Source organism: Molossus molossus, unplaced genomic scaffold (genome assembly GCF_014108415.1).
Source record: "Molossus molossus isolate mMolMol1 unplaced genomic scaffold, mMolMol1.p scaffold_m16_p_3, whole genome shotgun sequence".
NCBI lineage: Eukaryota > Metazoa > Chordata > Mammalia > Chiroptera > Molossidae > Molossus > Molossus molossus.
The window spans coordinates 69790040-69934218 of record NW_023425366.1 but is presented as its reverse complement, the minus strand read 5'-3'; the positions used below and the strand labels follow the sequence as shown (position 1 = coordinate 69934218).

Below are 144179 nucleotides of genomic sequence, written 5' to 3'. Positions count from 1 at the left end.
TTCTTCTTTAAAATAAAAAATTTTTTTTCTTTATTGATTTTTGGAGAGAAAGGAAGGGAGAGGGAGAAAGAGATAGAAACATCAATGAGAGAGAACATCGATTGGCCACCTCCTCCATGACCCCCACCGGGGATTTGGCCCACAACCTGGGCATGTACCCTGACCGGGTATCAACTGGTGGCCTCTTGGTGCATGGGTTGATGCTCAACCACTGACCCACACCGGCTGGGTGCTTCTTAATATTTCATATATTATTTCTCTTTTCATCTTTCTAGCCTGTATCCCATTGGCTAGAACTCAGTCATATCATACATTGTCTTTCCACAACCTAGTGGGCTTTAGATCATTAGGACTACCACAGGTTCCTAATTATTCTCTCCCTCCCCACCTCTCAAAAACTCCAGTCTTTTCTGTACATAATGGCCTTCTTGTGTTTTTCTAAAATTATTCCATTAGATTTTATTCTGTAATTAATTGCTATTATTGGCCAAATTAGTAATTTCTTTATCAATTATATCTTATTCATTTACATCTTACTTATTCGTTTACATCTTAACTTTTATTCCTGGTACCAAGTATACCTATACTAAATTAAAAATTGTTTTTAATTAATGGCTTCAAAATTGTTCCAACTAGGTGCTAAAAGAGTACAAAACAGAAAGCCAGTAATACTGCTAGGAAAAAGGAAAGCAAAAAAAAATATATATATACTATCTAGCCTTGGCTGGTTTTGCTCAGTGGTTAGAGCGTCGGCCTGTGGACCAGAAAGTCCTGGTTCGGTTCCCATAAGGGCACGTACCTCAGTTGCAGTTTGTCCCCGGCCCCAGTTGGTGTCATGTGGGTGGCAACCAGTCTCTCTCGCATCGCTGTTTCTCTCTCTCTCTTCCCCTCTCTCTCCTTCCCGCTCTATCTGAAGATAAATGCAAAAATGTTCTCGGGTGAGGATAAAAAAAAAATACTATCTAGCCTTGACCAGTGTTTCTTAGTGGTTAGAGCATCAGCTAGTGCACTAGAGTTGTGGATTTGATTCCTGGTCAAAGGCATACACCTGAGTTGCAGGTTCCATCCCTGGCCCTGGTTGGGGCACATGCGGGCGGCAACCAATCAATGTGTCTCTCTCACATGGATGTTTCACTCCCTCTCCCTCTCCCTTCCTCTGTCTGTCTGTTTCTCTCCCTCCCTCCCTTTCGCTCTCTCTAAAAATCCATGGAAAAAATATCCTCAGGTGAGGATTAACAAAACAATTAAAAAAATACCTAATGAGCTCTTACCATATCACCTTATATATTCCTCTAAACAGCCTGTGAGATAGATATAATATTCTCATTTCATAGCTGAGAAACTAAAACTAAAAAGTTAAGTGATGCAAAGTGCTTAAAAGTGGCAAGCCTAGAGTCAAGGACAGGGCTGACTCTGAAACCTTTTTGCCTCTTTTCTTGTCCTTAGGTGGCATCTTCTATGTTTTGAATCACAAGTTATCAGTTTCTCTGCTGAGAGAGAAGGCAAAATGCTATGATTTGAGAAAAGAGTATGAACAAATAGGTCTTCATATGTATGGGGCATTCATTTGTCAGCTATTTGAGTTGTCAACCATTTTTGGAGCATAAGTCTACCACCACTTCCTTTGGTGGCTCAGGTAGACAGACTGGGGGACCTGCCAGTTGTCTGGAGCAGGACTTGGGGAGCAAAGGGCAGAACCCACTAAGCAGTCAGCCATGATAGCATGTGTGTTTCCAGAGGTGTTCTGGAGCAAGATGGAGCTATCTGTTCTCATGTCCTCAAAGGCAACCACTATTCTAATGTCTAATATTTAGTTTCTGAAGTTTATATGAATAAAGTCATGCAGTTATTTTATTTGATGTCTGGTTTCTTTCGGTCAACATTATATTTGAGAGATTCATTCAGATTGTATATGTAACTATAAGATATGTTCAGTTTCACTGCTGAATGGTATTCTACTTTATGAATACACCAAACATTACTTATTAGCATTCTATTTTTATTTTACTATAATAAGAACACTTAACATGAGATCTATCCTCTTAACATATTTTAAGCGTAGAATAATAGGGTTGGCAAAGGTAGGTTTACAGTTGTCAGTTCACAAAATAAATTATTCTCGTATCATTTATTATTATATTTATTTTATTATAACTGTAAACCTACTTTTGCCTGCCCCTTTATTATTGCTGACTATAGGTACAATGTGGTATAATAGATCTCTTGAACTTACTCATCTTACTTAATTGAAACTTTATCCTGTTGATTAATCACTCCCCATTTCTTCCTCCAATCAGCCTCTGATAACCACCATTTTAGCCTTTGACTTTACAAAGTTGACAATTTTATATACTTAGAATCATGCAGTATTTGTCTTTCTGTATCTGGTTTATTTCACTTAGTATAATGTTCTCAAGGTCTATCCATGCTGTTGCATATTGCAGAATTTCCTTCTTTTTAAGGCTGAATAGTATTCATTCCATTGTATATATGTATGAACATATGTGTGTATCTTTATCACATTTTTTTAAATGTAGTCTTTCTAATTCCATCTGGGCTGCTTCCAGTTTTTAGCCATAACAAATAATGCTGTTGTGAATCTTCAGTATGTTTTTGATGTGTATGCATATTTCTGTTGGGTATATACCTAAGAGGAAAATTGCTGTTCATTGAATGTGTATATGTTCAATTTTAGAGTTAATGTCATTTGTCCAAAGTCATTGTACAAATTTTACTCCTATTAAATATGTATGAGAATTGTAGGTCAACATCAGCACTTAGTATCCAAATCCACATCGACTTTTAGTACTGATATTTTAAATTTAACTATTTAAATTTTGATCACTGGGTAATGTTAACTCGTTGTTTTAGTTTTCATTTCCTTGTTAACTAATGATGAGTGCCTTGTCATTTATTTATTGATCAAATAAATATCATATTTTAAAATGTACCTATTCAAGTTTTTGTCCATTTTTTTATTGTTACCTTTTTTCATAGGGTTTCTTTTTTATAAGTACTTCAAATGTCTTTCCCTTCTCTCATTTGCCTTTTCACTTTCTTAATGGTATCTTTATTAAACATTTTTTTCTTTATTGTTTTTTTTAGAGAGAGAGGAAGGGAGAGGGAGGGAGAGAGAGAAACATGGATGAGAGAGAACACTGACTGGCTGCCCCCTGCATGCCCCTTACTGGGGATTGGGCCCACAACCTGGGCATGTGCCCAGACCAGGAATCGAACTGGTGACCTCTTGGTGCATGGGTTGATGCTCAACCACTGAGCCACACCGGCCAGGCTCTTAATGGTATCTTTTAATGAACAGAAGTTCTTAATTTTAATATTACCCACTTTGTCAATATTTGCCAATCTTTTCCTTTATAGTTAGTTCTTCTTGTAATACTTCTGCCTATAGAAGTAGGATGAGGACTTCCGGTCAAGATGGCGGCGTAGGGAAACGCAGTATCGCGTTCTCCCACAACCACATCCAAGTTACAACAAAACTACAGAACAACCATCATCCAAAACCGCCTGAAATCAAGCTGAATGGAAGTCCTACAACTACGGAATTAAAAAAAAAGGCAGCTACATCCAGACTGGTAGGAGGGGCGGCGGCGCGAGGGGTGGTGGCAGCGGCACGGCGGCGGCGCGACGGGCTGGTCCCACACCCAAGTGTGGCGGATAAAAATCAGGAGGCTCCCGAGGCTGGGAAGGTCCTTCCTGAGGACTGAGGGGTTCCCGTCCCACACCAGGTGCCCCGCTCAGGTTTCCAGTGCCAGGAAGAGAAGTCCCCATAACTTCTGGCTGGAAAAACCAGCAGAAACTGAGGCTCAGGGAAGCTGACCTGGCTGGAGCCACAGGCAGCTCCCTAAAGGGCCCGCGCACAGACTGGTCGGACTCTCTCCCTCTAAGCTCGGAGGGGAGGCAGCTCCAGGGGCACCAGAGAAATACAGGGAGGAACTGAGCTGTTTGGCACTGGAGCGAGGGCTGGAGAGGGGGCTTTCTCGGGGACAAACGTGCTGTCAGAGGCCTTTGTTCCTTTGGTGAGCCCTTCCCTGGGGCGGCAGACAGTCGCCATATCTGGGACTCCAGCAACCTGGCTCACACTGGTAGCCCCGCCCTGCTGACTCCCTGAGGCCCCGCCCCACCCAACTTTCAGGCCCACCCAAGCTGTTGCTACTTGCTTAACCATAGGATTGGCCTGTCTTGGGTCCTGCTTCAGGTTTTTCCTAAATTCTTTCAAACGAGCAGCATCGGGTCTCAGCGAGCCCCATACCTCTCATTAAGTAATACACAGAAACAAACACAGGAAGGCAGCAAAATGAGGATACAAAGAAACAGGTCCCAAATGAAAGAACAGAACAAAACCCCAAGAAAAGAACTAAGCGAAATGGAGATAAGCAACCTAACAGATGCTGAGTTCAAAATACTGCTTATAAGGATGCTCAATGAACTCAGTGAGGGCCTCAAGAGCATAAAAAAGTACCAGTCAGAAACGATCGCTGCACAGTTAGAAACGAAGGAGGCTTTAACTGAAATAAAGAATAATTTACATAGCTTCAATAATAGAGTACGTAAATCCAAGGAGCAAACCATCGATTTGGAATATAAGGAAGCAAAAAACGCCCAACCAGAACAGCAAAAAGAAAAAAGAATCCAAAAAAATGAGGATAGTGTAAGGAGCCTCTGGGACAACTTCAAGCGTGCCAACATTCGCATCTTGGGGGTGCCGGAAGGAGAAGAGAGAGAACAAGAAATCGAAAACCTGTTTGAAACAATAATGGCAGAAAACTTTCCTAACTTGGTGAAGGAAACAGACATACAAGTCCAGGAAGCACAGAGAGTCCCAAACAAGATGAACCCCAAGAGGCCCACACCAAGACACATCATCATCAAAATGCAAAAGGTTCAAGACAAAGAGAGAATCCTAAAAGCAGCAAGAGAAAGGCAGCTAGTTACCTACAAGGGAGTTCCCATTAGGCTGTCAGCTGATTTCTCAAAAGAAACTTTGCAGGCCAGAAGGGAGTGGCAAGAAATATTCAGAGTGATGAAAACCAAGAACCTACAACCAAAATTACTCTATCCTGCAAAGCTGTCATTTAGAATCGATGGACATATAAAAACTTTCCCAGACAAGAAAAAGTTAAAGGAGTTCATCACTACCAAACCGTTATTATATGAAATGATGAAGGGTCTTTTTAAAGAAAAAGATAAAATGTAGGAACAAACAAAATGGCAATGAATACATATCTATCAACAATGGAATCTACAAACAAAATGAACAGGAAGAACAGGAACATTCTCATAGATACAGAGAATATTTTGTTGGTTGCCAGTTGGGAAAGGGGTTGGGGGAATGGATGAAAAAGGTGAAGGGATTAAGAAGCACAAATTCATTGCTAGACTGACAAACCTCAAAGGGAAAGGGGTTGGGGGGGTGGGAAGAAATAAACCAAAGAACTTATATGCATAACCAATGGACACGGACAATAGTATGGGAAAAGGTGGGAGGGGGGCGGGAGTGGGGAGGAGGGGGTCAATGGGGGAATTCTTTTAATAAAAAAATTTTAAAAAAATAAAAATAAATAAAAAAAAAAAAAAAAAAAAGAAGTAGGATGATAAATAAGAGGTGTCTTTAAGAATTAGGAATCGGTTAAATACAGGATCAAAGCAGGCACAGAAAGGCAACAAGAAAGGAGGGTCAAGTCATGCACCTTTAGATTCATGATGTGTGAGCACGTTGGGATGACTTAAAGCACAGGATTTAGGTGGGCAGTATATCTAGCTGAGATTTCCCTGCCCACAGGGCTCCGCCTACGTTTCTTGGGATCACCTAAGGAAAAGCTGCCATGCACTTAAGGCAACCTTGATATGGAGGCTGGTTGCCAGGGCACTGCTTTCCCTATGCACTGTACTCTAATTCCCCACCTAAAAATGCTTAGGCCCTAGATGTAGAGCAGGGTATATGTCAGCCAAGCTAGGCATGAAGAGAAAAAAGATAACGTAAGTGAGCAATGGTAAATAGAGGGGGAAATGTTAAAGAGATGTTTAATTCAATGAATTATCTTAAAGAACCTTCTGAATTGTCCTTAGAAGGGTACAAGTGTAAAGGCCTATATGGTAGGAAAAGACTCCCCGTGTTGCCCATGTAATTTTTCTGACTTGATGTTTGCTGTAGGTTTCTATATACTTTTTATTGCTCCTGCATATTGAAGAGTGTATTACTCAGTTTTAGAAGTCAAATTGGCTTCTGAAAAATACAGAAAAGGGAAAGATATTTGCTTGTTAAACTGAAAAAAAAATCAAAAAGTTCATGATTTGAGGCATGACTAGATCTAGGGACTCAAAGGAAAATAATTAGGTCTCAGTCTCTCTCTCTCTCAAGTCTATATATTTATTATCAAAAGCATATATTGAGGCAGTGTAATGTAGTAGTAATGAACACAAGTTCTCGATCCAGACGGCCTAGGTTTAAATCTCAGCTTCAACATTAGCTATGGATCTTTGGGTGGAACTTTTAGTCTCATTTACCTCATCTCTAGACTGGGAATGCTAAATACCAACCCTGCTCCTAAGGTGTTATTGTAGGATGAAATGATTTTGTGGTTAGTTAACACATAACAATTGCTCAACTAATATTGTTCAGCCATGTCTTGATTCTATTTTCCTCTGCATTAGTTTCCATCTCAGATCGGCTCTCCTCAGAAAGCCTCTCCACAGACAGTAGCAACATTGTCACATTTTGCTCGAGATGTTTATTATTAGGTTTAAATCTTTTGTCAAGGAGAGCTTTTCTTCCCCCTAACTATTCCAACATAGAGCTCAGAAATTAACTTCCTGTCTTCTATTGTGTAGTTTTCCATGACCCAAGCTCTGGCTAGGCTACTGTGATTTTCTGATTGAATCACATAATCACTCCTGGATTAAAGCTGGTGGGATCAGTCTCCCCCTAACAATGGAAGAGAGACAATGCCGTTAAACAAAGCTGATGCCTGATCTGAAGGAGAATGTGCTGGCTAAGTGAAAACACCAAAGGTCCAAGAGCAGAGGGGATCCTGTAGGTTTTCTTGAGGAGTTCATCCACGGGTCAAACAGAGGCTTGTTCTTACAGGAGCAGGAAACAGGGAATAGGGATGGAAACTGTGAGGGCAATGAATGTTGTGATTAGCTGAATGGGTAGAGCAATACACTCTTTGAAAATTAAGCTGTAGTGAATTATGCCTTGGGCCTGTACAGTATGTAGCGGTGGAAATCATCTAGAATTTGAATGGTGTAGTAACTGCTCTAAGATGGTGGTTGGTGGACAAGTGGATGTGGAGATGGAGAACTTTGAGCAGTGACTGCTGGAAGCATGAAGAGAAAGCACTCTAATGGTAGGTTCAGTGTTGGTTGGTTGTTCTTAATACATCATATGACAATGACTAGGGTAACTGGAGGTTCAGTAAAGAGAATAAAGTCTGCCATTTTGATGAGTGCATTTACCAAGAATGCGATGTGATCTTTGAAGAGATGCAAGTATTAATGAAATACAGGGTGATGGTTTTCCAGAGGGGCTAGGAATTTGGGGTAAATGAAGAGAGTCTTCCAGGATTTCCTAATTCCGAGAAGTAGGTAACTGGGTGGTCCTATTGTACAGGGCATTGTATTGGAAGAAGGGACACATGAAATTTCCAAGAGCAACATGAGTATAAGGGTACAAGTAAGCTCATGTTTGTATTTCCTCATCAGAATCAGGGGGCAAGGTGTTTTTGTTGAGTTTAGGACTTGACCGGGGCTGTGTCTGGCTCACCACCAGACACTAAAAGGCACAATCTCGATGTGCTGTTTCTGCCTAATTATCTCAGTTATTGCCAACTGTGGCCAAACAGTGGCCTCACCGTCTGGGCCAGCCTCCAGGCAGTGCTCTCCAGGTCCTCCTGATCTAAGCCATAAGTGTGGGTCAGTTGCTGCTACAAGAACCTAAATTCTGCTTCACACTCTCCAAGACAGATGTGCAAATTGTTCTGTTAGGGGAGGTTGAACACTTCAAACATAGTCATGACCAGAAACTCACATACGATTCCACAATGGGCAGCGGCAGGTTGTGTAAATAAAATTATTCCTATGTCTATGCTTACTTAGCAAGAGACTTTAAAATGTCACTTTTCAGATTTTTTTTTCACTTTTAAAATTCTATATTCATTCCTTCAAAGAATATTTATTGAGGATGAATGGGCCAGGAATCTTTTAAGGTGCTGAGGATGTTTCTTGAATATAGCAGATAGAAATTGTTGCTCTCACCCAGCTCACATCCTAGTAAGGTAAGACAGACTTTAAACAAAAAGTAAAATCTATGTATAGTATGGGAGGAATGCCATGTCTGAAATTTGCTTTAAAATATACCAGAAGTGAAATTAGTGGCAGTATAGTGAAGTAAAATTGGTGGAATATTGATAATTATTGAAGCTTAATAAGAGAACATAGGGATTTGTTATACCATTCATACACACACAGACACAATTGTTCATTTTATGATAAATGCTATGTAGAAAAGTAGTTGGGGTACAATTATAAACAGAGTAGTCAGGAGAGGCCTGCTGAAATCTGACGTCTAAGCAAAGACCATAGGAACTGGGTCACATATTTCCTCACTTCGCTCCGAAGTATAACAACAATGAGGTATTTTCATTATGTAGAACCTATCTAATCTTTCTTGTGAGCCCCTATCCTTTTGGAAAGCAAGGAAGTAAAAAATATAAATTTAATCCAACCTAGGAAAACCTCAGCCTAATCTACTTGTTGCTTAAAGGTATAGGATGGGATGCACGCATGAGTCACTCTGGAGACACATCTATAGAGAACAACCTTGTCAGTCAATTATAACAGGCCTAACGCCCACGCGTATTTTCCTAGGCATAACATTTTTATGTTCTCATCATTCTTGCACAACTTCCTTCTTCCTCACCCCTATAAATGCTCCCTAGTTTTTCCTCAAAGTGACACTAACTAGACTCCAGGTTGCTGTACCACTGTTTAACAATTATTTCATTTTCTTATCTTTAAAATATCATTCTCATGCCCAGCCTGTGTGGCTCAGTGGATTGAGCATCATCCCAGGGATGGAGAGGTAACCAGTTCAATTCCCAGCTGGGGCACATGCCCAAGTTGCAGGCTCAATCCCCAGTAGGGGGCGTGCGGGAGGCAGCCAATCAATGTTTCTCACATCGATGTTTCTATCTCTCCCTTCTTCTCTCTGAAAAAACAATAAAAACATATATTTTTTAAAAATATCATTATCATGAGGAGAAATTCTATTGCCCCGGCCATCAGGAGTGCAGCCTCTACAGTGTATCATCAGATAATAGCCTGTCCTTCTTTTGATTAAACTCCAGTTGTGGTTTTAGCTTATCCTACGCTTATCATCATAAGAATGTAAACATTCTGCACTTGCCTCATCTTTATTTATTTTTCACAATGTCTCGGTGACCTGAATTCAGTGACTTGATACATTTTGCTTTTTGTAATCTACATTAATACAATTTCGTTCTCTAAAAAAGATATTTTCCTTTTGATCAGTTCTATTCGACACCAAGAATTTTAACACTGATCCTTCAGATTGTTCTAAGTACTGCCCTCAACCCCCACCCATTCCCTCCAGATGCTGACTTAACCTCTCTTCTTTCTGTTTCATTGAATCCTCCCTTTTGAAAAACCCTAGGCTAGTTTTTCTTAACTTTGATCACAGTTCAGTGTTGTGAATAGTGTATTAAAAATAAGTGAAATTGTACTGGCCAGAGTATATAAAAATTCATTGCAAGTAATAAGAGCAAGGATTTTTTATGTGAAACTTTTGTTTCAGCTATAACCTATATACTGAATATAATACACACATGTGAACTGGGTCATAACACAATATTTCCTATTGTGGTTGCTGGTGCTTTGAAAGCCTAGCTCTCTGGCCTAGCTTTTCATATGTTAAATGCAAGTAAAGGAGTTTGAGAAAACCTTTTCACTCTCTAGGTTTTGCAAGACAATTATCTTCTAAGAGAGGTCAGGAAAGTCAGCTTTTGAGTCTAAAGCTCATCAATGTCCTTTGCTGGTGTAGCTTCTTTTGTGTAATAAGCCTCAAACTCAGGGGGAGGAAGACTGTGATGAAGCACTAAGTTGTATCACTAAACTATTGTAAAATATCACCCTATTAAACATGCCAATCATAAGTATTGGACTTCCACATGGATTTGCAGTTGCTTAAACAAGAAAGGCAGTTTTTCTTATTGACCCCAGGACGTGTTTGAGGAGATGCTGCAGTGATTACTTGGACTGCTCGGAGAGGACATGCTGGTACATGCAGGACGAGCAGTTTCTTTTCAACAAACTAGTTCAGCCAGATGTTTATGTATAAGTATTGTGGTCAGCTTTCCCCCCACCCCATCTCTGGACTTCAACAGATGCACTTATTCTACTAGAGTCCAAGAATTTTTGTTGACTGCCATATCACTAGTAGCCAGAACAGCATCTAGCATATAATGTATATTTAAAAACATTTGTTGAGCCAGGCTGGTGTGGCTCAGTGGTTGAGCATTGACCCATGCACCAAGAGGTTGCCAGTTCGGTTCCTGGTCAGAGCACATGCCCAGGTCGTGGGCCTGATCCCCAGTGGGAGACATGCAGGAAGCGGCCAGTCAATGTTCTCTCTCATTGATATTTCTATCTCTCTCTCCCTCTCCCCTCCTCTCTCTCTAAAATTAATAAAGGGAAAAAAAATTTGTTGACAAAAATATTGGCTGATTTAGAGTGTATTTTTGAGCCCTGGCCAGGTAGCTCAGTTGGTAGAGTGTCATCCTGATACACCAAGGTTGTGGGTTTGATCCCTGGTCAGGGCACATACAAGAATCAACCAATGAATGCATCAATAAGTGGAACAACAAATCGTTCTGTCTCTCTTTCTCTCTCTCCCCACCTTCCTTTCTCTAAAATCACATTTTTAAAGTGTATTTTTGCACATAACTTTAAGAAAAGTATGCCCCTAGAATCAACAGTTAGCAGCGAGATGTCTATTATCCCCACATAGGGATTAGGTGTTAAGCGGCCTGGGCTGTAGTCTGCTGGGTGTGAGAATGAGATGGTGACTGTGAGGACCAGAAGACAGAAAGCCAGGTCAGAACCCAAAGATCCAAGGTTTAAGAGTCAGAACTTAGACATAAATGCTAAGTTTAGGTAGTAGAAAAGATGGAATGGAGACTTAGGAAATGTATAAGTGGGCCCAGAACTGATTCTGCAAATACCATTGGATACCATTGGGTGGTTTCTTTTACAGGTATACAGGTAAGTGGTTCCTGGTGAGTTAGATTAAGAGGAACAGTGTTGAAAAAGAAATTGAGAGGACAATTAAAGAAATAAAATTAGATACATAGGTAAGTAACAAATCTAAAAAAAAAAGTGAGGGCTTGAATAAAGTGGAGAAAAAAAGATTATAGATATATTTCTGATAAGAATTTTTAAGACTTGGTGACTAATTGTTAGTATGGTATGGAGAAAGAATAACAATGATTAAGGTAAGTCACTTTGGGGAACTGGAAAGATAGTGATTGTATTAAAAAGTGATGGAGACTCTATGGAGGAATAGTTTTGTTCTCCACTGTTCCCCCATAGATGCCTTACCTTTATAAGTTAGCTTGAACACAATGAATTGAAGTGTCTATAGAAAACTGAAGTTGAAAAGTCAAAAAGGCCTTTGGAAATACTCATCAAGATCTCAGAGAGGTTAGAGCAGTTAAAGATTTAGTAATCCATTTGTGTTTAAGTGCTAATTAATTTCAAAGGACTAATTTGAATGCAAAGGCATCACACAGAGAAAAGAGAGTGAAGGGTGGAAAGATGAGGTACTCTAAAATTCAAGGGTAAATGGAAGAAGATAACCCAGTAAAAGAAATATAGACAAAAAAACAAACAAAAAAAAACCCAGTGGTATTTAAGAAAGTGAATTTGATATTCGGGCCTTGTTTTCTTGTCCTTTCCCCCATCTTTATGCCACATGTGACAGCCAAACTTAATCAGCTCTTTCTAATTTCTTTCTCTTCCCTTATTTTCTCACACACACACACACACACACACACACACACACACACACACAGTTGCAGCTTGGAATCTTGGGAAACAGACTCTGAGATTCTGAGACCTACATGTAGGAGGCATGACTGGGATGGTAGTTACTCTCGGGAAGAAGATCTGTGAGAGGTAAGAGAAGTAGGGTTAGACAGAGGGAGATGAAGTTGTAACAGAGGCCTTCGTTGACCTACTAGAGCTCTGAAGCTTTCTGGAGAAGTTCTGAATCACAACAAGGGCCAAGCCTTTGTATCCCTACATTGACAGAGGTGGTATAAACTTGATGCAGTAGCTTCTATAGGTCAAAATCAATTTTCAGAAAAGAATGTAGCTCTTGCCCTGGTCAGTTTGGCTCAGCGGTTAGAGCATTGGCCTGTGGTCCAGAGAGACCCGGGTTCGGTTCCTGCTAAGGGCATGTACCTCAGTTGCACTTTGTCCCTGGCTCTGGTTGGGTCATGTGGGTGGCAGCCACTCGATGTGTCCCTTTCATATCAATGTTTCTCTCTCTCTCTCTCTTCCTCCCACTGTATCTGAACAATAAATGGAAAGATGTCCTTGGGTGAGGATAAAAAAAAAGAAAAAGAATGTAGCTATGAGCTGTTAGCAGCCATCACTGTAGGCAAATGTAGAATGAGTGTGTCAGTCCATAAAGGGTTGAATCTAGGTGTCATAGTACAGCTTCCACCACAGATTCGTGCGCGCGCGCGCGCACGTGTACTGTTTAGTGGTTCTCAGGTTTGTCAGTAATTGTGTTATAAAAAAGTGATTAGTGATGACATAAGTATTCTGGTGATATAAAAAATATGTTGGTAAACTGACTGACTGTACTTGTTGCTATTGCTGAATCTACTAATAAGAACAATTTTCCAACTCATATCCCAGAGGCAGAGATGGCATAGGCCTGGATGGGAAAAACCAAGGTTGGGGAAATTCGTCTCTTCCCTGAGAGAAACAGTCAATAAAAATATCTCTCCTATGCCCTGGCCGGTTTGGCTCAGAGGTTAGAGCGTCGGCCTGTGGTCCTGAGAGACCCGGGTTCAGTTCCCGCTAAGGGCACGTGTACTTCGGTTGCAGTTTGTCCCCGGCCCTGCTTGGTCTTGAGGGTGGCAGCCACTCGATGTGTTCCTTTCACATCGATGTTTCTCTCTCTCTCTCTGTTCCTCTCTCTCCCTCCCACTCTACCTGAACAAAAAATGGAAAAATGTCCTCGGGTGATAAAAAAAAAAAAAATCTCTCCTATGCTTTTGGTCTTTAGAGTTTCCTCATATTGCAGTGTTATCATGGGTACTATGTTATTTTATATAGGACTATTTAAATGATACTACAATTTTTGCCAGAAATTTTCAAAGCCTATCAAAGTTCTTGCTAAGGATAATTTTAATAGACATAAAAATGTGATAATGTGCTGTAATGATTTTTATAGATCATTCAAACTTAATATTATGTAGTACAAAACAAACCTAAAATTTTTATGTTTTTAAAATATATTTCTGGGTCATCCTCTGTAAAGAATTCAGATAATGAAAGTTAAACATTTTTATAGTAATTATTATTAAGTAATCCCTTACCTTATTCAAGCCTAAATTTCTTCAGATCTCTTCTGAATTCACTACAAAGTTCATAACTAGTTTCCATTTCACGGACACATTAAATAAATGGTTCATTGTGGGGGGAGGGTATAGTAAGGACAAAATTAAACAAACTCTGCCATCAAGCGGCTAGGTAATCTTGGATACATCACATAAGCTCCTTAGGCTTTTATTTTCTTACCTATAAAATGAGGAGGTTAGACAATTACTAAGGATCCTTCATGCTCTAATGGCTACATCAGAGGTATAAATGATTCATCGACAATGATTTTAAGTAGCATGTAGCACATGTCACCGAAGGAAGTGTTTTTAAAGCAGAATTGTATGATTTTGCCTCTGAAATATGTGCAAGCTATAGAATTCTTGGAAGTAGTCTATGACTGCCCTCTCCTGTTAATTATATGGTGAAGAAATAAACCCAATATAAAGGGTTGCTATTTTAAACTAACATAATAAGATTCCTACCACTCCTCCCAATATTCATTTACTCAGAAAGGGGGAAATATATTAAAATACTACATTCATGTGAGTTTGATTGTAAATTTTTACAGTTAATAAGAAAGCCCATGGCTATCATTGCATTAAGAAATTTACCCAAGGAAATAATGTGCAACATATTAGGCATCATGAATTCATATCATTAAATATAAGTGTAATACTTACAAAGTATAAAAACATTTTCAAATGCCTGTAAGGAGCAGAGGTATCTAGTCACTATTTTACTTCTGAAAAAGCAGCAAGAAATTTCTGTTATATATATGCTTGCCAAAATTCTAACCGTTTAAGGATGTATCCCAAATATCTTTGTCTCCTGACAAATAATGGTGTTATTAGGTATTTAATTTGAATTTCCATTAATATTTATTTTTCGGTTGTTGTTTTATTCTGAGCATCATAAATCAGAATTTCAAAATTGCAACACGAATTCCCTTACTTCTTATGTTCAAAATATAACTATTTCATTTATTCAACTTTTAAAAATTGAGATATAACTCACATACTATAAAATTCACCCTTTAAAAGTATACAATTCAGCCGCCATCAACAAATCATCAAACAAAAAATGTTGGCGAGGGTGTGGAGAAAAGGAGACTCTAGTACACTGCTGGTGGGAATGCAGACTGGTGCAGCCACTATGGAAAACAATATGGTGTTACCTCAAAAAATTAAAAATTGAGCTTCCATTTGACCTAGTGATCCCACTTCTAGGAATATACCCTAAGAAGCCTGAAACACCAATCAGAAAGAATATGTGTACCCCCATGTTCATAGCAGCACTATTTACAATAGCTAAGATCTGGAAACAGCCCAAGTGTCCATCAGTAGACGAATGGATAAAAAAGCAGTGGTACATATACACAATGGAGTACTATGCAGCTGTAAGAAAGAAAGATCTTTTATCCTTTGAGATGACATGGAGGGACCTGGGAAGTATTATCCTAAGTGAAACAAGCCAAGCAGAAAAAGACGAATACCACATGATCTCACTTATTTATCGAATATTATGAACATAACAGTCTGAGGAATAGGGTAGACCCAGAAACATGGATGTAGGGTACAGACTGACAACCCTCAGAAGAGGGGATGGTGGTGGGAGGGAAGAGATAAACCACAGAACTTATATGAATGTATGCATAACCAATGGACATGGACAACAAAGCTGGGGACAGGGTGGGGTTGGGGGTTGGGGAGGAGGGTGTCAATGGGGTAAAAAAGGAGAAACATTTGTAACAAAAAATAAAATAAAATAGAAGTGTACAATTCAGTGGTTTCTATCATGGTCACAAGGGACAACAACTATTTATTTAATGCCTACTCTGTGCCAGGTTTCTGTTCCATTTGATATTCATGTACCAGAAGTCAGAGTATTCCAGTTACAACAGACCACTCCTTACCTATGCCAGATCAACCAGGCAATGTTGGAATAATTCTTGACCAGACATGAATTTAGCCAATGTGGGAAATGGCATGTGCTTTTGGAGTTAAAGATGACGCAAAGTGCAGGGTCAAGACCTGTCTCCTATTTGGCATAGCCAGCCTTGCTCGTGAACTTAGATTACATTTCTGGTATTGGTTGGACAGATGTGGAATGGTTTGTCACCAGGGAGAACTAGAGATCACAGAATTTTAGAGCTGGGAGATACCTTAGAGATTGTCTATACCTTGTCTCTCCACTGTACATATCAGAGAACCTAAGTCCAGAGAGAGTTAATGACCAGCTCAAGATCACAAACTTGGAGCAAAGTTTTCAAATGCCTACCTAGTGCTCGTTCCTCTGTGACAGCTTCCCAGCTGTAGGGACCCAGGATTCTTGGAGGAGTCTACAGAACTTCTGGGGTGATGAACGAGTGGCTGAGTGGAAGACCCTCTCCATCTCTTCCCAACTCCAGCTCCAGCATCTCTACTTTTACTTCATGAGATTCTAAACGAGCTGTTTAAAGATAGCTTCACTGCTAAAAAATTTGGAAATCGCTAAACTACTCCATATTGTTCAGAGGAGATATGTGCCTATTACTACACACACAGTTTAAATATTCTGCCTAGGACACTCCCCAAAACACCTACACACTCAACAGGTTTCTTAGTAAATGGTACATGTTTTGGGAATTGCTCCTTTTTCATGTTAGCAAAATTTAAAAAATACATTGTGCATATTTGAAAGACCAAAAAAAGAAAGCATTTTTAATTTACTGACCTCAAATTCTGGTATCAAAATTACAGGAAAAAAAAATACATGTGGGTAGATGACTGTATTTATTAACTGAATGCAAGTCTATCTACACTTGAAAAACTTATTTGTGACCATAGTTTCTATAATATTAATCTAAATGAAAAAAATAGCATCTTCCCTAAAATACTTCAATTTTAAAAATAAAGTACTTACAAAGGGTTTAAAGTCAAATTGTGGCTAAAGGAATAATAAAGATGCTTTGCTGCTAGTCTACTCAGATACATATTGATAATATAGTGAATAATTTGTTTCCTGGGGGGCAGGGGTTTAAGGAGTACTCGGCACTTGGAATGCCCAAAAGATTTATTCAGTGTCACCAAAATGCAGTTGGGTAAAAGAGTGGGGTGCAGACAGTCATTAGATGAAAGCTCTTTGAAAGTCTTTTCAATACATTTACTTCTGTAGAACTCTGATATTTTCTTGGGTCACTTACTACATTATACTGTATTAGTTTTCTAGGGCTGCCATAACAGTGTACCATAGACTGGGTGGTTTAGACAGCAAAACATTTGTTTTCAGAGTTCTGTGATGCGAGAAGCCCGAGATCAAGGTGTCAGCAGGGTCTTTCTTCCGAAGCTTCTTTCCTTTCTTGGCTTGTCAATGTCTGTCTACTCCAAGTGTTCACACGGTCTTCCTTCTGTACCTGTTTCCAAATTTCTTCTCATAAGGACACCAATCATATTTCATTATGGCTCACCCTAATGACCTCATTTTAATTTAATTATCTCTTTAAAAACCCTATCTCCAAATGCAGCCATAGTCTGAGGTGCTGGGGGCTAGCATTTCAACATATGAAGTTGGGTGGACATAACTCAGATCACAGCACTCACCATGCAGCAGTAAAGGCTGCTGGTAAATGTTTAACAAGAGGTGGCTCGTCAAAAAGAAAAAGTCCCTAATTCTAGCATTTGCTTATTTCTGTGGTAAACATTTTCTCATCACAGCCAATTTCAAGTTACCAATGTGATTCCTTTGAATGTGGAGTTGGGAAGAGCTATGCAACAGAACACCATTTATAGTAGTTGTAGCACAGAAATACAAAGATGTAAATAAACTCAAGAGCATAGATCTCGAGTCAGCAAACTTTTCTGTATAGGGCCAGGCAGTAAATATTATTTGTTCAACTCTGTGTTGTAGCTAGAAAGCAGCCACAGATATATGTGAACAGATAGACATGGCTATATTCCAATAAGACTCCAGTCTGCAGTTGGCCTTTGCCTAGTGATATGGAGCTGGGGAGATCTAGTGTTCTGGTTGCTTCTTCAGCAACTTTCAACCAGCCCTCCATGTTTCAGCCTTCCTCCCCATCCCTCTGATCAAGTTCTTCTGTTACTAGATGGTGGCACGCCCTGAGCCTTCTCAGGCTAGATCAGTAGGGAAGTACACTGCTTAGACATCCCTTTAAGACAAGACTTGCCCATTCAGCTGCAATGAGTGCTGTTAAGCTAACTGCCTCAGTTTGTAGCATTTTCAAGATCTGCTACAGCATCCCAGTTGAGGTGACCTCTTCCCTGGCAGCCCCCTACCACAGAGGACCACAGCCCTCTACCAATGACTGAGCATGGGAATGGTACTAGGTAGCCAGTTCTGGCCAATGCAGCATTTCCCTGAGGGCAATATTTACTCCAGAGCTCCACATTGTGTTGGTTGAGTTATTATCCCATCTATACCACTTCTGAAGCGTTTCCCTCCCAATCTTGCTTTCTCTTCCTTTATCTTTTTTCCAGAGATTTCTTGTACTCCTGATTTCATGTCATGTTCCATTTCTTGGAACAGTGACACAGTTGGTAAAAGGAGTAGTCTGAGAAAGCAGGTGATAAGATGTGGTTTGGGGATCTAGATCAGAACTGTCAATGAACCTCTTACCACATGTGGTATTTGGCACATGGACAGTTCCTGGTAGAATGTGGTGACTTGGTTACTAAAACCTTTACCACTAGTGACTTGGGAAAGTAGTCTGATGCAGAGGAATGCCCAGGCTGGGGCAAAAATGCAGGCAGTTCAAAGTGTGTGTATGTGTATAAACAATGGATGCAAACTATTTATTAAGTTGCACTGTGGTCTACAGAAGGTTAATGAAAGCCTGTGAGCAGTTAACAAATGAAACCTCACTGTGTAGGCCAGATGGCTTCTTTAGGAGCTTCCAAAGAAGCCCCTCACCTCTGACGTTGGGGTAGGGGTGGGAGGATGCATGAGGAAGCTTGAACACCAAACTCAGAACTTAACCATCAAAAAGCTTCAAAAATGACTGCAGCCCAAAATAGGTAACTTGTTGGGACACTTAGGACCCTGGCAGACGGGATGGGGACAGCTGTGTGTATGCCCCCAAAGATTCTGGCTCCCAAGGCTCCTCTGAACACTCAGAGCCTGTAGAGGTTGTCCACCTTTCTTATCAGAAGCTGGCAGAGCCGAAAGGAACACTTCTGAACCAGGCAACAGGGGGCCCTTTCAGAAAGCTACCCCCCTCTTCTCATGGCTGCCACACCAATAACTAGGATTAAGTCACAGCATAATCCACATAGGAATGTGCTAGGCCTGATCTGTACCCCCAAAGAAGCTGCAAGAATTAGTCAGCACATACTGGCAGAAAATAGGAGAGTGTTTGGGACTGGATTTTGAGGGTACCTGATCAAGACAGCTGATCATAAGACTGAATAAGGGTGAATTTACTGATCTGGAAGTATGCTTAGGATATGAGATTTAATCCTGACAGCGTCCCAGTGGATGGTGCAAAATTCCTGTTAGAATGGTTCCTAGAAAGGTAATGGCCTGTGCTGAGATGCTGAAATGCCTGATCTGCTATGACAGAGAGTGGAGGATGGGATTGAAAAGCTCAGGGTAGTGCATAGGCTAGAGAAGATATTATATAATGCCAGAAGCCCACAGGGAGGACCGTGCTCCATGGGAGAAGCCAGAGGGTACATCATACATCAAGCCATCAGGAGTGCGCTGGTGAGAGAGACATCAGGCTCACTAAGAAGTTCAGTATCACCTCTGAGGGCCTGGGCTCACAGTAGGAGATGTCATAGAGCTTGGTTTATTAACAGCAATGGGAATGATGGGGCCCAGAAGCACATTAGATCCAGGAGACAGAACTTAATGCCAGGGGTGAGGAAGAGTCATAATTATCATAACTTGCAAACTAGAGTGACAGCCAAGGGAGTTCAGCCTGGAAAGAGTTGTGGAGATATTTATGAAGCCAGTGTCCCTAGTGGGAAAATAGATGGGCAAAGGGTACAGCCTAATGAAGAAAAGTAAGAGTGGATGAGGAGACTGAGGGTGAACTACAATAAAAACTGTCAGGATCCCTTGCCCTGTTCCCAGATCTGAGCCCATTTTTAGACCCAGAGTCTGTTGACGATAGAGGTAGCCAGGTCCTGGAGGAAAGGACCCCACACACTATGACAAGTATGTATAATAATAATTTTTCTAGTTCTTCCACAAAGAAACCTAGGCCAATTTCTGAGGTAACTGTGCACTGAGAAAAGGGGAATATCCAGACATTTCAGGGAAAATTAGGCACAGGGTCTGGGTTGACATTGATATATACTCAGTTAAGAGTAGGAGCATATGTAGTCCTAGGCAAATCCTGGCTCACAGTGGCTACACTGGATTCATGGAAATATCTAGTGGTCATTTCCTCAGTTCCTGATAGTTACAATTGAGGTTGACATATTTGGCAGTTGGAGTAATCCCCACACTGGGTTTTAGCTCATGAAGTAAGAGCTGTTGTACTGGGGAAGTCCAAATAGAAGTCTTTGGAAACTAATACCCATCCCTTTTCAGACAAAATAAACCAAAAGCAATGTATCATATTTAGGTTGAGGATGGTGGAGATTATTGCCTCTTTTAAGGATCACAAGCATGCCTGGCTGGTGGTCTTTGATGGTGTCATGTGTCAACTTGACAGATTCACAGGATGCCCAGACATTTGGTTAAACATTCTGGGTGTGTCTGTTTCTGTATGAGATTAGCATTTAAATGGTAGACGGAGCAGGTTGCCTTCCCCAGTGTGGGTGGGTTTTCATCCAATCTGTTGGAAGGCCTGTATAGAACAAAAGGCCTGAATAATGGAGAATTTGCCCTCTCGCCTATCTTCCAGGTAAGACATCAGTTTTCTCCTGGCTTTAGACTCAGACTTGACTGAAACTTAAACCACCAGCTGTCCTGGTTCTCAGGTCTTTGGGTTAGGATGGAACTATACTATTGGTTCTCCTGGGTCTCTCGCTGGCCAACTGCAGATCTTGGGACTTCTCAATCTCTGTAACTGCATGAGCTAATTCCTTAAAATAAATTCTTTTATGCGTATCCTACTGGTTTGATTTTCTGGAGCACCCTACTACATGGCCCCTATTATATCACCATTTAATTTACCTGTCTCCTCTCTGCTAACCCTGGATGACTCCTGGGGAGTGAACATAGACTACTGCAAGCCTAACCAAATAGCAGCCCTGATTGAGACACCAGACTTGACTTGTCTCCTTACCAGAGTATATTACTACGGCTTCAGTTACACAGTATATGGTAAAGTAAACTTAGCACAGAACCTTCTGGGTGTTTATGCTGTTTTTCTTTATCTCTCTTTTTTTACAGTTGTCTCACCCACATTTCATTATCTGAATATTTTTAGCCAGTCAGCTTTCAGTTTTTCAAAAGCATTTCACAGCATTTTCATAGAAATAACTGTTTTCTTTCTTAGTTCATCAGTTTACATAATTTTTTTCAATTACATAATTGCAATAATGAGTACAACTAGCATTAACAGATTTAAGAACACATACTTTAAAAAATATACATTTCAATTTATAAGAGCAGTAATGTAGGTTGTCCTAGAATAGCTTACCACCTATAGGCATTTAATTCTTAAAAAAATTTTTTTAAATTTATTGTTTTTGTTACAGATGTTTCTCATTTCCCACCACTGACACCCTCCTCCCCTTCCCCCCCCACCCCATCCCCAGCTTTGTTGTCTATGTTCATTGGTCATGCATACATGCAGGTAAGTTCTGTGGTTTTTCTCTTCTCCCCCCAACCCCTTCTCCTCTGAGGCTTGTCAGTCTGTACCCCACCTCTATGTCTCTGGGTTAATTTTGTTCAGCAATTTGCTTAGTTCATTATATTCCACAAATAAGTGAGATCATGTGATATTTTTCTTTCTCTGCTTGGCTTGTTTTGCTTAGCATAATATTCCCCAGGTCCCTCAATGTCGTCTCAAAGGATAAGAGATCTTTCTTTCTTACAGCTGCATAGTATTCCATTGTGTACATGTACCTTAGCTTTTTAATCCACTCATCTACTGATGGACACTTGAGTTGTTTCCAGATCTTAGCTAGTGTAAATAGTGCTGCTGTGAACACAGGGGTACATATAATCTTTCTGATTGGTGTTTCAGGTTTCTTAGGGTATATTCCTAGAAGTGGGATCACTGGGTCAAATGGCAGTTCAATTTTTAACTTTTTGAGGTAACACCATAGTGTTTTCCACAGTGGCTGCACCAGTCTGCATTCCCACCAGCAGTGTACTAGAGTCTCCTTTTCTCCACACCCTTACCAACACTTGTTGTTTGATGATTTGTTGATAGTGGCCATTCTGACAGGTGTGAGGTGATACCTTATAGTTGTTTTAATTTGCATCTGTCTGATTAGTCATGTTGAGCATTTCTTCATATGTCTCTTGGCCATTTGTATGTCCTGTTTGGAGAGGTGTCTATTCAGCTCCTCTGCCCATTTTTTAATTGGGTTGTCTTTCTTTTGTTGAGTTGTATGAGCACTCTATATACTTTGGAAATTAACCCCTTATCTGATGCATCATTGGCGATTATGGTCTCCCATACAGTGGGATCCCTTTCCGTTTTTATGGTTGTTTCTTTTGCTGTGCAGAAGCTTTTTAGTTTGATGTAGTCCCATGTGTTCATATTTTCCTTTGTTTCTGTTGCCTTAGGTGATGTATCAGTGAAAATTTTGCTGCATATGATGTCTAAGATTTTGTTGCCTACATTTTCTTCTAGAACTTTTATGGATTCATGAGTTAAAGTCTTTTGTCCATTTTGAGTTTATTCTCATGTATGGTGTAAGTTGGTGTTCTAGCTTTGTTTTTTTGCAAATAGCTGTCCAATTTTCCCAACACCATTTATTGAAGAGACTGTCTTGACTCCGCTATAGGCATTTAATTCTTTTATTTTTTTCTTTATTGCTTTTAGAGAGAGAGGAGGGGAGAGGGAAAGATAGATAGAAACATGGATGAGAACATCGATTGGCCACCTCCTGCATGCCCCCCACTGGGGATTTGGCCCACAACCTGTGCATGTGCCCTAATCAGGAATAGAACCAATGACCTTTTGGTGCATGGGTCAGCACTCAACCACTGAGCCACACCGGCTGGCAACCACCAATAAGCATTTAGAGACTCGGCATGCCAACAACAGCAGTGTGTTTCACACATGGAATGGAGAGTCTGTTGTTCACTCCAAGAGTTATCGTGGATTCAAGATTAAGTGGAGCTCAGTTATAAGTGTGTTCATGCTCACAAAGGACATGATGCTTTTCTTCTCTCTAGCCCCAAATGTGTACTGGGGGGGTGGGTGGAAAAATATGCTTTTCCTCTTTTCAACAGATATGATTTATTTGCCTGATACCAAACCACAGTCAGTCCCCAATAACTTCATTACAAATAAAAACTCCTAAAAGTGGTGTACAAGACCCTTCACCAGCTCAGACACTCTATCATATCAGTTATAGTTCCACTTCATGCCATTTCCCCCACCAACCCTCCTGTCAGGCCAAACCAGAGGAGATTATGCTTTTTCACTTACCGGTGACTTTGCCACTTGGTCTAGAATTAATTTTTCCTTCTTTTTAGGGTGACTACATAATTTACTGTCCAAACTGGTACACATTTGAGAGCGAAAGGGGACACTATCCAGATAGGACAATGGGAAAACAGATATAAACTAGGGTAGTTCTATGCATAGGCCCACCGTCACCCTACTCATTATGGACCCAGGGACTGCCTCATTTCTGTGATCTCAGTGGGTGCTCCAAAAATCTTAGCTGAAATTGATTATATATTCTATTGCTGTTTTTATTTCCCTCCCCAATCTTTGTTACCACGCATATACACTAATACATATGGAAACCTTGTTTGAATTACACAATGTGCCCTTTCCTCCTGGCAGCATATTCCAGACTACACAGTGAGTGGACACACACTGGATTTCAGCTACCACTTCCCCCTCACCTGGGCCTTTTTGTGTCATGAAAAAATTACTGAACATGTCTCCAATTACTTATCCTGTATAAAAATTAAGTGGTTGTGGAAAATACTGAAACACTCCATTAAAATATTTATCTGATGCCATTTGAAATCTGGATGAGAAAAGCTTACAAGTAAATTTGTAATAATAAGAGGAGAGTATCAAAAATGTAGCTGGGATTTTATGCACAGTGAACATGAGGACACTGTGAAAATCTATTGGGGAGTAATAAATTTGCTTCACATTGAAACGAGGAAGTATTTTACAAGTGGAATTTGGGCCATAATAATACTTAGATGCAGCATACTATCAATATATCAATATTAGATACAGAAAAACTGACATTCTTACCAATCAGAAACAGACTATGAAAACCATATGTATAAAATACTCATTTCATTGTAAGAAACAAGTATTCTTTAAAAGCAAGCATTCAGTACTTTTTTAGTGGTTCAATACTAGATACATTTAAAGATATTAGCCATTAGGCACTTTAAAAAAAAAACTCCAAACTTTTTACCTTTACCCACCCTTCCTTCTATGTCTACTCTGTGTATCCCACTCCTTGACTACCATTTTCTGCATCTAGAACACCAAATATTTAATTTTTAAATTGCCTGAATTAAAATAGTAATTGAACACTTTCAAAAAGGAATTAATTTAAGATTCTAAATTTCACTAGGTTCTTTTGAAAAGTCTAAGCAATTAAAGTACATGATTAAGAAATCAAGTAGTTTTGAAAGGCTAATCATGAAAAAGAATAGCCTTGCCTGGCCTCTCTTCTCTCCATCTCTGGTCCCTTTTTCCCAGAGGCAAACACTTTTCAGCTATTTAAAGCTGTCTGCTCTGCAGCAAGCTTTGTTTTTCTAAATAATATATATTAACAGCTTAGAGACTATCTGATTTTTGTTAAGAGAAAGTAGAATTTTGTCAGTTAGGATGCCTCAACTTCTAGTAATCCTAACATTAGCTGGTTTAAGAAATAAGACATGCACTGATTTCCACAACTGGAAACCAGAGATGATGGCGAACCTGAGTCAGGTTCATTCAGTGGCCCCAGATCCATTTCTCTGTGGCTCCCTCAGTTCTCTTCTCCCTTGTGTGACGGCCACAACCTTAGACTGCTTCTCCTGTGGGGGCGAATGAGCTGCAACAGTTCCTGGTTTTACACAGAAACACCCAATAACCAGATAAAAATCCAGGTTCATTCTCTCATCTTTCACATTAGAATAAGAAAATATCTCTTCTGAATTCCTTGGCAAACCTCTTAGATCTCTTTATTATAATCTGGGTAATGTGCTCATTCTTGAATCATCCCCTATGGCCTAAGGAATACCAAAAATTTGGCTTAGACTTGCCCACCCATAAATTGAGTGGCAAAGGGAATGAATTACATTAACCAATTTAGACTAGTCAGGCTGGACACATGGCCACTATACAATGGGGAAAAGATGGAATGGATGCTGGATCGATGATACCAATTTCCGCTATGGACACTTTGTACTCACACACCACTTCTACCCCTACCATTCCATAAAATTACATCACCAGATTTTTAAAAAACTCAGTAAGTTTTAACTTCATGATCATGGAAAAGATGGTAATAAGATACTGATTTTATTTCCTTTCTGCTGAATTTTTGTGCTTTACTTGTAATTTTTGAGTTTGGAAAAATCCTATGATATTTACTTTTAATGTGTCCTTAAATTTTCCAAATTATTTATCATATCAGTTTATGAGGGAGCTTATTTTTTAGAAGGGGAAAAAACAAGAGACACCGAACATAAGTGCAAATCATAATCATTACTGTGAAAAGAATAAACAAGGTAACTAGAAAGAGTAACTGAGGAAGGTTCAGTAGACGACTTTGGAGATCTAGACTAAAGTGGGATTATGCAGGCTCTTGGAAGACCATGGAAAAGAGGTTGGATTTTCCGTGAAAGAGTGTGAAACAGTGGAGCAATATAATTTGTTTTACGTTTTTAAAGACTCCCTCTGGTTTCTAGATTTGAGGGTTGGTGAAATAGGACAGAAATGAAAGTATAAAATACAGGCAGACTACTATTGCCACCCTCTTCCTTGTAGCTATTCTACTAAGCTGTACTTTCTGTCTTATATAGTTTAAAAAAAATAAATTTGTTTAAAAAGTTTTGAAAATGTCTAATCAGCTTTATTAATATATCATCCTTTAAAATTAGATGTTAATTTAACAATGAAGATCCATGGGACATCAAACATAGACAAAGTAGCCCTGGCCAGTGTGGCTCAGGTGGTTGGAACATTGTCCTGTACACTAAAAGGTGGCGGGTTCAATTCCCAGCGAGGGCACATACCCAGATCGCAAGTTCGATCCCTGGTAAGGGGGTGTTTATGATGTTTCTCTGTCATATCAATCTCTCTCTCTCTTCCTTTAAAAAAATAAATGATATAAACATCTAATCACTATGTTGTTCACTTGAAACTAATATATGTCAACTGCAATTGAAAAATAAAAAAATATATATTTAAAAAAACTTAGTCAAAGTACTTGTACTGATTTTCCCTTCCCGTCAAACATGTTTGTCTTGGCTAATTATTTTGGGTGAATCATGTATGCTCACCTACCATCTGGAAGTTTTGTTAGTGATATTTATGAGACAGTTTTATGTAATTTTTACTTACATTTTCTATTTAAAGTTATATTAACTAGTCAGAGGGAAAAAATAGGTGATCCACAATAACAAAAAATATTAACAAATCATAAAGTCAAACTGATGAAAAATGTTTAAAGAAATAAGTCAAGCATCTCTTCTTCAATTTATTCAGTTGTAGGCTCACATATCTATTACTTTATCAGAGAAGCTCTCTGTGACCCTGTTTAAAATACCATCCCCATCACACTCTATTTGTCTCAGTGTGTGTGTGTGTATAATTTTTTTTCTTCATGGCACTTATCATCATCAGATATAACATGCTTATTTCTTGGCTTCCCTGACAGAAATATAAATGCTAAAAAAAAAATGCAGGGACTATTTTGTTGTTGATTCCAGTATCTCAAATACCTGACACAAATGGCATGATACACTGATGTTCACAGTAGTTCTTTAATAAAATGTGTCCTTATCAAACCAAGGCCTATATTCTTAGCAACAACCGAGTCTAAGCTGTCTTTAACTGATAATGGTTTAACTACATTCTTTTCAAGTGAAGACTTTCTTTGCTTCTATATTATGAATCTGAGGGTCAGGACCTGGTCCCTGTGTCCTCATTGTTTCCAAGAACGTAAGCTCCTTCTGTCATCAGCTTGACCACTGGTCAGTCCTCTATAGCCATCCATTTCTAGTCACTCTCTTATTTACTGCCAATATTAGTTCCTGGCTTACTATCATATTTTCTCTTTTCAAGACTATACATAGTTACTGTCAGTGACTTTCAAAATATATATAGAGGACCCATCTAATAGCACTCTCATATTTTCTATTAGTGTTTTATTTATCTCTTTCTTTTTCATTCTTTCTTAGGATTTCCATCTCTGCTGATATTATCCATCTGCTTTCACATGGTGTCTACTTTATCCATTAGAGCTCTTAGTATATTAATCATAGTTGTTTTGAATTCCTAGCCTGATAATTCCATCATTACTGCCATGTCTATTTCTGATGCTTTTGTTTTCTTCAAACTGTGGGGTGTTTTTTTTTTTTGCCTTTTGGTATGCCTAATACTTTTTTTCTTGATAGTTGGATATGTTGTACTGTGTATAGGCCTTCGGTGATGTGGCAATGAGGTGTGGGAGGGGGAAGCATTCTAGTCCTGTGATTAGGTTTCAGTCATTTAGTGAGCCTACCTGTGCCTCAGCATCAAAAGTGCTTCTCAGTTTTTTCTGCCCCCTTAGGTGGGACAGGAAGGCTAGAGCAGACTTGGTTATTTCCCTTCTCCTAGGTCACATAGGGTCTGGTAATATCCCAGTGGGTAAGGCTTTGGTTAACTAGGATCCCCTGAAGGAAGACCTGCAATCCAGGTACACGCCCTTGACTATGAATCAAACCCGTGACCCTTTGGTGTATGGGCCGATGCTCTAATTACTAAGCCAAACCGGCCAGGGTGTTTCAATCTTCTGTTTGAAACACAGAGGATTTTTTGGTCAGATGTTTACTGTGGGAACCTAGCCGAGCTCCTGGATATTGTGCCATGCCTCCCTCCTTCGACCTTTGATTGGCCCCCTGGTTTTCAACTCTCAGAGTTGTCTGCACTGAGCCTCCAGCAATTCATTTCCAGTTCAGATTTTCTTATCCTGGACTGGCTCCCACAGTGGTTTTTGTTTGTTTCTGCTCAGGTAAACTGTGACCCCCCCACCCCCCGCATGTTCTTCTCTCTAATCTTGAAGGCAGAAGTTTGCCCTGTGTCCTCCCCTCACCAGCGGATCCAAGGAGATGTGTTGGTTTTTCAGTCTCACTACTGAGTATCAACTTCCAAGCTCCTTACACATGGAATTGGAAAAAACTTAATTCTTTAACTTCATCACCTCCAAATGATTCAACCTCATTTCACACCCTGGACTAACCCCAGACTGTGTAAGCACTGATACTACCTGTGAAATATCAATTTTGAACATCCTATTCAGTCTACTCATGTTCAGCAGATGATACTACTCTTTAAGTCACTGCAAATACAGAAACCATCAGAGATGATTTGTCATTTTTATTCCAACAAATATTCACACCTCTCTACATCTGTACTCACCTTCTCAGCCTTCCTTTCTATAAAATTGAAAGTGTCATTTTTCCTATTGTAGGTAATTCTAAGTATTGACACCTATCATTTTCTTAATATTTTGCTTCTTCAGTTATACCATTTGTCTACTACCTATCATCCAATTTTCATTCTCTCCTTATTAGTCATACCAGTCCACCAACATACATTAGTATTTCCTACTTAAAAAAAAAAAAATCCTTGACCTCCTCCACCTACCACCACACACCTCTCTAACCTTTTCATAGCAGTTTACACACACACACACACACACACACACACACACAATTTTTATAAAATTATATTGAATGATTATAAAAACAAAACAACACAGTATTCCTCTCTTTATTCCCAATTCCCAACTGCTTTCCATAGCCCACATAGCTCTGGATCAAAGGAGTTTTCTTAACTGTCTCTTTTATCTAACATCAGCTCAACTTCTCACTATTGCTTCAACTATACTTGCCTCCAGCTCATCACATGTAACAAACCCTTTCTTACTTTAGGGTCTTTGCACTTGTTTTCCTTTCTGTTCTCTCCCATTGTTCCTCCTACAATAGGCTTTGCTGTATTTTTCCAGCAGTTACAGCTCAAAGAAGCTTTTCTGATCACCCTTCTGCTTTATGTATTGCTCTTTCTTTACACTCTGACATTACTTTATCTTTCCTTTACAGAACCCACCCAATTTGTAACTTTATTTCCTTATTCATCTCTCCTCTCCCTCCCCCAAACTATAATGTCAACTCCAAGTGAGAATAAACCTTGCCCATCTTAACACTGTTTTTCATCTACCTAGTTTGATAGGCATAAATAGCACCCCCCCCAAAAAAAAAATACTTGGATTAACACTGCAATCTGGACTAAATATAAATTTAACTAGCTCAACTAAAGTATACATTGTATCTAGCAGGAGTGGGATAGTAAATAAGACCTGGAAATCTTATAAGGCATGAGTTAATTGACCCACTTCCTTAGTCAGTTATTAGAAAATCTGGCTGTATCCAATTTGGATTCTCTTTTACAGGGTCCTCCAAGGTCACTCCTGACAAGGGACACTAAGATTCTTCATTTGGAACAAGCATACCCTCTTCTGGCTGGTGCAGTTTTTTTTGTACTCAAGAACCAGCAGTGCTTGAGGAGTTGAGATAGTCCAGATCTGAGTCTACTTTGGGGTTTTGTGGTATGCAACTCCTCTACGTGGAAAATTGCCTGCCAATTTTCTTTTGTATTTGCTAATACTAAAGACCTTAGTGGGTCAGGTTTCTCCTTAAGTTGTCAATTCTTCTGGACTTCTGTTTCTTAGCAACAGCTGAGACTCTACCCATCATCATTGTTCTTGCTTTAGCCTCAAGGCAAACAAGAGGAAAAGTGGGCATGGCAGCTTGCAGTTTGCCATTTAGTAATATTCCCAGACACTCAGTGCATTCCAATCCTCACGGCTACTGATAAAACAATGTGAAGGATCACCACACTTTTGTGAGGCATGGAAGGGGATGGGTAGTGGAAAATGGAAAATGTTTTGGAGACAGCTGAGGAATTGGAGTTCCTTTATATCATTTACTCCTCCTTGAGAGTTTTATTCGTAGTCCTAAAATTTCACTTTCTGGTATTCAATGTAAAAAGTCATTAGAAGCAGGGTGGCTACACACACACACACACACAATTTTAAAAAATTGTTGCAATTCAATGAGGCCTTGAGTAATTTCTTCATCTTGTTATATATTATTAGACTAAAGGCAACTTGTCTTTCAATAATGTTAAATTTGCTAACTTTGTTCCAATCTATTTTCATCTAGGAACCTTGTTAATAAGTCCTCTCTTTTCTAACATACTTTTCAAAATTCCACATATAAACTAATGTACTTGACATTGTTTATATTTAGTTAAAAAGTTCTTTAATGCCCTACCTCAGTGACTATATAAAGTCTGAGTTCTAAGACATTATTGGAGAAAGCCTGAGTAAAAAATAATCACTATCACATAACACATGGTAACAAGTTCTCATCTTGAGGCAGTAGTCCTTTATTACCTGCTACCCCACCTTGATTCAGCCAGTTTCTCTGAGGTTTGTTATTTGCAACTTCATTCATAATTAAAAGCGAGCAGGATTCTTCCATTTACAATAGGCTGAAATCCACTTAAGTCAGCTTAAGCAAAGACATGGAACTTTATTATAATAAATTATGATAAATAATTCAAAACTAGGGAGCAGACTCAACCACCTTAATGGCCTGAGATCAGGAACTGGAAAGCTATCAGGAACCAAGGCAGCTATTATTTCTGTCTGACATGTCAGCACTGCTCCATGAAAGCACAGACTCTGGGTTCAAACTGCCTGTGTTTTATTTTAGCTTCGGCACTTACTTTAGTCAAACCTTTCAGTTTCCTTACCTGTAAATTACAGATAACAGTACCAACATCAGAGAGTTGTAACATTTAGAATACTGAGTGACAAAGTAATATGATTATTCTTGTTCTGCTACATAACTTTGTTCTCCACATACTTCTCCTTAACAAGGTAGTCCTGGCCTAACATGTTTTTCACAACTAATCAGCTATCTGATAAACCCACTCAATCCCAATTTTTAATTCTCAGAACAATCTGATTGGTCCAGATAGGGTCTAGTTGTTTATTCTAGTTAAAGCCAGTAGCATTAAGTCACTTAATACACAAAGAGCTGCTGTGGCTCACCCCTGAAAGTCTGTAAATATTCCTCAGTTATGGGAGATCATGGATGAAAGCTAAACTTTTTTTAAAGCATATTTCTATACTTCTTTCAACTCACTGATCCTCTTGTTCTTCTATAGCACAAAAAGTCCCAAACATCATACAGCTAATAATGGATAAAGCTGTGTGGTTCAAAACTAGGTCTAACTCCAAATCCAAAATTTTCACTAAACAATGCATTAGAGTTGTTCATATTTATTGAGAACATATTGAGTAGCGCTTGATGTATAAGACTCCAAGTAGTTCAAAATTAGGTTTCCTGGTTTTCACCCCTAATTTTTAATTTTAAAAGATGGAGTATAACATATATAAAGTTCACGAAATTAAAATTTTCAGCTCAAGTTTTTTCATATATATACACTAAATATAACCACCCAGATCAAGATATAGAACATTTCCAACATTTTGTAAGGCTCCTTTACACCCCTCTCTGTCAACACCCATGCTCAGAAAGGTAACTATTATCCTGACCTCTACAATCATAAATTAGTTGCTTGTTCTCGAAACTCATATAAATTGGATTGTACAATATGAATTCTTTTGTGTTTAACTCAAAACAATGCCTATGAGAGCCACCCATGTCATTGTGTAGCAGTTTATTCTTTTTCATTGTTGGCTAGCATTCCATTGTATAAATATACTTCACTTTGTTCCAGTTTGAAGCCAAACTCTTAGATATACAATCAGGAGAGAAATTATCTGATGGATATACGTTCAGCTATAATGGATACTGCCTATCAATTTTCCAAAGTTGCTGTAACCAATTTACACCCCTACTAGCAATAAGAGTTTCAGTTGCACTACAATTTTTTTTTTTTTTTAAAACAAAGAAAATAATGTAGTCTATTGTGATAGTCACATTTATTAGTTCAGCAAATGTACTGGCTCTTTTGTTGCTGGTTTTAAGCAAGGCTAAGTAGTTAGGTAGAGTAGATCTTCATTCATTAGCACCCTTACCAAACCACAACCCCCACCCATTAAGATTTCACTAAAAAATGCTACCTAGCTTGCCATCCTTGATAGTAGGATCTCTCAACAATGGCACTATTGTTATTCTGGACCAGAATAACAGTTGTTGGGGGTTGGGGAGTTGGGAGGGTCTGTCCAATGGATTATAGGATCTTTAGCAGTATCCCTGGTCTTTACCCCTATATATTACCAGCACCCCCTGCCCCCCACCTTTGTTGTGACAACCAAAATTGATCCAGATTTTGCCAAGTGTTCCTTCTGGGGGAAAAAAAAATCCCTCCACCCCATTAATAATCACTATTACTTATTTTTTGAGAGAGAGGGAGGGAAGGAGAGGGAGAGAAACATCAGTGTAAGACATCAACTGACTGCCTCCTGCACGCCCCCTACTGGGGTATGGGCTCTGACCAGGAATGGAACCAGCAACCTTTTGGTGCACAGGACAATGCCCAAGCAACTGAGCCACACTGGCCAGGGCTTTGGCACGTGTATTTAAATACATGTACCTAAAGCAGGGAAGTGATTTCAGATTTCAAGTCTGGAGGAAACCTACAAAGTGAGCTGGAGGGAAAGACGTAGAGAAAATAAGGTCTAAATAATGTAGTGGGGGTTAAGAATAAAAGCTGAAGACAACACAGATGAAGTAAAATGGATAGTAAATAAAGGATTTGAAGAAGGAATGATATAGCACTGATGCACCAATTTGGTATTTTCAGTTTAGCTACTTAACTTACTGTGTGCAGTTAATTTTGTAAGTAGAGAAAGTAGAATCTTTGTATCCATTTAAGTATCTATTAGATTTTACACATAATTGCCTCTATTATGTCATCTGTAATAACTTTCCATTTGGAATTTAATTTATGGTGATTCATTTATCAGTAAAAAATTCACACAGTGGCCATAAACAAGGTAGATGAGCTGTTGGTGGATATCAGAACAACCTAGAAAATTTTTTCATACACTACCCAGAACCTATAAATTCTGCATATCAAAAGGGGAGAAATGGGGGTGTCAGGCATGTGTAGTTAGGAAAAATTTCCTAGATGACTAACTCCTGCCCCCTGCCCCACAATGAGAACCAAAGCTCCTATAAGTTTTATGATTAATGCCCTGGCCAATTTAGCTCTGTGGTTAGAGCATCCCCCTAAGGACCAAAGGGTCTTGGGTTCAATACCCAGTCAAGGGCACATACCTGGGTTGCAGGTTTGATCCCAGCTCCAGTCTCGGTTCGATGGGAGGCAACCAATTGATGTCTCTCTCTCAAACTGATGTTTCTCTCTTTCTCCCTCCTTCCCTCCCTTCCACTCTGTCAAAAAAATCAAATGGAAAAATATCCTCAGCTGAAGATTAACAAAAAAAAATTTTTTATGATAAAAAAATTTAATTTTCACTCTAAGGTGACTTGGAATTTTATGAGTTTTATTTATAGAGGGCTTTGTACATTTAAGAAGATATGTTATTACTGACTTCAGAGAGGAAGGGAGAGAGATAGAAGCATCAATAAGAAAGAAACATTGATCAATGGATCGGCTACACCCTGCATGCTCCCTACTGGGGATCAGGCCAGCAACCTCAGCATGTGCCCTGACCTAGAATCAAACCAGTGACCTCCAGATTCATGAGAGGAAGTACAACCAACTGAACCACACCAGCTGGGCAGAGGACTTTTTACATTTAAGTATCATATTTGGAAAGCTCTTCCCCTGCTTGGCAAGGATGTAGGGGATGATGTTGTAGGTCGAGATTCTAGGGTATTTTAATACTGATTGTTTTAGCAGTTTCTCATACGCAAAATTCTCTAGGCCACAAGAACATAATTATGAAATTAAAATCCTATCTTGGCATCCCAACATTAACCAAAAAGCAGAATTATCATTGTCTTTATGTTACAAACCTCACAATTATGGATAGGCAGTTCTCAATCTACCTCAACCTAAAGGTACCTACCCAATGGTAACTAGTCCTAGTAGAGCATACCAGAATTCAAGACCCACGAAATGCTGTCCTAGATTCTGTAAAAGTAATACTCTTTTTAAAGAATATAAAATTTCTCAAATAGAAAATCAGATAGTAATAAAGACTTCCTGATTGATGTTAATTTTCAGGGATTTTTTTAAAAGTCATGTGTTTAGATTATCAACAGCTTTCTAATTGTTTTTAGTATCAACAGGTTGATAAAGCTTATTCAAGCAAAGTGAAACTGAGAATTTAATGTGCAGAGAACAAATGGTTAACAAGTTGTTGCAATTTTTCACTTACCTTGTATTTCTCCACATTGTCAGTCACCCCAAAATTCCGTGCCAGTGTCAACCCAAAAAATTCAATAACAAGGAAAAAAATAAAAAAAAAATTCTGGAGTCATAAAGTATATTAGGGTTTTACCAGATAAATAAATCTCCATCCACCACATATGTATATATGCAGCATATCACATCCAAATGGCAAATCAGTTCAAAAAGTTTTGACATGCTTTCAGAAAACAGATTATGTCCATACAGTAATGATAAAAATGTAGCAGTCATATTTGAAGATTTTATCTTATTAATACATCTGATTACAAAATTCATCTGCCATGGCTTCTGCTTTTTAGGAGCTTTTAAAAAAACTTACCACTCTAGTAATCTGAGAAAGAAATCAGTAGGAGGTACAGGAAGTTGCTATCATTAAGGCACCTTTATCATACTTTAAAAACATATTAAAAATTAGCACTGTTCCTACTTTTAAAGATGGAGTTCCTCCTCAGAACCTAGCATTATAGCTATTTGTTAACTAGGGAAAAGGGGGTGGGGGGAGGAGGCTGAGCATAGATCATTTTGCAAAGTATAGTAGTGTTTCATTTTGTTTCACTATTTACTGATCAGAAATACATTATTTTGAATAGAACATGTGCACCTGTTTGCCTTTCCCTTCACCCCAAGTATGAAGATACCTTTCATATAATGAATATTTGGAGTTATGTTTTGAGATATTTCTGAAGACTTTGAACCAAACTGTTTATAACACTTGACTCTTTCCAACACGTTAAAAGAATTACTTTGGAAATGCAGTTACCACATTTAAACTCACCTGATTTGGAAGGTGGGCTTTTACAGCAAATCAAACAACTAAATAATGGAATTACAAAGTTTCAAAAAGTATTCGAGTGATTCAAGATTGATGTGGACCAGAAAAATAACAAAGTGTAAAAAATTTTTATTAAAAAAAAATGCTTTCAAAGAGTTAATCAGGACAGCACCGTGCTTGAAAGGTAGTGTTTCCTTCGACAGATCTAAAGGATTGTATCTGAGCCCCGCAGTTACAGTTATGAAAGAAACCGTCAACTAAATTGCAGCACGTTAAATTGAGACAGTTACTACCGACCTTCAAATTGCTTTTTTTTTGTTGCGATTCTGAACCGCACCCTCCACCCTGCCCTCCAGGGAAGGAACCTAGAAAGGTTGTAAAAGTTTTTTGTTTTTTTCTAAACCAGGCTTCGGCTGCCCACAAATCAATCAAGAAGCGGCACAGGATGTCAACAACTCGGTCTCTATTTTCTCTCCGTCATCTCAGGTGCTGCCCCGCCCACACGCTGCATTAGGCCCCTGAGGGAGCCTCAGTTGCAGGTCGCCTAAGCGTTAGCAGGAGGAGGGAGGTGACCACAGTTGCCCAACAGTTGGGTTCCCAGGCTGCCTGGTGTGACGCAGCAGCCCCCTCCCCACCCCACCCGGTAGGCATTCAGACCGGGCCAGCGGCCTGGGCTACCGGACCCCACACACGACCAGCCCCTCGACTTATCCAGTGTGAACCTTTTGCGGCTACCCGAACCCCATCATAGTCTTCTGCATCTCCCCACCCTCTTTGCTTCCTCGTTCCTCCTCAGTCTCTCAGCCTCGACATCCTTGCGCAACTGTTCCGAACAGCGTCCATACCCGCACGGAGCGAGCCTGCAGCTCCCACTTCCCGGAACTCAACTCAAGGCCGCAAAGGGAGGGCGCCCCAGCGAGAATCTGCGGCCCACGGCCGTGGTCAGAGTCCGGAGGCCTCCGCGCAGTCGGCGTGCGCGCTACCACCAGCGCGCGTGCGCGCACTCGCACGCCGCCCGGACTCAGTACCAATCGCTTTCTTTCTACGCCCTACGACTCCACAACGTAGCTCCTCCCACCGCCCGCGCGCCACTCGGAGGGGTTCGGCGTGCTCGCGCCCGCCCGCTCGCCCGCCAGCTTGCCTCGCGCGGAGTGGGGAAGGGGAGTGAGCCGAGGAGCTTACGTCGCGCGGGAGGCGGAGGCGACCGCGACTTCGGTGGCGGCGGTGGCGGAGGCGGCTACCACCGAGACGGTTGCGCTCTCGCTCTCTCGGCGTCATGGCGGCTGCTGGTAGCCGATAAGCAGCGGCAGCGGGAGCGCGCGCGTGGCCGCGGCGGCGACGACGACGGCTGATTACTTCTCGCTCTTGCTGCCCTCGCCGTTGGTGCTTCAATAATGAATTGATTGTTGGATCCGCTCCGTAGGGGATCGCGCATTGGTGCCGCTGGGCCGGGGCTTCCCCTTCCCCTTCGCGTCCTTCCCCTTCCCCCTTCCCTTCACGGACTCCTGCTTACTCCCAGACGCCCGGAGCTTGAGGACTCACTCGGCTGAAGAGACCGCGGGCCCGGGCGCGGGGGAGACCGAGGATCCGGGTCGTTTCCCTCCGCCCCGCGAATCCTGCATATCAGCCGGTAAGAAAGGGGGCGGCGGGCGGGTCAGGATGTGGCGAGGAGGACGGGAACCGGCCAGGCGGAGGGCGGAGGCGGCGCGGTGCCCGGGCGGCGGCCCAGCGGCCGGACGCCGGGCGAAGGCCGGGCGGCTCAGCGAGGGCTGGCGGCCGACGGGCTCGGCGCGCAGGGGGCGTGTGAGTGGCGAGCGCAGGCCGGTGGCTCGGAGCGCATCCTCGCGGTGGACTGGCAGGCAGCTGGTCGATCTCGGGCCTCCTTGGCATGGGGTTGGCGGGGTCGCGGGCGGAGAGCTGCGAGGCTCAAGGAGCGAGCTTATGGCTGGTGCGTCGGTCCCACCGCGACCCGGGCTCCCTGCACGTGGGGAGCGGCGGGGAGGGGGAGGGGGCGGCGGCCGGGGCGAGCCTGGGAGGGCGCGGGGCGGGTCTGCGGGAAGTTTGAGGCGGGAAGAGAGACTCCGGGACGGTGGTGGAGGCCTTGGGAGGCCCGCGGGCGGGGGCGGGGGCGGGCAGTGGGGTGGGTGCGCTGCGGTGGGAGTCTGATAGCGAAGCTGCGCTGGAGAGAAGAGGGAGGAGGAAGGTTTCCAATCTCCTATAGAGTACTGCTTCGAAAACTTAGCTAGAAGCAAATCAACTGTTAAAAGACCAGGCACAGAAGAAGATTGAAGAGGTTTAACGACTCGGGGAAGAGTCATTGTTAAGACGCTTGAAAGGCCGGAGAGCGCTGCGTGCACTTGGAGCTTCAGAACTTAGGGTTGTGAGAAGGGTCTCAGAAAGAGGACTTACTCGGAGAAGGAAGATGAAGGGAGAAAAGGAAGTTTCAGTGTACAAAGAAAGCCATTTTGAGGGGCGAAAGGAAGGTGAAAAGGAAAGAACGGAAAGAGGAGTGAACTTTCTCTATGAAGAGCGATACTTCTCGGGAAAGAGGCAGATTGTTAGAGTACCTAGATTTTTAAGACGACTTTAATAGTAACGCTTTTTGACTAGCTGGAATGAATATTTAACATCAGGAATACATATTTCGGGGAACAGTTACTTTTTGGATAACCAAGTTCTTGCAGAGTTTACGGACTGTAAACTGGTAGTCTGTTCTGTGTAGTCTCTGGAGAATTACAATACTGATCTAGGTGCACAGTTTGCTATGATTGAATTGGCAACGGCCTACCCCCCCCCCTTTATTTTATTTTGTGGAGTGGAAATAATCGTAGGAGGGAATTCTATTTGCCGAGGTCGGAGGACAGCTCTCAGTCGGCTGTCTCGGTACTTTCAGGCTGGGGAAGGATCTGACGTCTCCTTCCCCCGCTTCTTCCTCTCCCTCCCCTGCCAGAGATCTCCTTTGTTTATTCGTGGATGGCTTGTAGGTGACTCTCTAGTGTTGTGCTGATATCTTGAAAGGTGGAAATGCTGTGTTTTGATCCATGATTTTGCTCCAAACCCCTTACTTAAAAAATTAATAGTATATATTTTATTACCTTTTTTAAAAAAATGGAATCTCTGCAAGTCCAAACTGGATAAATGTTATTTAATGTTTTTCAGTCCACTATCGGTTTATGTGTGAAAGAACATATTTATCTTGACCTGTACATTTTTGTTACGATTATATGATACCCTTTTATTTTGCTTTCATGTGAGCATTTTCAAAACTTTCCCTCACTTGAGTATATGAAGTTTTAGGTGATAGGCGTTAGTGCTCATTTAAAGGTAACCTTTTCCCCCTTAACTTCGTTTGTTTGATCAAGTATTTAATAAGATTCCATTTTCTGTTCTTGGGGTGTGTGTATATGTTGTATACTACCACTTTGTTTCAGTTATCTTTTACATATATATTGCAACACAGTTGCAATTAGTGTAAAAGTTTTATCACTCCACAAATATTTTGATTTCTTCTGTCAAAGTAAGTGATGGTATGCTAAATTCTATGAGTTAGGAATGTAGTTAATAGAACGAAGCCTAGGTGTTTTGAATAAAAGAACCCTACCCCTTCATTACCCACTCCAATCTAAGTGGCTCAGATAGATTTGTTAAGTTCTAAATAGACTTTTTAATTTTTTTCTCCTAGGAAAATTTTCTTACTTAATTTTTTTTTTTTTTTTTAGGTGAATCAAAAAGGATCCCAGGAAACCTGTGAATGTTGAAGAAAATTCATCTGAATTTCTGATATTCAAGGAGGAGACAGTATTTATATTCATCTTTTAAACTGGGAAGATTTATATTCCACTTTAAAACTTGTTGATAGTTACAATGAATGGACATAGTGATGAAGAAAGTGTTAGAAACAGTAGTGGAGAATCAAGGTAAGCACCTACTATTAAGTGTGTATGAAAAGAATTGAAAACTTTTGTGACTTTTTTTTACTTTTTCTAATAGGCAACAGAGTTTTCAGATTCAGAGTCTTCTTAGTCATCTAAAGAGTAAAAAGTTTCTAATATGTGAAGCTTTTTTGGCAACATAGGTTTTAATAATCTTTTCCATTGAGATACACAAAGAAGAATTTATAGAAAGTTTGTCTTAAATCTTAGGAGGTTTATATTGTTTGGGTTAATAATTAAAGCTAGAGCAAGTAAAAAGACTTTTAAATTTATTTGACTGTTATTGTACTCTCTAAATAAGAGCAATGATAATGTCTGTACTCATCTTTTTCTGTCATTTTGTCTTCTCTACCTGTGCTGTCTAATACATAGTAGTCATTAGCCATCTGTGGCTATTTAAATTTAATTATAATTACAAAATAGTCAAAATTCAGTTATTCAATCACCTTAGACACATTTCTGATACCAGTCACTCTTGGCTAGTGGCTGCCATGATGACAGCACAGACAAAACATTTCTATCCCTGCAAAAAGTTCTTCTGGACCATGCTCATCTGGACATTTGTTAAAGTATGATTGTAATACCCTCCCCCCACTTTCTTTCATATTGAGTAGTAATTATATATGAATGAAATAAAGGTTCTTGAGCCATGTCTTTGCAAAGAAGATATAGTTTATGGAAATAAGCCATATTAAGCTATTATAATTTTTTTTTATTGTTGAAAGTATTACAGATGTCTCCCTTTTTTCCCCATTGACCCCTCCTTCCCGTTCCCACCCCCTCTCCTGCCTTCCCCAGCCTAGTGTCCCAGTCTATTGGTTGTATATAAGGTCTTTCATTTATCCCCACCCCCTCCAGCCCTCTGAGCTTTGTCAGTGTGTTCCCTACTTCCATGATTCTGAATTTCTTTTGGTCGACAGCTTATTTCGTTCATTACGTATGTTCCACCAATAAGTGAGATCATGTGGTACTTACTTTCTCTGACTAAGCTATTTTAATTTGTAACAAACCTGTTCTAATACAAATAGTCTTTAAATTTTTCTGCAGACCTCAAAGTCTGAGTTATCTGCACATTAATAATACAATTCACGTAGTTATTATACATTATTATATATGGAGATTGGGAATATGGACATTAGGGTCAGACTGTCTGATTACTTATCCCAGTTCTACTTATTAGCTGTGTGAATTAGGGTGAATTATTTAACTTCTGAGTCTTTGATTTTTACACCTTTAAAATGGGGATTACAGTATTATGTTATTCAAAGTTAAGGATTGAGATGTGTAGAGGGCTTAAATTAGTTTCTGATGCAATGTACACTCCATATTTGCTTACTATAATTGGTTTCATGTTTTACGTAACATATAGGACACTATATCACTGAAACATTAATCACAGTGATGGACAAGAAATGAAAAAGTTTTGGCAGTTAGGAGAATTTCAGAAAAAATGTTGGATCGACAGTGAAGCAGTGGTTTATGTGTTTGACCTGAGACTTGGGATTTTTCTGTTTTTTTGGCTATTTTTTTTTTTTTTTTAATTTTTTTAAATTGATCTTAGAGAGAGAGGAAGGGAGAGGGAAAGAGAAATAGAAACATTGATGAGAGAGAGCATTGATTGGCTGCCTCCTGCCTTCCCCCCACTGGGGATTTGGCCCACAACCTGGGCATGTGCCCTAACCAGGCATCGAACAGGTGACCTTTTGTACATGGGTCGACAGTCCAACACTGAGCCACACCAGCTGGGCAAGCTGGCTGCTCTTTTAGTTTATCAGCTTTCACAGGCTGACTAGATAATAGAAACTTCATATTGAAAAAGGAGCAATTATGGAAAGCAGCATTATTTTGTTGAACAAATACTGGTCTAGGAGTTACAAAACATGAGTTGATGCTGTCTTTGCACTAACTAGTTCTCTGATTTCTTAATTAAAACAAGAATAGTTGAAATAAATGATTTCGGAGTTTCATTTTAACAATTTAAAAAGTGTAATAATGTTTCAGACAACAGTTTGACTAGAATTATCAGAATTGAGAGGCTAACATAAAACTCGAATCAGCTTTGATTCGATCGCTACAGTAATACTGACTGTAGTAAGTGAATAGGAATATCATATTGTCCACGTTCTCTAACTCATTAGTGAGCAATGAGGTGGTTAGTAGGTAGAAACATCTAGAGGAAATATAGGAACCAAATTATCCACAAAATAGGAAATAAGACCCTCGAGAGCAAGAGATCATGTTCTGTTGTATTCTGATCTGTTCTAGTAATCTTTTATGTATTTTGCTGCTATATCTAAAGCAAAGGGATGAGTACAGCAGTAAGTAAAATTTGATAGTATAGGTGAAAGAAGTTAAACCCCAAGAAATCAATTTATTTAAAGTAATTTTTTACAATGCATACTCATTTAAAATAATTGCAAAGCATATTCTCTAATTATTCTGAGTCATTATTTCACCCATACAGGTTTTATGTCCTGAGAAGTTTTATCTAGTTCTTACAACTGCTTTGGCTTTTATCAGGAGGAGAACCTGTTTCTATTTTACTTTCATTTTCTTCCTTATTGCTGTTATGCTGTCCCTTTTCCTTTGCTCTACTGTAATCGTCACTAACCCCCAGGTTCTCTCCCACCCTTGCTCCCCACAAGCATTCATAACAGGGCAGTACAGAGAAGGGAGACTGTGTTTAAGTTAAAAAAAAAAAAAAAAAGTGAGGAGGTGAACTTTATAGAAATAGGGATTTTCTTGTTAAAAAAAAAACAAAAAACCAGAGGATACCCTATCACTATTAATATACAGTGATGAGAGGAGAAATAAACTCTGCTTGAAAAGTTTTTATATAGCAAATTTGCTTTTTATTGGCTAGAATATTTAAGTGGATTTTAGCTTCAGATTTTTTTTTCCCTTTGTGGAAGTTTATGAAATGAAATGGAATTAAGAAAGGTCATTTGACATTTTGGGTTAGTATAATTAGCTTTCTACTACTAAAAACTGTTTTTTTGGTTCTTGTTATGTAGAAAGCTCTCTGTAACCATTTACTGAAAGGAAGAATGCACACATGGAAATGTCTCTTTGGCTATGCTATAACTGTCAATTTGGAAACTTATTTACTAAGAAATGTGGGTCAGGATGCACCTGTACATCAGTTTCAACTCAGCACAAAGTTTATTATATCATTGAAGTTAAGCGTTCTAAAGATACTGTTGGTAGATTTCAAAGCATCAGTTTCCAGCTGTGTGAATTTGTGTTGTTTGCAACCAAGTTTTTCTAATCCTAGTTAGATATTTTTTATTTCATTGTTTTTTCCCTAAATCCTCACCTGAGGATATTTTTCCATTTATTTTCAGACAGAGTGGGATGGAGGGTAGAGAGAGAGAGAGAGAGAGAGAGATCAATATGAGAGTCACACCGATAGGTTGCCTCCTGCAGGATCCCAACCAGGACTGGGACGAACTGAAATTGAGGTACGTGCCCTTGACCAAAATTGAAGCTAAGACTTTCTGGTCATCGGGCCAACGCTTGCTCCCACCGCTGAGCCAAATCGACCAGGGCTTAAGTTATTTATAATGTAAATTTGTCCATGTAAATTTGAGAATTTATTTGAATCACTATAATTACTCTATATATTACTCTCTTGAAAGTTCTTATAGAGTGAGAGAACTTGTTGGTGATGTGCGATAATCTTAAATATTTAGAATTAATCTTATAGCTGGCAATTGAACTTTGTTGGCCTGATTCTTAGAATTCTGTTCTCTCTCTCTCTCTTTTTTTTTTATCCTCACCCAAGGACATTTTTCCATTTTTTTGTTCAGATGGGGGGTGGGGGGGGAGAAACATCGATGTGAAAGGGACACATCGAGTGGCTACCACCCGCACGACCAACCAGGGCCGGGGACTAACTGCAACCGAGGTACATGCCTTTAGTGGGAACCGAACCTGGGTCTTTCTGAACCGCAGGCCAACACTAACCGCTGAGCCAAATTGGCCAGGGCTGTTCTCTTTTTTTATGACAACTTTTGATAATATTAAAAGTGCTTGATTTAATATATTTATATATGTGTTTTAGACATATGTGTGTGTAAAATTTATATTTACTTACAGGAGCTCTATGCTGCATTTATATTTCCTAGGCTTATAGAAAATGTTTAATTATTGTTTTATGCTTCAAGAATCTTTAGATCTCAACTTTTAAAATGTTTTGGGTAGGTAGTGTGTAGGAAATAGGATAAATGGAAATATTATAAATGAAAATCTCTGTTATAGAAATTTAGTTGTTTTTTTTTTTATCCTCACCCGAGGATATTTTTCTATTTTTTGTACAGATAGAGTGGGAGGGAGAGAGAGGAAGGGAGAGAGAGAAAAACATCGACGTGAAGGGACACATCGAGTGGCTGCCACCCGCACGACCAACCAGGGCCGGGGACAAACTGCAACCGAAGTACGTGCCCTTAGCGGGAACCGAACCCGGGTCTCTCCAGACCGCAGGCCGACGCTCTAACCGCTGAGCCGAACTGGCCAGGGCTAGAAATTTAGTCTTTAAAAGACTTTTTAGCCTGGCTGGTGTGGCTCGGTGGTTGAGTGCCGTCGACCCAAGTCACCGGTTGATTCCCAGTCAAGACACGTTCTGTGTACACATTATTGATGATTCCCACTTGCGAGAGAGGAAACTTGATTTATAGCCATATTTTAAAATCTTTTTGAAAAAATTATCAACTAAATTTCAGACTTTACTTGGATTTTATTGGTTTTTCCTTTAGTGTGTTCTTTTGTTCCAGGTTTCAGTCCAGGGTGCCATGTTGTATTTAGTTGTTAACTCTCCCCAGTGTCCTCTGGTCTGTGAGAGTTTCCAAATCTTCCTTGATTTCCTTAACAGTCTTAAGAATTATTGGCCAGGTATTCTGAAGTATGTCCTTCGATTTGGATATTTGTCTGATGTTTTTATTGGATGGAATAAGCTAGGGTTATTAGTTTTTAAAAAGACTATCACAGAGCAGAAGTGCTCTACTATTTACATTGTATGGGAAGCATGATATCCATATGACACTGATGATGTTAACCTTCATCACTTGGCCAAAGTAGTATTTGCCAGATTTAAAAAAAAAAAATACTGTTTTTCCCTTTCCATACTGTATTTATCCCAGAATCATCTGTTGGAAAGACATATCTACATATATTAAGTGGAATTCTGTAAAGAAGTTGTTTCTCCCCCATTTATTTAGTCATTCACTTATATAAGCATAGACTTACGTACATGTATTTTATATTTTGGGTTGTAATCCAATAAATTACTCATTTTGTTGCTCACATTGTTCTAGGCTTGCCCTTTGAGAGCTCTCTTTCAACTTGGCTTCTGTGTCCTCTTACGCACTTCCATCTTTTCCCCCTAGAATCAGCCATTTTTCGAAAGAACCTTGGTTGCTTTTGTTGGAGAAAAGGGTATGAGAAACCAAGATTTTGGTGCTGGGTATGTTTATTGCTATTTAAGTATAACTACTTCTGCGGCCTCTCAGCAAACAAAGCAGTTAGCTGGGTAATGTCTACATATCTACAGTTGTTTCTGTATTTGTCCTTCTGTATAAGGAAAACATGAGTTTGTACTGATGTCTCCAAATCTAATCCTTTTCTTCAGGATTCACCCTAAGCTTCCTTTCTTGCTCTATTTATCTATCTATCTATCTATCTATCTATCTATCTATCTATCTATCTATCAAATAGAGTGGGAGGGAGGGAGAGGGAGTGGGTGAGAGAGAAACATTGATGTGAGAGAGACACATCAATTGGTTGCTTCCCACACGACCCCACCAGGGCCGGGACGAATCGCATCTAAGGTACGTGCCCTGTCTGGAATCAAACCTGCAACTCATTGGTCCTTGGGCTGATGCTCTAACCACTGAACCAAACCTGCCAGGGCCCTTTCTTGCTCTTTTTAAATTTCCTTCTCCAGTGGAAGAAACCTAGCTCCCACCATCCACCATCCATGTACTTCAATCTCAGTATACAGGTAAAGCAGTTTTAGAATTTTTAGGCAGTACTCCCAGAAGAAACAAATTTACCAACTAGAATATAATGTCTATGTACATTGAACAGTTGCTATTATACTTTGCCTTACAGTTTCTAGTTAAAAAACTGTTCTCCCAAGCTACTCAAGTTAGCTTCCCCGTCCTACCTCCTTTATTATGTTTATATCATGAATTTATAATGAAGGTAGATTCATTTGTTACCATTTGCATTCTTCCATCTTGGGATCCTCAGTCACATGGATTGATTTTTTTTATTAAACTTGTGATATTACACTTACTCTCTGAAATAATAGTTTTATTATGGGTTTTGACAAATACAAGGAGTCATTTATCCTTCACCCTAGTACTGTATAGAAAGATTCCTTTACCCTGAAAGTTCCCCTGTGTGTTTCAGATCTACTGAATCAAAATTTTCATTTTAACAAGATACCAGGAAATTTGTATACATATTAAATTCATATGCATGTATATGAAACTGTTCACCTGGAGTCATTCAGTATCTTGCCTTGTTTTGTTTTTTTAATCCTCACCCGAGGACATTTTTTCATTTCTTGTTCAGATAGAGTGGGAAGGAGAGAGAGAGAGAGAGAGAGAGAGAGATAGATAAACATCGATGTGAAAGGGACACATCGAGTGGTTCCCACCCGCATGACCCAATCAGAGCCGGGGGCAAACTGCAACCGAGGTACGTGCCCTTAGCGGGAACCAAACTCGGGTCTCTCTGGACTGCAGTCTTGCCTTGTTTGAAGAAATATTATTATGATCTAGAAGTGATAATGGAATAGCTGGTTTAAATACACAATCAAGAAAGTTAGTATATTGAAATTTATGGGGCCATATAGGTATGCAGGTGAGGTGAAGGAAAATGGAATTGGGCTCATTACTGGAGTAATGTAATGGGCTATATGAGAAGTTTTCATGGAACTCTTTAACTTTTGTAATCTTGAGAATTATGTAGTTTGTAAAGAAAGAAAGAACAAATGATATGAAGAAGAGGAAGGTTTTAACAGACAGAGGCAATAGTTCCCCAATAAAGAAATACAAGTTCCCTAATGAAGTAAATGTGTTGGACATCCTAGCTTTGCAGTTCTTTACCCTGAGGGTTTATTCATTATTTTGCTGAAGCATTTGTGTGGTTTAGTCCCAGGTTGAGAAAGAAGGAAAAAGGAAGCACAGCTGAATAAATGCTGCATGTATTGAGAGAGACCCTTAGGAGTGTATTACCCATGTGAATGGACTGATCAGAACCACTGGTGTTAGGGAAAGACTTTAGGAATCTATTGTTCCAGAATCAAGTTTTTCTGTATGAATGAGAACATTACTATTTATATTTAAGAGTGTATTTGTCACTGTGATTTGAGGTGACTGCTTAGTCAAAAAGTCACTTTTCAGTAAATGTTAAACTACATTTGAAAGTTTCTTTAGTGTGGATAGATGAGATCTAGTTATCATTGAGATTAAAATACAGAAGACAAAGTTCTGACTAAACTATACTGACTTCTGGGATCCAATATCTATAGTATCTCTTAGAGTTGAGGCATAAGGCACAAAAATAGTGAGGAGCTTTTTTTCTTAATGAAAACCATTCCCATTAACTATTTTACATCTCTCCTGTTGCTGCTTTCATAAATACATTTCTATGTCTTCAGATAGTTAATTAACTTAGATCAATGATTTTCAACCTGTTTGGTTTTATGGCACCTATAAACTAATTACTAAAATTCTGCAGTACATCAAAAAATACATATTTTGCCGATCTGACAAAAGTATAATTTTGATTCATTTATACGGGACAGCTGTTGTTGTGTTGGCTGTTGTCATTTTTTAATTTGACAATCTAAGGGAAAAGAGGTAATTTCTCCCTGACTAAATAGATATTTTGCATGTTTTAAAAATTCTTGAGGCACAGTGGTTGAAAATTGCCGATTTAGGTGATTGAGCAACTACTAAGTCGTAGATATCCTGAAATGCTAAAATTTGAGATTCTTTTCTTTAAAAAAAACTTTTTTTAATCCTCAGTGGAAGTTATTTTTCCATTGATTATTAGGTAGGGTGGAAGGGAGGGAGAGAGGGTGGGAGACAGAGAGAGAAAGAGAGAGAGAGAGAGATGGAGACCACACGAGAAAGAGGTATTGACTGGTTTCCTCTGGAACAACTCTGACCAGGGCCTGGGATCAAACCTGCAACCCAGGTACGTGCCCTTGACCAGGAATCAAACCTGTGACCCATAGGACCATGGCCTGACACTCTAAGCTCCAAACTGGCCAGGGCTCTTTTTTAAAATTTATAATCAAGAAAGAGACCTAAGCCTTAAATATTGTAGTATCAGGTAGATATGCTAAGTATAGAGATACAATCCATAGCAATTCAAATGTAGAAGATATAGAAGTTTGATTATAAGACAGATGGTTAATTTCTGCATCAAGCCCAATATCACAATGAAGTTTAAAATTTTTTCTTTGAGAGAGCATTTAAAACCCTGGTAATCTTAAATTAGGTGTGTGTTAAAAGTTCAGTCAGTGTGGCTTTTATAAGGTGAGGAATTGACAGGCTTAGGCAAAAAACACTTTTTATACCAAGGAAAAGTGATTTTAAAAGGCAATAAATACTGTGCTGAAGAATTTATGCGTAAAGAAATTGGGCCATTGGAGAAGAGGGGAGTTATAGTCTAAATTTCCTCAAGGAAGACTGTTATTGTTTTGTGCTTGAGGTTGATTATATTATTATAGCCATTTGATACAGCTGTTGCAATATTCCCAGTTCTGAATTTTGAATTCATTAATAAAAGGAAGTTTGATCCAAAAGGAAATTTTATAAGAAGTGCAACTAGCTGTACACAAGTACTAAAAAAATTAATCAAGGTGTATAGTATTACCGAAATAAGCTACTACACTCTAGGCCAATCCTTTGATTGGTAATTTAGAATACTAAAAGGAACTGTTGTATTTGTTCAGTACCTAAAAGCAGTGGCATTAGCTAGTTTTCAGAACCATACAGGCGGATACTTTCCAGATTTTTCTCCAATTTTTTTTTTTTTTAATCCTCACCCTAGGACATTTTTGCATTTATCTCCAGACAGAGTGGGAGGGAGAGGGGGGAAGAGAGAGAGAAACATCGATGTGAGAGAGACACATTGACTGGCTGCCACCCACATGACCCCAATCGGGGCCGTGGGACAAACTGCAACCAAGGGATGTGCCCTTAGCGAGAACTGAACCCAGGTCTCTCTGATCCGCGGGCTGATGCTCTAACCACTGGGCCAAACCAGCCAGGGCCAAAATTTTTAATAGTTATTTAATAGTTTGTAGTAAAAGATAAAATGGATAATGCCCTGGCAGGTTTGGCTCAGCAGTTAGAGCATTGGCCCGTGGACCAAAGATTCTCAGGTTCGTTTCTGGTCAAGGGCACGTACCTCGGTTGTGGTTCAGTCCCCAGCCCTGGTTGAGGCCCTGCGGAAGGCAGCAGGTCGATGGGTCTCTCTCACATCGATGTTTCTCTCTACCTCCCTCTCTCTCCATTTCTCCCTCCCACTCTATCTGAAGATAAATGGAAAAAAACGAACCTCGGGTGAGGATTAAAAAATAAAAAAGATAAAATGGATAACAAATTTTAATACAATACAATTTTATAGAATTTAAATGTAGTCTGATCTTGGTCATCATTAGCTAGCTGAATCCTTATTTTCTAAATGAACTCTCATGTGCATATGGGCTAATATATTTTAAATAGTGAGTTACATTACAACATCTTAGAACATTGGTTCTCAACCTGTGGGCCGTGACCCCTTTGGGGGTCGAACAACCCTTTCACAGTGGAAAACACATATTTCCAATGGTCTTAGGAACCGAGACACTGCTCCTCTATCCATCTTCAGGGGGGTCCCTCCACATGCAGATACGCCCACATACAACATGAGGAACTGTATTAAAGGGTCGCGGCATTAGGAAGGTTGAGAACCACTGCATTAGAGGATCATGATCAGAAACTTTTAAGTGAAATAAATAATGTAAACTAGAGTAGAAAATGCAGTGTTATAAAGTATTATTTTCTTTTCTTTTTTTTTTATCCTCACTCGAGGACATTTTCCCATTTTTTGTTCAGATAGAGCGGGAGGGAGAGAGAGGAAGAGAGAGAGAGAGAAACATCGATGTGAAGGGACACATCGAGTGGCTGCCACCCACACGACCAACCAGGGCCGGGGACAAACTGCAACCGAGGTACGTGCCCTTAGCGGGAACCGAACCCGGGTCTCTCTGTACCGCAGGCCGACGCTCCAACCGCTGAGCCAAACCGGCCAGGGCAAAGTATTATTTTCAACAAACTTTTATTATATTTACATGTGCACATGCGAGTGTACCTCATCATGATATAAAATGTATGTGTTATATAAGTCATGGTCCAAAAATGTTTGAAAACCTTTGCCTTTGGCCACTAACTCATTTTTTAAAATTGTAATTATTTACTCAATCCCTATTAATCTCCATATTGTTTTTCTAGTTCTGTTAAAGTGGATAATGGTCTATAAAAATAACTAAAATAAAGGCCCTGACTTAATGAATTCCAGGATGTAGTTAGAAGAGTGGTACAGGTATAAAAATAATTGTAATATGACGGGATTATTAATATTAATAACATTAACAAAATATCATGAACACATGGGATAGAACAGTGACCTATGTGCCTGGAAAATTGGAGAACATTCTATGCAAGATATGATATTTTTGATTAATCGTAAAGATTAGGAAATTTTATCAGTTTCTGAGAGGAAATGTTCTACACTATCAGTACTGAGTTCTAAAGTCACTACCTTCATAAATCCTTGCTCCTGATTCATTTCCCTCAACTCTAGTTCCTCAGTTAGGAATTGATTCATCTTTATATCATTGATTCTCATGAGTTTTACTTTTCCTCTGGCATTTTGTTCCTACTATATATATATATATATATATATTTTTATCCTCACCCGAGGACATTTTTTTATTTTTTGTTCGGATAGAGCAGGGGAGGGAGAGAGAGAGAGAGAGAAACATCGACATGAAAGGGACACATCGAGTGGCTGCCACCCACACGACCTAACCAGGGCCGGGAACAAACTGCAACTGAGATACATGCCCTTAGCGGGAACTGAACCTGAGTTTCTCTGGACCACAGGCCGACGCTCTAACCACTGAACCAAACCGGCCAGGGCTGTTCCTACTATAGAAACTCTTGTGCAATACTTGTTTAGTTCAAGAAATGAGCAAATGAATTCAAATTATATATGCACAAAACCTATTCTTTCAAAAATGTTTATTGCACAGAAATTATTTTAGTGTATTGAAGAACTGTATACTTCAGACCTCAAAACACTGGGGCTCAAATGCAATTTGTCACTTTCAGGGAAGTGAGTGAGCTCTGACCGAGCTCTGCAGGTACTCTGGTAGTGAGACAGCTTTGTTATCTTTAACATATGGTTCTATTGGTCCAGTGGATGCCATTTTCAGCCAGCAGGTAAAAGATAGGAATATGGGGGATTTAAGGCAAGCCACTTTATCCTGAAGGTTATGACATTGAAATTCCACATCACTTCCATTGGTCAAATCTTGTTTACATGGCCGTATATAACTAGCAGAGGTCCTGGGAAATGTAATCTATACCTGGATGGACATGTACCACTGAAAACTGAAGAGTCAGTTTTGTGATAGTAAAAAGCAAAAACAAAATGGATACTGGGTGAGTGGGGAGAGGCAAGTAGGCAACATTTATATGGCACAAATACAAAGGAATGCTATTTCAAAATAAATCAATCTTATCCTAAAAATTAGGGATTTTCATTTTTTGAATTTTCTTTCCATTCATATATACTCATAATTTGTACACTTATAGTATTGGTATTTATTTTCTTACTTTAGCTTTCTCTGAGTCTCAGTTTGTTTATTGTTTGAAAAGGAAAGAATTAAAGAGAACCCAATGTCTGGCACATGGCACCAGTTAGTAATTACTATTTCTTTTTATATTAAAAATTTTGACTTGAAATTTTAGTATATCTACTTGTTTTATTCATAGACATTTTATATATTTATACTTATGACAGTCTAAAACAACACCTAAACCAAACTTTGATACAATTCTGATCTTGAACTCAGGAAAAGATGTTTTTTTATTTCTAATAGCTATCAATATTGAACACCCTATATTTCAGACACTATGCTTTACATCTTTTAATCTTCACAGTTAATCCTTAAGTATGTTTATTATTTCCATGTGGCAGAAACCTGAGACTCATAAAATGGGTGTACAGATATAAATATAATTACAATGAGAAGAAAGGGCTATAAAGATAGGAAGAAATAAATCAGGGTTGAACTTCAGAACACCGTCCAGCCGGTGTTGCTCAGTGGTTGAGTGTCACCCATGCACCAAGAGGTTGCCGATTTGATTCCAGGTCAGGACACATGCCCTGGTTGTGGGCCAATCCCCAGTTGGGGGCATGCAGGAGGCAGCCGATCAGTGTTCTCTCTCATCAATGTTTCTATCTCTCTCACTCACTTCCTCTCTCTCTAAGATCAATAAAGGGGGGGAAATCTATTTTTGAACTTCAGAACACCATCAAGATAGTCCTAAATTTCCCCAGTAGTGTCTGCTAAAAAAGTTCTTTCAAAAAATTCCTCAAGAACTGCTTTTGAATGGCATTGACTCTTCAGTAGTTAAGGGGGAAGGGAGCAAGGCATAAAATAAAGTGAGAGTGCAATATACTTGTTTTTACAATAGTAAATACAGTTCTTTGTGCATGTATTAGTGAGTGTATTTGTCAAGAACACAGTCCTGGTCCTCTATATAATATTTCTGTAGAAAATCAGTTTACTTTCTATTAATGTATGCTATAGCATTCATCTTCCTCCTACCCAGTCTTAATCCGTCTATCCTTTAAAAAAAAAAAAATAGAATATATTCAGGAAATGGCATAAACTAGAAGGAAAATTTTTATGTCCTAGAGACAGAAGAAGTAATAAATGGATACATTATTTAATAGAATTAAAATGAGAAATCATTGATCTAAGCCTTTGATACAGGTAGTTTAATTTACATGTGTTTAAATGTGCAGTCTTTTTCTTTTCTTTAGTGCTACTGGTTTGAGATGTCTTTTCTTTATTCCTCAGTACTTTTATACTCACTCCAATATTACTTTCTTGACTTTTTAAAATCTGATTTGAGATTTATTAGTTTTTTTCTGTTGGTGATCTGGTGGTAAGGAAAGCAACTGTCCATTGCTACCATTTTCTTAGAAGGTCATTTCTTATTTTATTTATTCTTTCTTTTTGTTCCATTGCAGTCTGGTTTCAAATTTCTGTGATAAAAAAGCAAAGAGTACTTGTCATATAGAAGAATTTTTGTTTATTAACTTGCGAATACATCGTTCTCATGTATCCAGCACAGTTTTCCTTCGTTCAAAGGACTGATTTGAGTGGAGAGTTGGGTAGAGAAAAGGGAGATTGCTATTCCATCATATTCTGGGCTGAATTAATATATAATATAGACTCATTCCTACCTACCAACACATGAAAATGCTAAATAAAATAGAGCAAAGGGAAAAATATAGGTGCATTGCTGAACTTCAGAGAAAACTTTTCACTTGTCAGGAACAAAAGAGAACTCAAAGAGCAGTAAGGAGCAGTAAGCTCGGAGCAAATAGGAGAGCATGGGGGATATTTGGAGGCCCTCAGAACAGGAGGTTGGGGTTGGGAGTGGGATTAAGTATTTGACTACGGAACTAAGTCCCCTTAAAGTTGGGATCCTGGAAGGGTTGCCTTCTCTGCAGAGGGTTTAGAAAAACACCCTGTATATGTTTTTAAAGACATTTTGTTGTTGTTGTGAGGATTAAATGGTACAGTATGAAAATATTCTGGAGGCTGTGAAGAGCTACTTTAAATTTTGTCTTAATTGATGTATAAATGAGAGAAAGCGCCAAGGCATATAATATGAATGAAGCTGTCCAGGCACAAGACAGTGGGGAAAAGGGTGTGGGGACTACAGGTGAATTGGAGATCATATGCTTCACTGACAGGAACCAATGACACAGGCAATTGTGATGATGTGGGAAGTAGGCTCAGTGTTTCCAGATTTCTGATTATTTAAAAGAAGCTTCTTAAAATTATTATGTCCCAAACAATTTAAATTAGATAGATGACTTGGAAGAAGAAAAGTAGAGACAGAAACCAGGAGGAAAGAACAAGAACGTTTATGTGAAATACTTAGGCTTATGGTGTTTTTGAATAAAAAGCAAATAGTAAGTAGTATTATGTGTATTTTCAGAGTCTGTCAGGTAAAGTTCTAGAAAGTAGGGATACTGTTAAGTAAAACACCCCTACATTCACACTAGCTTCTGTTTAGTGCATACTAAGTGCCAGGCATCCTGCTAGGTGTCTTATATAGTCTAGGAGCGGAGGTCTTAGAAAAAGTTCAATTTTAGAAGTGAAGAAAGAGTCAAGTTGGGAGTACGAGTGAAGAAGTTGGGGTGGGGATTAACAAGCTTTCCAGGTATGGAGAATTGTTTTATACCAAGGCTGTTAGATGAGAAAACTTGACTAATTCAAGAGCTGAAAGCAGTCAGTGAGTGAGGCTAGGGTGCAGAATAGAGATAGGGGAGTAGTTTTAAGATGAAATTGGAGAGGTAGGCAGAGATCAGCTATTAGCCATTTTATCCTAAAAACAAAGGTAAGCCATTAAAACCCTCAAGATCAGCCTTAGGGCTGCTGGCTTCACCACATATAGAATGGGGCCTAGGCATATGCAGTTAAAAAATTGGAGAGGGATGGATGGGGTTTTCTTGATGTTGGTTTACATCTTGAAAAGCATTTCTCTAATCCATAGATATAGAATCATAACATTTTATATGGAACTTATAAGGAACGAAACAATTAATGACAGCTGTACTATAAAGCACCTAAAAAACTAACTTGAAAAAAACAATTTAAAAATGTATTACTTGTCTTGTTGAACAGGATATTAATTTTTTTCTGGTCATTCAAGTTATTAACAACATTGGCTTATAAAAACCATGGGAATAAAGGATAAAAATATTGGCTCTATACTGTAAGAACCCATGTAGATGTAAACTTCGAGCACTTTTGCCATCGTGTTCTTCTGTCAGCTGCAGACTTTAAAGACAAGTCAGAAGGGCAAAAATGGGAGTATCTCCTAGCTTAGTCATCCCTCACTGAATAGTCTTCTAGGATGTACAATTTGATATTTATGCTTATACCTTATTTGAACTTAAGCTAATAGCACACCTAGTTACAGGGAGATTGTGCTGTACATTCTTTCATATTGGTTGACCATAACATTGAAATTTCTGTTGCTAAGGAAAAGATGACATGCTGAATTAGGCAACTAGCAGTTTCTAAGGCAGCTGTTATATATAATTGGTCTTCGATTTCCCTTCCTTAATATTTTTACCTTTCCAGGTCGCTTAAGGAAAAGCTTTGTGCAGTTTTTATACTTTATCTGTGTATTTTGACCATTTTATTGACAGTATAGTAGATACTTTTATTTTTCATGCCACTGAATGTTCGTTTACTTGCCTGCTTTCATAACTTGACTTTGTGGCTTTTAACTTTTCTTCTCTTTGTTTACCTGTTATTAGCTGTAAATGAGATTTCACAATATTGAAAGTTAATGACAAAAGCTTGTGGTATTGGAAAATTATTTTATTAACATTTATTTTGAATTAATTTTTAATTTCAGAAAAGTTGCAAGAATAAGAACTTTTTTTCCTTTAAAAATTTTTTTATTGATTTTAGAGAGAGAGGAAGGGAAAGGAAGGGAGAGATAGAAACATCAATGAGAGAGAACATTGGCCACTTCCTGCATGCCCCTCACTGAGGATCGGGCCTACAACCTGGGCATGTGCCCTGACCTCTGGGAATCAGACCGGTGACCTCTTGGTGCATGGGTTGGTGCTCAACCATTGAGCCACGCTGGCCGGGCCCAAGAACTTTTTTATATACCTTTTGCCCATATTCACTAATTTTTAGATTCTGCTATATTTTTCTGTTATTCTTTCTATATATATTTAATATATATGCTATATATGTGATATTTTTTCTGAGTTGTTTTAGAGTAGGTTGCAGAAATCATGCCCCTTTATACATTAATGTTTCAATATATATTTTCTAAGAACAAAGATATTCCCTTACATAAGCCCTGTATAGTTATTAAATTCAGGAAAATTTACATTGATACATCATGTGTCCAGTCTGTATTCCAGTTTGGTCAGTCATCTCAGTCATCTTTCAGTATAAGGTCCAGTCTAAGATTACATATTGCATTTGTTGTCATGTCTTTTTAATCTTTAAAAGTTTCTTTGATCTGCAACAGTTCCTCTTTCTTTGTCTCTCATTATATTAGTCATTTTATAGTCTGTATTTCTCAGTTTGGGTTTGTTTTGTGTTCATTTATGATTAGATCCAAGTTATATATTTCCCTACTCTATGCTTCCTGGCTGGAATACTGTGAGAGTGATGATATGTCTTTCTCAAAGGTATATCTGGAGGCTCCTATTGTCTGTCTTTATTATCGATACTAGTTTTGATCACTAGGACAAGGTGGTGTCTGTTTTTTTTCACTGTAGTTTCTAATTTACCCATTACATCTAATAAGCAATTGCTGAGAAGATACTTTGAGACTATGTAAATATCTTACTCATGAAACTCTCTTAGATTTAGCTTTTTGAGGGGGAGAGTGGTTAATCCTCACCTGAGGATATTTATCCATTGATTTTTAGAGAGTGGGAGGGGGAGAGAGGAGAGAAAGAGAAACATGGATGGTTGCTTCCCTCACGACCCACACCGGGCCCAGGGATTGAACCTGCAACCCAGGTACGTGCCCTTGATCAGAATTGAACCCACAACCCTTTGGGGCCAAACTGGCCAGGGCAGATTTAGTATTTCTTGCTGATTTTTGCCTGAACCAGTATTTTCTATGATAATTGCAAACTGGTAATTTTCTTTTTAAATAACTTTTTAATATGTTTTTATTGATTTTTTTTTTTTTTTTTGAGAGAGGAAGAGAGAGAGAGAAATAGAAACATTTATGAAAGATGTTCACATTTATCATTTGGCATTCAGAGCTCTATAAGAGTCCTCCTCGTCTGTCTACTGACCTATCTACCACCCAACTACTTGTCATCGTAATGGACTTGAGAAATCCTAATATATTTGCTAGGTAGTAATCCTGTGCTGTCTGTTCTGGTGCTGAAATCTGATTTGGCTAATGGAAACCCCTTCAAGATGGCTCCTATGCCCTGTTTTTGTTTTTTCCTATGTCCTTTTGACATGCCCCACCTTTTTTTTTTTAAGTATTTTGTTCTTTGGCACAGCAATCTTGTTTAGGTTCATCTTGCACCTTCCCTGTCCCAGTCTGAATCTGCCATTTCTCAAAGGACTTCTAGTTTATTTAAGTGTGGAATAGTATATAAAAATCAAGATCTGGGTACCAAAGTGATTATAAATTTAAAACTTCAAAGGGATATATTTATATTTGTTGATATGTTGATAAATAGCAAATCAAAAGATACACTACCATAAATACAAAAAAAGTATATGCAACCCCCCCTCCCCCGTTTTCGACGTCACTACTTGTAACACCAAAGAATTAGAAGCAAAACATGTTTATCTTTGAGGTACAAGTTGAAACTACAATATGGAGAATACGTAGATGCGTAAAGGAATGGGGAATATATCTGCTACTGTGAAATGATCTCTAAGAAACAATGTGTATATAGATGCTCCTCAATTTATGAAGGGTTTCATCCTGACAAACCCATTGTAAGTTGAAAATATCTTAGGTTGCAAATGTGTGTAATACACCTAACCTAGCTAACATCATAGCTTAGCCTAGTCTATCTTAACCATGCTCAGAACACTTACATTAGCCTACAGTTGTGCACTATCATCTCATTGTCACTGCCCAGCATCACGAGAGAGTATTGTACCACATATTGCTAGCCCAGGAAAAGATCAAAATTCAAATCAGTTTCTTCTGAATGCTTATCACTTTTGTAGTATTGTAAAGTTGAAAAAGTGTAAATTGAATGACTGTAAGTGGGTATCATCTGTAATATTTATATGAGTGTAAGTATGCTTGCTCATGAAAGGGTGTATGGACATTCTTATTCATAATTTGCTTATATTGAAAAATAAAAAGTTCTACGAATAATTACTAAACAAGAAGAGAGGGCATAGTATAGAGGAGACAGGATGGAAGCTGAACTTTGACTATAACTTTTGCAGCTCTTAAGTTGGATCCAAGTAAATAATAAACATTAAATAAAAGTGAATACAAAGGCAGTTTCTAAATATGAAAATAAAAATGCAAACGACCCTAATTAAACTAAGTGGCCATACAGAATTAAATTATTTCAGTTGACTTTATAACAATATGATTATGGGAGTAAGTTTTCCTGAAGGACAAAATGAATTGTAAAGAAATCTTAATATTTAATAATCATTTTTAGTAATAATGGTATTATTACTTATTTATTATGTTGTTATTGATTTTTTTTAGAGAGAGAGGAAGGGAGGGAGAGAGAAACATTGAAGTGAGAGAGTTACATCAGCTGCCTCCTGCTCGTCCTCTACTGGGGATCCAGCCTGCAACCCAGGCATGTGCCCTGACTGGGAATCGAACCAGAACAGAAAGTGAGGAGGCTGTCAAAGACTACTTGAGGTCTTGTCAGAAGGATTCTGGAACTAATAAAGGGTTTCCTGTTGAGCCAGGTCAGGTGGTCCAGTGGATTGAGCGTTGTCCTATGCACCAAGGGGTAACTCGTTTGGTTTCTGGTCAGGACAAGTGCCTGGGTTGCGGGCTCAGTTCTCCCCCCTCCCCCCATAGGGGTCATCCAAGAGGGAACCAATTGGTTTCTCTTTCTCTCTCTCTCTCTCTCTCTCTCTCTCTCTCTTCCTCTCTATCTAAATACAATAAAAACATATATAAATAATAAATATAAATAAAAGGGTTTCCTGTTGACTAAAGATGGGATAATTTGAAATCAGCAGTGATACTGACAGTGGATTAAAGCTCATCAAATTCATATCCATGAGTTTATAATGAAACTTGAAAACAAACTAAATTTATTAAGGTACTCATAAATGTGATAGTGGGTTTTCTTTTGTAAATTGAGAATGGTGAGGAAAAGAATGAAGTATTTTTAATAATCCACCATCTTATTACTGTTGTGCTAGTGAGATTTGATAAAATTCATATGAGTAACTTTTAAATGATATACAGATACTTATGTAAAACATAAGTGGTATTGGTTGTTATCAAAATATATAAAATGTTAGTGGGAGCTCAGAAATATTTCTTAGAGCTAAATTGTATTTGTCAGTTTTATACGAGAATGTGTGTCCATTTATATATGTAGCTTTGATTTGTTTATACTTACATCCATTCACCCGTCAAACATATTGAGCTCTTTCTTTAGTGAACAACATACAAAAGGCAACAAGTAAAAATCTAGAAACATGGTAGAATATCAAAGGTGTAGGATACCAAAAAAACAAAAACAAAAAACAAAGCTACAGTGATTATTATATGGTGTTTTAACCTTGTAGTATGTATAGATAGTAGTATGGATGGGATGCTTTGGGAGCTCTAGGAAAGGATATCTAATTCAATGTTGGGTTGAGAATAGAATCAGGAGATATTTGTTGGAGAAGTATCCACGAGGTAAGGCTCAAATAAGAATTATATAGTTGGGGTTAGGGGGTGGGAGTAATTGTGCAAAACAGAAAGTGGAAAGAGAAACTGGCTCTCAGAGAATTACAAGTAGTTTGCCACTGTTAGAACTAAGGGCTTAGGGCAGTGGTTCTCAGGCTCCCTTTGGGGGTGGAATGACCCTTTCACAGGGGTCGCCTAAGACATAACAGTAGCAAAATTACAGTTATGTAGTAGCAATGAAAATAATTTTATGTTTGGGGGTCACCACAATATGAGGAACTGTATTAAAGGGTCGTGGCATTAGGAAGGTTAAGAACCACTGGCTTAGGGGGAAGCTGGCAGAGACAAATTCCTGAAAGGCCTCAAAGATGTTTGAACTTCGTTAAAGAAACACTTTAGATTTATGAAAGAAAGTTAGGCCATGATCAGAATTTTATTCTAGAAAGAATATTTGCAGGATGGGCTGAAGTAGAGTTACTTTATTAGAAGGGGCTTTTCACCTATTTTAGCTAAAACTTTTGTTTGAATATAGATCTCCTCTCTACTTCCCCGAATCTGTGTATATATTTCTTTCAAATGTTTTGAATTAAAAAAAAAAGTAAGTTATGTAAATCATTGACATGGTTCAAAAACTGATGACTTATTTCAATTCATGTTTTCTCTTCTCTCTTTCCTCCTTCCCTCTCTAGGTAGAATTTTTAACTTACTTGTTGGTTTATGCTATCATTCTTGTTTTTTTTAAGGTATAAGCAAATGTGTATAAATGCTTTTTCCTTCTTGTACAAAGGAAGCAAAATATAAACATTCTTATATTTTTCTTAACTATATCCTGGAAATCATTCTGTGGCTGCATATAAGACATTCTTCACTTGCTCTTAATCCTATTAAGAATAACTAAATAATTTGTGCTTGTAATATCTAAGGTAAAGACATTCTAATTGTAAACCTATGCCATTAGAGTAGCCTAGATTCAGGCTATTTGCTTTTATCTCCAGCCAGAACTATGTTTTACCTAATAACAGAATGTTAACCAGCTTTCATCTTCAGGGGCTAATCAAGATATTAAGAATATAGGCCCATGGTTGCTCCCCAGATTCAATCATTCATTCATCTACTTTTCAAATATTTGTTGAGTAGCCACCTGCAAAAGGTTAACTCTGGTAGATACTCTGAAAAAAAAAATAAACAGTACCCTTAAGAAGCTTACAAGCAATTAAAGTGATACCCCTTCTGTCCATTCTTTCCTAAAGAATTCGTTCAACCATGCTTTTTTCTAAATGTTCTGCTTTTATTGTACCAAATTTGGTTGTATTTTCAGTGCTCCCCATACACCTGGATCCACTATCTTAAATATAGCACAGAATGGTATTTATTGATTGATACGACCATCTCTCCATACCAGGCTAGAAATTCTCTTAATGGTAAAGGATGGTCTCGTCTCAGTCTTTCCAGTGCCTAACGTAGTTCTCAATTAAATTTATTGAATAAATAGATTTCTCTTAACCTTGCAGGTTAAAGGAGAAATGAAATTGTGTGTAAGGAAAACTATCTTTTCTAATATTCTTGCTGAAGTTTCTCTCAAGGGACCCAAGTAAAATAGGGCAAGTTTTTTGCGTTTTTTTTGGTTCTTTACTTAATTAAAAGGTACTATGCTGTTTTTGGACCTCAGAACCAACCATATGACCAGAGCGTAGAAATTGTGGCAGAAATGATTTTTAGATCATAGCCGTTAGGAAGCAAATTTTTGTTTACGGTTTCTATGAAGAAAAATTACTTTATTACATTTCCACTTTAAAAGTATTTATATATTTGCATTTTAATTTATATCTCACTTTTGGAATCAATGCAGACTTTTATGTCGGTGGTTTTTTTTTAAATTTATTTTTTATCTATTAATTTGTTAAAGATGTTTCTCATTTTTCCCCCATTGACACCCCCCACCTCCACCCATATGTCAGTGTTTTAACTATTAACTTCTTGCTCTTGGAAAGGAGAAATTACTTTTATGAAGGTATTACTTTTTTCTTTTTGGTTTCTGTTAGCCTTTATTTGAGAAAATTTACACAAAAATCCCCATCCAACACAAGTGAATCAGTCTAAATTCCACATGCTTCTTTCCATTAACAAACAGAAAAATGGCTTATGACAGGAGTTTATGATAATGGTATAACAAAACTTAAACTTCCTCATTCAAAAAATTACTTTTGTTACTGAAATATATTTTCATAGAGTAATACCTCCATCTGGTGGTTTTTCTGAGAATTACAGTAGAAGACATGCAGCATGAGTTTTTCTATATGTAAATAAACATTACCTATTGTTTCTCATAAAGCCAGATGAAATTACATCGAAGACTGTCTACCGTGTGTGTCAAAAATTTTGTCTCTAGTTTTCAACAATTCAAATGTGAACACCAAATGTGAACAAATGGAGAAAATGATAGTTTCTCAATGAACTACTGCTTTTACATTTGTGTGTATAGAGATTAGAAAAGATTGTGAGAATATGCTATTTTAGATTTACTGCCATGGAATCATGGCAGTCAATGATTTACTCAGGCAATTACTGATTTTATTTTTTTAGTGCATTGTATTTTATCATAGCCTAATTATAATAAATCACATTTTCCTAAAATGATGACACATAGATGTAAGCTTGAAAACAAGTAGAAACTACAAGTAAATTTCCACCTGTTACTATGAGAATTTTCAACAGTTTTTTTAACCTTTTCTTCACAATCCCACTTGATATTTACTACAGCTAAATAGCCCTTTAAGGATATCCCTGTGGCTAAAACTTTTCTAGTTTATAGCCCAGTATTTTTTTACTTGTTAGAATACGCTGATTATCTTGGAGGAAGATTGTGATCTGATTGCTTATGTGTTGGCCAAAACTGTATAAAATCTGTTAACCATGTCAATTATTACTGTAGATTAACATTAATTCTTTTTTCTATTTGGCTATAGAAAGTTGAAATATGAAATGAATAAAGTTTCATGATTTGGAGCTTTTTGCTGACTTTTTAAGAAAGAAGAAATTCCTAATGAATTTTGTTTGAAATTTGTTCATTTTCAAATTGCAGCCAGTCAGATGATGATTCTGGGTCAGCTTCAGGCTCTGGATCTGGTTCAAGTTCTGGAAGCAGCAGTGATGGAAGCAGTAGCCAGTCAGGTAGCAGTGACTCTGACTCTGGATCTGAATCGGGCAGTCAATCGGAGTCTGAGTCAGACGCTTCCCGAGAGAACAAAGTTCAAGCAAAACCACCGAAAGTTGATGGAGCTGAGGTAATCAATAAAGTATCCAATGAAAGGTAGATTTATAACATTGATTTATAGCATTCTTAATCTAGCTTTTAGAAAACATTAATTTTAAAATTAAAATTTACTTTCAGTGATTCTCAGTTGTGGTCAAGACTTTGTGAGATTTGTTAATTCTACAGTGTCTGATCTCTACTCTCAAGATCTTCAGGGAGATACTTTATTGCTAGTAACGGGAGAACTCTGTTTCTTTGAAGATACCTGGTGGAACAGGCTAAGGGACATTCTGTTTGAAAAAGCTACTACAAGATTTAGTAAAACTTGTCTATACTTCATAATAGTACATTGTAGTATTACTTAGAGTGCCAGTCATAATAAGATGCTTGGACCAGAGTGCCAGTCTTAAAATGCTTGGACCAAAATATAAATCAACACATAGCCTTCTTCATGGAGAAAATATTGCTAACAACAACAGAAGTGCTTAGTAATGTACATAGTTGATTTACATTCTGACTTAAGCGCTTCTTGTTCACCTCACACCAGTTAAAAAGAATAGGCAACCACACTTTGAGTAACACTGGTGTCTCATATTACCACTTTGTTTTTGACAGTTATACTCATAAAACCAAATAACGTATTGATTAATTTTGTTTGTGAAGTTTGCATAAATTTGTTATATACAACTAAAGCTAAACATTTTATTTTAATTATATTGCACTGATATTATATTATATATAATATGATTAAGGAAGATAGTCTTAGCTTATTATTTAGAAGCAGTGAAAATGTTGGTATTTCAATAAAATAACTTTTAAATTTTTTCAAAACTTTACATTTCACTGGTTCATATTTCTGTTACAGTTTTGGAAATCCAGCCCTAGTATTCTGGCTGTTCAGAGATCTGCAATGCTCAAGAAGCAGCAGCAACAGCAACAACAACAACAACAACATCAAGCTTCGTCTAATAGTGGATCAGAAGAGGTGAGTTTTCATTATGCAAACTAATATTTTAAAAGTAGACATGCTTAGTCATTTAAATAAGTAGGTACTTAAGAAATTGTTAGAAGGATAGGAGATAACTGCATTAAATATGTGTATCAAGAGTCTTGAAATATAGATGTATTTTATCTAATAATTGTACTTTTAGAAATTAATCTAAGACAAGCAGTGGAAATTTGTGTGCATTTTTTGCTCATCAAAACAAAACTTTGAAAGAAACTAAATGTGAATACAGTTGACCCTTGCCACTTCACGCTTCGACTTTCGTGGCTTCACTCTGTCACGGTTTTTTTCAAATATATATATTCATTAAAAAGTTGATCAAGACAGTGAAAATGATACAGTGCGCACTCAGTTGTCTGAGTCAATTATATACCCCTGTATTAAATTAAAATGGAAATAACTGCCCTGGCTGGTTTGGCTCAGCGGTTAGAGCATCGGCCTGAGGTCTAGAGAGACTCGGGTTCGATTCCCACTAACGGCATATACCTCGGTTGCAGTTTGTCCCTGGCCCTGGTTGGGTCGTGCGGGAGGCAGCCACTCGATGTGTCCCTTTCACATTGATGTTTTTCTCTCTCTCTCTCCCTTTCTCTCCCTTCCACTCTATCTGAACAAAAAATGGAAAAATGTCCTCTAGTGAGGATAAAAATAAAATTACTGTACATATGGACTGTAGGCCTGTTTATTCAAGCACCCCAGGAATCCTTCAACGCCAGGTGCAACTGCTAGAGTCTGAAACAGTTTAACCACAATAAACGAGGGACGATTATACTAGGAAGACATACATATTCAAAGACATATATATGAACTTACACATATATGAATGAAGAGATAATATACTATTTAAATTGTTGTACAGAGTATTACTGGAATGCTGAACATATTTTTAAAAGAATAGGCTACAGCTGTAAATAGTGTAGTTCCTATGAGCACATATGCATGTGTGTTTAAAGAACTGTTTTAAAACCTGTCTAATGGGGTAGAAAAACATTAAAATTTGACATAACAACAATTAGGATTTCTTTTTGAGGCCATACTAGGCAATAATAATGGTCTCCATAGCTGATAGATTCATTTTTCAATTACAGTTGACATTCGATATTATATTAGTGTCAGGTGTGCAGTGTAGTGGATAGACAGTTACATAATGTACGAAGTGACCCCCCCCCCAAAAAAAACAAGTCTAGTACCCACCTGACACCATACATAGTAATGGCAATATTATTGACGATATTCTCTGTGCTGTACCTTACATCCCTGTGACTATTTTGTAACTGCCAATTTGGACTTCTTAATCCCATCACTCTTTTCTCTCACCCCTCTAGCCTCGCTTGCACCAGGCAGCCATTACTTCTCTGTATTTATGAGTTTTGTTTTGTTTTTTTTTTTCCTCACCCGAGGATATTTTTCCATTTTTTGTACAGATAGAGCGGGAGGGAGAGAGAGGAACAGAGAGAGAGAGAAACATCGATGTGAAGGGACACATCGAGTGGCTGCCACCCGCACGACCAACCAGGGCCGGGGACAAACTGCAACCGAAGTACGTGCCCTTAGCGGGAACCGAACCCGGGTCTCTCCGGACCGCAGGCCGACGCTCTAACCGCTGAGCCAAACCGGCCAGGGCTTTGTTTTTGTTTTCATTGTTCGTTTATTTAGTTTTTTTAGATTCTGCATATAAGTGGAATTCTCTGGTATTTGTCTTTCTCTATCTGACTTATTTCATTTAGCATGATACCTTCTAGGTCCATCTATGTTGTTGCAGACGGTAAGATTTCATTCTTTTTTATGGTTGAATAATATTCTATTTTATATATGTACCACATCTTTATCCAATTATCTGTCGATGGACACTTAGGTTCCTTCCATATTTTGGCTATTGAATATGAAATGTTCTTTTTTTGTCTCTTGTTATAGCCTTTATTTTTAAAGTCTATTTTGTCTGATGTAATTATTGTATCCCTGGCTTTTTAAAAATTTCCACTTGCATAAAATAGCTTCTTTTATCTCTTTAGATTTAGTCTGTGTGTGTCTTTCTATCTGAAGTGGGTCTCTTATAGGCAACATGTTAAGGGTTTTATTTTCTTCTCCATTCAGCAGCCCTATGTCTTTTGATTGGAGCATTTAATTCATTTTCATTTATAGTAATTACTGATAGGTATATGGTGATTGCCATTTTATTTATTTATTTTTAATTTATTTTTTGTTAATCCTCACCCGAGGATGTTTTTTTCCATTAATATTTAGAGAGTGGAAGGGGAGGGGAGACATTGATGTGAGAGAGACACATCGATTGGTTGCTTCTGACACGAGCCTTTACCGGGGCCAGGGATTGAACCTGCAACCTAGGTATGTGCCATTGACCAGTGATTGAACCCAACGCCCTTTGATATGTGGGCTGATGCTCTAATCATTGAGCAACACCAGCAAGGGCTTATTTATTTTTTTATCTATTTTTTCTTCTTAAACAATTCCCTTTAACATTTCTTGTAATACTGGTTTGGTAGCGATGAACTCCATAAGTGTTCTCTCTCTGTTGATTTTAAATGATAGCCTTGCTGAGTAGAGTAATCTTGGTTGTAAGTTCTTGCTTTCCATCATATTGAATATTTTATGTCTGCAAGGTTTCTGTTAAGAAATAAGCTGACAGTCTTATGGGAGCGTCCTTGTAAGTAACAGTGATAGATTTTAAAGTTTTGTACAAAATGCTGACATTGTGATATTTACCTAATTTTACCAGCTGTGTAATAAATTTGAATAAGAGTGTTATTGATCACTTTATATTACTAATAGTATAAATATAACAACATAAAAAAGGTTTAGTTACTGTTATTAGGAAAGTGAACTTTAAGTAGTGTGACAAGCAAAAATTTGATATGATGGTTAAATTGCAATCATTAATAACGTTAACTTTGTTTATTTTATTCCTACAGGATTCCTCTAGCAGTGAAGATTCTGATGATACATCGAGTGAAGTCAAAAGGAAAAAGCATAAAGAGTATGTCGTTTTGTTCAACTGATTACTTACTCTCATATCAAGAAAATCCTAATGATTCTGTATTTCTTCCTTTATTAGAAATTGATGCTAAAATGTGCTTTTGTAAATTCTTGGTTCATGGCATTTTATTAGGTTAATAATAACCTAATTCTTGAAATTTATCTTTGTGTGATGACTTAAGATTTTTTTTTCTTTATTTTGATTGTTGACACTATTACAGATGTTCCCATTCCCCCTCTTCCCTCCCTCCACCCAGCACCTACATCCATCAATGACAACTTTCTAATTCCATCATTTCTTATACAAGTAGTTGACTTTTTTACTGTAAGGGATTTTTCTTTCTGTTACAAAATGTTTTTAGTGTTTATGTATCTATACATACACATGCATTTCTTTCCTTTTTTTAAAAAATCTTGATTATTGAATGTATTACAGATATTCCTCATTTTCCCCCCATTGACCCCCTCTTTCCTACTCCCGCCCCCCTCCTGCCTTTTCCCACACTGTTGTCTATGTCCACTGGTTATGCATATATGCATATAAGTTCTTTGGTTTATCCCCCCACCCCTGTCCCCTTCCCTTTGAGGTTTACAGTCTAGCAACCAATTTGTACTTTTTTAATCCCTTCACCTTTTTTACCCATTCCCCCAACCCCCCTCCCATCTGGCAACCAACAAAATGTTCTCTGTATCTATGAGAATGTTTCTGTTCTGCCTGTTCATTTTGTTTGTAGATTCCATTGTCAATAGATATGTATTCATTGCTATTTTGTTTGTTGATATACTTTATCTTTTTCTTCAAAAAGACCCTTCAACATTTCATATAGTAACGGTTTGGTGGTGATGAACTCCTTTAACTTTACCTTGTCTGGGAAACTCTTTATATGACCATCTATTCTAAATGACAGCTTTGCAGGATAGAGTAATCTTGGTTGTAGGTTTTTGCTTTTCATCACTCTGAATATTTCTTGCCACTCCCTTCTGGCCTGCAAAGTTTCTTTTGAGAAATCAGCTGACAGTCTTATGGGGGCTCCCTTGTAGGTAACTAACTGCTTTTCTCTTGCTGCTTTTAAGATTCTCTCTTTGTCTTGAACCTTTTGCATTTTGATGATGATGTGTCTTGGTGTGGGCCTCTTGGGGTTCATCTTGTTTGGGACTCTCTGTGCTTCCTAGACTTGTATGTCTGTTTCCTTCACCAAGTTAGGGAAGTTTTCTGCCATTATTGTTTCAAATAGGTTTTCGATTTCTTGTTCTCTCTCTTCTCCTTCTGGCACCCCCAAGATGTGAATGTTGGCACGCTTGAAGTTGTCCCAGAGGCTCCTTACACTGTCCTCATTTTTTTTTTTTTTAGATGCTTTTTTCTTTTTGCTGTTCTGATTGTGCGTTTTTTGCTTCCTTATATTCCAAATTGATGGTTTGCTTCCTGGCTTTACCTACTCTACTATAGAATCTGTGTAAATTATTCTTTATTTTAGTTAATGCCTCCTTCATTTCTGACTGTGCATTCTTCATTTCTGACTGGTTCTTTTTTATGCTCTTGAGGCCCTCACTAAGTTCGCAGAGGTTCTCACTAAGTTCACTGAGCATCCTTATAGGCAGTATTTTGAACTCAGTATCTGTTAGGTTGCTTATCTCCATTTCACTTAGTTCTTTTCCTGGAGTTTTGTTCTGTTCTTTCATTTAGTACCTGTTTCTTTGTCTCCTCATTTTGGCTGCTTCCCTGTGTTTGTTTCTATGTATTACTTAATGAGAGGTATGAGGCTAGCTGAGACCAGATGCTGCTTGTTTGAAAGAATTTAGTAAAACCTGAAGCAGGATCCAAGACAGGCCAATCCTATGGTTAAGCAACTGGCAACAGCTTAGGTGGGCCTGAAATTTGGGTGGGGCGGGGCGGGACCTCAGGGAATCACCAGGGCGGGGCTACCAGTGTGAGCCAGGTTGCTGGAGTCCCAGATATGGTGGCTGTCTGTAGGCCTCGTGAGGGAAGGGCTAACCAAAGGAACAAAGACCTCTGACAGCACGCCTGTCCCGGAGAAAGCCCCTTCTCCAGCCCTCACTCCAGTGTGAAACAGCTCAGTTCTTCCCTGTATGTCTCTGGCGCCCCTGGAGCTGCCTCCCCTCCAAGCTTAGAGGGAGAGAGTCTGATAAGTCCGTATGTGGGCCCTTTAAGGAGCTGCCTGGGGCTCCAGCTATGTCAGCTTCCCTGAGCCTCAGTTCCCGCTGGTTTTTCCAGCCAGAAGTTATGGGGACTTCTCTTCCTGGCACTGGAACCCTGAGTGGGGCATCTGGTATGGGACAGGGACCCCTCAGTCCTCAACGGAGGACCTTCCCAGCTGAGGTGTCCTCCTGATTTTTATCCGCCACACATGGGAGTGGTACCAGACCGTCCGCCCCCGCCCCCGCCCCTCCTACCAGTCTTGATGTAGCTGCTTCTTTAATTTCGTAGTTGTAGGACTTCCATTCAGCTTGATTTCAGGCATTTTTGAATGATGGTTGTTCTGTAGTTTAGTTGTAACTTTGATGTGGTTGTGGGAGGATATGATACCGCGTTTACCTACGCCGCCATCTTGACTGGAAGTCATGACTTAAGATTTTTATGTCACTTGTTTATCTCTTATAACCCTTTTCCCTTATATATTTTTAAACTTCAGAGATCTGTTTATTCATAATGTCAGAATAAGGGATCAGTTGATGATGGATTTTGGGTGATTCTGTTAATTTATGTTAATAGTTATCCTTACTTTTCATCTGCACATGATATTTACTTTCTCTATACAACTCATTCAGGAACTCATTATAATTTCCTAAAGTGTTAAGAATACTTAAGATTCTCAGTTCTGATACCTAGATGGTCTGAGATTTTTTTTCAAAAAACATTTTTCTATTGTCTTATTTTTCAATTTACGTTGCTATTTTGCACTTTTAATTTGGTGTGTCTGGCTTTGAATTTGGTATTCTACTTTATGCACTTGATCTTATGCATCTTGAATGTGAAGACTCGTACCTTTTATTAGTTTCTCAGAATTTAGTCATTGTATCTCTGGACATTTTCTCTTTCTATAAGTCTGGTACTACTATTAGTAAATGTAAATTTGTCTTGGATCATATCTGTTGTATATATCTATTGGATCATATATATATCCTACCTTCTAGGAATCTTACTGTATCATGTTTTTTATCTTTTGATTGCTGTGCTACAATCTGGCTAATTTTCTCGGATCTGTCTTCTAGTTTACTAAGTGCATTTTCAACTACTCTGTCTCATCCAGATACGTAACTTTAACTAAGAGTTAGTCATTTCTAAACTCAGGAAAGGTGCAAGCAAAGAATATTTTTAAAAAACGAGTAATTTGAGATGATTGATAGACTTGTCTTGTATATACAAATCAAAATTTATATAATAAAAATATGTAATGGAGCCCAGCCAGTGTGGCTCAGTGGTTGAGCGTCAATCCTTGCACCAAGAGGTCGCCACTTCGATTCCTGGTCAGGGCACGTGCCTGGGTTGTGGGCCCAATCCCCAGTGGGGGGGCCCACTGCAGGAGGCGGCCAGTCGATGTTCTCTCTCATCAATGTTTCTATCTCTCTCTCCCTCTCCATTCCTTTCTCTAAAATCAATAAAGAAATTAAAAAAAAAAAAAAAATGAAGTGGAGACTCATATATTCTGCCTCTTGTTACTTCTAATGTGTAAACTCTGCAAAGATTTCAAGATAAAGAATAATTTGTTTCTCTATTATGTTTTTATTATAAACCAGATCTTATATGTACTTGCTTATGTAACCATTAACATGGTTATGATGCAAGAGATGCAAAGCAATGGAGTAGAAGCAGACTGAGACTCTATATAGAGTTATATGCATAACAACTTAATGTGTATCTTTCATTTAGAGTAAATTTATGGCAGAATATTAACTCGTGCATCCAATATTTTTTTCTGTACATGTTGATTGGAATGAAATAGATTAAAAATAGTTATAAAGGTAATAATTGAAGATTAAGATGGGCTGATTTTTTTTTAAATGAATTTTTATTTCTAAACTTATTATTATTATTCAATATATTACAGATGTCTCTCCCTTTCCCCCCTCTTTGATTCCCTCCTCCCCACTCCCACCCAAAACGTCTATTTTTCTATACTCTTGTTTCTTGATGAACATGTACTGTTTTTAAAAATCAATTTTGACGGGTATATTTTTTAAATCAATACTATCTCTAGAAAATTGAAAGAGATTTGAGTTATTTTTTAGATCGCAAGTATAATCATTATACAAGATTTTAAAAATTATATCCTGTGGTTCTTAAAATTATCAGAATAACATTTATGTATTTGCCATTCATTGAGGTATAAAGTAAATGATTAACAAAACTCTGGAGTTATGGAAGAAATCTATAACAAATATTTTCTAGCATTTTTTTCTACAGACATTTAAATATTTTTATTTTTATTTATGTATATTTTTTAAATATGTTTTTATTGATTTTTTTAGAGAGATAGAAACATCGATGTGAGAGAGATACACCAATCGGCTTCCTCCACACCCCCTATTGGTGCTCGAGCCCACAAACCCAAGCATGTGCCCTGACTGGGGATCAAACCAGGACCTCTCAGTCCAATGCTCAATGTGCTGAGCCACACTGGCCAGCTTTAATGTTTTAGTATGCATGACAGCAACAATATTTTTAATATTCACTAGCATGCATTTGTATTTTACTATTTTCATATTTTATCAGATAAAGTTTGTTATACAATATTAGTATAAATAAATATATTTTATATTTTTTATATGCAGTGAAGATTGGCAGATGTCTGGGTCAGGATCTCCATCTCAGTCTGGTTCAGATTCAGAATCTGAAGAAGAAGGAGATAAAAGCAGTTGTGATGAAACAGAATCTGACTATGAGCCAAAAAACAAAGTTAAAAGCAGAAAACCTCAAAATAGGTAAGTGTGTTCTTGGTTTGATGTTGAAAATTGTTGGTTATAAAAGGTACTCATTCTTTTTGTATTTGTATATAGTTTTTCAATTCTGGTTTTATGCCATTGTTTCTGAAAACACCTCTCTCCCCTTATTCTTTCCTAGATGTAAGTCAAAAAGTGGAAAGAAGATTCTTGGACAAAAAAAGAGACAGATTGATTCATCTGAGGAGGAGGAGGATGAAGATTATGATAATGATAAAAGAAGTTCTCGTCGACAAGCAACTGTCAATGTGAGCTATAAGGAAGACGAAGAAATGAAAACAGATTCTGATGATCTACTTGAAGTCTGTGGAGAGGATGTTCCTCAACCTGAGGAAGAGGAATTTGAAACAATAGAACGGTTTATGGATTGTCGGATTGGGAGAAAAGGAGGTATGTTTGTTTGTTTTTTTAATTATTATTTGGTGGTTTCAATGATATTACTAGGTTAAATAAAGTGCTTCTTGAAAATTTTTCAATTTTGAAAACGAATATGGTAGATTTTCTTCTGTTTTACTTGTTTACTGTAAAATATACTTTGCTTAGCTTCAGTATTTTCTTCCCAACAAATACCTATTTGTCTTCAGTTTATATATTGCAGATAATTAGAAAATTTTAAACCTGTATATCTGAGTGTTTCTGTTGCTGTGCCTAAATAATAGTTGTTTAGGTACTTTTAATTTCACAGATTTCTTAAAAATATTTTTTTGTTTTATCTCAAATATATAGGTTTTTAGTTATCTTGACATGCATTTCCCCCCTTTCTGTATTATTGAGATATAATTGACATACAACATTGTATAAGTTTAAGTTGAACAGCATAATGCCTTAAATGTATTACAAAATGATTATCACAGTAAGTTTTGGTAACATTCATTTTCTCATAGATACAATAAAAAAAGAAAGAGCCCTGGCCAGTTTGGCTCAGCGGTTAGAGCGTCCGCCTGCGGTCCGGAGAGACCCGGGTTCGGTTCCCGCTAAGGGCATGTACCTCGGTTGCAGTTTGTCCCCGGCCCTGGTTGGTCGTGCGGGTGGCAGCCACTCGATGTGTCCCTTTCACATCGATGTTTCCCTCTCTCTCCCTTCCTCTCTCTCCCTCCCACTCTATCTGTGCAAAAAATGGAAAAATGTCCTCGGGTGAGGATTAAAAAAAAAAGAAAGAAAGAAATTTCTCGTCATGAGAACTTTTAGAATCTACTCTCTCAGTAACTTTCAAATATAGCAGTGTTAACTATAGACATCATGTTGTACATCCCAAAGTACTTATTTATCTTGTAACTGGAATTTTGAATCCTTGACCACTTTCATCATATTCCTTCCACCTCTGGTAACTATAAATCTAATCAGTTTTCTGTAAGTTTTTTTAAAACTTCATATATGAGATCATACAGATTTGTCTTTTTCTCTCTGACCTGTTTCAGCATAATGCCCTTAAAATCCATGTCACAATAGTAGATTTCCTTTCTCTTTTATGGTTGAATGTTATCTATCTATCTACACACACACACACACACATACATACATACATACATACATACATATATCTCAAACTTCTTTATCCATTTATCTGCTGATGGACACTTAGGTTGTTTCAGTGTCTTGGGTATTAATGAATAATGCTGCAGTGAACAAGGGCAGGTACAGATATTTCTTTGACATAATAATTTCAGACATGAAATTTTTAAAAATTTTAAGTTATTTTAGTTTATAATTATCAGTCTCTCAATCAGTAGTTATTGTAGATTGCTGTATGCTGTTAGATATGCCATTAACTTTTTACCTTTTTTTTTTCCTAATTTTAAAACTGAAGTGACTAAATTAGATGATTTTTCTGTTCTAAAATTCTGAATTTGTATTATATATGTAACTTCACATAAATTCCTGTATCCTGGTACTTGACCTAAGAGAGCATGTATTTTTCTATTTATATTCTTCAATTTTTTAAATTGAATTGGAAGTATTCCTGTAACAGAATTACAGGGAATGTATTGTGCTTTCTTTTTCAGCTACTGGTGCTACTACAACCATCTATGCAGTTGAAGCAGATGGTGACCCAAATGCAGGATTTGAGAAAAACAAGGAATCAGGAGAAATCCAGTATTTAATTAAATGGAAAGGATGGTCTCATATTCACAATACTTGGGAGACAGAAGAAACCCTTAAGCAGCAGAATGTTAGAGGAATGAAAAAATTGGATAATTATAAGAAGAAAGATCAGGAAACAAAAAGATGGTAAATATGTTTTATATTGTACTTAATATTTTTATAGATTGAAGATTATTACTAAGGTTTTTATTAATAAGGAATACATTATAAAGAATCAAATGATAACCTAAAATAATTTTTTTATGGAGATACTTGTATTTTATTTCAAGGTAAAAGTTCTTAGGAATAACTATACCCAGGTAACAGTCACATAAAATCTGTCTCATATATTATGAATTTTGAAAATTAAAAATTAATGATGCTTTATTTTTGTTTCAATTTCTTTATTTTTTAAACTGGTTCACAAGATGAGTGGCAAAATGGGAGATTTTGTGCTACTGATAGTTTTGGGGGGATAGGTTATTTCGGCGACATTCTGAAGTCTGTCCCTGAATTTAATAATCTTTCAGGTTGAAAAATGCTTCTCCAGAAGATGTAGAATATTATAATTGCCAGCAAGAACTTACAGATGATCTACATAAACAGTATCAAATAGTGGAGCGAATAATTGGTTAGTAATAAATAATTTTAATTAAACATCTGAAAAAAATGTTAAATTTACTGTTTACATATTAAACAGTAGCTTGCTTTTACTATATAATATTGTAAAGCAAATGACTGATTTTTTACTTGTGTGGTTTTTACCAAGAATTACTCACTGGATAAGATTTAATATAAAAAGGAAATAAATAAATATCTTATTTATCTCACAGCTCATTCCAATCAAAAGTCAGCAGCTGGTTATCCTGATTATTATTGCAAATGGCAGGGCCTTCCATACTCAGAATGCAGCTGGGAGGATGGTGCTCTCATTTCCAAAAAGTTTCAAGCATGTATAGATGAATATTTTAGCAGAAATCAATCAAAAACCACTCCTTTTAAAGATTGCAAAGTGAGTATTGTTTGATGTTTTTAATAATTGAAATGTATTTATGCATTATAAATATTACGAGCCCAGGTTAGAGAGTTGGATCTTGATTTTGGATAGGCTAAGGAAGAGAACTGTTTGGTTGGTAGATCTGATAGGAAATGATGTTTCTGTAACACTCTATGATCTTAGATGTGGCACTTATAGCCTTGGTGAATAAAACTGTGTCAGAAAGAGGATAAATTGGTGGTGGTAGTTGTGGTGAGTAAGTTGGGGAGACCAAATAGAGAAAATCCCTTGGAAACTAGGTGTATATGATTGATTTAAAAGGTAGTGAATATTTTCTTTGAAGTTAGGAAAGGAAAAGAGACATGTACCTATAAGAAGGTATCCAGGCCTACCATGCCTAATACAAGATCTTTGTTCTTTAAGTTATTATTAATGTTAGTTTTAGGGTCTAAATACCACTAGGATTTGTTTTCTTATTAGAAGATTGAATTAAATGAATGGTAATTTAGAAATCAGAAATCAAATGGGAGGGTAAGCCAGTTTTATGGTTTATTTCTAGGTCTGGGTTGGAGTAATGGTTAAGTGAATGAGTAACATAGCTTTTGAAATACATGAGACCTAAATATTTCAGTTAGGGACTTATCTCTTTAATTTTTCGTTCAAAAGGAGGGCAAAATACTTTCCTGTATATTCTTGTTATAATAATAAAAAAGTCTTTGAATCCTCAGATATGTTTTGAGTCATGGAATTTCTGAGCTTGATGATTTGAGATATTTCAAATTTTATGGTAAAAGCTGAGACTTTTTTCATTCTTTCTTACATTTAATAATTTTTTATATTAACATTTATTTCTACTAAAGGTATTAAAACAAAGGCCAAGATTTGTAGCCCTAAAGAAGCAGCCATCCTATATTGGAGGACATGAGGGTTTAGAATTAAGAGATTATCAACTAAATGGTTTAAATTGGCTTGCTCACTCTTGGTGCAAGTAAGTGTATTTTGAATCATCTGTTTAATTTGTGAGAGTACGAAGTTTACAATTACAGGATTTGGAAAAGATTTCCACCAACGTAAAGGATGATACCCTTTAGTATTTATATGCAAGTCTTTGAATTTTCTTATATATAAACAATACTTTCTGCATACTAAGAAGAAAAACAAGTGCAATTTTGAGTTTAACCTGTTTGTTGCAGTACTTAAATAAGTTTTTATTGAAGTTAAACTCAGAATATATATACATTCCTATCCCACACTAGTCCTGGGCTATATCTCTTTCCCCCAGTTATTTCTGATATCCAGTTAGCCCTCCATTCTTTCCCCTCTCTCCTGTATCCCATTATCCATTATTGGCAATATAAGGTGACTCCAGGGTGCAATTTTTAAAAAAAACTTGACCACAGCTATAGTTTTTGCTGCTATGTGTTCTTCCTACTTACTTTTTACTTAATATATTTGGACTGTACCAGTTAAAGCTGGATTGAGTTCCCGGCTATGTAATTAATTAATTGAAAAATACTTTCAATTTTTAAGATTCTTCTGGCCTAAAATGGTAAATTCCCTCTACTTCTCCTACACTAGTACAAAATCCTTTATAGTTATTATTTATAGCTAATAAAAGTGGCATATTGTATATAATACCTATCAGATTAATGTTATTTAACTGGTCATATAAACTTATACATGGGTTATGAAAGATAATTTTTTGTTTTTTGTTTTGTAAATTTGAGACTTTATTGCATACATGATTTTTATTTTTAACTTTGTAGAGGAAATAGTTGCATACTTGCTGATGAAATGGGCCTTGGAAAAACAATACAGACGATCTCATTTCTGAACTATTTGTTTCATGAACATCAGTTATACGGACCTTTTCTATTAGTAGTGCCACTCTCCACTCTCACTTCCTGGCAAAGGGAAATTCAGACATGGGCTTCTCAAATGAATGCTGTGGTTTATTTGGGTGACATTAACAGCAGAAACATGGTAAGTAGTTTCTTCACAAATTTATGAGATCTAGGACTACTTTGTATTTGTCTTTGCAGTCTTAGCTTGCATAGAACTTGCCAAAAAGTAAGTACTCAATACATATTTTATTGGATGTAATTAAAAATCAATTTTGGGTTTAGTGTTACTTTACAGATTGTGTTTTCTTATGAAGGGTTTCAGATATGTACAAAATCAGACAGAAGAGTATAGTAAACCTTCATGTGCCTATCTCCAGCTTTCCAGTTTTAACTCATCATCAGTTTGTTTCATCTGTACCACTATGTGGTACTTTCCTCTATTATTGTGAAGCAAATATCAGTTATCATATTCATTCATAAATGTTATTAAATGAGTTAATCACTAGTGTTGTGTTAACTTTCTTCAGTGAGAAATGTACATACTGTATTAAGGATGTATCTGCTTTATTTTATAGAAGATTTTTATATATTTTACTTACATGGTTAACATAGGTGGTTGGACTGTATAAAGAATAATTTAAACTATTTTATTACATAAACATATAAACATAATTTTTGTGTGTTTTGAATGGATTTTATTTTTATATTCAAGTAAAAGAATGCTTTTAATATGTGTCTTAAAATTATCTTTAAAATTTCTTGATAGATAAGAACTCATGAATGGATGCATCCCCAGACCAAACGGTTAAAATTTAATATACTGTTAACAACTTATGAAATTTTATTGAAGGATAAGGTGTGTATTACCTATATTTCTGTTTGATTAATGTCAGTTTTTCCTTTACAATGTGTTGTGGATAGGATGAGAAGATAACTTAAGGGTCAGCAAACTGTAGCCTGTGGGTAAATCTGGCTTATTTTTTGTGACCTTTGAACTAAGTTTGATATTTACATTTTTAAAGGTTGTAACAAACAAATCAAAGAATATGCAACACAGACCATACATTTGTCTGCAAAGCCTAAAATATTTATCATCTGACTCTAAATAAAAGTTTGCCATCTCCTGACTTACATGAAACTAGTTTGGTGTAGTGTCTATTAATTTATGAGAGGAGGAAGGTAGCTAACAGGACTGAGCTACCAGTGCATTTAGCACTGTGCTAAATCCTTTATTGCTATTGTCTAATTTCTTTATAGTTAATAGCTCGGGTAATTCTCATTTACTTTATAAGTTACTGCTATCTCTACTTTATTGGAAAGAAAAATCAAGTCTCAAAAGGTTAATGAACTTACCTAATTTCATGCAACTATTAAGTAACAGAATCAGTCCTGTCTCTGTTTTAAGTCGGAGACCCATGTTTATATATGAGAAATCTACAGTTCATAGAAACTACAATGAGTTCTACACTTGGATTGAGACGTTGTTTCAAATTTATATTACATTTTCTCCAAATTGACATTAACAGAGGCTTTTACTAGATTTAGGTTAAAAATGTCTTATAAAATTTTTAAATAATACTGTTTTTCTTCCTTTTTTTCAGTCTGTAAGCTAATAAAATTTTTCGCTTGATATTACGCTCTTTTCTAATGGCTAAATTGGTCATGGAAGGAACTTTATTTTGCATATTCAATTACTTGATTTGAGGATACTAGTTAATCTTTAAATGATAATTTTTATTTGAAATATGAGATAGGTTTGTTTTTCATTTTAATTTGCCTTATTTTAATAATTTGAATTCAGGTCAAATGGGAAACATAAGTTTGAATTCAATTTCTCTCTCAAAATATTAACTATGCTTTTCTGCTTATTTTAAGGCATTCCTTGGCGGTCTAAATTGGGCATTTATAGGTGTAGATGAAGCACATCGATTAAAGAATGATGATTCTCTTCTGTATAAAACTTTAATAGACTTCAAGTCCAATCACCGTCTCCTTATCACTGGAACTCCTCTACAAAACTCCCTTAAAGAGCTCTGGTCTTTGCTTCATTTCATTATGCCGGAAAAGTAAGATAAATTGAGATACACAATTTTAATGTTTTTATGATGCTAAGTTTAGCAAAAATAACTAATGTAGGTAAATAATGTAGGAGGTTTTAGTGCCCTAAAACATTGGCCCATAGATTATTAAGAAGGAAAAAGAGGAAAATGGGATATTTTATATTTGTAGTACTATTTTAATTTTGTAAATAAATAAGCATGATTACATTTATAATAAAAGTTGATTTTGCCCATGTTCAAAATATAACTTGCTTAAAACGCTCAAAACTTATTACCTTGTTGGTAATCCTATTTTCTGAATTAGGAAAACTAGACTAGATGTATATAACAACTTTTTCAAGGTCACATACATACTCTCTCTTTAGTTTCAGAACTTTAAGTTTATATCATTCGAGAAATATTTCGGTGACAATTACTCCACATTTGAAAATTCTTCTTCTTTATTTAATTCAAAGAGGATAATAATTTTTATAAAATAACTCCTTATATTTTATCTTTATACAGATATATAATGGACTTGTTGGAACGATAATATTAAAACTAACTAATTTTAGCTAATATTTTCCTTTAGAAAAATCTGTTTTTTGTTGACCTATGAATATCCTGAAAAATCTCATATGCAATTAGACTTTTTTAGTGATTTTCCCATTTTCTTAAATTTGTAAGGTTTTCTTCCTGGGAAGATTTTGAAGAAGAACATGGCAAAGGCAGAGAATATGGTTATGCAAGCCTCCACAAGGAACTTGAGCCGTTTCTGTTACGCAGGGTTAAGAAAGATGTGGAAAAATCGCTTCCTGCTAAGGTTGAGCAGATTTTAAGAATGGAAATGAGTGCTTTACAAAAACAGTATTACAAGTAAGTTGTAAACTAAGCACATGATCTGAACATTTAATTCTAAAAAAGCCTTTCTATATTTGTCACATTGAGCTGCTCTCCCCCCACCCCCGGAGGATCTTCAAACAGTAAGAATTCTTGAATTCTGCAGCATATATAGGCAAAGAGAAATTTATTGGCATGTCCAATGCCATCGCCCATCATGGGTGATACAAGACTAAGTAATTTACCTTCCAACACATCATTAGTTGCTTTGCTCTACTTCATACTGTTGCTTTATAGAGGGTTTATTTTAAGTGTTAGGATTTCCATGGTACTAAGGCATTATTATGTAATTATGATAATTATGTAATGGACAGATAGAGTAAGAGGCCAGAAAGAGAAACTTAGAAAAAAATTTAGGTCTTTTTTTTAAATCCTCACCAGTGGATAATTTATCTTCAGATAGAGTGGGAAGAAGGGGGAGGGAGAGATAAAGAGACATCCATGTGAGAGAGACACATCCACTGGTTGCCTCTCCCATGACCCCGACCAGGGCTGTGGACTCACTGCAACCAAGTTAGGTGCCCTTGACCGGAATCAAAACTGTGACTCTGGTCCACAGGCTGACGCTCAAACCGCTGAGCCAAATGGACCAGGGCTGTCATTTTCATATTAATATTAATAGATCATTTTGTATAAATTATGCATGTCAGATTTATATAGTGATGAATCAAAAAAATTTTTTCCTGATACACATTTAAACATATAATTGCATAAAATGTACTGCTACATGCATTTGAATTCTCAGAAAAATATTTTATAGTAAAATCTTTAAGGAACATACATTTAAAAAAATAAACTTATTGTATGAGTTTTAGGTTTTTATTATGGAAAATTTCCATATACTAAAAGAGAATAATATAATATACTCCCATCACTCAACTCAGTTTTTTTCAACTCATAGCCAGTCTTTATCTGTAGCCACCTCCACTTCCCCATTTTGAAGCAAATCAGAGAGATACAACTATTTTAAATCCCTTTGAAGAACACTGTAAAAAGGAAAATAAAAAGACGGTAGAAACAAAGAGGATCTTGGTGAGAAGAAATGTGTATAAGTTGGAGTAATAAAATAATCACCCATAATTTTTCTATAACTTGTGTAATTGTAATTTAGAGAAGGCAATGAGGCTAAACTAGGTATTCTGTGAGATTTCTTTTAGGTCTGTGCATTAGCTGCTAATAGAGTGAAACTTACAGGAAGGTAAATAATATAATTGACCACTTTTAAAGTAAAATTTTGAGGAAAGCTCACATTAAGCCTTTACCATCTATAATTAATGGCACAGATAGCAAGTTATCATTAGTCTTATGAAAGAGGTTTATCAGTCTTATGAACAAGATTTGGTTCATTATATGAAGCTTTACACTTCCTAATGGTGCAGTTTTGCTTTGATGCATGTTTTTTATGGTTTTAGAATTCATCCTGGTAATTGTTCTCTGCTAAACATAATTTTCATATATATATTTTTAAACAGATGGATATTAACTAGGAATTACAAAGCCCTCAGCAAAGGTTCCAAGGGCAGTACCTCAGGCTTTTTGAATATTATGATGGAGCTAAAGAAATGTTGTAATCACTGCTACCTCATTAAACCACCAGACAATAATGAATTCTATAATAAACAGGAGGCCTTACAAGTAAGAATTTTCAAATACTGTAATTTTGGTCAAACAAAATTCTAGAAATGTTTATTTCAGTTATAACTGAAAATGGCTTTAATATATTGGTTAGAAGTTCTCTTTGATTAATGGTATATCAAGTTAATGGTGTTTTTTATCTTTTAGTCTTTATCAAAACCTTTAAAATAATGTATCCAATTAATATTTTGATCATTTTTCTAAAAATGGATCTAATTATGGCTGTTGTAATTTATTTAGCAAAAATCTCATTGTATTTCTAATTGTGAAAAAAATTTACTAATAGTGATTATGCTGAATTTGTAATATGGCAAATGGTAGTCTTAAGGAGGATATCTTGATTTCAGATCTTACCCTTCCTTCTGGAAGACAAATGAGAAGTGTGAACCAAAGCATAGTTACCATCCAGCCACAGTAGTGCTTTGAAATGCTAGGATCCATGTATAGATTAGAATATATTTTCTTACTCTTAAAACCTTTGAATGCTTAGTTTCTCCTTCTATGCAGTGTATTGTTCTTCAGCTTAGATTTTTGGAGACATGTAATAAATAGCAAACAGAGTGAAACTGTGTCTTTTTTTCTCTTGAAAATACAGCAGAAACCTAGGTGCCAAGTGGCAAGGAAAATTTTAGCCTAAAGCATAGAGCTAAATGATAAAGTTCGTGCTAGAAGATTTGGTAAACTGAAAATAACTTTTCCAACATTATAAAAATTTTAAATCTCAATTTGAAATAAGTAAACTGAAGTATTAAGTGGGGCATTTGTTTCATTTGATTAGTTCTTTTAAAAATTCTAATAGTTGTTAATTTGTTGTTTCCTTAGCACTTAATCCGTAGTAGCGGAAAATTGATTCTTCTTGACAAGCTGTTAATTCGCCTAAGAGAAAGAGGCAATAGAGTTCTTATTTTTTCTCAAATGGTGCGGATGTTAGATATACTTGCAGAATATTTGAAATATCGTCAGTTCCCCTTTCAAGTAAGCATTTCATTTTGTCACTTTTGTTGATTTTAATTTCATGTAATTCCTCAGCATGTTCTATAAACTTCTGAAATTCTTTTATAAATGAAGATTTTGATATGAACTATTTTAAGTAAAATATATGTTTAAACATTCTATTTGTCATTATTCCTTTTTCTTCTTGACCTTACATTTAGCAGCAAAGCAATTTTTATTTTTTTTTTAATTCTGTATTTCTCTTCTATTCTGAAATCTAAAGGAGCATCCTTATGTATTAGGCTTCAGTCTGAGGAAGGAGAAAAGAGAGCGGTCCTTGTGAATGCTACCAGGACAGTTGCAGATTCTGAAGATTTATGTGCTTATGATTCTAATGCATAGTTTGCTGAATAAAATTAGATGGCTTTAGAGAAGATACCAGAGACTAAAATGGGCTTATATTTCATCTATTCAGTATTTATTTTTAAATCCATTCAACATAATTAAAGTAAATACAGATGAGTGTTTAATGTTAGAGTCAGGTGCTAGTTCCAGTACTTATGTCTAATAATTTCAATCCAATATATACAGCTAGTGAATTATGTGTATTTAGTTCAGGGAGTAAAATAGAAGTAGAATTATAACGGTCAGCCTCAACACACATAATCTCTGCTCCGTTGGAGTTACAGCCTGGTGTGGGAGATAGACATTAAGTGGGTAATTACAAATATAACATTATAACTCTGGTATGTGCTATGAAGGACAGGTGTTTGGTGATGTGAACATGATTGAGAAATATGTAATCATTTAAGGAAAAAGGAAGAGCCCATTGATTTTTTTTTTTTTTTTTTTTAATCCTCACCGGAGGATATTTTTCCATTTTTTGTACAGATAGAGAGGGAGGGAGAGAGAGGAAGGGAGAGAGAGAGAGAAACATCGACGTGAAGGGACACATCGAGTGGCTGCCACCCGCACGACCAACCAGGGCCGGGGACAAACTGCAACTGAAGCACGTGCCGTTAGCGGTAACCGAACCCGGGTCTCTCCGGACCGCAGGCCGATGCTCTAACCGCTGAGCCAAACTGGCCAGGGCCCATTGATTTTGTTTTTAATTGAGATATTTCTGTTCCATACAATTCGTCCATTTAAAAGTATACAATTCATTGGTTTTTAATATTCACAGCTACATGTACCCCTTACCACAGTCAATTATAGAATGTTTTTACCATCTCAAAAATAAACTGTACCCTTTAGTTATTACCGCTCTGTCCCCCCATACCACCCCAGCTCTGTTGGTTTGTTTTTAGACAAGTTGTTATGTGTCCATGGTCAAATAAAAATGTGCAGACCTGGCTTGGTGGTTCAGTGGGTTGGAGCATTGTCCCGTATACCAGAAGGTTGCAGGTTTGATTCCTGATCACTCATACATACCTAGGTTGCGGGTTTGGTCCCCAGTTGGGGCATGTACAGGAGGCAACAGATTGATATTTCTCACATAGATGTTTCTCTCTCCCTCTTCCTTTCTCTTTAAAATCAATAAAAACATATCATCAAGTGATAATTAAAAATATACATATGTGTAGATTTATACAGAAGTATAGTGTGTGTGTGTGTGTGTGTGTGTGTGTGTGTGTGTTACAGAAGTATTAGTAAGCAACTGTTCTCGGTCCCTAATCCCTTCTCATTTCCAGATCACTTCCCAGAGAGAATCACCTTTAACTTTATTTTGGTTTAGGTCATGCTTCAAAAAATTATATACCACTATTTTAAAAAAGTGTTTTCTAATTGTAATTTTTAGTGAAAAAGAAACACTATTTAAAATTTTATTTTTATTTTGGACATTTGTTGGGTAGCTAATGTTTAGTAAGCACTTAGTATATCAGACACCATGCCAAATGTTTTACTACTTTCTCTTGCTGAGTCCTCTGTATTCTATGAAGTAAGTAGTACTAATATGTCCGTTTACTGAAGAGGAAACAGACAAGGAGAGGAGTCAAATCACTTGCCCAAGGCATCCATGAATACTCAAATGTGCATTATTTGACTAGAGCCCCAAATCAGTGATTCTCAAACTTTAACTGGAGGGTTTTTCTGGACCTCCAGAGTTTCACCAGTTTGGGTTAGAGCTCACTAATTTGCATTTCTAAAATGTATTTCTTACAGAAGGTCTTAGGCAGAATGACAACCTATGCTCTTTACTATTGGGGGAAGCAGTGCTTGTAGTTAAGAGCACAGACTCCAGAGACAGAATGTCTGGTCATTATTTTGCTGCCTAAAAAGTACTTTCTACTCTTATAATCTTAGTAAAAGCAATGCTGTATTTTTAAAAAAATATTTTTTATTTTATTTTTAGAGAGAGAGGAAGGGAGAGAGATATCGATGTGAGAGAAATACATCAATTGAGTACCTCCTGCATGACCCCTACCTGGGATTGAGTCCACTACCTGGGCCTCTCAGTCCATGGGATGACACTCAGGCCACTGAGCCACACCGGCTGGGCACAACGCTGCATTTTATGCATACTTAATTTTATAATTTTAATTCTTTAAAAATTTTAAACAATTATTTAGTGATATTTTAATGTGTTTTATTCTAGAGATTAGATGGATCAATAAAAGGGGAGTTGAGGAAACAAGCTCTAGATCATTTTAATGCTGAAGGATCAGAGGTATGGATGCTTTTAAAATTACAAATTGTTTTAGTCATTATTTTTGTTTTAGTTATTATTTTTATCATACTTGTAGTTTTTTTGTTTTTTTTTTTTTAAGTCTTATTGGTACGAGCCAATTTCGATTTATAAATCAGGTTTTTAAATCAATATTGTATGTTAAGTTTTTAGAATTTTACCCTTCTTATCAATACTCTTTCAGCATAAGACAGTTAATTTGCTTCAAAGTAAATTACCCATTTTCATTGAAATGTTTTTTTTTTTAATTTGATGTTTATTTTTCCCATGTATTTTCCAGCTATATTTTGGAGTTTTTTTTTTGTTTGGTTGGTTGGTTCTTTCAGGTTTATTGGTAAAAACGTTTTTAAATTCAAAAAGTTATGTAAAATTGTCATATTGATGATTTACAATTATAAGTTAGAAGAATTTAAAATTGTGACTATTTATAATTTCTTATAGGATTTCTGCTTTTTGCTTTCCACAAGAGCCGGAGGTCTAGGAATTAATTTAGCCTCTGCTGATACTGTGGTTATATTTGATTCTGATTGGAATCCACAAAATGATCTTCAGGCACAGGCTAGAGCTCATCGAATTGGACAAAAGAAACAGGTATTTTTTATTCCCTGTGTTTAACTCTTTAGAATCTTTTTGTCATCTGTGTGATCTTGGTTTATCCTCCTGGTAAGGTCATATTGCTATTTAATAGATAGTGTACTAAGGAACTCAAATTTATGAAAATCACCTGGGAAGTCTGACAGACCTGAGATAACTATACCTACATAGAGTCACTCTCTTTTATTTATTATTTAAAAATATGTTTCTATTGAGTTTTTTAGGGAAAGAGGAAGGGAGAGAGACATTTTGTAAACATGTTTTTGTAAACATTCATGTTTTCTACTGAAAGATATCCATAGTTTTTAAAATGTTTTTATTCGGATAATTGTCATAAAACTGCCTTGTTAAGAATATATCATGCTTCTTTTTATAATTTTTTATACTCTGAAACAGCATAGCATAGCCCCTAAGTGAAAGCTTATTTAAAGTAGAAACATCGATCAGCTGCCTCCTGCACACCCCAAACTAGGAATCAAGCCTGCAACCTGGGCATGTGCCCTGATGGGAATTGAACTAGGACCTCTTAGTCCATGAGACGTTGCTTAATTCACTGAGCCAAACTAGCCGGGCAGAATCACTCTCTTTTAATCATGCATTCTGTTTACATTTGTAGAATATATTGTTTTTAATTTAGTATATAAACTTTAAAATGTCTTCATTTTATCTTAACTGTTTTAACTATTGAAAGTGATTTGCTTAGTACATTGCTACCTTTTCGTTAGCTTGTATTTATACCTGTGCATATAAGTTTCTATATGCAAAAAGAAATTCTCTTTTTATAGTTTTTGTACAACTGTCTGGCAGTTGTACTAGGCCTTGAGAAAAAATGTCATCCTTTGAATGCCTTGGTCCTTGTATTTTAATTCATTTACCTCCATCTAATGTAGTACTTCTTAAACTTTTCAAAGCAGGAGATATGAGTAAATATCACAAAAAGGCTTAGCACATGTATAATGCTTTTGTAAACATTCATGTTTTCTACTGAAAGATATCCATAGTTTTTAAAATGTTTTTATTCGGATAATTGTCATAAAACTGCCTTGTTAAGAATATATCATGCTTCTTTTTATAATTTTTTATACTCTGAAACAGCATAGCATGCCCCTAAGTGAAAGCTTATTTAAAGTAGTGGTTCTCAACTTCATCAGAACAAGTGACCCCTTTTTATAACAACTGTTTTTAGTATCCACCTTTTCTATTTTGAAATGGATACATATAATTTGAAAAATTATTCTAATGCCATAAGTTATTTAGGGGGAAAAAAAAGTTATTTTCAAATATGTATTTCAACATATATCACATGAATAATTTTAGAGTTGAGAGAATAAGAACAGGATTCATTCTCCATAAGAACAACAAAGGAAGGAAAGAGCAAGGGTATATGCATAAGAGGATAAAAACTAGTAATGATAATAACAGACTTATTTGTATGTTATAAAGAGAAGGGAACTTAAAGTGTGGATGACAACATGCCAAGGCAAATTATAGACTGTTAGGAGATAGTGAGAAATAACAATATAGGTGAACCGGGCCTAATATATTAATGTACATGTGAAGAGTCAAAATATTCTTATGTTATGAATGAGATGGGGAATAGTGATTAGTTGCACTGAACAGATAGCACCTATATTGAAATGTTAAACATACAGCCAGACTTACATTCTGTTTCTACTATTTAAAGACCTTATCACCACATTTCCTAATAGGTAAAAAGAAAGAACCAATTAGGAAGAGACTGTAGAAAGATGCATGGTAGACCTCTGGGAAGAGTATCTGAATAAGATCACAATATTGACAATACAAATTTCTTACCATTATGTTACAAAATGTCTTAAACATAAAAATGAAATGCATTTTTTGTAATGATTATTGAGATACAGTTTTTATTTCATTATTGATGAACCATAGAGAGATTCCTGTGTTTCATGTATCTGTTATTTAAGTAGTATTTGGTTCTAAATCTGATACAAGTATTTGTATGCAGCAACAACAAAATAAGAAGGTTTAGATGATGAATACAGATCTTTTATTGGTGACACCAATACATAAAAGCATTTGGAGATGATGACTTTTGATAAAGATCCAAATAAAATAGTATTTAATGATCTTCTGATGAACACAGTAGTTGCAACCTGAAAAAATTAGTGTGCATCATAACACTATAAAAATGCTTTATGTTCACATAAAAACAGAGTTAGAATTTAGACTCCAGATAATTCAAAATAACTGTTTAAATCATTTAGAAGACTTGAAAGACTAATATAATTTTTCACTGTGCCAGAAAGTCAGAATGTCTAGTATCTGGTTCTTATACTCTAAATGCTATTGAGTCCACCTGATCATTATGAACACTAAAAATATTCCCATAAATTTTCAAAATAACCTCTGTATGGTGGTAATGTTTATTATAGAACCACTGACTGAGAAATGGGGCAAAATTACTCCACATCAATTTTTGTCTATTTTGGAAAGCTTTGTTTTATGGCAAGACTCTATCATGACTTGGAGAGTGGTTCATAGAATTTTGGATTGTGTGGAATAATTAATATATGAATTGATAAAACTAGTTTAAGTCTGGCCAGTGTGGCTCAGTGAATTGAGCATCGTCCCATGGACTGTGGGAGTTCCTTATTCCAGGTCAGGGTTGCGGGCTTGATCCCCAATAGGGATCATGCAGGAGGCAGCCGATTGATGTATCTCTCTCCCTTCCTATCTCACTAAAGAATCAATAAAAACATACTTAAAAAAAACCAAAAAACTGGTTTAAGGTTGTCATAAGTTGAATTTTTTTTTCATGTCACCACCCCCCCCGTTAAAAGATAATTTAAAAATTACTATTATTAATTTAAAGAAAGCAAGTAAAATCTTCTAACCAAAATGTAAGAAGGAAGAATATACACCCTCAAAATAATCTTTGACTCGAAGAAACAACTTTGAACACATTGCTGTGTGTGTGTGTATTTTATTTTATTTTATTTTTTAGTTGTGCTTTTAACCAGGGAAAAATTCATGTCGGATGAGCTTCAATCTATATACCAATATTTGGGCACTTTACATTACCAGAACAAATCCTTTTTATTTCAGTTTGTTTCTTCATGCATATCTTTACAGGTGAATATTTATCGTCTAGTTACAAAGGGATCAGTGGAAGAGGATATTCTTGAAAGGGCCAAAAAGAAGATGGTTTTAGATCATCTTGTGATTCAAAGAATGGACACAACTGGGAAGACAGTACTACACACAGGTTCTGCCCCCTCGAGGTAATTTCTGTACTGTAAAGACTGTCATTTTAGAATCTGACTACACTTATTTTTTTTTGAAATGTTACATACTGGAAGCGGAACATTGAAAGTACTGTGTTTAATGTTGTAATAATTTTTTTATTTTTCAGAGCAGTGGACTAATTTTAGTCTAAGACATACATTTAGTACCTGGTTTCACCACTCTAGTTTTGTAATCTTGGGGGAAATTCCTTTTAGGCTTCAAGTCCTTTTTGTTTTAAAATAAGTATACTACTGATGCTTCATCTATCTATGTCCTATAACTCTTATAAGGTGACTATGTCAATAATTAATAAAAGTGCTATGTAAATATTAACTTTTTAACTGTGGGTGTTAAGTATTTTTATTTGTTTTTTTTCTGATTTTAGTTCTACTCCTTTCAATAAAGAGGAGTTGTCTGCCATTTTAAAATTTGGTGCTGAGGAACTTTTTAAGGAACCTGAAGGAGAAGAACAAGAGCCCCAGGTAAAAAAAACTTGCTTCAAAATGTGTCATCAATTTAAACTATAATTACATTTACTTCAAAATGTGTTAAAGTATATTTAAAGATCTTTTTCTAATTATAGGAAATGGATATAGACGAAATCTTGAAGAGGGCTGAAACTCATGAAAATGAACCAGGCCCTTTAACTGTAGGAGATGAATTGCTTTCCCAGTTCAAGGTAAATTTTCTTAAAAAATTTTTTTTTAAATTTCATAAATTGAGAGGGACTACTTTTTTTTCTTAGTATATTTTGTCTTAAAATTTGCTATGATGTATAAAATTCTTTTTTCCTTATTCTGACAAACCAGTAGCAAACTGATTGGAAAGGGAGCAAATCATTTAGGAATAGTTACATTTAGTGGAGTGAGAAGGGATATTATGACCTTAAATTAGCACCTAAAACAGTGCTTGGCAAATAGAATGTCCCCAAATATTTGGGTAAAAGAATGACTGTGACCTCTTTGTTAGATTTCTATGACTGAGTCTTTTTATCTGATTTTTATTGGAGCAGTTTTTGACACTAGGTTAATTTAACATTATCACAACTAAGAAACCTCAAGGAAATCAGTCTAAGTAAGCTGAAAGCTCCTATTAATACTTAAAAATACCCTTGGTTTGGTGAGTACTAAAATGTTGCAAGAAGTCCTAAATATAGTAAGTCATGTTCCAATTATTTAGTATAAAGAAGCAGATTCCTCTGTATTCTAGCAATTTTCTGTGAACTGAGATTTTTAAGGAACAATTTGTCATTTGTTCATTCAACAATTTATTGAGTACTTGCATTGTGCTGTGTATAGGTACACAGCAGTAGATAAAAACTCGTAATTAATGGATCACTCTACTGGAGTGTAGAGAATGTACTATATTGAGGAAAGAATTAAGCAGGAGGAGATAGTTCGAAGATTGTTTCAGTAATTGTGAGAATTGAATGTTTCTGAAACTTGCACTGACTGGCTATGGTTTAATTAACTTGTTCTTTACTTAAAGTTACATTATTTGTTTTTCTAAATTGCCTAATTGAAGATTTGGAAAAAGTCACTGATAAATTACCTAGAGTATGTATTTATGCGATACTGATTATTTTAAAAATTCTTTTTATTTAAAAAAATTTTTAATCCTCAGTGGAGGATATTTTTTCATTGATTTTTAGATAGAGTGGAGGGAAGGAGGGGGAGAAAGAGAGAAACATCGATGTGAGAGAGAGAGAGAGATCAATTGGTTGCCTCCCGCACAACCCCAACCGCACAACCCCAACCAGGGCCAGTGATCAGACCTGCAACCTAGGTTGTGCCCTTAACCGGGAATTGAACCTGCTACCCTTCGGTCTGTGGGCCAGTGCTCTAATTGCTGAGCCACATCAACCAGGGCAGATACTGATTGTTTTTATACCGGTGACTTGATACTCATACAAAGCAGGCTTTAGTAGACATGAGAGAATAAACTGTTTTCAGCCTCCTTCCTTATGGAGGATAAGCATAGTTTTCTTGCATTCATCAGTTATCTAGTTCTATTGGCAATTAGTTTTAATGAGTACTTTCTGTATTCTAGACTGCACAGTTCTTTAAATATAGTATCTTATATTTAATCCTCACAAAGGTTAGTGTGCTGTTACTGTCACTTTTTTTTAGACATGAAAACTAGGGTTTACGGAACCTAAATAAATTTAGGGTCTTAGGGCTCCTGGAGTTTGTCAATAGCTTTTTAGGTACTATTTTTTATGAAAATAAAAATAATATTGGATTGTTCTATAGCACTTAGTAGTTACTGAACTGGTGTGGTAATTCCTGCAAAAAGTGATTTAGCATGTTGCTACTATTAATTACTTTCTTGTTCTGTTAACTTTCTCTAGTTCTATTGTAATAATTTTATTGAATAGCAGGGCAAAAGAAAATTATTCCTGGAAGAGAATTCTTAGAAGTTATTTGATTTAATCTACTTTGACTTGATAAAGAAATGAACTTAGATAGTTTAGCATTTAGTATTCATACGTGATTTAATCTGTAGTCATACTCATTATCCTGAGGAACTTTACATTTTATTGTCTTATTCTGGTATGCCACTTCCTCCCCCCTAAAAAAGAAGAATACAATTTAAGGATGAGTTGTTTTTTTAATGCTTATTCTGTTAATATTCTGGAATTCATCAGGTTGCCAACTTTTCAAACATGGATGAGGATGACATTGAGTTGGAACCTGAAAGAAATTCAAAAAATTGGGAAGAAATCATTCCAGAAGATCAAAGAAGACGATTAGAAGAGGAAGAAAGACAAAAGGAACTTGAAGAAATTTATATGCTCCCAAGAATGAGAAACTGTGCTAAGCAGGTGACTTTTTAATTTAAAATATATTTTTATAATATAAGAGTATTCACATCTGGACTGATCTTTCTTCTGTTTATGGGAGATAATTGATCTATAGTTTTCTTGTAATGTCTTTAACTGATTTGATGTTTCCCTCATAAACTGAGTTGGAGAGTGTTCTCTCCTCTTCTATTTTTGGAAAGAGTTGTGTAAAATTGATATTATTTCTTAAATGTTTGCCAGTATTTGTCAGGGAAACCATACAGGCCTGGAGATTTCTTTGTTAGAAGAATTTTTAACTATAACTTCAATTTCTTTTTTTTATTCCTCACCTGAGGATATTTTTCTATTTATCATTAGATAGAGTGGGGGAGAGGGGGAGAAAGAGAGAAACATCAGTGTGATAGAGCCACATTTACTGGTTGCCTCCTGTATGACCCAACCAGGGTCCGGGGATGAACTGCAACTAAAGTTATGTGCCCTTGGCTGGAATTGAACCCGCAACTCATTGGTCTGCAGGCTGACTCTTTAACCACTGAGCCAAACTGGCCAGGGCAACTTGAATTTATTTTACAAATATGAACCATTCAAAATATCTGTTTCTTTTTTTTTTAAAGGAGTAAGCAAGATTATTTATTTATTTATTTATGTTTAATCCTCACCTGAGGATATTTTTCCATTGATTTTTAGAGAGAGTGGGAGGGAGGGAGGCGGAGAGAGAGAGAAAGAGAAACATTGATGTGAGAGAGACATCAGTGGTTGCCTCTCCCATGACACCTAATGGGGCTGAGGATTGAACCTGCAACCCAGGCACCTGCAGCCAAAGACCCTTTGGTTCTTGGGCCACCGCTCTAACCACTGAGTCAAACCAGCCAGGGCCAGAAAATCTGTTTTTTAAGTAAATTTGATAGTGTGTTTCTTTCAAGAGATTGATCCATTTAATCCAAGTAGTTGAATTAATGGGCATAAAGTTATTCTTTATATCACTTGTCATCCTTTCAGTGTCTATAGGATATTTATTGATTCCCCTCTCTTAATATTGCAAAATTTTTTTGCTCATTCATTTAGAGGTTTATTTTATTTATGTATCTTTTCAAAGATCACTTTTTGGTTTATTGATTTTTTTAAAAAAAATTTTATTTATTGCTCTTCATTATTTATCCTTTTTTTTTTTTTTTTTGCTTTAATTTGCTTTATTTGTGTGTCTTAAGATATAAACTTAGACCATTGAATCATGACCTTCCTTTTCTAATATTAGTGTTTAATGCTACAAGTTTCCCTCTACTGCTTTTCTGAATCTTTCCAAATTGTGTTATGTGTTGCGTTTCCATTTTCATTTATTCACATTTTTTTAAAATTTCCATTGTGGCTTCCTCTTTAACCCATAGGTTTCTTTTTTAGAAGTATGTTGTTTAATTTCCAAACATTTGGGAGATTTTCCAAGTACCTTTGTTAATAGTTTATAGTTTAATTCTGTCATGACCAGAGAGCATACCTTGTGTGGTGTGAATTTTTAAAAATTTGTTGATACTTATTTCGTGACCCAAATGAACAAAATATCAGATTTTAAATAATGGTAATAGTGCATTGTGAGGCTATTTTGGATCCTGCTACAAAAGGAAAAAAACTTTATTACTAGATTTTTTTTTTTGCATTAACTTTTGTTCTTTAGAATATTGCATTACAATATTAGTTGTCTTAATTACTGAGTTTTTTGTGGTGCCTCCTTAAATTTTTAGTCTGAGGCAAATGAGGGACTTACCTCACCCTAGTCTTTGTCCTGTTACTCTTTTCTGAAGGGTAGAGTTTTTTATTTTCTTTTCCTGCAACTATGTTGGGTCTCTTTTTATGCCCTCAGTTCAGTAGGTGAGATGGGTCTGGCAAGTTTTCTGCCTAGCTTCTCAAAGGTGACTGCACCATTTCTCCAGGGCTGTACCACCAAATAAAGTTTTCCCTCATTGATTCGTGTGTTCCTCATGAGCACCTGATGGAGATTTATGGAGAAGTGCTTGAGAGAGGGTGCAGGTTATCCATTTGTCTTTGGTTCCAAGTTATTCTATGCTCTCATAGCAGCCCACATTCACCCTTTAGCAAATTTTACTTAACCTCCTCTTACCTGCTTTTATGGTACTTGATGTCTATCATTCACACTCATCACAAGTGAGCCAGAGTTCAAGTTTCATCTCTTCTCACAAGCTGCTATATTTCCTTATATTTGAGACTATTAGTTTGCCTTGTGATTTTGGTGTGTTTAAGAAAAGTGATGATTTTTAACATTCAATTTTGTAGATTATGATTTTGTTGTTAGGGTAGGAATAACCTACCAGCTTTCTACATCCCACACAGATATGGAGCTAAATAAATTGTTTGGCCTAAAAGTGCCCATGCATATAGTTTCTTGTTTGTGTTTATTTCTTCAGACCCTATAGTGGTTTCATTTTACAGTGGATGAGAAGTATAGCATTATATTAGATCTGATGAAAGGAGGTTAGAACAAGAACTAACTACCCACTTTTTTTTGTTTGTTTGTTTAATTCTCACCCGAGGACATTTTTCCATTTCTTGTTCAGATAGAGTGGGAGGGAGAGAGAGGGAGAGAGACAGAGAGAGAAACATCAACGTGAAAGGGACACATCGAGTGGTTGCCACCCGCACAACCCATCCAGGGTCGGGGACAAACTGCAACCGAGGTACGCGCCCTTAGCCGGAACCGAACCCTGGTCTCTCTGGACTGCAGGCCGATGCTCTAATCGCTGAGCCAAACCGGCCAGGGCCTAAATACCCATTCTTAACTTTCAGTCAGCTTTCAGCATATTAAAGGTATTCAGAATAGGTACTAAGACTTCGGGAAAATGCCAAAGACTTACAGAAAATTTGGTTTTCTGTTAAGCAACTAATGGATGTTTAGTTGTTTTTATATGGATTTGTTTTGTTTTGTCTTTTTAATCCTCACCCGAGGATATTTTTTCATTCATCTTCAGATAGGGTGGGAAGGAGAAAGAGAGAGAGAGGGAGGGAGAGGGAGGCATCAGTGTGAGAGAGACACATCCACTGGTTGCGTCATATGTGGCTGGGGACCAAACCACAACCGAGATTTGTGCCCTTGACTGGAATCAAACCCTTGACTCTGGTCCATGGGCTGACGCTCTAATTGCTGAGTCAGACTGCCTATGGGGCTATGTGGGTTTTTAATAGGCTTTTATGTGGGTTCAGTTGGCATTTTAAAAAAATATCTGATCAACCTAATTAGAATACCAATAAGTGGATACTTAGGAGAACAGAAAAAAAATGACATATAATCTCTTCACCCAGAGATAACCACTAGTAATAATAATATTGTGGTATGCATAATGCCAATATTTTTTATACATATCAATTGCCAAATTTAATTGGAGTATTAATTTGGAAGTGGCTTTCTTTTCTTTGATAGTATTCTACAATTTTTTTTTTAATCCTCACCTGAGGATATGTTTTTATTGATTTTTGAGAGAGTGGAGTGGGGAGGCATCAGTGTGAGAGAGAAGCATCCATCAGTTGCCTCCTGTATGTGCCCCGACCTGGAAATGAACCCACAACCTTTTGGTGAGAATGATACTCCAACTCAGAGCTCCATAATTTTTTATTGCTTTCTTACCTTTCCATTGTATAGATTATTTGTCCAGTCTCTTTCATGAGGATGTAGATTGTTTGAATTTTTTTTTTAATTCTATGATATAAATGACTTTATTGGCCAGTGCTTTTCCACATTTCTGATCTCAGGAAATAGGCCTGGGATTGATGTTGCTGAGTCAGCAGAATGATTATTTCAAGGTCTTTGCTATATTATTGCTAAATTGCCCCCGGTGCCAGTTTAAATACCCACCAGAAGTGTATTACAACTGTTCATTTTTCTGTACCCTTACTAATATTAGCTGTTGCTTAGTTGGTATTGGTCAAGTTGATGGATTAATAAAAGAATTGCATTTCACTGTTAGTTTAATTCTTGTTTTTAAAAGAGTGTACCAATGAGGTTGTATAATTTTATGGTTATATTATTTGATTAATTACTTATTAATAACCTTTGTTATATTTTTACTAAAGGACAATGAGTGTTTTCCTTCAGATTTATAAGAGTACATATGAAAGGTGTTAATTACTCTGTCATTAACATGCTATATTTTTCTGTTTCTTAATTTTGTTTATAGAATATTTTTTATATATAGAAAAGCATTTGAATTTTTTAATTCTGTCAACCTTTTATAGTTTTCTTTGCTCTTATAATAGAAACCTTCTTTACTTTAAACTTGGGTAAATTTTTGTTTTTAAATTCCAGATTAGTTTCAATGGAAGTGAAGGGAGGCGCAGTAGAAGCAGGAGATACTCTGGATCTGATAGTGATTCAATCTCAGAAAGGAAAAGGCCAAAGAAACGTGGAAGACCACGGACTATCCCTCGAGAGAATATTAAAGGATTTAGTGATGCAGAAATTCGGCGGTAAGATGATGTAACACCATTTCACTTCATTTTGCTTTTTATTAGAGGGTGGAACGAAAATAGAGAAATCCCATGGTTTTCAAAGATGAAGGTGAAAGTGTTAGAGGAGGCAAATATATGATAATTGTTTAGGGATTGGGTGGACTGTGCATTTGGGTGTTCATTTATAACAGAAAAAATATTTGGCATCTAATCTTTGCATATTATTTATTTATTTATTGTTAGTCTAGATTGCTAAATTTCTTTTGGTTTTATTCATGTGGTTCAGAATAGTGGCCTTTTTGAATAATGAATGTATATTTTCAATATATTAGACTTATTTAATAAAAATTCTCACTGCACTTGTGACTCCCAACAGTACTATTTTTATGTGGGAATAACTTAGTTCCATATTTTTTAGTTTTTAAATTCTAAAGTGATTTGTTCTTTGAAAGTAACCATGTTAAGCATATTTCTGATATGTCCAAATAGGAATTGAGGTAAGATTGGCTATGTAAGGTAAATTGTAGTTTTCTTTCAAAATATGTTCATTTGTATATACAGATGTGTTTAAGGGCAATAGGATATAACCATTTACTTTTGTTTATGTAATAATTTTGCTTATGAAATTTGTAAAAAGGTTGTTCATTGTTGTACTTTGAGAGTTTGTTGTTTCTTTCAAGCCATTGTAACTCTTTTTTTTTACATCATAGACCTGACCGATAAAGTTCTTCCTCATTCTTTCTACCAGAAAATTAAATGTGTTGTTAGATTTTATTAAGGGTATTTTATGACCACCTGATTTGCTGGACTTTCTGTCTTTAGTTGAAGAGGCATTTCAACTTCTACTTTTCCGGGATATTTTTCCTCATCCATCAACCACTTGGGTAGCTTTGTTCTGAAGTAAAATTTTTATTTTCCATTGTTGGTATAATATGGTACATCTGAATTAAAGCTATTTTTAGTAAATTTTATCAACACTTGGAATGTTAGGAGGTGTAATTTGATTGATCATTCTGGATACACTTCCTGTGGTAGTTTTGAACCGCTTTTTTTTTGTCTTGTGAATATAATAAAGTAATTTCTAAAATAAAATTTAGCTTCTATTGTTTTATTTATATTGGTTTCTGAACATCTTCCTGGGTGTTAAAATATGTCTTGTCTTACTTGGTATATTTTAATGTTTTAACATTTTGGTTTCTAGCATAGTTTATTCATTTTTGTTAGTAACAGCACCTTGAGTTAATTTGTATACTAACAAGTATTTTCTTATTTCTATATATTTATAAATATATCTATTTTTAATGGGTAGTGAAGCCTGCATTTAAATCAAACAATTATTTTCTGCTAGGTTTATCAAGAGTTACAAGAAATTTGGTGGCCCACTGGAAAGGTAAATACACCTGTTATTCTGAAAAATTATAGGATATTTGTGTGCTTGTCAGCTTTTTTTTTTTTTTTTTTAATCTTTATTGTTGAATGTAGAATGTATTACAGATGTTCCTCATTTTTCCCCCATTGACACCCTCCTCCCCACTCCTGCCCCAGGCCTGCCTTTCCCACACTATTGTCTGTGTCCATTGGTTATGCATATAAGTTCTTTAGTTTATTTCTTCCCACCCCCCAACCCCTTTCCCTTTGAGGTTTGTCAGTCTAGCAATGAATTTGTACTTCTTAATCCCTTCACCTTTTTCACCCATTTCCCCAACCCCCCTCCCAACTGGCAACCAACAAAATGTTCTCTGTATCTATGAGAATGTTTCTGTTCTGCCTGTTCATTTTGTTTATAGATTCCATTGTTGATAGATATGTATTCATTGCCATTTTGTTTGTTCATATATTTTATCTTTTTCTTCAAAAAGACCCTTCATCATTTCATACAATAACAGTTTGGTGGTGATGAACTCCTTTAACTTTTTCTTGTCTGGAAAACTCTTTATATGTCCATCGATTCTAAATGACAGCTTTGCAGGATAGAGTAATCTTGGTTGTAGGTTCTTGCTTTTCATCTCTCTGAATATTTCTTGCCACTCCCTTCTGGCCTGCAAAGTTTCTTTTGAGAAATCAGCTGACAGCCTTATGGGAACTCCCTTGTAGGTAACTAGCTGCCTTTCTCTTGCTGCTTTTAAGATTCTCTCTTTGTCTTGAACCTTTTGCATTTTGATGATGATGTGTCTTGGTGTGGGCCTCTTGGGGTTCATCTTGTTTGGGATTCTCTGTGCTTCCTAGACTTCTATGTCTGTTTCCTTCACTAAGTTAGGAAAGTTTTCTGCCATTATTTCAAACAGGTTTTCAATTTCTTGTTCTCTCTCTTCTCCTTCTGGCACCCCCAAGATGCGAATGTTGGCATGCTTGAAGTTGTCCCAGAGGCTCCTTACAGTATCCTCATTTTTTTGGATGCTTTTTTCTTTTTGCTGTTCTGATTGGGCGTTTTTTGCTTCCTTATATTCCAAATCGATGGTTTGCTTCTTGGATTTACATACTCTACTATTGAATCTGTGTAAATTATTCTTTATTTTAGTTAATGCCTCCTTCATTTCTGATTGTGCATCCATCATTTCTGATTGGTTTTTTTTTTATGCTCTTGAGGCCCTCACTAAATTCACTGAGGTTCTCACTAAGTTCACTGAGCATCCTTATAAACAGTATTTTGAACTCAGCATCTGTTAGGTTGCTTATCTCCATTTCGCTTAGTTCTTTTCTTGGGGTTTTGTTCTGTTCTTTCATTTGGGACCTGTTTCTTTGTCTCCTCATTTTGGCTGCCTCCCTGTGTTTGTTTCTGTGTATTACTTAACGCCCAGTGTGGGGCTAGCTGAGACCAGATGCTGCTTGTTTGAAAGAATTTAGTAAAACCTGAAGCAGGATCCAAGACAGGCCAATCCTATGGTTAAGCAACTGGAAACAGCTTCAGTGGGCCTGAAAGTTGGGTGGGGCAGGGCCTCAGGGAATCACCAGGGCGGGGCTACCAGTGTGAGCCAGGTTGCTTGAGTCACAGATACATATTGTGGCTTTGTGCCACCCCAGGGAAGGGCTAATCAAAGGAACAAAGGCCTCTGACAGCACGCCTGTCCTGGAGAAAGCCCCCTCTCCAGCCCTGGCTCCAGTACCAAACAGCTCAGTTCTTCCTGTATGTCTGTGATGGCCCTGGAGCTGCCTCCCCTCCAAGCTTAGAGGGAGTGAGTCCAATAAGTTCGTGCATGGACCCTTTAAGGAGCTGCCTGGGGCTCCAGCCGTGTCAGCTTCCCTGAGCCTCAGTTCCTGCTGGTTTTTCCAGCCAGAAGTTATGGGGACTTCTCTTCCTGGCACTGGAACCCTGAGCGGGGCACCCGGTGTGGGACGGGGATCCCCTCAGTCCTTAGGGCGGACCTTCCCAGCTGAGGTATCCTCCTGATTTTTATCCGCCACATGTGGTTGTGGGACCAGTCCCTCGGGCCTTCGCCCCTCCTACCAGTCTGGATGCGGCTGCTGCTTTAATTTCGTAGTTGTAGGACTTCATGCAGCTTGATTTCAGGCGGTTTTGAATGATGGTTGTTCTGTAGTTTAGTTGTAACTTTGATGTGGTTGTGGGAGGATGCAATACTGCGTTTACCTACGCCGTCATCTTGACCAGAAGTCCACTTGTCAGCTTTATATTCAGTTTAGGTACTTTGTTAAATTTTCTTTTAACAGACATTTACAAAGTTAATGTGTAGAAGGCAAAATTCAAGTGTAGTTTTAAAAAATATTTTAGTACCATCCTTAATTCTAGTCTCTAAAATTTTATCTGCCATTGAAGTTTTCTATAAAATACTTTGTATTTTTATAATTCAAATGTTCTTTTCAAAGGCTTTATCTTTTTTTTAATCAGAAACTTATAAACTAGCAGATTCATTCTTAGAAAAACTGAGTTACTGACCTAGCCATCTGACTTTAAAGACCTGTTTTATTTACCCTTACTAGAGAAATTCCCTTGTTTTTCTAAATACAGATTCTTTTTTTTTTTTAAATGTATTTTCTTTATTGACTTGAGAGGGAGAGGGAGAAAGAGGAGAAACATCAATGAGAGAGAACATCCATTGGCTGCCTCCTGCATGCCCCCCACTGAGGATCAGGCCCACAACCTAGACATGTGCCCTGACTGGGAATCGAACCGTCAACCTCTTGGTGCATGGGTCAACCGGCTCAATCGCTGAGCAACACCAGCTGGGCTAAATACAGATTCTTATACAAACTGTACTAAATTTCAAATTGTCAAGACAAGTTTTAAGTTATCAGTTAATCTCAGTCATTGTGATTTGGATATTCTTTGTTCTCTGCTGTGGCAAACCTGTTGTCTGGATATAGAGTGGCAAAGACTCAAATTAGTTTAACTCTATTTTTTCTCCCCAAAACTCCCTCTTAAAATAAAGGTGTTTTATTTTGAGATGACTTGCACACAATATAATAAAAGACTTGCATAATTATTTTATATGATGAAAAAACATTTTGAACATTAATGACTATTCATATCTACTCAGTGCATAGTAATAAAAATTACAGAATTTTAGTCTTATAATGCCTTTTTTATTTATAGTTACTTTAGCACTTAACCACTTTCTTTTGAATTTAAGGTCTGATCACTCATGAAAAAGTTTTATAGAGTTATTATGTAATCTTCAAATTTGGAGCAATACCTTTTGCTCTGTAATGGATTGGTTAACTTTATTATTATCCTTGAATGTATAGGTAAATTGTTTTCCTGTCTAGTCTTTCTGTTTTTTATGTATTTTGTGCCACTTATATGAACTAAATTTGTAGGGCATGCAATAATAGTGTGACTTGTAGAACTTGAGATGGAGTGAAACTTAGTCCGCATATTTACCTGAAAATTGTTTTATTTTATTACAGATTAGATGCAATTGCTCGAGATGCTGAATTAGTGGATAAGTCAGAGACAGATCTCAGACGACTAGGAGAATTGGTACATAATGGTTGCATTAAAGCTTTAAAGGATAATTCTTCAGGAACAGAACGGACAGGTAATATTAAAATTAGATTTAAAGAGAGGTAAATGGAACTTTTACAATATGTCTTTATTGAGTTAGGTAGGTATTATTATATCTTAAGTTACTTATTCATCAGTCTTAAAATAAGCTTTACAAAACCAAGGCCATTGCTGGGTAATAGGAAATGGGGAACAGAATTGTGCTAGGCAGTAGAATCTTATCTGCCTGGTATAATTCTAAACTGGGAGGTAACATCAGAAATAATAGTGAGTTTTACTATATGTATTTTTTTTACCATTCATGATTAGGAAAAGATACTGTAGGAATACATATGTAGTATTGATTTTGCGCATAGTTACTTCATTACGCTTATTTTATAATTCATCCAATAGATGAAAATATTTAGATAAGATTTAGTAGTCAGATTTAGTAATGTATAGAAAAATATCATAATAGAAATCTTATTTAGAAGCTGATCACATCAGTAGATTGGTGTATCTTCTGCAATTGATAAAACACTTAAATACATGAAATGCTTCTGCTATATTACAATTACTAATATGTACTGAAAAATCTTGTGAAATTTAAGGTTTGCCAGCAAGTCCTCCCAATAAAATAAATAATACTAATATAGGTAAATAAGTAATACTTATTAAAATAAGTAATAGATTATGATCCTTTCTCATTTTGTAGAGTTATCTATTCTTTTTTTAACTCTTTTTTTTTTTTAAATTAAGGTGGTAGACTTGGAAAAGTAAAGGGTCCAACATTCCGAATATCAGGAGTACAGGTGAATGCCAAGCTAGTCATCTCCCATGAAGAAGAATTAATACCATTGCATAAATCCATTCCTTCGGATCCAGAAGAAAGAAAGCAGTGAGTTGTTTACTTTTTCCATTGTAAAATATTATTATTCGATAATTTACATATGAATGTAGTTTAAACATGTTTTTTGTGTCATTGGCTTTTTAAACGTAAATTCTAATGATTCAAATATGTTTTTAAAAATTAATTTTTAATAAGGCAATTATAACCTTGACATTGGTTTTTAACCTTAATGCTAGGTATACTATCCCATGCCATACAAAGGCTGCTCATTTTGATATAGACTGGGGCAAAGAAGATGATTCCAATTTGTTAATTGGCATATATGAATATGGATATGGAAGCTGGGAAATGATTAAAATGGATCCTGACCTCAGTCTGACACACAAGGTACTTAGATATTTCTTGATTCTGTTGATAATTAATGTTGAATTTAATTTTACTTTTGAATGATGTTAGTAATAAACTCAATTAGGAGTCAGGAAACCAAGACTCTAACTAGCTGTGTGACGTTGACTTCTTTAGACTCTGGTTTTACTGAAGGGATTGAATTTAAATGATCTCTGTGAGATTTTATGCTTTACCTCTGAAATGATATTTTTTTATTAAGACATAGGTGTATTTTTTTTAAGTTAAAAGTAAATAATTTCATTATTAACTAGATTATTCATGGACAAAAAAGAGGACTCTGAAGTCTTTTATAATTTTTTTAATATCAAACCATATTTAGGATTTTGGGTGATTTGATGTTACCGCATTAGCAAAAATAATTTTTTTGTCTGGAATGGAAACCACTGGATACATTGCCTTATTCTTATCATTTAAGTTCCTTTTTTCTATTTTACTTCACAGACAAATGACAATCTTCAGATACTGATATTTTTGTCATTTGCTACTATGAAGTGAAACTTTTGTAGTTTAGATTTCCACTGTAAAAGTTTCCTCACATTACCTGTTATGGATCATCTTCTAGATAGATAATACCTTGTATTCTAGGAAGTTTTGTATACTTTATAGCTAATTTACTGTTATGAGAAAGGAAGGAAATCTAAGAATACCATAGTGTTTAATAACATTGGTTGATAAATACACTACTGTACAGGGTGGGGCAAAAGTAGGTTTATGATTGTTTGTCATTACTAAATAACAATACAAGAATAAACTCTGTTTTGTGTACTCACAACTGTAAACCTACTTTTGCCCCACACTGTATAGTTGAAAGAAATTTTTAACTTCACACTGTATTCTCATTTTGAATGAAGGGATTTTGTGTGTGTGTGTGTGTGTGTGTGTATTTAAAATTCTTTCCCAGGGAAACTATATCTTTGGCTGTGGCATAGATATTGAAAAATGTTTTGCATTCTAAGTTGTTTATGTCCCTCAAATAAGGAATTATGATTTGTTAGTGAAGTAAATTAAAAAATGTATAAGCAGTTTTTAGCTTTAAATTTTTTATCTTATTTATTAAAGACAACCTGAAAAATTAATTGCTTTTCAGATTCTTCCAGATGATCCTGATAAAAAACCACAAGCAAAACAGTTGCAGACACGTGCTGACTACCTCATCAAATTACTTAGTAAAGATCTTGCAAAAAAAGAAGCTCTGAGACTTTCTGGTGCAGTAAGTTAAAGTTCAGATGCTTAAGAACAATTTATTTTCAGTAAGATAAGTCTAGTTTACTGATTAACCTAGACCAGCAATTTTCAACCTTTTTTATCTCATGGTATCCATAAACTAATTACTAAAATTCTGCAGCACACCAAAAAATATACTTCCTGCCAATCTGACAAAAAGAAAGAAAAAAGGTGTAGTTTTGGTTCATTCTCACCTGACAGCTATTGTTGTATTTGCTATAGTCATTTTTTTTTTTTATCTGACAGTCTAAGGGAAAAGAGATCAGTTCTCCTAACTAACTAGTCAGGAATCGCATGTTTTAAAAATTCTTGCAGCATACCAGTGTGTGTCTCTAGACATCTGTGGTTAGTATGAGTTCATACGTGTATTTTACTGTAATTCAGTAGCCTTTATTTGAATATGGTGATATTTTGCCTTAAATTATTTCAGCATTCATGTTAACACTGATGAGTCATGTCTTTCAGATGTGAGATTTTTTTTTTTTTTTTTTTTTTTAGTATTTGGAGAGGGAGTAGGGATGACGTGTTTAGAATGGAGTACTTTTTGAAAGGTCAGACCTCCATTACTGTGTTATTTGGAGATATTGCCTGAAGGGACAGCATTTAAGATCACCAAGCTTATTTATGAGGGGTTCTAGAAAAGTAGGAAAAAGACACTAAAAAAGAGGAAATTGGAAACTACAGCAACCTTTAAACATTTACCTATGACCACATGTCATAACTACTTATGTGCCATTAAAAATAATTTCTAATGCTACACTGGTAGCTTTGAATTTAGTTGAAGATAAGATGGTAAAAAAAACCTCCTTCTATTTCTATTTTCTTTCTATTATATGACTTTTGTTGACTTTCTAAGCTTCGTATAGTTTATTACTAACAGGCTAAAGATTGAATAAGAATATGCTTTTCTTTAGCTTTTTCGATTCAGTATTTAAGAATTTTTTTAACAAATGGAATCTGTGAAGTTGGTTAGAATAAAAATAATTATTTTCAGGGAGGTTCAAAGAGGAGAAAGGCAAGAGCTAAGAAGAATAAATCAATGAAGTCTATGAAGGTAAAAGAGGAAATAAAGAGTGATTCTTCTCCCCTGCCCTCAGAAAAGTCTGATGAAGATGATAAGGTAAGAGTGTGTTTTAGAAAAGCAGTCAGTTAAATAGAAAGGAACACGGCATGTTTTGGTATATTATACATTTGAAATTTGAACTAAAGACTGAAATTTTACTTCTTTGTACTGAAGTTTTTTTTTTTAATATTTTTTATGTAGTCTTATTTCCAGAACAGTATTCTACCTATGCAATAAAATACTATGTATCACTAGAGAGATAGAGCAAGGGTCCTTCCTTTCCAAACATTTGCCATTTGAATGAGGTTCTGATTCCTTTAATTTTTTTTTGAATTTTGAATGGGACAGGATTATGTTAGTTTTTATAGGAGGGTAAACATTGCATGTAGCATTATTAATGGGATTCTGGGTTATTTCTTTCAGAATCCACGTACATGCAATTCATAGTTGTGAAAAGAAATTTAATCTTTGTCAAGATTTGGTTAGTAATACATTGGCCATACTTGCACTTTCTAGGATGAGATCACTCCTGTGAAACATCCATATAAAAAAATTAAAACAGAAAGAGACAGTGAAGAAAAACCTGAGCCAGATGTTTGTATAAAGAAGGAACCAGAAGAAAAGAGGGAAGCAAAAGAAAAGGAAAATAAAAGAGAACTTAAAAGGGAGATAAAAGAAAAAGAGGATAAGAAAGATATAAAGGAAAAAGATTTAAAAGAAAAAAGAGAAAACAAAGTAAAAGAAGCTATAGAAGCTATGCAGAAAGAAAAAGACATAAAGGAAGAAAAGGTATGCAAATCATAATGTAAAATTTAGAAAGTCACACAATCAGCTTATTTACATTTTAGGAGAATAAATTGCCTGTCAGCCCAAATTAGTCTTAGTAACGAGTTCAATACATGTGGGTATCTCATAAAAGAGAAAAACAGGTTTGATCCTTTTTTAAATTTCTTACCTATAGGTAACATTACAAGAGTAGCTTTATTTTTTTGTTTCTCCAAATACAATTAGGGAAAGTTAAAATGGATAGGAATATTTAAATGTAAATAAAAAATTGTAGACTGTAATAAAGTAATTGTTTTTGGAAGTGTTAATCATTTTGCCTTTGTTATTGTTGGGTTTTTGTTTTTGTTTTATTTTCACTTTTTCTTTAGTTGAGCGAATCCAAGTCTGATAGCAAGGAAAGATCCAAGAAATCTTCAGTGTCTGATGCTCTGGTTCATATCACTGCAAGTGGTGAACCAGTTCCCATATCTGAAGAATCTGAAGAGCTGGACCAGAAGACATTCAGCATTGTAAGTAGTAGACTTTCTGTTTAATAGTAATAATTCATATAACATTTAAATTGCAATTTTATTGCAAAATTTTAATAAAAATAGTTCCTACCACAGCTTTCTTGTTCTTTTCACTTTTGGCTATTGACATTCCTCTGATTCCTAAGACTATTGGGGGCATTTAAAGTAAGTTCCTGCTCCTGTCTTCCATCTTATTTACTTGAATGTATCTTATCTCTGGACTTTCATTTTTATCTCTTCTGCAGGTTCACATGCTGGGATTTCTTAGCACTTTTTTAAGGCTAACCTTTCTATTTGTGATCTACTTAATCTAGCCTCTCTATCCATTTTCTACTGATTTCTTTTTTTTTAACCCCCTCTGTATTGGGTGGGAATAAGGGGAGGTGATGGCATGCTTTTGCCTTTTTGAGGTGAAAAATGGAACTCTTTGGAACTGCTTCCCCTACTCTGTCTGCTCCATTAATTAGGTGAAATTGACCTCCTGCCTCTTTCTTTGCCCACATTTCCTTAGCCTTCTGATTTTATATGACTGCTGAAAGGTAAAATTATCTGTTGTGCCCAATGCATAAATTTCTTCTCCATTAGCCTTCATAAATGATCTTGTATTATACAGGAAGAATGGAATCATTTAAACGTGGACTCTAGAGCCAGACTTTCTCAGCTTGCATTATTAGGAATTTACTGCTGTATATAGTTGACCCTTGAAAAATGCTAATTTGAACTATACAGGTCTACTTATATGTGATCATGCAGTTCAAACCCAAGTTATTCAAGAGTTAACTGGTAACTGGGTATCTGAGGATTTAGAAAGCCAGTTTAAGTTATATACTAGAGGTGGGCATCACTACACTAACCCCTGTGATGTTCAAGGGTCAACCGTAAATTTTACTTTGATATAGCTCTGATTATTAAGAAATTCAGTGGCCTTTTCAGTCTTTCTCTTGCCATCTTTGCCTCATTTGACATCTCTTTGTTTGCCTTGTATCTTATTGATTTGTCTTTCTAAATATCAGTATAATTTAGCAGGTAAGAAACAGTATAGAGTTTGAGGTCAGACCTTTCTTTGACAGATGTCATTTCATTTTTCCATGTCCGAGGACATTTTTCCATTTTTTGCACAGATAGAGTGGGAGGGAGAGAGAGGAAGAGAGAGAGAAACATCGATGTGAAAGGGACACATCGAGTGGCTGCCACCTGCACGACCAACCAGGGCCGGGGACAAACTGCAACCGAAACACGTGCCCCCAGCGGGAACCGAACCCGGGTCTCTCTGGACCGCAGGCTGACGCTCTAACCGCTGAGCCAAACCGGCCAGGGCTGTCATTTCATTTTAAACTTTAATTGCTTCCATAAAATAAATAGTTTTGTGAAGGTCTGTTGTTAGAATGAAATGAGCTGCAGTTTTAAAGCAATGCATAGTTTCTGGTACCTAATAAGTTGCTTTACAAATATTAATTATCATTGTTCCAATTCCCATCTTTAGGACTTGGCCTTACCATAGACTTTAGCCATCAGTTCCTCTCTTTTTGCTCTGCCACACTAGTTCAAGCTATCTTTTTCCTGTATTATTTCAATGACTTTATAATTGTTCTCACTGCTTCCACCCTTCGCATCTTACTGTGTACCCTTTCATACCTCAGTTTATACTCCGCACAGCAGCAACAATGATAATGACTGTTACAGGGTAAATGAAGTCACCCCATGTTAATTTTCTGTTTAAAACTCTCGAATGGCTTTTCATCTCATGCAGTATAAAAGATTGATAACAATAGTCTAAAAGATAACAGCATCTGTTTTACTCCCAGTCATCTCTTGCTACTTGCTCACTTGGTTCTAGCCCCACTGGATTTTTACTGTTTCCTTGAAGATATCAAAGAAGTTTTAGGACATTTTTTTGCTCTTCCCTTTGTTTGAAATGTCTTACTCCTTCATTTTCTTTAGATGGCTGCTCATACATTACCCTTCTTTGAAATATTACATAGAGTAGAAAGTTCCCTGCTCTATTTTTCTTTATTATAGTTGTCATCATTTAACATACTATGTCTTATTTATTTATTGGCACTCTTTTCCTACTAGAAGGAATTCCTCACATAAAGGAACGGTCTCTTTTATTTAGATTATAAACTACAAAAATTGGACAAGAAACAAAGTATGGAGAACAAGTATGGCTTATACTAAAAATTAGAAAGGATATTAAAATTTTTCCCTTTTTAAAAAAAGACATCAGACTTGCCTGAGTTCTAATTTTAACTAAATAATTCAAAATTCCAATGCTTCTAGATTATTCCTGACAAAAGATGGAAAGCTTCCAAAATGATTTGGACAAATAGGTCAATAAAACAGAATAAAGTACTTAGAAACAAATTCGTACATATATAGACATTTAATTTATAACAAGAATGGCCCTTTGTGGTGGTGATGTGAAGATTTCTTTTTAAAATAAATGGTGTTGGATTACCCTGGCTGGTTTGGCTCAGCGGTTAGGGCGTTTGCCCATGGACCAATGACTCGCAGTTTTGATACCGGTCCAGGGCACGTACCGCAGTTGCAATTTGTCCCCAGCTCTGGTGGGAGGCAAGTGATCAATCGATTTTTCTCTCTCACATCAATGTTTCTCTGTCTCTCTCTCCCTCCCACTCTATCTGAAGATAAAATGGAAAAACATATCCTTGGGTGAGGATAAAAAAATAAAATAAAATATATGGTGTTGGATCAACTAAATATGTTATCTATAGTTAATCCACCCTTACATTCCTAGTATTAACCTAAATTGCTACTCGAGGATATAATTGTTGTTCGTTTTAGTATTGTTTTGCATTTACATATGTAAATAAAATGTATCTACAAATTGCTTTTTTAGGGATATTTTTAGTCTGGTTTTAGTATAGGTTACAGTTTTTATTACACAGATTGGACATTAGCTGAATCATATAATTTTTAGTATGTTTTCATTTTATTAGCATGCCAGTGATATGTAGGCCAAGGATAAGGTTCATTTCTTTCAAACACCCCAAACTCTCTGACCTCTAAAATACAATAGTAACAAAATTCATCATTAGGCACTTTGCTTTGTCCCAAAGGTTTAGTAAACTAGACAATTTATACTAGTAGCTATTTTGATTTTAATAGCTTTCCTAGTGTGTTATATAAAGATTCTTTTTAAATGCTATTCTATTCTAGTGAATATAGGATATTAAGTTATATTTTGAAATCTTTTATTATCTTTTAACATTCCATGTTTAAGATTGCTTAGGATAGTTTGATACAGTGTAAAAACTACAGTTTTTACAGAAGGTAAATAAAATCCAAAGTTTTTACTTACACAAAGACTGATTTTAAATGATAATGAAATCCTTGTTTCCAAAGAGAATCTGAGAGGGAAACCCCTGATATTTAAGAGATGAGGTGAGATTTTAATGGTTATTTTACTATCAAATACTATATTTACTCATGTAAATCATTTAAAGAAGATCTTTGTTATCCTGGCCAGTTTGGCTCAGCGGTTAGAGTGTCAGCCGGAGGACCAATGAGTCGCAGGATTGATTCTGGTCAAGGGCATGTACTTCGGTTGTGGTTAGTCCCCGGCCCTGGTCGGGGTTGTGCAGGAGGCGACCAGTCAATGTGTCCCTCACGACAGTGTTTCTCTCTCTCTTCCTCCTTCTCTATCTGAAGATAAATGGAAAAATATCCTTGGGTGAGGATTAAAAAAATAAAGATCTTTGTTGAATGTGTGTTTTTAATACATGTTATTTATGTTCTCATTTTCCCCTTTTAAAGTGTAAAGAAAGAATGAGGCCTGTCAAAGCAGCTTTGAAACAACTTGATAGGCCTGAGAAAGGCCTTTCAGAAAGAGAACAACTAGAGCATACTAGACAATGTTTAATAAAAATTGGAGACCATATCACGGAATGTCTGAAAGAGTATACAAATCCTGAACAAATCAAGCAGTGGAGAAAGTAAGTGATGTACTTTTCTGTAAATGTTAAATTTGTAGTTATGTAACCATCTATTTGTCTCATATTTCAGTTTATTTTTCTATTTTTGAAATTGAATAACAAATGTTTAGAGAGGTAACTTGAGGATGATTATTTTTATTCTTCCTTTAAAGCTTTTTTATTCATGAATGATCGCTTAATTATGATTATCATAGTGGGTATCTATGGCTTTAAAAAGATAATGAAAGCTATTTCATTAAAATTTATATTGCATTTTATTTTTTTTATTCTTCACAATTAACCACATTATTCTCAGTTGTATCTTTAGAAACTGGTGTGCCAAATAAATACATTGATGTTATATTTATTTAGCAATTTATCTTTTGGGTATGAGTATAAAGCCTTGTAAAAATGAATGACCTCAAAAAATGTCAAATTCAGAATTCCACTTGATTTTAGAAGCAGTAGCAACACAGTTGATCTTAAAATTGTAAAATGAAACTGTTATATTATTATACAAGTACTTCATGATGACCAGATCTAGATCAGTGTTAGACCAAAGTACTACACGACTTAGGAAAAAAATAAAATGAACACAAACCAGTCCCTGAGAGCGGTGCTATACATCAAAACAAAAAACTAATAACATATTTCTGGAGGAGTGATTATGATTACTCTAAAGTAATAAAATAAAATAAAAATTCCAGCCCTGGCCAGTTTGGCTTAGTGGTTGGAGCGTTGGCCTGTAGACCAGAGAGTCCCAGGTTTGGTTCCTGTTAGGGGCACGTACCAAAAAAAAATTCTATACCTGTCCCCTTTCTCCTTAAATTCAACCAGAACCCATTTTAGGGAGCAGAGATAGGAAGTTGATCATGTAAATTATGCTGTCATGTGTAAAGAAATTAAAGCCATATATGGATAATATTAATGGCCTAAAGTCATGTGCCTTTAATACCTTGGAGTAGTGACTAAAGTTGGCATCAGAAGAACTGTCAGCCCCTATCTTGACTAATTTGGGCCTTTATGAACTTTAACAGTTACCAGTACAGTTAACAGTATCTCAGAGCTCCCTGGTATTATCTGTGAAATGGTAACATCTGTATTTGAAGCTGTTTATAAATTGTAAGGCATTACATATTTTCTACTTAATGAATGATAAAAGTAAGATATGCTTTGAGGAATGGGAGACAATAATTCTAAAGTGCTATATTTATATATTCTAGCTTAATCTCTTATTTTTGTTTGGAATATATATATATTGATTGGAGCTTTAATGCTGTCCTTAAATACCATAAAACAATTATTCCATCCTTTTCAAGTTCTTTCAACTCATTTGATGATTCCCAAAGCTCAGAGCCGTAGAACAAAAATACAGTAAAATTCAATTATACATATATTAGCTTTCATGGGAATCTATCTTCTTTACATTCAAGATCCAAAGTTAAATGTTTTCTGTCAGTAGCTCCGAAACAAGTTTTTGATTGTTACTTATCTGTGATAAAATTGGGAAAATAAAGGTAATGCAGTGAATTATTCTTAAAGCTAAATTTAGTTAATTTAAAGGATTATATTAAACATCTTACCTACTTTTTGTGTACAAGAGCTAGGTTTCTATCTGAAAATATTTCATTGTGTACTTATATACCACTTTTTTAAACCTTATAATTAAAGTTTAGATTTTTGAGGTTATAAAGAGGGAGAAAATCTATTTTACTTGCTAGAAAGATTAGAAATAAACATCTTGTTGAAATTATATAGTGACTAATACAAATATATGCTATTTCAGATTTCGTGTATTAGAAAAAAGGGGGCAAGGTGAGAACACCTCTAAAACAAGAGAGACAAGTAGCCAGGAGACTTATTTCTTCATGTGTGTTTTTTCCTCCAAGGGTTTGATCCTTCTCTTTACCCAGCTGGGCAACTTACCTTTTTGCTTTTCTCTCACTTAGTTCTTATCTACCTTGACTTCATTGATAATTGATTACATAGGGTAACATAGTCTAGGGAGTGCTTCTTAATTTTTTGGACCATTTCTTACTATCCCATTGGTAAAAGAACTGAGACATTGTGAAAAGGCATAACAGAACTTTTAAAATAAGTTTTGGGGTTAATGTGGTATATTAACTCGCAAAACTTAGCAAGAATAAACTTAAAAATTGTGCATTTTATTGTATGTATATTTTATTTTTTAAAGAAAATAAACATGTATTGACTAGTTAATGATATATATACATACTTAAATATTTAGGAAGAGAAATACTAATACCTGCATTTATGTTTGAAATGCAACCAAAAATTACATGGATTGACAGAGAGATGGATATATGAAATGCTATGTCATAGAACAAGCGTAGTAAAATGTTACTAGAATATAGGTAGTAGGTATATGGGTGATCATTGTAAAATTCTTTTGTCTTTGATGTATGTGTGGAAATCTTAATGGTGTTGAAAAAATAAACAAAATAATCTATGAATATGTATGTGAAAGTGTCCTATTAATTTAAAATAGCCTGGTAATAGTCTTGATACCTTAATGTGCTACAATTTATTTCAGTATGATTTTACAAGCTATGAAGTAACACTATTAGGAGCAAATTTGGAGAGTATTATGCATATATATGTCCATTAAATACAAGGATATAGGTGACTGCTCTGTAAATTGCAATGTGTTTTACAGACTTGTTTTTGTAAAATTATAGGCCAAAATATTGATAAAAAATAAGTATTATTATATTATTATATGTTGCAGTTAAGGAAACAACCTTCACAAACTAAGTTGATAATACTGATGGTAATTTATGTAATTAACAAAGCAGAGAAAGCCACAAATGACTTAATAACACTGATAAGAATTCTAGAAAAATCACCAGATACCAATCTGTATGCACATGTGCTGGGATAATTTTACAGTTAATGCATAACTCACAGACTTATGCATTCCAAAGTTTACTTATATCTAGCAAATTTTTAGTTTTTTACTAGCCAGCAGCTATTTCAACGTAAAAAGCTGGGAAGTACTTGTCTTAGTGGAAAGCGAATTAGGAGCCCTGTTTTCTAGCCTTCTTAGTTATATGAGTTTAGGCAAGTCACTTAGCCTCAGTACCTCATTTGCTTGTTTATTTTAAAAATGGGCTGCTATATTTACCATTCCCACCTAACGGTTATTTGTGAAATTAAATAATAGAAAAGAGCTTTGAAAATATAAAAACTGATGCCCTGGCCGGTTTGGCTCAGCAGTTAGAGCTTCGGCCTGCGGTCCAGAGACCCGGGTTCGGTTCCGGCTAAGGGCACGTACCTCGGTTGCAGTTTGTCCCCGGCCCTGGTTGGGTTGTGCAAACCACTCGATGTGTCCCATTCACGTCGATGTTTCTCTCTCTCTCTCTCTCTCCCCCCCTCCCTCCCTACCTCCCTCCCTTCTACTCTGTCTGAACAAAAAATGGAAAAATGTCCTCGGGTGAGGATAAAAAAATAATTAAAAAAAGAAAATATAAAAACTGAGAAATAGAGGAAGATATAAAAAAGTGGAAGCACATACCTTGTTCGTGGATTGGAAGAATTAACATCCAGAAAATGTCCATACCACCCAAAGCAATCTATAGAGTCAATGCAATCCCCATCAAAATACCAATGACATATTTCACAGAACTAGAACAAATACTTCAAAAGTTTATATGGAACCAAAAAAAGACCCCAAATAGCCACAGCAATCTTGAAAAAGAAGGACAAAGTAGGCGGGATCACAATACTGGATATCAGGTGATATTACAAAGCTACTGTAATCAAAACAACCTGGTACTGGCACAGGAACAGGCACATAGATCAATGGAATAGAACAGAGAACCCAGAAATGGACACAAAACATTATGCTCAATTAATATTCAACAAAGGTGGAGTAAAGATAGTCTCTTTAATAAATAGTGTTGGGAAAATTGGACAGCTACATGGAAAAAATAAAACTAGACCATCAACTTACAACATATACAAGAATAAACTCAAAATGGATAAAAGACTTAAATGTGACTTGTGAATCCATAAAACTAGAAGAAAATGTAGGCAACAAAATTTTAGACATCATATGCAGCAGAATTTTCACTGATACATCACCTAAGGCAACAGAAACAAAGGGGAAAATGAACACATGGGACTACATCAAACTAAGAAGCTTCTGTACAGCAAAAGAAACAACCACCAAAATGGAAAGGCAACCCACTGTATGGGAGAGCATAAATGATACATCAGATAAGGGGTTAATTTCCAAAATATATAGAGTGCTTATACAACTCAACAAAAGGAAGACAAAGACTCCTACTAAAAAATGGGCAGAGGAGCTAAATAGATACCTGTCCAAACAGAATATACAAATGGCCAAGAGACATGAAGAAATGCTCAACATCACTAATCATCAGAGAGATGGATGCAAATTAAAACAACAATGAAGTATCAACTCATCCCTGTCAGAATGACCACCATCAACAAATCATCAAACAAGTGTTGGTGAGGGTGTGGAGAAATGGGGACTCTAGTACACTGCTGGTGGGAATGCAGACTGGTGTAGACACTATGAAAAACTATGGTGTTATGTCAAAAAATTAAAAATTGAATTGCCATTTGACCCAGTGATCCCACTTCTAGGAATTTACCCTAAGAAGCCTAAAACACCAATCAGAAAGAATATATCTACCCCCATGTTCATAGCAACACTATTTACAATAGCTGAGATCTGGAATCAGCCCAAATGTTCATCAGTAGACGAATGGATTAAAAAGCAGTGGTACATATACACAATGGAGTACTATGCAGCTGTAAGAAAGATCTCTTACCTTTGAGATATCGTGGAGGGACCTGTTGAGTATTTATGCTAAGTGAAACAAGTCAAGCAGAGAAAAACAAATATCACATGATCACACTTATTTGTGGAATATAATGAATATAACAGTCTGTAAAACAGGGTAGTCCCAGAGATGTGGAAGTAGGGTACAGACTGACAATCCCCAGAAGACGGGGTGTGGGGGAGAGTTAAACCACAGAACTTATATGCATGTATGCATAACCAATGGACATCGGTAACAAAGCTGGGGACAGGGTGGGGAAGAAGTGGGAGGAGGGTGACAATGGGGGGAAAAGGAGAAACATCTGTAACAGAGAGAGAGAGAGAATATAAAAACCATCTAATATACCTGTTATCGATAGTATCTCATGCAAGTGTTGATAACTTAATGTGTACTTTGTAGTGATAAGCAGTAGATGCTTACTATTTGAAATATGTCAGCCATTTAGAAATCCCAAAATTAAATGCTTTCATATAATTTCTTCCATAAAATAGAATGAAAAGTTATTTTCCAGTTAAGAATTTTTGCTTTTTTCAGATCATCTTCTATTTGTGTCACTGGAAGATGACTTTCTTTTGGGAAGTCATTATTCATACTAAGGGGGTTATTATTTATTTATTCATTTTTAAATTAAGTTTTATTTTATTTATCATTTCTCACCCATGGATATTTTTAAAGAGAGAGTGGAAGGGAGGGAGGGAGGGATTGGGAAAGCGGGGGTGGAGAGACACATTGATTGGTTGCCTCCTGCACACACTTGACCAGGGCCAGGGATCGAACCTGCAATCTAGGTAGGTGTTCTTCACAGGGAAAGGAACCCGTGACCCTTTGGTCAATGCTCTAACCACTGATCAACACCGGCCAGGACTATTAATATTTTTTCAATTCCTTAAAATAGATTGATTGACTCATTAAGGATGTTGCTCTTGGGTAATCTGCTAAAGTGTATCATTGGCTAATTAATAATTTCTATATCCTGCTTATATAAGCAAGATTCAAAATCATGTTTTACAATGCCTACTGAAAAACATTTAAGAAAAAGTTGTGAATATGTGAAACCATTACTATTTCAGTGATAGCAGATAGACTTCAGCTCATGTGTCACTGATTATGAGTGGCTGTTGAAGTTGTGTTGAGAAGTATTCATAGGATGCATGTGAATTTATCATGAAAGAGTATTATGATCAATTACTAATTCTCACCTTGAGATGGCAAGAAAGGCCTAAAGACTCCATGCTGTTCATGGTTTATAGTGTCTGGTCATGTTATTCTCATGACCATTGCATTACAATTATAAAATGACAGTTGTGTTTTAATGTATTATTTAGGACACTTCTTTCACAAGCGTATATTATCTGATGGTCTGTTTACTCAGACTAACATAGCTTGTTCATTTTATTATTAATCTGAATCACATGAGTCCTTTCCTGATTTGTAAATTTACATCTCTGGTTTCAATTTAGGATTGGTTACTACTTTTCACTCCAAAAATTATAAAATGAAGAGATTTGGAAGAGAAGTAAAACTTCAATGTTTAGAGTCATTTAGAGTTTTATCCATATCTGCAGTTTTAAAAAACACTAGAAATAATCTTATTAGACTTTATTCCATAGAGGGCAAAGTTTGTGTGTATGTGTGTTTCTGTCTGGAGGGAATTAAGAAAAATCTAAACATTTTTCATCAGACTGATTTGCCTTTTTTTCTTCTAGAAACCTGTGGATTTTTGTATCTAAGTTTACTGAGTTTGATGCAAGAAAATTACATAAGTTATATAAGCATGCTATTAAAAAACGGCAGGAATCTCAGGTAAATTAATGCATCAATTTTTTTTGTATTTATGTTATTAAAACTGAGACATTCTTCCTTAGAGAAAAATTCAATTAATAAATACAGAAGGAATTAAGGAAATAGAAAATTACCATTGGAGTACCACATTAAAGTTTTTGCAAGATCCTCTGAAGGAAGCAAAAATTAATGAACAAGAAACAAGATATTAGCATAGTCTAAAAGTCTAAAAGTATTAGCATGTCTTCCAAGATATTTATTAATTACAAAGAGAAACAATAACTTGTAGAAGGGAAACCGATTTGACACTAATGTAAATAAGTGATCCAGGTTAACATCTCCAGTGTAATAAGACATATCACCATCATGAACCACCTGATATGATGCACTGAGAAAGGTCTATCACTTCTGTGGTTTGCATAACCTCAGTCTAATCACAAGAAGATACCAGATAAACAGTAGTTAAGAGAGATTCTACACAATAACGGTCTAGTACTCTTCAAAAGTGTAGAGATCATGGAAGACAAGAAAAAACTAAGGGGCTGTCCCACACTGAAGGAAATGAAGACAAAAACTAAGTGTTATGTGGCGTTTCAGATTGGATCCTGGAGTAGAAAAAGGATCTCAATTTCAAATTTCAAATTTCAATTTCCATTTCAAATGGAAAAATTTGAAATCTGAATGATGTAGTTCAGGTATAGTGTTAAACCAATGTTAACTACTTAGTTTTGATCATTATACAATGGTTATTTATATAAGATACTAACATTAGGAACAGCTGGAAGAAAGACCTGTGGGAACTCTTTGGTACTATTTTTGCAGTTTTTGTTTAAGTCTAAAATTATTTCAATGTCAAATTTTTAAATAGGTCAAATAGTTCATTTAAAAAAAAGTATCTGCAAATGCTACATTTACACATTCTAGTATCTTATATAAGGACTTCTTACAGCCTAGAGATTTTATTTTGGGGGTTCCCCCCCCCCGGTTTTATAATGGTTTTTAACACCATTTAAAAGATTCTTACGTATGTACATTTATTTTAGCAAAACAATGACCAGAACAGCAACGTGAATGTTCAAGTGATTAGAAATCCAGGTAAGTCAGTCTTACTAATTGTTTTTGGGGTCTGTTTTAGATAATACCCACAATATTTTATTGAACATATTACCTTAAATAATTTGTTTTTGCTTACTATTAACTTTTTCATAAATCACCATTTACCAGTTTCTAGAAATTGTAAATTGTTAAAATATGATAAATTGTTAATATGATAAATAAAAAAAATAAATTTAGAATGCAGTAATGCATTTTTTGTACAAGAATCACAAAAGGCCCTGGCCAGTTTGGTTCAGTGGTTAGAGTGTCCGCCCACGGACCATGAAGTCCTGGGTTCGGTTTCTGCCGAGGGCATGTATGTCGGTTGCAGTTTGTCCCCGGCCCCGGTTGGGGTTGTGTGGATGGTAACCACTCGATGTGTCTCTCTCACATCGATGTTTCTCTCTCTCTCTTCCTCCCTCTCCCCTTCCCGCTCTATCTGAAGATAAATGTAAAAACGTCTTCAGGTGAGGATTTAAAAAAAAAATCACAAAAGTATATTCTGTCTCAGAAGGAAATGGACCTTACATATTTCATTTGTGATTTTTCACATTTCAGAATAAAATAACCCTTTTGTAAATCTTTATACTGCTTTAGTAGACCATTTTTAAATTCTTTAACTGCCTGTAATGGGAACTGATTTTCTTTAGCTAGAGTTGAAAAAGGAGTTCTTGTAATATAGCAGCAAAGTTACTTTTGTTTACCATGTTTTTTTTTTTTGAAGTTATTAACAAAAAATGGATTTTTTAAATCTAACAGATGTGGAAAGATTAAAAGAGAATACAAATCACGATGATAGCAGCAGAGATAGTTATTCTTCTGATAGACACTTATCTCAGTATCATGACCATCATAAAGACCGACATCAGGGAGATTCTTACAAAAAGAGTGACTCTAGGAAAAGGCCCTATTCTTCTTTTAGTAATGGTAAAGATCATCGTGATTGGGATCACTACAAGCAAGACAGCAGGTAAACCTGACAATCAATTTTTAAATTTTGCTTATTCGTGTCTCTCTCTTTTTTATTTTATTTACTGTATTTGACCTTATTAGCCATTTCAAACATCAAATAATCAAGCAACCTTATATAAAATAAGGATGCTTATTTATAAATAAGAATAAGAAAAATATGAATTCTAGTATTTTTATTAATACTAAAAACTGAATTTCTCTAAAAATTTTTTAAATTATAAATTTAACCTGTTAACCAAGCAGGATGTATTTACACATCCTAGTGAAAGAGTTCGCGCCCGTTATATGCTGCGTAATTAAAAAGGGGATTCCCGCCCTGGCCAGTTTGGCTCAGCGGTTAGAGCGTCGGCCTGCGGTCTGGAGAGACCCGGGTTCGGTTCCCGCTAAGGGCACGTACTTCGGTTGCAGTTTGTCCCCGGCCCTGGTTGGTCGTGCGGGTGGCAGCCACTCGATGTGTCCCTTCACGTTGATGTTTCTCTCTCTCTCTCCCTTCCTCTCTCTCCCTCCCACTCTATCTGTACAAAAAATGGAAAAATATCCTCGGGTGAGGATAAAATAAATAAATAAATAAAAAATAAAATAAAAAGGGGATTCCCCGGTTAACAGGTTAAGATCAAAGTGCAATAAGAACGAAAGTATAGGGAGTTCTATAATTATGTCACAGGATTCATTGTGAGTTTTGGAGAATATCAGGCTTTAAAAAAATTTTCAAAATATAGGGTAAAACAAAAGCTTGATGGAATATGGGTGACATTTGATGGAGGGAATTTTTTATTTCATTTTATTTTTAAAAATCATTGGGAAAATGTTATGTGAAAACACCTTATTGCAGTTAAATTTAATCACAGCATCTGGGACGGTACTAAAATCGGGATGTTTTGTTTGTTCATTGATTTGGGGGCTTTTTGGTGGCTGTTTTTTGTTTTTGTTTTTGTTTTTTTGAAGCCTTTAAACAGTAAACAACCTGAATATAATGATAACACAATACATTTTATTCCTTTATTAGTAAAGGAATGTTTTTACTAGTCAGTGACTCATTACTGAAAGCAAAATAAAAATAAAGATGAGAAATAAATTAGTGGATTTTCTTTGTATTTTAATTGTGCTCACAGCAATAATTTACTCTGAGAAGCACAGTTTCATTATAAAAAAGATCAACTATAGAATGGCTTTTAAAATAAGAAAAGGGCACAAAATGAAAAGAAAAAGCCATATTTGTAGTAGAAAATATTTATAACTTCACAGACATATAGAAATAATTTTTATTTTATTTGAAAAGGCAAACATTTTAGAGGTGATTTTTTTATTAGCCTGCTATAATTTCATTTTTCAGCAAACTGCCACATTTGTGTATGGGGCATTGCAATAATGGCTTATGTGTCAGGTCTTACTATATAATGAATCAAACCTAACGAAATCACTGGTATCAGCAAACCAGTGAAAATTCTCATTTACAAATTATTTCACAGACTGCATTTTAAGAGATTTCTATTTTTTTTCTGCTTAGAGTTTTAGAGGTTCATAAAAAGGCTCTGATTTCAAGTGTATTCTAAATAGTTGTAATTATCTCAATTCTAGCTTCCAGTTAATTAAGGTGCATCCATACAAATGATTCATAAAGTAAAAAGCAACCAATATAAAGTGGGCAGGTGAAATTAGATGCTATCTGTGGTGCTATCTATAGCATATAGCTTTAGTTTCATGAATAAGATAGTTTTTCAAAGGCATGCAGTAGTATTTCCAGTGATTTTTAAGCTTATAAAGTTTTATAATGAAACACTAAGCTTGTGTACAGTTAAAAGTATTTTTGTTTTATTTTTAGTAAGATGTTATATATTTGGGAACACTTAACGTGCATTATTAATTTAACTAAAATTTCTGATTTCTCTTGTTAGATATTACAGTGATAGAGAGAAACACAGAAAACTGGATGATCACAGGAGTAGAGATCACAGGTCAAATTTGGAAGGAAGTTTAAAAGATAGATCTCATTCAGATCATCGCTCTCATTCAGATCATCGCTCTCATTCAGATCATCGGTCAAGTTCTGAATATACACATCATAAATCTTCCAGGGATTATAGGTATCACTCAGATTGGCAAATGGACCACAGAGCTTCTAGTAGTGGACCTAGATCACCATTAGATCAGAGGTCTTCTTATGGCTCCAGATCTCCGTTTGAACACTCAGTTGAACACAAAAGTACGCCTGAGCATACCTGGAGTAGTCGGAAAACATAACAAAAACTGATCTTTCTGGACTTTTCTTTTAGCCATATAACATAAACCAACACAGTAATTGCCTTACATGACTTGAAAGATATAAACAGATCTTCTATCAGTAGCAGTATTGTTACTTCTTTCCAGGATGCAAGGTCTATTATCCCAACAGAAGAGAAAATATTTTTATATTTAAGGATAATGCTGCACTGTACTACAAATATTGTAGTACTTTTTTTTTTTTTTTCTTTTTTAAAGAAATGGAAAATGTTTACTCTTACAGGGACCTCAACACTGCCCTTCCATATAGGCTGGATAAAACTGTTTTTAAGTCAGTAATTTTAGACTGACCTCCATTTAAATTATGTTTGTATATGAACTTTACTCTGACCTGTGATCATGTTTCAGGAAGGAATGAAAGAGAGTTCTTTTCTTAATAAAGAAAAAACACTCAAGGATTTTGTTCACTTTCCAAAGCTACTTGTTTACATTGTACACTGCGACCACCTTGCCGCTTTTCATCACAAGCTTGAATATTTAAATTCTGTACTTATATCTGTAAAATAGCCAGGAACTTCCTGTTTGTGATCTATTATTATGCCTTTTTACATACACACAAAAAAATTGACTGTAAATTATTGTAAATAGATTAAATGAGCTTTCCTTACTTACTTCCCTTTCTCAGGCTTTTTTTGACTGTTCCTTTCCCTACCAACTCAGGCCTTCTTATTGTTTTAAAAAAAAAAATCGGTGTAATAACACTTTTTAATGATTTGTCTTGATGGAATCATTGTTTAGAATGTAAAAAATGGGGAAAGGGGCCACTTAATTCCATTAGTTCTCTTTTTATATTGACTATTTTATTAGATACATGTTATTTCCTTTTTCTTTTTTATTTTATTTTATGTTTTGGTCAATATTGTGTTTGTAGTAGCAAAATGGTGAGATGATGTGTAAAATCTAAACTGCATGCTCTGGAAACATTATTTTCAGATGCATTTGGTTTAAAAGGGTAGGTGTATGAACACTTTCAGAATCCAAAACGGCCAAAAGTTATTGTAAATCCATTTGTTTTCCCTTTTCATGTGGGCAATAATGTCATATGTGCTATGCAGCCAGGTAACATTTTAGATAAACTTGATTGACTTTTAATATAAACTGTTACAATGCACACTGATTGTATATAAAAACCTTATATATGACAAATTAAATTTAAGAAAAAGGATATGTGGGCTCCTGTAATTTTCTGCTGCATTTTTATTCCCTCAAGCACTTAACTTTTTTTTTTTTAAGTAGTAACATTTAGCTGTCAGAAAAAGGATATTTTGGTAAGCAGTTGAATATAGTTAATGTGTAGCACTACAACTAAATCTATTTTGAAGACTATGAATCTATGAAGTAAAATTTAGATCATAGAAATTTTTGTTGGACTCTGGTTTTCAGCAGATATTATTTTAGAATGCCTTATATTTATTCACAAATTTTTATTTTGTTATATTCAGTGGGAATTTTTGACTTATGTAGCATACATTTCTTGGATGTGTGCTGTGATGTAACAAATTTGAATCTTAACTTTCACAAATATATTGCTATATTCCAATAATATTCTTAAATGTGTCCCTATTGACTTAGCAGTGGGAGCAATCTATAGAAATTTGTTCATAGATGTATTTTAAAAATATTTTCCGTTTATCCAGTTAGGTCTAAAATTTACACTAAGGGCACAAAACAAAGCTTGCTTTCCGATTTTTTGTTTGTGGGGTTTTGTTTTAAAGCAGTGAATCCTCTTTTAGATAGTTACTTTGAAGAATTATAATTTTTTTTTCCTGGTATATCACATAACATGAGGAATAATTCAATTTTTAAATATCTCATTTATAATTAAATATAAAAGTGATAAAACAGTTCAGTGCTGGTAACACAGTTTTTAAGCTTTTTCACTTTTTACCACATTTACTATTAATTATTTTCACAAGATAGCAGTGAATAAAAAAATGTAATGCTTAAGGAAGTCATAATTTTAACACAAACAGATCAGGTTTGGCATTTTTAATTCATCACTTTGTAGCTGGGACATTTGCATTATATCCCATTGTGCAAATTTTGTAAAAGAACAGTACTACATTTTTTGAGACAATGGAACGGACTCTAATTTTCTTAACAATTTACATTTGGTTGAATATTTCAGTCAACTTACTTGCTGAGTTGAATGAAAAATCTAAAACTGTATGTAACATTTATTAATTGATGGAAAATATGTTCATTATTTGTAAGAAGTCAGTAATTACACAGAAAAGGAATAAGCCATAAATTTATTAAAACACATGGAGAAGAACATCAGTACACAGATATAACGGAATATTCTCTACAAAATATGCTTAATTTTTGTCTTTTACATGCTCATTCTGCTTTGCATTTTTATCCATTTGTGTTTAATTTTTCAAGGATGAGAGATTATGCATAGTACTGTACCAATTAACCTTCCACTTTATTAATATACAATAAATGATTCTTACTAAAAGCAATGGCCTGTGTGCTTATAAAGAAAATATTTTTTTCTAGGCTATGTTAGAAAATAATTTTCAGACTGGAAAGCTGTGGAAAACTGGAGTGTGAATGATTCATTATTTTCAGAGTGAGTGGCTTAGTAAAATTAGAACCTTTATAGTTGTGTATAATGTAGTAGGTTACGTATGATAACTTTTTATAATCTTTTTGTGGTTAAATAATGAGAGGGTTTTATAGATTGTATGCTGATTTACACATTTTTTTGAGATTTATCAAGAATATGCACTAGGGTTAAATGGTATGATTCTGTGCACCATATAACTTTCTGACTGGAAAATAATCTTTGGATCATAAATGGCATAGGTTTATAATGACAGTTTTGTTGGGGAGAGGGATGAAAAAGCAACTAATCTTTATGGGATTTTTTTTTAGATTTCATCTGAAACTTAAATGTGAACTGGTAATGTGGCTTGTTAACATTTTGAGTAGTTTGCTACTTAGCAAATAATGCAGAATATAATTAAAAATATTTCCGAATTGATGTATTTAAGCATAGTAGTGTAGATACCTCTATAAAACATTACTTAAATTCAAGACAATTAAAAATACAAGCAAAACTATTGAATGCTTGTTTAAGGGGAGGCGAACTAGGCCATACTGCAATAACAAAATTATCTTGAGAGAAAACGTCAAAACTTCTGTTATAATTCTTAAGGCATCATATTTTAAATATGTAAAAGAAAAAATTCAATTGGAATTGTTTTCTTCTTGTAGTAACTATAGTGGCTTTGTAGAATGCTTTATGCTAATTTATTATTTATTTAGAACCTAATTAGGTTGATTTTATTACAGGAAAAAAATCTTTGGATTCTGTATAAAGAAAGACCTAGGGGTTGGAAATAGTAGCTATGCTAAAGAATAAAAGATGTGATTACTTGGTATAGTAGAATTTAAGAAAATACAGATTTTTCCAAATATCTATCTATATAAATTCTCCAACAGAGCTTCATGTGCCAGACTTTCTATCTTAAAAGATCAGTACCTTCTCGTTAGTTTAAAAAAGAAACACCCAAACCTTTATCTGAAATAGGATTGGTAGTTCAAACTCCCAGATGAATAAGATACTTTTAATTTCATGTCCCACTTTTTAAATAAATATTAAAAGGTGTAACCAGTCTCAAAAAAAAAAACCAATAAAAACCCAGCTCATAACGGTTCTATTAAATGAGCTAAGGATGTTGGTTACATTGATGATATACATGTTTTATCTGGCATAAGTGTGGGTTGCATTGTCATTTCATTATTGTACGCTATTAGGTTTCCCATGTGTAAATGAGCTGTGGCATTGAACTGGCATCCTTGTGGGGTTTTTCTTCTTTTTTTTTCGTCTTTACTTTTTAAATCTTTGGTGTTCTGCAGTAGTGCTATGCAAGTCTAGGTGTGGTTTTACTCTCTCTGCTCAGATTTTGCGTTTTGCCCTATTTTTACTTTCTGGAATTTCTGATATTGCAATCTGTCTCTACAGTTTTAGTCTTTTTCTTCTCTTTCCATTTCTCTGGAGTATCCTCAGCTTCATCCAGTCCCCTGAACTCATCTCCATTTAGATATCTAATAGGTATCTAATCTTAAAACATATAAAACCAGACTCGACCCTTTCCTACAAATACCCTTAAAAAAAAATCCAAAATTCCATAATCTTTGATAAATTAATGTACTCAGTGTTTCACAGCTCTCTCATCCTGTGGCACTTCCCTCCTAGCTATTTTGTTCTTTTTGCCTCTTTCATGCCACTCTCATTGCTCTTAGAATACGCTAAGAAATACTTATGTTCCGAGTCTCTGTATTATTGTTCTCCCTGTAAGAAGGCCTTTATCCCTGATTTAGCAAAGCTTGCCCTCTCGCTTAATTTAGGTCTCCAAATTAATACCTTGCCCCTAGCAATTAGAATCAGGCAACACCAAAGCAGACACGCGATTAGGAATGCTCCACCCACAAGAGCTCAGGGAGACGCCCGGAGACAGGGCCAGAGTGAAGCAAGGAAATCGGTTGCGAATAGCTTACAGCCTAGTTGGCTGATTGCTTGTCCTTATTTTATAGGTGGTGTGAGCTTGCGGCATTCACAGGCTCTGATTTTGGTTCGTTTACATAGGCTGCAGTGGCATTGGAGCTACCTCAGTCTAATGGCCTCCTTGTTGAACAATTGTTAAAAATTCTCTACCATGACCACTTAATTAAAGATCATCTCTTTGATCGAGTTAACCTGCTTGTTCAGCCTTAAAACAGAATTTTATTCACCTGAGGCCTCACATAAGCTCCCCCCAGGTGAGCTCAAGTCAGTCAGTCCTGCCCGACCCCAGTGGGTTTCCAGATCTGGTGGGGAAAAATTTTTGGTTTAGGTCTGAAAGCTCATAATGCAAAAGTACAGAGCTCGGGTCCAGGATACGAGAGGGACTTCACCAACCACCTCGAGAGACAGCAGGCTCAAGGACCTCCACAGGTACACTTGGTTGCTCATTGCTCCTGGGGCCACGGTGGGAGATGGCCTTTGGTTTCCTCTCTGACGCCAGAACTTTTCAAAGATAAGCTGAGGCATATACATTTGAAGAGTTTGAGTAAAAATTGATTTAAATAGGGCAGCGCCAAACCGGAACCAGTTAGGGGCACTCACGCCTCTATCATTTTATATTCCTTACTGCTTTTTCTTCTAGCACTTATCAATACTTGTCTTCATTTGTTTTTCATTTGTCATTCAGTGCCTCACTAGAATGTAGGTTCCAATGGACTTTATTTTCTTCACTGCTGTATCCCGAGCACCTAAAACCAAGTGACTCATACCAAGTTTATCTTTTTATTATTTTGGTGTCTTTCCCAGAAATACTGTCCCGTTACTGAATTATTTTCCTTGCCATTGTTACCTGATTTGTTACTATTACTGGAAACTTTTGTATGCCTTATCAGTATCTCTGTTATTAAAATCTGTGTACTACCTCCCAGTTTTTAAGCTGGACTAATAATCACCTGAGAGGTACTGGAGAAATATAGAAACACCTGAGTCTCATTTGTAGGAATTAAAATGGGCCCCAAGTAATATGATTTTAGGGATTTAAATATTTATTTAATTGACTTGAATAATAGAAACTAATTCTACTGTTATAGATAGGTAATAACACTTATACTTATGTATAAATGAAAAATGTATTTGTAATTTATGGATATTTAGGAAATATTCTTTGAACAGATAGAGATGTATGTAATAGAATACAAAATGTCTTGGTTTGTCTATATTATTTCCTTATCCTTTGAAAGAAAATGTTTTTAGATAGCATGATACATTATCTTTTTCTACTTACAAATAAAGAACACAACTTGTAAAAGGCATTATAATACAAGAGAAATATGTTGCATTTCCAATGTTTTTAAAGTGAAATAGCAAGAAAAAATTTCCCTCACTGGTACTTACTATTTTTATTCCCACTTAAAAATTTTATGTCATGTTTACATAAGGTAAATTCATCTTTTTTAGGTATACAGTATGAGGAACTTTGACATATTATACTGATGCAACCACCAATATATCCAAGATATAAAACATTTCCAACCTAGCCCCTGGCAACCACTGATTTTACCCTAGTGTTTTACTTTTTTGATAATGTCATATGAATGGAATAATACAGAATTTAGAATTTTGAGCCTGTATTTCACTTAATATAATGTTTTTAAAATTCATCCATGTTTTTGCATTTATCAATAGTTCACTCCTTTTTATTTCTGAGTAGTCTTTTTTTGGGGTATACTACGATTTGTTTATCCATTCACCAACTGAGTTTCCACTAGTCAGTTGGAACTATTATAAATAAGGATGCTATAAATATTCATGTACAGGTCTGTGGGTAGACACATTTTAATTTTTATTTGGTAAATACCTTGGAGTTGGATTGCTGAGTTGTATGATAAAGTGTATTTTTTACTTTATAAAGACTACCAAACTATCTTCCAAAGTGGATATACCATTTTACATTCCCACTAGCTACAAATGGGAGTTCTTACTACTCTATCCATGTAAACATTTTGTATTTATGTTTTTTTCATTTTAGGCATTCTGATAGGTGTGTAGTGGTAACTTAATTTGCATTTTATTACAAATATTCAAATTTTTAATGTGTTTATTTGTCATTCTTATCTCTTTGGTAAAGTATCTGTTCAAATTTTTTTTTATTTCATAAAATAGAATTGTTGATACATGCAACCTATCAGATAAACTGCAAATATTTTCTTCTTGATTATGACTTATCTTTTCTATTTTCTTAACAATGTCTTGAAATGCAGACTTTTAAAATTTTTATAAACTCCAGTTTGTCCATTTTTGTTATTTGTGTATGTGTAGAAATCTTTGTCTAACTTGAGGTCACAAAGAAATTTCTCCTATGTTGTCTTCTAAAACAATTATAGTTTTAGAAATTACATTTAAGTCTGTGTTTTTGTATATAGTGTGAAATGTGGATCTAAGTTGTGTGTGGAGTTGTGTTGGGTTTCATTTTTGTTTTTTTGGAGATTTTATATATATATTTATATATATATATATATATATATATATATCCATTTTTTCCAGTACCACTTGTTGAAAAGACTGTTCTTTTCTATTGAATTTTTATTCTGCCTTATTGAAAATCAGTTGTCCATATTATGTGCGGGCCTGTTTCTGACAGACCTGCCGTGTTAATTTTTATTTCTGTCCGTATGTCAACAAACACTATCTAAATTTTGTTTCAAAATTCCTTTGCTATTTCACATACATTTTAGGATAAATGTCAATTTCTACCAAAAAACCTGCTGGGATTTTGCTTGAGATTTTATTGAATCTATAATCAATTTGTAGAATACTGACAATGTAACAATATTGAGACTTCTGACTTATTGACACGGTGTGTTATCTCCATTATTTAGGTCTTTAATTTCTCTCATCAGTGTGTTTTTTCAGTGTACAAATCTTGCACATTTACTGTTAAATTTACCCCTTAGTAGTTCATATTTTTCTGCTATTATAAATTTAACATCGTAAGTGTTCACTGATATTTAGATTTGACCTTTATTCTTTTGACCTTGCTGTACTCACTGATGAGTTCTAATAGCTTGTTCCAGATTCTCTGAGATTTTCTACATAGATTATCATATCTTCTATATGAAAAGAAAGTTTTATTTTTATCTTAATAATAGTTTTGCATTTTCTTCTTGCCTTAATGTATTTTCTGTGACCTCTAGTGTGTTGGTAAGAATGGGCGTCTTGACTATTCCTGTCCGGGGTCGGGGGAGGTAAGAATTTTCATTCATTCACCCCTGGATATGCTATTAGTTGCAGGTTTTCTTGTAGAGGACCTTAATCTTATTAAGGAAGTTCCCTTCTAATCCTAGTTTTCTGAGAATTAAAAGAAAAATGATATTTGGTTTTTATTCTCTCTCTTTTTATTTATTTATTTATTTTTGATACGTGCCCCGGGACTCTCGGGTCCACAGGCTGACACTCCAACTGCTGAGCCAAACTAGCCAGGGCTGGTTTTTATTCTTATGGTTTTTATAACCATAAGTACTTATTCATGGGATATATACACCTGTTGAACAACTCCTTAAATCATAGACTCTGATTGAAGACTGCCACCATCATTTCCTGTTCCACGTTGATTTTCTCATAGTACCAGCTTTTTATCAAAAAACAGTTTGGACTGTAGTGGGATCTAATGGTGAAACTGAACTATCTCATGCTGCTCGTTGTTATGGATTGATTAAATTAAATGTTTTCCTCAAAATTTTAAAATTTCCTGTAGCATCCCTGTGTTTTTTCACTGCATTTGCAAATTATAGCACTCAGCCTTTAAGGATTCATTAACATTTAACTGATTCATTTTTCCATGCTTTTTACTCCCTCTTCCTGTCATTATATGTCAAATATAGTGTACAGTTTGTGTATATCAGCTTCTTTTGGAGAGTCTTGTAATTCTTTATAATTTAGCTCACTTGGTTGCCTGTTGACCTCTGCTCTCTAAATAGGGAAAAAATATGATTACTTAGATTAACCATTTTTTTCTTGTTAGGATAGGAGGAATATTCTCTTATTGTTATTTACATCTTAAGAGGGAAACTCTTAAAGGGGTGGTTTTTATTTAGTCAACTTTATTGAGGTATAGTATACATATAATTGCACTGTAGAGTTTGGTGATATTTGAGAAATGCATGCACTAAAATAATTATGATATAGAATATTTCCATCACCTCAGAAGTTTCCATTGTGCCCTTTCCTGCTCAATCCCCATACTTAAACTGTAACCCAGGAAACCACTTACTGATCTGCTTTAAATCACTATAGATTAAACTTACCTAATTACAGTTTAATAAGTAAATTTATGAAATTATACAGTATTCACTTTTTTCTGACTTTTTTGCCCAACATAGTGTTTTTGAAATTATTGCTCATTCTTTTTTATTGCTGTGTAATATTCTATTGTATGGATATATCCTCATTGGGTTTCTAGTTTTTAGTTAATACGAATAAAACATCCATGAACACTCATTTACAAGTTGTTTAGTGCATATGTTTTCATTTCATGGGTAAATACTTGGAAAATAATTGCAGTCGTATGGGAAGTACTTACTGAACTTTTAAAGAAAATGTCAAACAGTTTGTACAGCCCTGGCCAGTTTGGCTCAGCGGTTAGAGCGTCAGCCTGTGGTCCGGAGAGACCCAGGTTCGGTTCCCGCTAAGGGCATGTACCTCGGTTGCAGTTTGTCCCCGGCCCTGGTTGGTCGTGTGGGTGGCAGCCACTCGATGTGTCCCTTTCACATCGAGATGTTTCTCTCTCTCTCTTCCTCTCCCTCCCTCCCACTCTATCTGAACAAAAAATGGAAAAATGTCCTCGGGTGAGGATAAAAAAAAAACACAAAAAAAACAGTTGTACAGATAGCCATACCATTATGAAATATGTGAAAGTTCCAGTGTTCTGCATTCTTGACAGTGCTAGCGGTTGTCATATTTTGAAAGCTATTATAATAGTTGAGTAATACAGTCATGTTATGGTTTTATTTGCATTTTATTAATTTATTATTTGTGATTTTATTATTGTTTTATTTTATTGATTTATTAATATAAATCTGGCCATTTATATGTCTTATGTGAAGTACCTGCCAGATCTTTTGCCTGCTTTGTCATTGGGTTGTTTGTTTTGTTATTGATTTGGAAATTTTATTTTTCTGCCATAGGATAAATTTTATTTTTTAGAGCAGTTTTAGTTTCACAACAAAATGGATCAGAAGCTACAGGGATTTCCATATGCCATCTGCCCCTGCACATCCATAACTTCCTCCATTATCAGCATCCTTCATAAGCATTTTAATATGTTCTGAATACCAGTCCTTTATCAGATATGTGTATTATAAATATTTTGTCCAAATTTATAGCCTACATTTTTAGCAGTAATTTTCAAAGAGAAGTTAAATTTTATGAAGTCCATTTTCTAATTTGTTCCCTTAATATTCCATATGTTTTGTATCCCTTCCAAGAAACCTTTGTCTGCCCTGGCCAGTTTGGTTCAGCGATTAGAGCGTCGGCCTGCGGTCCAGAGAGACCCGGGTTCAGTTCCCGCTAAGGGCACGTACCTCGGTTGCAGTTTGTCCCCGGCCCTGGTTGGTTGTGCGGGTGGCAGCCACTCGATGTGTCCCTTCACATCGATGTTTCTCACTCTCTCTGTTCCTCTCTCTCCCTCCCACTCTACCTGAACAAAAAATGGAAAAAAATGTCCTCGGGTGAGGATTAAAAAAAAAAAAAAAAAGAAACCTTTGTCTGCCCTATGGTCACAAAGATTTTTCTTTTTCTAGAAAAATTATAGTTTTAGTTCTTATGTTTAGGTCATTGTTTCATTTTAAATTTTATTTTCTTTATTGATTTTTAGAGAGAGAGAGATAAAAACATCAATGAGGGAGAACATCGATTGGCCGCCTTCTGCATGCCACCCCCCCCCCCCCCACACACTGGAGATCGAGCCTACAACCTGGGCATGTGCCCTGACCGGGAATTGAACCAGCGACCTCTTGATTCATGGGTCAGTGCTCAACCACTGAGCCAACTGGCTGGGTGATTGTTTCATTTTAAGTTAATTTTTGTGTATGATGTGAGGTAAGAGTTGCAATTCATGTTTTACTCTGTGAATATCCAGCTTCTCCAGCAACTTTTATTGAAAAAGGTAACCATTTCCTTCTTGAGTTATTTAATCATTTTATCATTGAATTACTTTTATTGAAAAAGGTAACCATTTCCTTCTTGAGTTATTTAATCATTTTATCATTGAATTATTTGACCTCCTTATGAAATATTACTTGACCACCTGTGTGTATATTTCTAGACATTATATATTTATCCCTATGCCAAAATAAAATGATCTTGATTACTATAGCTATGTAGTAATTCTTGAAGTCGGGTAGTAAAAGTCTCCAAATTTGTATATTTTCCAAATTGTTTGGCTACTCTAGGACCTTTGTATTCCTCTGTTTATTTAGAGTCAGCTTGTAAATTTCTACCTGAAAAATCTTGTTAGAGTTTATACTGAAATTGTTTTGAATTTGAAGATAAATTTGGAGAGATACTGGCTTCCTAAAATTTTCATCCATAAATATTGTTTATCTCTCCAATTATTGTGTGTTTAATTTTTCCAAATGTTTTTTAGTTTTCAGTGCATTGGATTTGCATTATTTTGTTAAAGTTATGAATTTAATATTTTAGATGCTATTATATTTCAATTAACTTTTTTTTATCCCACTGTATGGTTATACTATCGATTTTTGGCTGTTGACCTTTCATCCTGTAAACATGCTAAGTTCAATTCTACATATTTGGGGAGTTAATTTCTTTAGGTTTTTCTATATATATGATCATGTTTGCAAATAAAAACAACTTTAGTTCCTTCTTTCTAATCTGTATACTTTTTTCTTTTTGTCTTACTGCATTAGGTACGCCTATTAGTGCAGTGTTGATGCGGGGTAGGTGGTGACTGGCCATCCTTATCTTATCCCTTATGTCAGGGTAAAGCATTTGTCTTTATTAAGTATGATCTTAGATATAAGATTTTTATAGGTGCCTTTTTGTCAGGTTTAGTAAATTACGTTCTTGGTTTGTGGAGACATTTTATCATAAAACATCTGTTGAAATATGTTCTTTCTCGTTTCTTATTCATATGAATTACTTGATTTTAAAATTCTAAACCAACCTGGGTTTCCTTGAATAAACCCCATTTTATCAAGGTGTGTATTCCTGTCTCCATATACTGTTCTATTCAGTTTGCTAATATTTTGGGTGGGATTTTGCATCTATGTTCATGGTGATATTGGTCTGTAGTTTTGTTATCTTATTTTGTAACTTCCTTTTCTGTTTATTAAGATAGTGCTGACTTCATACAGTGAATTGAGAAATATATTTCTTTCCTCTATTTTCTGAAAGAGTTTGTATAGACATGTTATTTCTTCCTTAAGTAGTTGATAGACTTCACCAGTGAAGCTGTCTGAACTGGTTTTAGTAGGTACAGACTATAGAGATTTTCTATTTCTTCTGTTGGGGGGCTAGATAATTTGTTTATTTCAAGGCATTTGTACACCTTTTCTAAGTTGTCAGGTATTTTGTTTTGGGGGAGCATATAGTAATTCTTATTTCTTCATCTTTTACATGTCTGTGAGATCTCTAGTCATGTTTCCTCTATCTTTTGTTTCTGATATTAAACATTGTGTCCTCTCTCTCTCTCTCCCTCTTTTTTGTTTAGTAGTCTAGAGGTTTACCATTTTTACTGATCTTTTAAAAAATGAGCTTTTGGGTTTTCTTTTTCTTGTCTTTAGAAAAGGATTTTGTATTTTAGAGCCATTTCAGTTTCACAGCAAAATTCAGTGGACAGTTCAGAGATTTCCCATATCCTTCCTACCCCGCATGTGCACAGCCTCCCTCACAGCCAGAATTCCTCACCAGAATGAACCCACATTGGCACATCATTATCACTTAAAGTCCAAAGTTTACATTAGGGCTCACTCTTGGTGGTATATATACTGTGGGCTTAGACAAATGTATAATGATATGTATCCACCATTATAATACCATAACACAGTAGTTCCATTGCCCTAAAAATTCTCTCTGCTCTGCCTATTCATTCCTACCCCAACCCCTGGCAACTGTTGATCCTTTTAGTATCTCCATAGTTTTGCTGTTTCCAAAGAGTCATACAGTTGGAATCCTACAGTATGTAGCCTTTCTGTTGGCTTCTTTCACTTAGTTACATGCATATAAGTTTCCTTCACATCTTTTCATGGCTTGATAGCTAATTTCTTTTTAGCACTGAAGAATAATTGATTGTCCAAATGTAACAGTTTATTTGTCCCTTGACATATCAAAGGACATCTTGGTTGCTTTCAAGTTCGGGCCATTATGAATGAAACATTCATATAAACATTCATATGCAGGTGTTTGTCTTCATAAGTCTTCAACTCATTTGGGTAAATTCCAAAGAGATTTCATGGTAATAGTGTGTTTAGTTTTGTAAGAAACTGCCAAACTTGGAAGCAAAGTGGCTGTACCATTCCCGCAAACAAGGAATGAGAGTTCCTGTTGTTCTGTATACTCTCCAACATTTGGTGGTGTCAGTGCTTTGAATTTTAGTTACTCAAATAGGTGTGTAGCGGTGTCTCCTTGTTATTTTAATTAGCAGTTTTCTAATGACATAGGATGTTGAGCATCTTAGCACATATTATTTTTTAAATTCTCATTTTTGTTTTTGCTTGCTTTTCTCTGTATTAGCCATGAGTTTGTGCATCTCTTCATATACATTATGTTTACTTGAGATTCTTCTGTGAGTTGGCTGTTCATATAGTTTGTCCATTTTTCTTTTGCTTTTCTTTTTCTCTTGTTGATTCTTAATTGTTCCTTTGGGATGCTGTAAAATTATTACCTTGTTGCTTTAAAATATTGTAAATATACCCTCTCAATTTGTTATCTATAATTAACTATTTCATGACATCTTTTATTGAACCAAAAGTCTTACTAATTATCAAGTCCATTATCTTTCTTGCCTTATGGTTTGTACTTTGGATTTTGAATAAGTCCCTTATCCGCACGTTAGTCACAAAGTATTTTCCTACATTATTGTCTGTTCATTTTTTTTATAGTTTTAGATTTCACATTTAAGTTTTTGATTCATTTGGAAGCTAATTTGTTTATGGTTTTAGGTAAGAATATAGGCTTGACATATATCAAGTTCCTGTGTATATTCATGTTTTTACAACAATTTTGTGCTATTTGGTTTCAGCTGTCCACTTGTGTGACCCCTTTATTATTATATCACAAGAGTCTTACTATGTAGTAGGGCAAATCTACCCTCTGCTTTTCTCAAGCTGACATGAACATTTATTATATTTAGGAAAATATATTTATTCTTTTGTACATTATCTATGTGGGCCTTAAGGTTTCTAATTAATTTGTACAAATTAAAAATGTGGTCTGGCCAGTGTGGCTCAGTGGATTGAATGTTGCCCCATGAACTGAGAGGTCCTGGTTCGATTCCCGATTAGGACACATGCCCGGACTGCGGGCTCAATCCCCACTGGGGGCATGCAGGAGGCAGCTGATTGATGTCACTCTCATCGATGTTTCTCTCTCCCTTCCTCTCTCTATAAAAAATCAATAAAAACATTTAAATTAAAAAAATAAAAATGCATAAGGAAAAATGTGTGGTATAGTTGATGCAGAATTTCTCTGGCTAAATTTGTTTTTTGATCTATGCAAATCATTATAAAATAGTTACTGTCTCTGTTATAGCCATATGTTTATAGTGTGTTTATGCCAGAGCAATTAGTAGAAGTATTTTTATATTTTAAATTGTTTTATTCTATATCCCATAAGTATTTTGGAACTAAATGCATGGATACATTTTATTATATAGAATCAGAGTCAAAAATTAATCTGAGAATGTGCTTTATTTATTTCACTTAGTAAATAAGAAAATAGATGCACAAAGAGTTAAACAGACCTGCCCGAGTGGATAGAGGTTAATTCTTGATGAAGTCAGTAGTAAATACATATTCCTTAACTTTGCCTTTATTATATGTAGAGCTTTGAACATATCTATGATTTTTTTGCTGGCTGAGTCTTTGATTCAGTTATAGTATAAGAAAACATATTTGACAGAATAGGTTTTTCAGATGTTAAAGTATTCTTTTTACATTACTCTGTTCCTGCATGACCCTCATTCCTGTATGAGTTTAAGTCATTTGGGTGGGAGCAATAATACTTTTGATAAATTTGGGCAAAATTGAGACTAGAGGATACCATTTTGGTGGAAATCTCTTATCATCACAGCAAAAAATGTGAGTCTGTAAAGGCCCCGGCTTTCAGAATGTGCATTCTCACTGTCTGCCTATGTGCCAACTTCAGGGTACAGTTCCGTGTACTCTCATTTATAACGTCTTATTTATAACTTCTGATTGAAATAGTAGGATGTCTGAGTAGGTGCAATATTTTGCCAAACAGATGTTATTAAAAGGCTCTGGGCCCTGGCTCATGTGGCTCAGGTGGTTGGAGCATCATCCTGTGAACCCAAGGACTGCTGGTTCCATCCCTCCTGGTAGGGGTGCTACAGGAGGCAACTGATGATATTTCTCTATGACATTGATATTTCTCTCTCTCTCTCAAATCAATTTTAAAAAATGCTTAAAGGCTTTGGGCCCTGGTCGGTTTGGCTCAGCGGCTAAAGCGTCAACATGTACCAGGGATTCCCGGGTTTGATTCCAGCCAAGGGCATGTACCTTGGTTGCGGTTCGTCCCCGGCCCTGGTTGTGGTTGTGTGGGTGGCAACAAATCAATGTGTCTTTCTCACATTGATATGTGTATCTCTCTCTCTAAAATCAATTTTAAAAAATTGTTTAAAGGCTTTGGTAAGAATACATGTAATTATCTAAATATTCTCTAGAAAGGCCATCCTATTAAATTACAAAAAAGTAACACTGTGATAATATAGACTCCATTTATTTCATAAGACACTTGCAAGTTTTGGTGACTTTGTAATGTGTCTGTTTGGCTAGGCTATATTACATTCCCCGGAATTCCCTTTCTTGTGTGTTGCCAGTGGAGGTGAGCCACAAAGGAGATTTCTGTGGGGGATTTGGAGGCAGAGTGAAGAAGCAGACATTTGTGTAACATACATCTTACCGCCTATCTCCTGGCTCACCGCACCGTCTCTGCCAACCCTGGATCGACATCTCCAACTCCTGGGCTTGGGGACAGGTCCCGTTCCTGTAGGACATTCACTCCAGTAAGGTGAGAGGTAACAGAATGTACACATCTGTCATTCTGTCCTCGCGTGCTGCACCATGTGCTTGTGAGTGTGGGATTGTTCTTGCTCTTCCTCACAGGACACCCATCCTTCTTCCCCACTGTCTGCCATGTGGACTTCAGATGTGAAGTCGGCAGCCTTTCAGAGACTCCTGAACCGACTCCCACAGTCAGGACGGTCAAATCCTAAATATAGACCTTGTTAGGAAATCAGGCTACTGTACTAATTACATGGGGGTTAGGGTGGGGACTGGAACTGAGCAGGAGGGCACTTCTGGGGTTTGATCATGTTCTTTTTCTTGATCTGAGTATTGGTACTGAGTCATGTTCACTTTGGGAAAATTCTTTGAGTTGTACACCTATGACTTGTGCATTTTCCTATATGTCTGTTCTCTATGACATGTCAACAATGAACATTTTAAAAAGTGAAAAAATATGGTCAAATCCCTTTACTTTGTCTATCAATTTATCTATCCATCACCCATTTACCTCCTGGTTGTTCTTCTTCCTAATTTAACCCTGACTGACACAACATTTCTCATTTATTCACAATGATGATTACAATGCTCTTCTAAGCTGCATGTATTAAATATAGCACATGCATACTACACAAAAAAAGATTTTGATTTTTTTAACTTTAGTTTGGTTGTAGATCAATGACTCTTTTTCTTCATGGATTATCAGGAACTTTTGATTGATTCTCTCCTTGATTTTCAAGACGCTGGCTGTGTTCTGTGTATTTTGGCTGCAAGTGGAGTAACAGAAAATCTTACTCAGCTGCTTTAAACGCTGCAGAGAAGCTCCCACAGTCTGAGGGACTTCGCCCGGGTAGTCAGTCACCAGTCAGTGTCATCATCAAGGGCCCAGATTCCTTCCCCTCTCACCTCGGCCATCCTTGAGCTAGTTTCCTTCCCACTACAAGGCAGGGGCTGCTGTTGGAAGAGGAACATTCAGCAGAAGGTTGGGATCTCCTCTTTGCACATGTTTTTTATTGGTAGCAAAGGTCTCTTTCCCAGAAGTCTCCACAGCAGCTTTCCCCTCATACTTCATTGGCCAGAATTGTGTGTGTATCTGTATGTGTATGTGTGTGTGTATGTGTATGTGTGTGTGTATGTGTGTGTGTGTGTATGTATATGTGTGTGTATGTGTGTGTGTGTATCTGTATCTGTATGTGTGTGTGTATGTGTGTGTGTGTATCTGTATCTGTATGTGTGTGTATGTGTGTGTGTATGTGTATGTGTGTGTATGTGTGTGTGTGTATCTGTATCTGTATGTGTGTGTGTGTATCTGTATCTGTATGTGTATGTGTGTGTGTGTATGTGTGTGTATGTGTGTGTGTGTGTGTGTGTGTGTCTGTCTGTCTGTCTATATGTGTATGTGTGTGTATATGCTTCAGCCAGTCGAGGGCAGGAGGAGTGGGGCACAGCGATTGGCACAGACCAGTGAGCATTTGCCCCGCAGCCGGCAGTAGCTCACCCTTCCCTGAGTGACGGGGCAAAATGGAACAGACTCGGGCGTGGACAGCAAGACTGAAAGAGGAAAAGTGCTGCAGAGAGGCGAACAGCAGTGCCTGCTTCCTAGTGGATGTGTGATCTCTCGTATATCAGACCTGTTTTCTCTGTTTGAAATCCTTAAAAAATGCACCCAGCTCTTCTTATTCTCTGTCCACGTTCTCCCTGGGCGACCCCATGAGTTTTCAGGGCTTTAGGTTTTATGTTTCAGTGGGTGGTTCTCGGTCATTTTCAACAGTGACCTCTCCCCAAACTCCACAGTGTTGTTCTAGAGGCGCCTTGGACACTTTCATCTGCCTGTCACCTCAAACTCTCTTGACTTCTTAGCAATCTTCCGTCCTCAACCCATTTCTCCTCACTTCAGTTTCTTTCTTACTTTCTGGTCAACAGAATTCCAGTTAATTATGGTTTTACTTAATAAACAATGTGAAAAGACACAAATAAAACCAAAACAGCACGTCCTCTAGTTTTTTCAGTAAGTTAAGCATTTGGATAAATACATAGTTTCTAGTTAGTATGGACTTTACGAGTGCTGTTCTAGAAAGAAGGGGGTAAGAATAGAGGTTCACCAGTGACTGGCCACTGTCAGAACGTGTGGTCAGATTCCTTCCCCCATCCCTGAGCCTCTCACGTCTCTGCTCCGCGGCAAGGAGCCCTCACACACACGGTACCTCCTGGACTGGCACTACTTCTCGCCAAGGATGCGGCGGGTTCCAAAGCACTGTTCTCATTTTACTTCTAGCCACTAAAGCTATGAAGTGTCAACCCTAATAGAAAAAATACTTTAAAGAAGAGGCTGGAATTTTAATTTAATATAACTAATAATATTAACTGTATTTATTTGAACTGATGGCATGATAGGTGGTAATGAATAGATGCTCACATTTTAACATTGTTGGCAAATCTCTACTCCGTCGAGGGTGTACAACTGGCTATACATGTTTGAAGGTCTCTGCAAGAGAAGGAAACTAGACTGCTGTGTGACACCACAAAATTTAGCACAGCATGAATAAGGAACAATAAAATACACAGATGAAAACATGGGCCCTAAACTTATAGACCTTGGTCTTGGAAGATTTTTTGTGAACTTGACCCCAAAAGAAAAATAACGAAATGGGACTCCATCAAATGCGCGCTTCTGCACAGCAAAGAAACCATCAATAAAATAAAAAGGCAAACACCCAAATGGGAGAAGATATTTGCAAATGATCTCTCCTATAAAGGGCTAATATTCAAAATATATGAAGAACTCAAAAAAGTCTGTTAAAAAATGGAGGACCTGAATAGACAGTTTTGCAAGGAATACACGCAGATGCAAGAAGGTTCTCTGATCATTGTATGCATAATACAGTGGGGTTCCTGCCCATATCTTGTCTCTCTCTTTCTTAAAATATGTTTTTATTGCTTTTTAGAGAGGAAGGGAGAGGGGGAGAGAGAGAGAAACATTGATGGGCCACCTCCTGCATGCCCCTCACTGGGGATTGAGCCCACAAACTGGGCATGTGCCCTGACCAGTAATCAAACTGGTGACTTCTTGTTGCATGGGATGATGCTCAACCAATTGAGTTACACCGGCCTGGCCATATCTTGTCCAATATATGTAGTATTATATATATGTAATATATAGAGAGAATGTGTGCGTGTGTGTGTGTAGAGAGAGAGAGAGGAGATTTTAAGGCATTGGTTTACATGATTGGGAGAAGAGAGGAAGTTTAATCAAGATGAAAAAGAGAGACATATCTCTCTGAAAATGGGAAAGAAAACACTTTAGAAGATATTTGTGATGGCATGCTACAATTAAATAAATAAAGATAACCAAGATACTCCAACAAGATTCCCTGTGACTATCTTCTGTATCCTCCAAATAGACAGACCTGCTTATCTTTCAACCCTATAAAATAGCAATAATTACAGCACCTTACCTATGTGGTTTTACAGTTCTACATGGCAACTGTGAGGCTTGTATTTTGACCATTTTACTGTGTGGAAACTGACCAAGAGAGGTTAATTCTCCCAAGATCACAGCTAGTGATGGGTATGGATAAAATTCAGATCTAGTTCTTTCAAAGTTCATTATCTACTGCTCTTTCTGCTATGTCATGCTTTCTGCCTAACGAAAATCCTAGTTACAGACAGCATCAGGCGTCCCTGGGGGCAGAGGTGGGCAGGAGAGGACGCTATTGGGAGACATATAAATGTAAAACTCCACTGTTGCACTGAGAATAACCCTCAGGCCAGTTTTGCTTTCTGCTGATAAAGTATCTATGTCATTTCTCTGGACTCTTTAGTACTGCCTCTCTGAAAAGCAAAAATTGTTTGGTCAATGCCAAGTTATAATTATTAAATGTGAACAAGCTGATATGTTGATTCATTGTAAAATCCTAATTTCCAAATTTCTTTCACTAAGCTTGAGAGAATTTGTAAGATGTAGTCATCTTTGTAACATGTTTATTCAGTGCAACAAAAGGAAATGGAATTTCTGTTTCCAAGATGCCTCGTGTCCAGATGTGTACGTCATCTGTTCCAACCATTTTAACCACCAGATGGCAGTATGGATCCACTCATTAAACTAAAACACAGCAAAGATTACTTTTTGACAAGTGTTCAGCAAAATTTTTGCTCTTAAGCTTCAAAAAGTAATTTCAAAAATTATAAATATCCCTCAAATAGTTTAAGATTATATCTAAAACATTTAAAGATAAGTAAATATTTTTTTTATTTTATAACAAGGGATATAATTTCTGGTATATTTAAAATATTGACATTTAAAAATGAAATTTATGATCCCTTTTCCATATAGCCAAATAAACCTAAATACCATGGCAACTTGATGCTCATCACCATCTATTTAAGAATTATATAGTGTGGTGAAGGAGAGGGAGGGCCCCTCTACCCCTGCCCTGCCTGGCCTCTCATATTTAAATTTATTGATGAGAGAGAAGATGAAACATCAATTTGTTTTTACACATTTGTGTATTCATTGGTTTATTCTTTTTTACTTACTTTATTTTCATAGTTGACTATTTTACAGATGCCCCCCCTTTGCCTACCTCCACCCAGCCCCACCCCCAACTTCCCTCTGGCCATCACCACACTGTTGTCTGTATTTATGGGTTATGCCCACAAGTTCTTTGGTTAATCTCTTACACTTCCATTACAATATGTTTATACATCTGTAGGGTGTTTGGATCAATCTCTCTTATTTCCCTGAAACAAAAATATATAAATCAATTGAAATGTAGTTTTAAAAAATTTCAAGGGACCATAATTTTTACAGTTATTACTAATATATATTTAATCATAATAGAATAAATGTATTATAAACATGAATAAATAATTACTTAACCTAAAAAGTAAAATTGCATTTGAAATATAGATATTCATGAGATGGGTGATGATGTATTTATTTTAGGATGAGACAGGATCCAGCATCAATTTCATTTGTATTGCTCTGACAAACTTGGTCATATAAATAAGTAGACAGACATGCAAGAAGTTTTGCTGAGGCAACATCATGAAAATTCCTTGGCTTCCTCCCGTGTTTCACACCAAATCACATAGGGATTGATCATCAGAAATATTTTAATGATCTACTAGTTGATGAACTGAGCTAGATCCTGCTATTCTGTAGTAAGGAAAAAATAGAAACTACTTGACTTATCAAATGAGTACCCATTCATTAGAGTTATTCACTTGTTCAAGCAGTATTTTGAAACTGTCCCATGGCTTGAGACTCCAGGGGCCTTTCAGAGCAGGGCCCTGGTCCTGGGTGAGACTAGGGAGGGCTGAGGGACAGGCTTTCGTTTGTAAAGTGGGAGACGAGCCATTATGAAGAGGGAGTGAGCGAAGTCAGCATCATCTGCAGCCCCAGGGGTGGCTCAGACAGAACAATTTTAAGAAATACTACATGTGAAACAAGAGGATATATGCACATACCCCTTAGACCGGCTTCCTATTAGCCGGCTGGAAGATACTCGTCCTAATTTAAAATGAAAACACAGGACTTTTCTCACCTCTGAACCTGTGAAATCAACTGAGTTGAGAACATGTGATGAAAACTGAGAAGTATGTATACAGGCCCCAAATTTGATGTTTATCTAAGTAAACGTATTTTAAGGCTCAAGGAATTTCTCCCAATATATGTGTTTGTTAGTTCATACTTTCTTATAATTGTTCATATAATCACAGACATGATTTTGTATTATGCATTTTAACTGTTTGAAATATACCTTTTCATTTTATTGAAATTAAAAATACACATAGTATAAAGACAGAGATACCTCCACACAACCTTTATGAAAAAGAGCAGTCCTGTGTCTCAGCCGCCTCACCCCTAGCCGGTTGACCTCCTTTTTGGTCTCGTGGTTGTAACCAGCATATACCTAAATAAATAAATAAAGTCTCTACTTCCTCAATCTAATAGTTTTAGGCTCTAACTCCTATCTTTCCATTGTGAATGAGGAGGGTTTAGTTCAATTTTACTTCTATCTGCAACCATCACAGAGTTGCCATGCTCAATCATTGCTGTGTAAATGTTCCTTTAATGGGAACAGTGCTCACTTTCCACACGGTGACCACGGAAACGGTATCTGCTGCCCGGCCACGCAAGCACTGCGATCGCCCTGTCCTGCCTGCACAGCACTTTCCTGGGAATTTGTGAGTGTTGGTTTTCATTCACAAAGTTCTCTAAGTATTTCTAAGTTTTCTAAAGTGTTTAATTCAGTTCCAAAATCTCTCTAAATTATATGTGCAGACACATTAGGTGTTCTACCAATTTCACCTTCCAAAGTCTTCTGATCTTTCCCATTTGGGATGGGTGTCCCCTAACCGGCTGCGTGGCTGTGGCCTTGGGTCTTCCTTCACCCCATTTGGGGATTCTGTTGGCTTCCCTCCTGTGCTGGAGGCCCTGGTTCCTGGACCCCATGTGTTCCTCTCCTTTTTATCTCCGTATATCATGGAGCATTCTCCAAGACCATTTTGCAAAAGGATGAAATGGAATTAAGTTTCTGAGAGTATATTTCAAAAATGTCCTTTTACAAACCTCCAACTTAATTGATAGTAGAGAGGCTTTAAAATTCTAGGTTGAACCCTGGCCGGTTTGGCTCAGCGGTTAGAGCTTTGACCTGCGGTCCAGAGAGACCCGGGTTCGGTTCCCGCTAAGGGCGCGTACCTCGGTTGCAGTTTGTCCCCGGCCCTGGTTGGGTCGTGTGGGTGGCAACCACTCAATGTGTCCCTTTCACATCGATGTTTCTCTCTGTCTCTCTCTCCCTCTCACTCTATCTGAACAAAAAATGGAAAAAATGTCCTCGGGTGAGGATAAAAAAAAAATTCTAGGTTGGAAATTATTTTTCCTTATTTCTAATCGTTAATGTGTTTAGTAGAACATGTTGCTTTCCCATCCTTGTCCATATTTATGGCAGCTCCTCCTTCTCCTCCTTGAATCCACTGTGCCAGACACAGTCTGATCTGGAAATTCTCTAAGGCCATACATGCTTCCATCTGGGGGCCGGGGCGGGGCAGGGCGGGGCAGGTGGTGGGGGGGCGGTGAATTCAAAAGCTTGGAAAAGAAAGTAAATAGAATTTTAGATGTTATCAATTTAGGAAACAAAGAATTTCCCTTTGAATTACCCTCATAGTCATTTTCCGTCTCCCATATACAAATTCTTCGGTCCCAGAAACTGTCTGTTTACCACCCCAAAACATACTTCAATTGTCACACTTCTCTACATTAGCTTGTATCAGTTTCAGGGCCCTGAAATAGATCTATTAGCAGGCTTACTTGTTTTTCAGTTCCTACTTGAGTTTCTATTTTCTACATGACATTTTCACCATTTCTTTCTTTTTTAAAAAAAAAAATACTTATTTCATCTTTGCATATTTTATGCAAACTTCCAATGGCTATGGGCCACGTTATATGGAAAGTTTAGCCACTGATTTTTAGGAATATCAAAAACCAAGAATTCACCACAATTTTGAAAAGGAAACAAAATAATAATTTTTGTTTCAAACTGTGGAGCAAAATGGCAGGATGTTGAGTCTTCATGAAGGCACAGCGCAGTAATGTTCCACATCTGGGGGATTTTTAATCTTGACCTCTGTTTCAGTGGAATTAGAAAATCACACTTGTGTATCATTGGGAACGGGAGCAACTGTTTGATAATCTGAACAAGAGCCTGGAGGATAACAAAGATGACTTACATCACTTTGTTGCACAGGTATAGATGAGCTATCACACTAAAAACAATAGCAACAATAAAAACCTATAAGGTCGATGGCTTTTGACATATATGTTGAACTTGCCAGCTTCATTTAGCTCTGGAACATTTCTTTAGATTCTGTTTTAGCATGTATTTATTTTTAAATTTTTTTCCCTTTATTGGATTTAGAGAGAGAAGAAGTGAGAGAGAGAGAGAGAGAGAGAGAGAGAGAGATAAAACCATCAATGAGAGAGAAAATCATTTGACTGCCTCCAGCATGCCCCCCACTGGGGATCAGGCCCACAACTTGGGCATGTGTCCTGACCAGGAATTGAACCAGCGACCTCTTGGTGCATGGGTCAATGCTCAATCGCTGAGCCACACAGGCAGAACTGTTCTAACATTTAGGTGAGCTAAAATTTGTATAATAATATATCATTGATTTTAATCACTAAAGAATGAAAACAAAAAAATAAGTGCTTGCAAAGACTCAAACTCAACAATGCAATAACTTATTTTTTAAATATGTTTTTATAGATTTTTTAGAGAGAGAGGGAAGGAGAGATAGAAACGTCGACTGACTGCCCCCTGCATGCCCTGTACTGGGGATCGAGCCCACAATCCGGGCATGTGCCCTGACCAGGAATTGAACCGGGACCTCTCAGTCCTTGGGAGGACACTCAATCCACTGAGCCACACCGGCTGGGCAACAATGCAATAATTTAAACAATTTTGTCTTCTGAGGACAATGATATCTTATTTTCAGCAATAAAACTT

General features: G+C 36.3%; 2 protein-coding genes across 5 annotated transcripts; one reads left to right on the top strand and one right to left on the bottom strand.

The window, feature by feature from the left end:
• The first annotated feature begins 36509 nt into the window (after positions 1-36509).
• Positions 36510-121319, top strand: CHD1 (chromodomain helicase DNA binding protein 1). 4 transcript variants are annotated; one of them, XM_036280844.1, is made up of 37 exons: positions 36510-36768; positions 38858-39055; positions 61868-62069; positions 62904-63023; positions 65972-66036; positions 70827-70976; positions 71116-71384; positions 72998-73223; positions 73607-73707; positions 73910-74088; positions 74934-75061; positions 75840-76056; positions 76684-76773; positions 77793-77983; positions 78644-78832; positions 80329-80491; positions 81314-81466; positions 84021-84092; positions 84552-84701; positions 87819-87967; positions 88357-88453; positions 88555-88650; positions 90619-90795; positions 95084-95244; positions 96575-96616; positions 100090-100220; positions 100925-101063; positions 101252-101402; positions 102511-102633; positions 103642-103767; positions 104227-104499; positions 104865-105005; positions 108783-108961; positions 115479-115575; positions 116598-116649; positions 117409-117619; positions 119517-121319. In XM_036280844.1, exons 2-37 carry the CDS (start codon positions 39003-39005, stop codon positions 119860-119862), a joined length of 5409 nt encoding a protein of 1802 aa, XP_036136737.1. In that variant the 5' UTR covers positions 36510-36768; positions 38858-39002; the 3' UTR covers positions 119863-121319. The 4 variants fall into 4 exon arrangements, with proteins under 4 accessions (XP_036136737.1, XP_036136733.1, XP_036136734.1 ...); XM_036280840.1 differs by lacking the exon at positions 104227-104499 and having other exon boundaries at positions 36511-36768; positions 119517-121315; XM_036280841.1 differs by lacking the exons at positions 36510-36768; positions 38858-39055; positions 104227-104499 and adding an exon at positions 44386-44531 and having other exon boundaries at positions 119517-121315.
• LOC118642036 (basic proline-rich protein-like) lies at positions 36677-37456 on the bottom strand. The gene has a single exon (XM_036279691.1). It carries the CDS (start codon positions 37454-37456, stop codon positions 36677-36679), a length of 780 nt encoding a protein of 259 aa, XP_036135584.1.
• Positions 121320-144179: the final 22860 nt, after the last annotated feature.

What these genes read in the sequence shown, in the direction of transcription:
- CHD1 (XM_036280844.1), top strand. Translation starts at nt 39,003, where the DNA reads ATGAATGGACATAGTGATGAAGAAAGTGTTAGAAACAGTAGTGGAGAA. An exon ending in CATTTCATTATGCCGGAAAA is followed by an intron (nt 77,984 to 78,643) that starts GTAAGATAAATT and finishes TAAATTTGTAAG; the next exon opens with GTTTTCTTCCTGGGAAGATT. An exon ending in CAAATCAAGCAGTGGAGAAA is followed by an intron (nt 108,962 to 115,478) that starts GTAAGTGATGTA and finishes TTTTTCTTCTAG; the next exon opens with AAACCTGTGGATTTTTGTAT.
- LOC118642036 (XM_036279691.1), bottom strand. Translation starts at nt 37,456, where the DNA reads ATGACTCTTCCCCGAGTCGTTAAACCTCTTCAATCTTCTTCTGTGCCT.